Source organism: Vanellus vanellus (genome assembly GCF_965231255.1).
Source record: "Vanellus vanellus genome assembly, chromosome: Z".
Lineage (NCBI taxonomy): Eukaryota > Metazoa > Chordata > Aves > Charadriiformes > Charadriidae > Vanellus > Vanellus vanellus.
Genome location: NC_138908.1, coordinates 5,030,817 through 5,174,995, shown reverse-complemented (window position 1 = coordinate 5,174,995; position 144,179 = coordinate 5,030,817). Strand labels below are relative to the sequence as shown.

Genomic DNA, 144,179 nt, shown 5'->3' with positions numbered 1-144,179 from the left:
AAGCCCACAGTCCCCAAAACATAAAGCCTCAAAGGCAAGTGGTCCTATGAAATGAAGCTTTCACCAATGTTGTACACAGGGTGCTAGTACTTGACATTGGCAGTAAATATAGCTAGGTGGTAAGATATCTCTTGCTTTAATCCGAAGGCAAGATCCAAAACCTACTAAAGTCAATGAGCAGTTTTTCAGTCATTTCAACAAGACCTGCATCATGTTTAGGAAGACTACAGCTGATGTGTGGAGAGGACCTATACTGCTTTGATGAACATTATTTACAAGTCATGTCAAAACCAGCAGATTTAAATTCAACTACTCAGCTTGGGTTATTGCAGAAAACACGTACCTTGAAACAAAATATGAAACCCAAAACCTTAATGGGAAGATTAATATGATACTGATGCCACTTTCTATGCAGACTCACCACTTTATTGGCTAAGCTTCACTTGCACTAGTATTTTTTAGCGGTCTGCATTTTCTTGCAGCTATAAAACCCTAATTTATACTTTAAAAAAGAAAAAAAAGAGTTGCTTTCTTTCTTTTTCTGTCATCAAAAACATCATGTCAATAGGCAGTTCAGTGCCTCTGGAAGAAAAGAAATACAGTTCATATTAGATCAAATGACAGATTTTGTTTTTAACATCACTTCCACGTGGTCTTCAGGGAATAAGATAAACCACTTTTGTCACTACATCAGTGAAAGGGCAATTCTAATATGTAGCTCTATCAGCTGAAAATCTGATTTCTACCAGCACACTGAGTCTGAATGTGTCAAAAATAACTACGAACTCTCTTACGAGATTTTGTAAAGCTGGTGCAAATGACACGTCAATTCTAATGTCTCACTGTTAGCTACAGGCCCAAACCATCATCATTAATGGAGGAAAAACTAGGTATTTTTTAAAGTTACTATAAAATAGCTAGTGCCTATTAACTAAAAAACTATACTATATCATCCAACTGAAACCCACTCTCAAGTGTTAGATGTGTTTGTTTCTCCATTTAACTGGATTTTGTTCCTTTACCATATCTCTGTCTCCTCTGATAATATGCAGGAGCGGGACCCAAGCGTGGCAATCACTGTGGCCATACCCAGCTGTCAGGCAGCTTCCTCTTCCTTCCGACACAGAAACAGTCCACTCCAACCCTCACATGAACGTGGGCAAACACCCAGGCATGCTTCCCCAGACTTCCAGCCAAAGCCAAATGCATCTTCCTGTACTTGCCACAGAGGGTTGGGTGGTAACTACATGTCTGTGTGGGTGGCAAAGACGGCTAACAGCTGCCAGCCTCCTGACCTGACAGCCAGATGTTACTGCTGTGGGCAGTGGAGCAGCAGCTGCTGTTGGGAGCTGCTGTGTCCAGCCTTCAGCAGCCACACTTGCTGGTCATGATGGATAAATCATCCCAAGAGGACTTTCCAAAGCTCCTATAAAATTAAAAATGTGCTGGGTGTTTAAACAAGAGAATATAAACTAGGAAGATTATGGTAACCTTGTATTTGTTGGTGGTGGCACTGGTATAGTGAGTGGTATCAAAAAAGGAAAAAACACCTCAAAGAAAACTCACGTAGCTAATTACAGGACTATAATCCACTTCATTTATCCAAGTGAGACTTTCACCATAATCTGTTGATTTGAACCAAAATTTTGGTAGGATAGAGATCTTCCACATAGCACATAATGGTGTAACAAGACTCCACAGCTGGAAATTGAAGGCACAACCACAGGGAAAAAAAAAATACATATTTTTTTAACAGTGAGGACATCATAGCTGGAATTGTGAGGGACCGTAGGAGAGCAATGCTTCACCTTGTTTTAGCTGGCCAGAATTTTGTTTAGTTTAAATTAGGGTGGGTGCCCTGTACTGTCAACAGATATCCTTCAAAGGGTGATTCACCCCCTCTTTAACATCTGTCTCATGACATGCTGGAGGTCCTCATGTGCCTCCACTGATTATAAAGAGCTCATTTAACTGCAGCGGAGAGGATACCTGTGATAAATGGCTACAACCAGATAAGATGAACCCTACTCTATATGTGAGTGTATATACACATTATATATAAATACATCATACACATATATACATAGATATACAAGTATATGTACATATATCACAATCTATCATTGAGCCCAATCATATCTAACGGACCTCAGAGGGAAGTCCTTTTGTCTGAATCTAGGAATCTATTTTGGCAGCTTTCAGCAATGCAGTTCTTCCTGTGACAGAGCTCATGTTTCAGTTTCTTGTAGATAGATGCAACCTTCAAGCTAGTATCCTGTTCAGCTTCTGATTTCCCGTACATAAGCCAGTTCAGAGAGTCCTAGCGGAAAGATGATCTCTGTCCTCACCTGCCTTCAGACGGGTCACTGAGAGGCCAGATATGCTGATAGACTCCTTAGATTTATGCCATTGTGAGCAAAAAGACTGCATTACTTTAATTTTATTGCTTCTTCCTATTCATTATGGTGTTAGCACTCACAGAGATTTTCTGTGAATAAGCAGCCCGTTATAAACATGACCATGTATTCACCTTAAATGAGCTTGTTATGATCCACCCATCTATCACTTATAAATTAAGAAGAAGAATTTCTGAGTAAATCGGTATTGGTATTATACCAATGAAATTGGTATACCAGTGAAAGAAAATATGCTCAAATTCTTTTGGGAAGAAAATATCTGAAGACTGAAGCTATATGTGCATGATGTCACTTCCCTTTATTATAAGAATGAGGTAACTTCTCTAGACCATCTGTGAGTTTGTCTCTTCAAAACCAGGATTATCCTCTTTTAGTTCCCAACTAAATAAACTTTAGTGGAAAGGTGTCATGTGCAGCACTGCTGTGTGACTCTTACTTTCATGCCGCTATTTAATTCATGACTTTGTTATTACTTTGTCTACTTGCGTTTGTTCAAAGCAATCCATTTCATTAATAATAGAAAAATCTGTGTCCTTAGTACACTTCATTTTTATGCAGCAAAGTTCTCATGGTTGATGTTTCTCTGATGTCCTTTATGCAGCTGTTTCTATTTACATATTTTAAGTCACTGAAGCCCAAATGTACAGTGCATGCTGAAAGATTTAAAAGTATATCATCAGTTTAAAACTCGCAAGAAGACATGCAGAATTATCTGCTTCTCAGTGGACAGAGTAACAGTCCCATAAACTGCTTGTGGGCAGCGTCTGGGTTTTGTTCATCCCATATGCCATATCAGAATACCCACCTTTCACGTACACCTTACTTTTATAATTTTTGTACGGAAGCATGCTCTCCAAAGCACAGATCAAATATTATCATCGTGTACATCTAGAAGATGTAAGATTACAAATACTAATGTAATTGGATGAGATATAAGAGAAGACTGCTATGAAGTAGAAAAGGATCAGTAATGGTAAACAGAGTTTGATTGCAGTTGCCATATCCATGCCAAACAATGAAGGATGATGCTTGCATAGCAAAGAGTTCTCCACAAAGATGAATCACCTTCAGATTACACAGAAAGTGGTACTGGGAAGGAATGCCACCCACAGGGACCTGGACAGTTTTCAGAGGTGGGCCTGTGCAAACCTCATGAGGTTCAACCAGGACAAATGCAAGGTCCTGCACGTGGGCCAGGGCAATCCCAAGCACATATCCAGTCTGGGTGGAGAAGGGGTTGAGAGCAGCCCTGAGGAGAAGGACTTGGGGGTGTTGGTGGATGAGAAGCTCAGCATGAGCCAGCAATGTGCGTTGGCAGCCCTGAAAGCCACCTGTATCCTGGGCTGCATTGAAAGAAACATGGCCAGCAGGGCAAAGGAGGTGATTCTGCCCCTCTGGTCTCTGGTGAGACCCCACCTGCAGTACTGCATCCAGCTTTGGAGTCCTCAGCACAAGAAAGACATGGACCTGTTGGAGCTGGTCCAGAGGGCCACAAAGATGATCAGAGGGCTGGAGCACCTCTCCTATGAGGACAGGCTGAGAGAGTTGGGGTTGTTCAGCCTGGAGAAGAGAAGGCCGGATCCGGGGAGACTTTATAGCGGCCTTCTGGTACTTAAAGGGTGCCTACAAGAAAGCTGGAGAGGCACTTTTTACAAGGGCATGTAGTTATAGGATGAGGAGTAATGGCTTCAAACCAGAAGAGGGGAGCTTTAGATTAGATATCAGGAAGAAATCTTTCACTCTGAGGGAGGTGAGACACTGGCCCAGGTTGCCCAGAGCAGTTGTGGATGCCCCATCCCTGGAGGTGTTCAAGGCCAGGCTGGATGGGGCTTTGAGCAACCTATGCTGGGGGGAGGTGTCCTTGCCCATGGCAGGGGGTTAGAACTCAATGATCTTTAAGGTCACTTCCAACCCTTCCATTCTGTGATTTTAATCTTGCCTTGTGACAGAACTGAGGTAAACCTGCGTTGTGTAGATATTGCACAAAGACAGCAAGAGGGGCAGCCCCACCCAGAAGAAATCCAGTATAAGTAATCAAGAGATGGAAGGAGAATCAGAGCCTTGAAGAGTTCACAGACTCCCAGCAGATGAAGTGACTGAATGAAGGCCACAAAGCAGACAAGCAAGAACAACTCAGATGTCCTTCCCATCTGCAAAGTTAATACCTTTTTGTTTAGCGCATGATTTCATTTGACTTCAAATAACAGTGCTGTATTGTACTCCTTTTACATTGATTTCTACATAAAAGACAGCAAGAGGGGAAGGAAGACATCAGAGAAGTGCATTAAGTACATGTAGGTACAATGCATTCCAGATGCTATAAGAGCTGTGAAAAGGCAAGGAAATAAACAAAATACAGTGCAGCAGCTCTGATATTCCAGGGTGAAAAAATCTTCTTGGTCCTTTTGTTAGTGGAATCTCTTCAAATAAAAGTATCTTTAAGTACACAACTGTTCCAATCTTTACCTTTTTCCAGCCAATATCCTTAGTTATGAACATCCATTTCTCTCAGATCTACCTTGATTCTTACATAGCAATTAAACACTGGGTATTATTGAACCATTAATCTAATGGTCTGTGACAGGGTTAATTTATTACCTTGACTGGTAGGCTTAGATAAGAAAACATACATTTTTTTCCACATGGGTGCACTTACTTTTTTTCCCATACTCATTCTGAGTAGCTTTTTGAAGACCTAAATTTGAAATGGACAAGTAATATTATAAGAAGTAAGTTCTATGTCCTCAGTGCATTTTTAAATAATAGCCAGCTCTACCAGCTTTTTAACGCATATCAGCCTTCAGAGAGCACTGCTTTATCTGAATACAGTACTGATACAAAATACTATTTCTGTAAAAAAGAAGAACAGTAAAAGTACCCGGGTTTGTACTTTTTTCATGTAGCCTGGGGACATATCTAATTGCTTTACTGTTTTCATCTATGGACTCAAACCACATGAACTATTGCCCAGGAGATGCTACTGATTACCAATGTCATGCATTATAAAAGCTTGCAGGTTTGAGTCAGTACAATATTTTTGTTTCATATGTCAAATCTGAACTTAAGCTCCAAATGAGGTGAGAGTAGTTGGTAAAGAGCTGGAGGCATCTAACAGGATCTCAGGTGGCTGCCCAGCTCACTTGGACTTGAATAAAAGCAGCAAAACTTCCTTATCTGGCACAAAGCGAGGGATATGATCACTGAAGTAGATGAGAAAGAAAAGGGAAGTTGTGTTAAGCTATGTGACGCTATGTACAGCCCAGGAACAACTAAATACAAAAAGAGCAGAACTTCTAGATAATTTATTACAAAGGAAAAGGGTAAACAGCAACTTCATTTCAGTGCAAGTGGCAGGAAGAACTGTATTTTCTTTGTTCTTCCTTTATATTTTCTTTTTCTCAGTTTCAGAAACACTAATTAAACTGAGATATAGCTCTTCAGGCTTTAAGTTCTAACTCATTAGTTGCAGCAAAAAATCTCAGATCAATCGATAATTAAAAAAAAAAATACAACCAGGTGCATGTTACTGTTACAAATCTTGACCCGAGGGCAGCAAAAAGGGGAACAATTAAACAAACTACAGGAGAAAAGTCTACACAAGAATTAATTTTTGTTTATGTGGTACATTTGGTCCCAATAATAAAGTAGCTTTGTAGGCAAGGATAAATATGGATGCTGTAGCTTATATTGATACAAAATCTCAAACTTCACATTGCACCAATCACTAATTTTGTATTTACTAAAATGTAAAAATAATGTTACTTTGGCTAAAAAAAAAAATAAGTACTCTATTAATTTCAGGGAGTTACTGCAGAGACTAATTTTACACAATGTAATTAAATTCTATGCAATCTATTTTTTTTTATTCTCTCTGAATGCCACACATAGAGATTCAAATATGCTTTCATTGTGAAGCAGCTGTATCAGCTCTTTGTCTGTGCTATTCACGGCTTCTTTCGGTCTACTGTTTCTACATTTGAGGCTTGTAAGTAAAAGCATAAATGAAGAAGTAAACAGAGCACAATGTTCATAAATGAGTCTCACCCACAAAGAAAGGAGCTGCTCTATTTAACTCTTCTGGATCGTTTTTTAAATCCGTTTCGGGGGGCATACACCTCTGAAAATTGCTTCAATGGCTTTTCAGCAGAGGGACCATGTAATTGTTAAGTGGTTTAATGATCCCTTCAGTGATCCGAGTAGTCTTCAGTTGCAAGAAAATAGCAGTGAGATTAACAGTGAAATAAATAGCATACCAAAAAAAAAAACAACACAAAAAAAACCCCAATCACAGCTACTAGAAAATATCCAGTCCTTTACTTTCACAATTCTGCAGATTTTGAAGCACATAAAAACACACGGACTCTAAGCTTAACTCCTTGTGTTAAGGGATACAGTACTATCTTTGGAGAAAGTGAGATGAGAAGCAGTAAATGCACCTTCATTAACTGATGAGGGGTTCCCCTGAATGGAGATCTAATGCCTTGTTTGTTTCACAATGAAATGATCATGCAGGTGTTTAATGCAGTGTACCTCAGCATCCGCTTCCTTCAGGAGCCTTTTAAAAGACAGTTAATTCAGAAACTGAATGCTGCCTCCACTTTCTTTCTCCCTCCTTTGAACTCAGTTATCAAGCAGCAGATGCATTGTCAGGTAGAATATTGATTTCCTTCTGCCAGAAAAAGTTTTTTTATATGTAAAATAAAAGTTACCAGATTACAGTATAACTATTCCTAAGTGAGAACTAAAGACTAGAAAACTCCAGAAATCTGGAAAATTATTTTCACATCTAAAAAACTGTATCGGTCCACCTCCCAGATCCTGACTCAAGTTTCTAGGTTTAGCTGCAGAATACTTGCCCCAAACGAATCTGTCAGTTGAGTTGCATGCTCATGGGTTAGGTAACTCAATGACAGCTGAGTCTCTACTCATACTTCTTTTATACCTGTAGGCTACAACATTTAAAATAATACTATAACTACCTGCCTTTTTATGCTTTCGAAAATCTCCTCTTGTAATGTTATCTTGCACAGAAACTATAGCAATATAATTACATTTACATGAACTCTGAAATAACAAAGAGAAAGGAAGAAACTTTAACACCTCTTGACTGGAAGATGGGCAAATGTTTAAGCAAAAGACAAGAGAAGGATCAGATGTTAAGCAGCTGAGGTAGGTAAGAAAGCATAAACACTTTCCTAGAAGAGGAAATTCTGTATCTGAATGGAAGGTTGGATGGCAAGTTATACAGAGAGAGGACTCAAAGACTGCGCTACTTCTTTGTTTAATTATGTCGGCCCTTTGATACAAAAAGACAGCCCAGACGCTGAAAACACTACAAAAGGAGGCAGAGACAGGACACTGGAGGAAATGAAAGAAGTTTGGTACTACTATCACTCCTGTCACTTTCAGTTTCTTTTAGTATTATCATTATTAACAGTAATATTAGTAGTAGTAAATAAATTTAACTAATAGCGCTAGTTAAATCTATTTAACCTGAAATTACCCTACTTGATCTACTCAGCAGGTTTCTTAGCTCTCTTATTTAAGATTACTTTTACTATTGTTATAGGCAACAGCTTCCCCCTGTCAAACCATTGGACAGAAAGTTCAAATTCCATCAGTGACATAACTCCAGTAAGTCAAATAACAAGACGGGATGGGGGAAGGGGAGGGAAGAGAACAAAAATCTACAATAATTCATAAAATATCACATTTTGCTTCAAACTTTTATCTTTTTTTTTTCCCCTAGAGGCAGCAAGGGCATGAATCTGAAACAGAAAAAAAGGCTGGTGTAGGTAATTCACATGATAAGCAAACCACAAAAACAGCAACATGATGGAAATCGCATTCTGAGACAGACCCTTAATGACTCAGATATTCTGAATTACTTTTCAAAAGGAAGTGGTTATTTCTGTATGGGGGAAAGGATATCAGCTGTCACATGGCACTTCATATATCTCCGCTCAGGGCTCTACTGAAATCATCTATTATTGCCAAAAAGATCCACAAAGTACTGTACGCATTTCTCAAAATTGCCATGGCAGGAGTGGGAGAACAGACCCTACACTTGTGTCACATGGGCAGAATCTGTTTTTCAGTGTTACCTTTCGGCAGTGGGACACCAGAGCATAGATGGGCAAAAGACAGAGCTGCCCAAGGATGAGAATGGAAGTGAGGTGCACACTGCCATAGATGTGAAGTGTTGTGTTCAACCTAAGTCAAGACACACTGGTAACCAGTTTGGTTGTCCAGCATTTAGTGTCTCTGTTAACCCTCAGCAGCAGCATCAACCAGGAATTTGACACAACTGGGCATGTGTCTTTCTCATTCCTACTCAAATCCTCCTAATCCTAAATTTAACCCTAAACTTAGCCCTCCATCAGCAAAAATTTACATCTTCCCTTCCTTATCTGGCATCAGCACTTAAAGTGAGAAAGTTCTGACTTTAAGTTCCCAGCCCTTATGATAACAGATGACTCTTCCCTCTGACTATTCATGTATTTCAATAGAAACAGGATCAATGGAAATAACAATGAGACAGAGCTTACCTTCTTTAGTTGAACCTCCAGCTTTGTGGCTTTCAAGTGTTAGCTGTGATATGGATGGAGGGCTTGCTGAAGTCTCTCTTACACATAGATTCGGAATAGGAAAGCCATGCACTCATTCCCCATCATTCAGAGATGCACTGGACTCTGAAGGAAGACCACAGTAATCATAGTAAGTAATAACAACATTATTATCACTGCCCTACCCCTCTGCGCAGCACTGCTGAGGCCACATCTGGAGTCCTCCCAAATACAAGAAAGCAAAAACAAATACAAGAAAGACATGGACATACTGGAGACAAATACAAGAAAGACATGGACATACTGGAGACAGTCCAGCAAAAGGCCACTAAGATGATGAAAGGACTGGAGCATCTCTCCTGAGGAATGTCTGGGAGCTGGAACTGTTTAGCCTGGAGAAGAGAAGGCTGGGGGTGGGGGGGTGGGGGGCAGAATCTTAACAATGCAGGGAGGGTGCAAAGAGGATGCAGACACGCTCTTTTCAGTGGTGCCCAGTGACAGGACCAGAGGCGATGGGCACAAACTGAAACACAGGAGGCTCCAACTGGGCGTCAGGAAACAATTTTTCACTCCGAGGGTGATCGAGCACTGGCACAGGTTGCCCTGGGAGTTTGAGGAGTCTCCATCCTCAGAGATACTCAAAAGTCATCTGGACATGGTCCTGGGCAACTGGGTCTGGGTGGCCCTGCTTGAGCAGACTGGGACAGGATAACCTCCAGAGGTCAACTTCTTCCTACCACAGCCCTTCTGCGATTGATTCTGTGAATGCATGTGACAAAGGACTCTAATACTCTGGATACGCTATTGAAGGATTATGCATGAGATATTTGCGCACTGATGCAGATGAAAAAAAAACAAAAAAATGACTGCTCTTCATCTCTTTGTATCACATATGAAACATACAGCAAGAGGACAGTAAGGTTGTGAAAGTAAGCACTCAAGAGTCATAAAATAGCAGAATTAAGATGAATGGTCCAAACTTTTTTTTTTTTTTATGCATACAAATTAGGGCATTGGTTCTTAAGTGACATCAGACAGTTTCTTCCCCACTCCTTCTGGAACTTTACATACAAAAAGTACATTGGATTATTTTGCTCCAACTTGTAAAATCTGCTGGTAAAATTTGGAACAAGGAAATGTCTTCAATGAGCAATTATAAAAACATAGCTCAGAATACAAGAAATTGTAGAATTGGTCTTGTTAACAGAATAAATACAATCTCCTTAAATGCTATAGAAATTATTCTTTTTTTATTACCTCGTTGGCTTTTTCCCTTTCAGCTCCATCTCCAAAAATAGCCAGAGCAGTGGGTTCTCATTGTTTTCCATTAGAAGGTTTAGATTTTCCCTTACATTTGATAAAACCTGGGTATATTTCACTCTCTGAAGGGCTAGGTTTGCTTTTCTGTGAAGGAACTGATATTTCAATCCGATATTGTAAGATAAAACTCAAGGTTAAAACACATACTCGGGAAAATAAATGTTATCCACATCATAAAGAACTGTAAGAGGGAACAGAGAACACTTTTTTCTCTTTTTGATTTTCCTTTAAAGAGCAAAAAGATAGACCAAACCAAACCCATTAAACACAAAGAGTGGAAAGAAAAATCACTATCTGGCTTGATTAGCAACCAGTTATTTTAAGAAGAATGTGTCTGAACAAACCTCTCCCTTTTCTATAGTGAAAAATCTTATTGGACAAACGGCACAGTAAATAATGGCAATGAGTAAAACAACATGAAGTATAAACAAATGAAACTGTAAAAGCTACAGTCTTTTACCTTGAAATGTAAAAACCTTTACAGTTACCTTTAAAACTGTGTGAATAACACCACATCTAGGCACTGAGTCAGAGAGAAAACTTTTAACGTGCCCTGAATACAAAGAACGCTAATTTTCTCATCAGCGAGACATGGTGGCATTCTTCTGGAAGATAAGCATAACAAAAAAATAAATTACTGAGATTTTCAATGAAAAATAACGCTTTTGTTCAATGACATAATAGCTGATAAATGCAGGCTATCTATAATATCATTGAGGCTTTGAGTTTTCACTGAGAATTACAAACCTGATTTAAGTGCATTCCCAAATAAAGGAATGAGCTAATACAGTATCTTCAGTCACAGCTTCCTCTAAAACTGTACATGGACAGCATGGGATAAGGGTCTGTCAGACAAATGTCAGCAGAGAAAAAAAAAAAACAAAAAACAAAAAACTTAAAACCCTTGGCACAGGTCTCTGCCATGTTTTAGCATCAGCCAAAACACCTTCTAAACAAGAATGCTTCACTTGCCTCAACTATTTTACTCCTGATTCAGCCTCTCTCGGTGAGGTTATACACACTGGGGCACAGGTGGGATTGAGCTCAGTAGACACCAGGGCTTCAGCCCGCATTTTCCAGCTGTGTTGGGCTGTACCACACAAGCAGAAGCAGACCGTCCAGAAATGACTCAGATTTCTGTAAGTGGTACCTCTACTTTGCAGGGGAGCTAATTATAGTATAGCCAAGACCTAAAGAGAATGTTCCTCTTCCTTTGGTGTAGGGCAATTCTACCTGAGTGAGGATGCTGAAAAATACATTTGAGGTGTCTGTAATAACATATATTAAATAATTTCAGCAATATTTTCACATTGATTAAACATGAAACATTGTTTATTTTATAAAACCAGAGTTAAGTTTTAACTGCCCAAACCAGAAAATTGACATTAAACAGCCAAGATATAGAAATTTTTTTGTGCTAATAGTAGCATATATATTTAAAGCAGCTTATCCAGTCTCCTCTTTTGCTTCCTTCATTATCTCCTTTCATGTACTCTCTCATGCCCTGTACTCAAAATGCAGTCATTGCTTATTCTCTCCAAATTTCTCTCAGCTAGCCTGGAATCCCAAAATATTGAATACTTCATTTTTGTAGGCCACTGTCAGAATTCCTGGCATCATTCTAAAAAATAAATGATGAATGGATGATTAATTCTTTCCTTCTGAATTGGCTAGTAAGACTCAAAAGAATCTGAATATTATTCAAAGTAGTTTCTCCAAAACTCCAGGATGCTTGGGTTTCTTTCCTTTTCTGATATACCTAAACCCATCATTATTCAAGACTTCTCACATATTGATTTCAGGGAATCTAACCTGCCCTTAGATGCACACTTGGATAGGCTTCAGTGTCGTGTTTCACTGCACAGGATTTGAGAGTTTCCACATAAGTTGTTTTTGCTATTTTTTTGTAGGTCAGATATACCTTTATCCAGTAAGTCACCAGAGATTTATAGGTGTTTGCAGTCAAATAATTCAGTTTTTTTGAAGGAAAGACTGTGATATGGTACTTCAGATGGAGCATTCAGACACTTTTTATTTCAGACAGTGCTTTGGGTTGTTTCAATCGCTGCTCTCACAACCTTCCTTTTTTTGTTCCTATGTAAATGTTGGCCATTTTGACATGTGTGAAGAAATATTCATGGCATATTACCAAGCAGTTTGTATTCTTTGAACGAGAGACAAACTGATCTTCATTTTGAAAAAAAAAAAACAAAAACCCAAACAAAACCAAACCAACAAACTGTAATTATACATTCAGAGGCCATAAGCAATTGTGTAACACACATTCTCTGCAACTTCGGGCCAAATTATATGTGGTTTTCACTACAGCAGACAGAAAAGCACATAGTGGATTCAAACACATTTGAACACTTAATTTTGAAATCAGCTTATGTAAGGGTGGAGCTATTATACCATTTTTATCTGTATTGAGTGGAAATCTGCAAAGGTTGCAGACGTTTCCTACAATACATAAAGGCTTTGACATTTTGCCTCACTCTGAGTCAGAATGAAAACGTGGCTTTTTCAAATTCTCTGAGAAAGAAAACTCCAGAACAAGCTCGGGACTGATCAAACCCTTTTGTTCTGACAACATATTGTATTTGCTATGCAATATGGAAATCAAAACAGAATCAGACTATTTCAAATGAATACAGAACTTTCTTTCCAAAAGCAACAGAATCTCGAGCAGTCAAATCCAGGGTGAGTCAGTACCCATCCTCGGCTACAGAGCATAAAGACATGAAAGTGCTCCCAGTTTTTAACATAGTTTGGCATTGACCATTTTGCTTAACTCTGATTTTCCACTGAAATGACTCTTTTAAACTGAATGGGACTGTACTGGAACACTGGTAGCAGGGCTCATTCCTTATCTTATCTAAATAGATGTTAAGGTACTACACGTCCCACCAGTATCTCTTACAGTCACCCTCATCTTCCATTTCTATGGGTGGAGTAAAACACGCATTTTTAGAAAGACGTTCTAAAAATGATTGCTTAAAAGAGGTCAAAAACCCCCTACATCTTAAAGATGCTGAGACAGCCTAGAAACTTGTTTCAATAGAAACATCTATGGTTCAATGCCACATCAAGTTTATGATTGGGGTGAACTGTTTCCTTGTAGCTCATTTGGCATTATCCCATGAATATACACATTACCATGAATTTTATCTTTTGACGCTGAATTGTATCAGTGAAAAAATGAAAAAGCATTTGAAAAATAAGACTTGAAAAGTGCAAGTAGCTTTTATAAGTGATTATTACGCACATATAATTTTGTATTAGTTCATGTTTAAAATTCACATATTTCAGTTTGCTGTGTATTAACATCTGAGAAATATTATATATAGTATTATAAGAATTATTTTTTTGATTATTAGGTAACATACACTAAATTCTAAATTAGAGGAAACAAGTTATTCCAACCTAAGAATTGCACTATAGTTCTTCGACAGTGATTGTGTGACTCCTGCTAGGAGTTATGTGGAATTACATGTGACTCAAGAAGATAACTGAAGATTGTTTTTTGTACTTGTTTTCTGTACTTCTGAGAAACTGGAGAAAAAGTTGAGGCTAGTGGTCTGTGTGTTATTTTAATCAGTTCCTTTGCACGCTGAAAGAGCTTTGTCGGATGCATTGTGCATAAACCTGAGGTGTTGCACGGATTTTTAAGCAATTGTGTGAATTCTGCCTACATATTCAGCACTATACTAGATAATCCAGGGCAAAGAAATCTTAATACTCTATCCAACTGCATTACAGGTTGAGTGAAATTACTCTTATTGTCTATTTTTCAATCTGACAATTGGAGAGAGATTACAGATATGTATCAGATACGTCACTATAGTCAATTACACTATTAACTGAAGCAAAACTTTTATAGTATTTCTATGCAGCAAAAACTTTGATCTTTTTTATTCCTTCTTTCTTTTTCTCTCCATTGCTTCTTGAACTGATGGTCTTACTATACTTATGGAGTATTTAAAAATATGAGTATTAATGTCAGCATTTAATCCTAGCTGGCCCAGTCCAAGCAAACAGCATCTAAAAGTCATGGCTTCCACCTGCAGGGCTTTTCCCCTGAAGTACACATAAATGTCACGAGTGGATATCTCATGATGATTGTTTCTACTACATGGTGGGAATATCTAGCACAATCTAGCCAGCAGTCTATTTATTCTATAATTGCATGTCAAATTCTAAGAACACTATAAAAAGCATCTTCCTGAAGACCTGCATAAATTTTAGCCTACACATGACAAGAAGCCAATGCGACTCATTTGTTGATTCAAAACTATTAGTGCTGAGTCCCTGATCACTGCTGCTACCCAATAGGTACTAACCAATTTGATGTGGACAGACCTCTTTGTGACTGTTGCAACAGACTTGTGTGCAGCCACTAAAGAGGTAGTTCTCTTGCGAGGCTTTTAACAACTTTTACTTGTCAAGAATAATTTGCAAATATACTGCCCTCCAGTCACATTAATGCAATTAACAGAACCCGCTCTCGAATCTATCCAAATCCTCATATATACTAGGGTGTATTTACAGAGTTCATATATGCTAGAAGTCTGTTTAAGAGTTTATATAGGAGCTTATGTATACTAAGCTGTGTTTCTTCCACGTCTTCTAAGGTCTGATCGCTTTTATAAGTCCCGTTACCATTACTGCAGGTTAGCCTAAAAACCCTGTAATCTGACATTTCCAGGCATTCTCACCTGTTCATTGTAATGGAAAAAGACTGTCTTATTAGGCAAAGTTGTGCTTTGGACATGAATGATGCTGGCATCCTTCTACTATTCCAGAAGACTTTGCCTGTATTTAGGCTGATGAAACCTCTTATCAGATCAGAAAAGAATTAACAGTCACAAAAGGGGATGCAGAATGATAAAAGGGAACATTTTACTCGGGAAACTGATGGGTAAACAGAAAATGTAATTAGGAGGAGTCTTCAGGCAGCAAGCAATACCTGCCCTGAATTACAAGCACATGCTCAATCCCCCACAACATCCGAAAAGCAAAGGAAACAATTTTGCAGAGCTGAGAAGATGCTTGATATGGTAGTTCTCTCTTGGCCTGTGAGGGGTATGTCTGTGTACCTGCTTTGAAAAATGAGCATGTTGTTTCATGAGTTTTCACAGAGTTACACAGTGATGGGTATTTACGCCATTTTATTTTCTACGCAGTTTTTCAGTAGAGTTAGCATGCCTGACAGGCTGCTGAGAATGAAGCTGGATTCCAGTGAGGAAAATGGTGGAAAGTGACCATATGGACAATAAGCACCAACAATAGCACTTACCCGCTGTGACTGGTACCACCTGTGCCCGACCCCAGTAATGTGGTTAGCATAACTAATGCCATTTTATGAGGGGGACAGCCATTCTCTGTGACCGTGTGGGTGACACATGCATTCATTTCCCTCATTATCAGGCCCTGAAGGTCCTGTGCACCAAGTAGACAAACCAAACAGATTTCTTCCTGCTCTCCCTCAAGGCTCCTGGGTGCCAGGCTGGTTAGTGTCCTCCAGGAACCTAGTGGGAGGTGACCCTGGCCAGGGCAGGGGGCTTGGAACTAGATGATCCTCAGGGTCCCTTCCAACTCTAACCATTCTATGATCCTATGAGTCTACATATAAATTGTACCACATTGGTTCTGCTTCTAGAGACCCAGTGCCATTATAATTATAAATTCTGTGCTATACTAATCATAATATCCTGCTAAGAAAATAAGCCTTTAATTGTAACTACAATTTTGTATTATCATCATTCTGACAAGCATCCCTAAAAGAACTTGTCTGCCCTCCCAGTGTTGGGTGACACCTGCTCAATATCTCCATTGTTTGCCTCTGTGTCTGATTTTCTTCAATATGAGGCTTTATTTTGTCACTGTAAATGACATCCCTGCCAGCACCGTGGCTACTGAGATGCTTTCCTTCACCCTCTTTGTGTCCATTTCTTTCTCATTTGGCTCTATTCATTCTCTTACTTCAGAAACACATTGAATTGCTGAGCCAACTTTCCACATTCTTACAAGTTTTCAGTAGTTCTATTAGCCTTTTATCTTATGCTGTTGCCTTTTTAAAACAAAATAAGACAGTGAGCAACCGTTAAAATCGGTGCTTTTCAAGATCTGGACACTAAGCTGTTAGACTGCAATATTAAATTTCCACAGCAAAAATTACTTAGGAGAATGTTAGTACAACTTCTGTCTTCCCAGAACCCATTTAGGGTTTTTTTTTGTTGGATGGTGTTTTTTTATTTTTTTAATATTGGAGCTACATTCCTTTCCACCTCTCTTTTTGTACACTTTAAAAACATGGTGTGGATTGACTTATCTCAGGGACACTGACGTTAGCAGGGTACAGCCTATATGAAGTACAGGACACATTTGATTGCAGATGTGCTCTTCTTCATTTCAAATAAGGATAACACAACAGTGGCACAGGTCTTGGAGGCCATCTTTGAATTGACAGTTCCTACAGCTCTACTATGGCATTTTTGCACCTAAAATATAATTTCTTGCATCCTGTGGCTGGCTTAAAGTTTGTGTTACCACAACTGCTGTTTTTCAAAGATTTTCACCAATTTAGGAGCTTATGCAGTTGGTACCTTGTAAAATATTTCACGTGACACACCACCAAGATTAACTTTTCATATTACTGCAATATTTTCTAGCAAGATGAAGAAACACAGATGGGAGTTTCTGTTGAATAAAATAGCCTAAATTTGATGTTAATATAAAGTAGCTTTCTAAGATTTTACTGATTGATAAAGTTTTTTGGATATGTTATAGCAATTAACAAAAGTAATTCGTTCCATGATTAAAAACATACATGTATGGCATAAGCAAATAAAAGTATCGATAGCATCCAATAAACATTATTTCTAAGGCAATCTTCTTTAGCCTTGCTTTCTAAGAATATGTGATCATGCTGTATGACTGTGTGAAAATGTCTGCCTCTTACAATAGCCTTTGAACCTAATGGCTAAATGTTAACCAAGTCTTTACCAGGACTTGGAAGTAATTACTTTTCAACAAGTTTTACGAAAACAAGGTAAGTTGAAAAGACTCACAAAAGCCCTCCTCTCTTTCCTCCCCACCAAAAGCAAGGGCTCAAGTCTGCACAGGGCTTTCAATGAAATAGTCCACAAGTTGTTCAGAAGTGAAATCTTATGCTTTCTCCTCCTCAGACAGTATTTAGAGAAGAGATGGTGATGACATGGGAAGATGCAGAAGGCATGGATGCATAGAAGTGTGAAGTACATGTTCACAGAATCATAGAATAGTTTAGGTTGGAAAGGACCTTGAAGATCATCGAGTTCCAACCCCCCTGCCACAGGCAGGGACACCTCCCACTAGACCAGGTTGCCCAAGGCCACGTCCAGCCTGGCCTTGAACATCTCCAGGAATGGGGCCTCAACAGCCTCTCTGGGCAACCTGGGGCAGTGCCTCACCACCCTCACAGGGAAAAATTTCTTCCCAATGTTTAATCTAAACCTGCCCTCTTCCAGTTTAAAGCCATTCCCCCTCGTCCTATTGTAACATGCCCGAGTAAAAATTCCTTCCCCAGCTCTCCTGTAGGCCCCCTTTAGGGACTGGAAGGTCGCAATAAGATGTCCTTGGAGCCTTCTCTTCTCCAGGCTGAACAACTCCAGCTCTTTCAGCCTCTCCTCATAGGAGAAATCATAAGAAATTGCTGCTTATAGAACCACTTGATTATTTTTAACTTTCTTGTCAGCACCCTACTTTCACTATGACACATAGCAATTCATCTGAAACCTTGTTTCTCCCCTTGTCATGGTACTACTCTCAAATATACTACCTTTTCTGTATCTGAAAAGTAGGATTTGCTTTAATTTCTCCATAGGCTCTGATAGAATCCATGATCTTAGCTTAAGTGAAGAGGAAAGGTAAAGATCTAACTAAAATAGTGCATTTGCTAGCTATGCTGATACCACAACTGTGGCATACAAAAAGGCAGAATATGGCCAAACCCCAGCATCAGACGAGGAGGTCATGTCAGGCATTTGTGTTGTCCAGGTACTCTATTCCCTGGGAAACAGAGGTGATATCAATAGGTGGATTGGCTGGTTAGGACAGTAAAGTGGTTGGAAAGGTGAGAAAGCAGAGCAGGAAGGCAAATGCAGAATTGCTAGAAAGTTTGGCACAGAGGTAACTAAACAAATTTATGTCAATGCAAATTACTTTTCATTCCCACAAGAATAAATTCCCCAGAGTAAATTTGAGTTACAGAAAACTGAGTTATACTTAAGTTGTACACTGCAGTTTCTCATTAGCTAGAATACAAGGATACTAGTATACAGCATTCCCAAATTTTCTGTTTACTGTGCTAGACCCCACTCTTGTTATAAACTCCATGCATATACTGCTTTTTACACAGTAAAGTTTTCAGAATAGAGCCAAAGTTTTGCATATTCTTATTATATACTCTGTGATTGATATACTTGTCTAAACTCTTGCACCTTTCATCATTCTATATATATATCAATAGAAAAATCAATGTGTAATTGGTGATTAAGAGGAAATTGATATCCTTGTAAATTGCGCTATGTCAGTGAAGGTTGCAAAAACATTCAGGGGAGCTGCAAAAGCAGCAAACAAACTAACTACATACCAGCACACCTTGAAAAATCCTAGATTAAATACAAACAGTGTGTATAAGTTATCATTTAAATGTCAAGTGTAACTGACATTATTTATAACTAACTTTTAACCGCTGCTACAATAATTGTCCCCAATTATGTATGGCAGATGCCATTCATCAGATGCAACATGTTTGAATCTCCCATCTTTGTAATCATCAATAACGCCATGTTGAAGCATACATACCAGACTTCTACCCCTTTTAAAGTAATTAGGTTCAGCAGTGATTTCACTATTACCATTAGATCCTCAGGTACCTCTGACTTAAAATGAAGCAGAATAGTGGGATGACAGCTAGTAATTTCTTGTTTAATACCTCTTATATGGACTACTTATGTTCCTTTTCTTAGTAGTTGCTTACTGTGGAACTGATTTCAAAGACAACAAGAGAAATGCAACTAGCTTACATAAATTGCCTTCATACAAGTAAATACTATCATAAGCAAGAAATAGAATAGTAATGGAAAGACTAATAAGTGGACTATTTGAAAAGTATACATTTAGATGAATACGTTAGAAGGTCAAGAAGTTTAGGAGTCTGGTTAATTACATAGTATAAACCACAGCACTTCACCTATTCATTTTTGCCATTACATTAATACACTGTGTCTTAATTAAGTCCTTGTACCCTATAACAAAAATAGCTAAGAACTGGTTTTAGCATATTGGATTTAACATTTTGCTGCTTCTTTGTAATCCAGAAACACCTCTTAACTGAAAAATCCATCGTAGGATGAAGGACACACAGGAATTAATCTGTAAGTAGAAGAACAGGACACCTAAACTATCCCAGTGTAATACCTGAAGGAACTTGTTTCATGGGAGTACCTACATAAGGGAACAGGAATCTTCATATACAGAATGGATACTTTAGATGTGTAAATATGACCTCAGACATAGTTACCAATTTTACAAATATATTTTATACGCCTCACATGCAAATACTGGTTTCTGTACAGTCAGCAAGCGTATATACAAATTTTGTTGGCACCATGTGAACAGCCATTTTAAAAAATTGTTGGCTTTATGCAGATCTGCTGTCCATGAAATCAGACCTAGCCCCGTCTTAGCTAAACTCACATCGATTACATGAGACAGTATTCCCTTTCCTGATATTTCAGTTTTTAACGATACCGTTCATGAAGGTGTTAATTTAAAAATATAGGTCAAAAGGAGTTTATAAGTATTTTCTAGTAACTGGAAACTTAAGTGAAATTTTAAAATAAAAAATTAGATTATTTCCATTATTATTTTATGAGCTCCACTATACAAATATTTCTTAAGAAGACCAACATATAGCTATTTGTTACCTATATTACAGCTACATCTAGAAATACTATATTTAAATTTTACTCTACTCGTTCTATTAAGCAAAGATATAAATTTCTGCAATGAATGCAGAATATGAGGCTGCTGAGTAATATATGCATTATAGACTTTTATTAATTTTTATAAGTTATGCATATAATTTCATTTACAGGAACACTTGTTAGCTATGTCTGACAGAAATGTCCTTTATTTAAATACAAGATATAGGGGGCTGCTTATATTAAGTCATTGCAGCTAATAATCACAAACTGAGAAATTATTTTATCAAAACTAATGAGAATGATATATTCCTCAATAGTGTGATTAACTCTTTGTTTAAAAGTGTCAGGGTAAACAGCATGAAAAATTGCCTGAGCTTGAAATGAAAGACAGTCCTCCACACAACGGCTGGGATTATCCTGCACAGATTACACCACAGGTCTCAGGGGAAGTTCTGTAGGTATTACGGGTGTAATAACATTTTCCTGTTTGTTCATTCTTATCAGAATTTTTTCCTTTCCCTATCTCCTGTAAAAGCACCTATACAAACATCCTAACCAGCTGCAAAAATATGAAGATATTTGTCAATGTGTAAAGTTTTGTCCATCAACAGTCAGAGATATACTGCATAAACCTAAAGTCATTCATTACCGAGAACGCTTACAGAAGTTAGCTGTAGTTAACAAAGCAGGGAAAATTATCACATGCAAAATTTTTTCAAACACAAAATGGAAAAAAATGTTGTTTGTGCTTTGTAATTCAGTTTTTTGCCTCTTCTTATGGAAAAAACCTAATAGCTAACAAATCAGCTTCCAAAACTGAGGATATCTTTAGTGTTGCTTAAAAAATAACATAACTTAAGTATATCTGTAAATAGAGTCATTCAATACTTACAGGCTCAGGAGAGAATGCATATGTGCTTTATGTGAAGGCATAAATAATAAATATAGATAAGTACAAACTGACAGGTTTCTCTTGCATTTAAATATAGGCAATAATATGGAATTGAAATTAAAGTACCACAGTCTTTAAGTAACACTGACAGAGCATTCATGTAGCACTTTTTCCTATGCTACTGAAGTTACAAGGGGTTTTTTGCCATGGCCTTTCAGGGATGCAAACTTCAGCTCTCAGAAAAGAGGAAAAATGCTGGTGCTGCTTAATTAACTATTATGTACTAAAAAAGACAGCTAATCTATCAGAGAGGATACTGATAAGGACATAGACATACAAGAAAAATCACGTATGGAAAATCACAAGCAGTTTTTCAAAGCAAATAAAATGAACGTTTTTATGTGTTTTGTTTTTTTTTTGTTTTTCCAGTTTGTTATTATGATTTGAATCTTGCAACATTTCCTTTGGAAAAATACTCCATTTGCATGGCTGGTCTATTTTCTGGGCCCTGTGTCCACTTATGCCCTGGCAGCTGCAGAACTGTTTCAGGTAGAACACGCATCGTGGCAGCTACAGCTACCCTGCAGTATTATATGAAAAGCACGCTCCCACTTGCCTCCTGTGTGCTAAGATAATATGCCACCGCCTCTGTGACTGAAACTTACCTCTTTATTGTTTTTTCATCTATAACAGACTTAAAGTTTATAGCTGGCAATTATCAAACTATAGCCTTCCTTGGGAACGCCAGGTATACGGCCTGCAGTTTGGATTCCACTTACTGATCAGTTTAATCCAGTCTCTAGACTAGTTCTTGAATTTTCAGGTTTTTCTGTAAATAAAAACACAGAAGTGACAATTCCAAGTTAGTCCCAACCCAGGGCTATGTAAGACCGTACCATACAGTACAATGCTCTGAGAACAAGCCAGCACAGGTGCACCTGGATTTGAATGCACTATGCCTGAAGTAACAAGCCTGACCTCTGAAACATACTGCTTTGTCAATATATTTTGCCTGACACAAGCTGAGAGTTATTGAAAAGTAACAACTACACCTAGAAAAATCTAAATGTAAGAACCAGTAAATTCTTTATTATCTGTGCCTATTTTTAAAACGCCTACCACAGGAGGTTTACGTGAAATGCGAGGACTTTACTCAGCAGGTAAAATGGATCCAAAAGTCAAACCACAGTGGCTTTTCTAAAAAGCAAAATCCTGCAACATCGTAAAAAGCTGTAGCAAGGTACACCAGTGAATATGCATTTTCTCAGACACATACGGAAATGACTGAAAAGTATTTGGCCACAGAAAAATACAGTAAGTAGAACAATTTGAGTATTATGATGATTTGAGACTCAGTTGATTTTGCCCCACATAATTTCATTTTTTTGCACTCCCTTATGCTACGTGTAATGGTATTAGCCTTTACAGGCACATTTTCATGGCACTTGGTTAGGAAACAAACATTGTCTGCTTTGTCACTGTAGAAGGTCTGAAAGACCTTCCTTTTTGAAGGTGTGAAAGAAAAACATTTGGGCACTGACTTACCAGGCAAAGGCCGGAAGCAAACAAAGCTTCTGCCCCTCTGTTAGCACAGGCCAAGGTGTGGCCAGGCAGCTCTGCAATACCTCCAAACAGAGTGCTACTGAATGCTGTTCTCTTGCTTAAAATGGTTGCTTCTGAATAATTCACTTGCTGATATACTGTGTGACTTAAGATGAATATTCATTCAGATGAATACAGTATGTTTCCATCGGCATGTCACAAAACACCATGTTAAATTTCAGGAAGACAGCAAATGGTCTAAAACTAGAAATGTATCGCACTGAAAAATACAGTACAAAATGCACAGTATTTTGAAAATTTATTGGTAATGTGGTAACAGAGTAAAATGTATACTGACATCAGTGTAATACACTAAAAAAACTGATTTTTTTATAAAGTCAACAGTAAAATAATTACTCTGATTAAATTAGTATGCTCTGCACAACATTTAAATTATATGACATAGAAACTGTACACTTTCTAGTTCCCAAGAAAACTGCGACACAACAGGTTCTGAGCAAATCTGTCAGGATGTACAAATAATAAAGGCAGGAAAAGTATTTCCATCAATGTTCACAACTGGAATGACTGGGTTGAAGTATGGCCAGACTCAGATCAGCAAGGAACAAGATTTGCCAAGAAGACAAGATTTTGAGCCTCAATGTTGTAACTAATACAAGGTTTCAGACTCAAAGATGCGTTGTGCTGAGGCTGAGTATTGAACTGTAACATCAATTTGTTTCTGAAAGGAAGATGATTTGCTGCGTGCACTAAGGGCTCATGAAAAGGGACTGAAATACCACACATCTATTTAAACTCATGAAATATGCAAAATTAGAGGGGAAAAAAAGACTTCCAGATGCAGCCTGAAGTGAAGTGAGACAAGTGAAAACCTCTGCCTCTATGTAATGGTGTTGTTCTAAAACTGAAAAGAGAAAGTGAACAATTACAGGCAACTATACAAAAGCTTTATAAGCCATTTTGGAAGGCAAACAAAAGAAATCAAGACAACGGTATCACATACTAATAAAAATTATTACCTCAAGGTATCTGTTAACATACACTTTTGCATCTGCTTAAGAGACAAAAATAAAGGTAGTGATTCCATAGTAATTTCTTTATGAATTTTAAAGTTGTATACATACTGACTCCATACTGACTCTTAAGATAGGATAAAATTTCTATTGGTATGGGGACTAGTCTTTTATTTGGGCTTAATTCACCTCCAGCTTAAACATCGATTTGAAAGTATATCAAACTACACGAAAACAAAAAGAGTAGGGACAAAAGGTTACGGAAGAGTTTGGAGTTTGAGAAAGATCATTTCTCATGTGACAAAAATATTCTTGAAAATCAATAATAATCAGGAAGTCATTAAACAAAAATAACATTTGAAAACTGTTGACCTTTTAAAATAAAGGGAAAGATTTTAAAAACAGCTTATCATTAATAATCTATTCATAGATTCAATACAAACAAAATATTCAACGCAAACAACTGCTGCTAATTTGTACCACAACCTTGGATGAATTGACAGCACAGACCCAAAAATTAAATATGTAGACAGTGCTGATGACTGTTCAATGATTACCTTATGATAATCAGTCTGGGAGCGCAGCTTTATTCAATAAAAATAAAAGAAAATATAAACAGGATGGAAGTAAAGATTTTAAGTTACTGGAAATAAAAACATCACTATTCAAGTTCTTGCCCAGACTCTTCCCACCTTTCCACCTCCTCAGCAATACATGTGGCCATAACAGCTACGCAGCTAGGAAGAATTAGCACTCACTCTGTAACTGTTTATTACATAGTTGTGGGAGTACAAGGGGAAGAACTGGAATAGTCGGAGCATTCTGGGTTCTTCATTACAGGAAGGCTGTTTTCTTATCACTCCATCCTGTGACAGAAAGATTGAAAATTCCCCTGTTGCTATTTATTTCTGAGATAGGATAACATCTTTGGAAAAGTGGAAATAAACTGCACTCTGGTAGCGGAGACAAGCAGGTTTTGTACTGAAATAAGGACTGAAAGTGAAGGTTACATGGCGTTTGCAACCATGATCCAAGCAACACCTTCCCTACAAATAACTGAAATACCGAGTCATTCACTTAATGTGGCTAATCATCCTAATAAGCATTAATGTTTAACAGCATTCAGATGTTGTACAAAAACTAATTAATCCTCTGACACAACTGTGAAACAGATTCTTTACTGACCGAGAAAGTGTGGCCTTGTTCAGTTGACTTGCCCAAGGCCATGCAAATCAGTGAAAAATGCAGCCTGAAATCTCGAGTTCTTAATCACGTATCCAGCTGCCTAGAACATCTCACTGCTGTCACCATCCTCACAGTATGTATTATCATGTTAGTAATGTAGTTCAAAGGCCTCAACGCCACTGTAATTCACCCACCACTACACTGGAAGACGTCGCTTCGGATCCCAAAGCCTTTGTGGTATGAAATATATCTATAAAGGACACCTGTCACTATTAATAAAATAACAGCAATTACGGCTGCATCTACTCCTACTATGGCAGGAGAAGGCCATCCCCTTGTCTCGAAAAACGAGCAGACAGGGAAGACGACCAGCCTGGCTAAATAGAGAACTTTGGCTGGACCTCAGGAAAAAAAGAAAAGTTTACATTCTCTGGAAAAGGGGGTTGGCAACTTATGAGGATTATCAAGATATAACAAAGCTATGTAGGGGGAAAATGAGAAGGGCCAAAGCTCAATCAGAACTCAGCTTGGCCACTGCAGTCAAAGACAATAAGAAAAGGTTCTTTGAATATATCAATAGAAAAAGGAAGACTAGGGAAAATGTAGGCCCGCTGGTGAATGAGACAGGTGCCCTAGTGGTGGAGGACGCAGAGAAGGCAGAGTTACTGAATGCCTTCTTTTCTTCGGTCTTCACTGCTAAAGCTGTCCCTCATGAATCCCACCCTCTGAAGGCAAAGGGGGAGGTCTGGAGAGTGGAAGATTTTCCCTCAGTTGAGGAGGACCGGGTCAGAGACCACTTGGCCAAGCTGGACATTCATAAGTCCATGGGCCCTGATGGCATGCATCCGCGAGTGCTGAGAGAGCTGGCGGATGTTATTGCTAGACCACTCTCCATCGTCTTTGAACGGTCATGGAGAACAGGAGAGGTGCCTGAGGACTGGAGGAAGGCCGACATCACTCCAATCTTCAAAAAAGGCAAGAAGGAGGACCCAGGGAACTACAGACCGGTTAGTCTCACCTCTGTCCCTGGGAAGGTATTGGAGCGACTCATTCTGGATGTCATCTCCAATCACGTTGAGGAACAGGAAGTTATTGGAAGTGGTCAACATGGATTTACCAAGGGTAAATCGTGCTTGACCAATCTGATAGCTTTCTATGATGTTATAACTGGTTGGCTGGATGAGGGGAAAGTCGTGGACGTCATCTACCTTGACTTTAGCAAGGCTTTTGACACTGTCTCCCATGACATCCTCATTAGGAAGCTGAGGAAGTATGGGCTAGATGAGGTGACAGTGAGGTGGATTGAGAGTTGGCTGCGGGACAGGACTCAGAGGGTTGTGATCAGCGGCACAGAGTCTAGTTGGAGGCCTGTAACCAGTGGTGTCCCCCAGGGGTCAATACTCGGTCCTATTTTGTTTAATATATTCATTAATGACCTGGATGAGGGGATAGAGTGTATCCTCAGCAAGTTTGCTGATGATACCAAACTGGGTGGGGTGGCTGACACCCCAGAGGGCTGTGCTGCCATTCAGCGTGACCTGGACAGGCTGGAGAGCTGGGCAGAGAAGAACCTAATGAGGTTCAACAAAACCAAGTGCAAGGTCCTGCACCTGGGGAGGAAGAATGCTAGGCACCAGTACAGGTTAGGGGCTGACCTGCTGGGAGATAGCTTGGAGGAGAAGGATCTGGGGGTTGTGGTAGACAGTAAATTATCCATGGCCCAGCAATGTGCCCTTGTCGCCAAAAAGGCCAATGGAATCCTGGGCTGCATAGGGAAGAGTGTGGCCAGTAGGTCAAGGGAGGTCATTCTCCCCCTCTACTCGGCACTGGTGAGGCCACAACTGGAATACTGTGTCCAGTTTTGGGCTCCCCAGTTCAAGAGGGACAGGGAACTGCTGGAGCGAGTCCAGCGAAGGGCAACTAAGATGATTAAGGGCTTGGAGCATCTCCCTTATGAGGAAAGGCTGAGAGAGCTGGGACTCTTTAGCCTGGAGAAGAGAAGGCTGAGGGGAGACCTTATTATGGCGTACAAGTATCTAAAGGGTGGGTTGAAGAAGGATGGAGCCAGGCTCTTTTCATTGGTTCCAAGTGACAGGACGAGGGGCAATGGGCACAAGTTAGAACACAGGAAGTTCCGTTCAAATACACGGAAACACTTCTTTACGGTGAGGGTGACAGAGTACTGGAACAGGCTGCCCAGGGAGGTTGTGGAGTCCCCTTCCCTGGAGATTTTCAAGACCCGCCTGGATGCAGTCCTGAGTAATGTGCTCTAGGCAATCCTGCTTTAGCAGAAGAGTTGGACTAGATGATCTCTAGAGGTCCCTTCCAACTCTGATAATTCTGTGATTCTGTGATTCTGTGATACTCCACACTAGTGAATTGAGTGTCCCCGTGAACGTGCGTGGGCTCTCAAGCCAGCTGGTACAGATGCGTATGCAACTCCACATGGGAGTTCTGGTTTCCACAGCAGGGTGGCTGCACACACACTACCAGCCGGGAAGGGTGCCCGCTGTACCTCTGCTGGCGAGCAGCAGCACCCAGACGGTGGTACACTCAGAGGCACAGCAGGAAAGGTCGCTGCGCCCTGGGCTCTGCAGACAATCTCCTTCGCACACCTGGGAACACTCTGTCTTATTTACAAGCACGGGCACAGACTGTTTAAGTCCTCCACAGGCAGGATCCTGTGCAAAGAACTTTATTTACCATAAATCAACAACAGAACAGGTAGTTTTAATAGCAGTGTTAACAAACATGCAACAATATACTTTTATGCGTCAGACTCAGTTTTGGCCTTTCTACAGATCAGTCTTTAAATCAGGTCAGAAAAATAGTAATCTACCCGTGCTCTGGCATTCCAATACTAGACCAAGGGTAAGGCATACCAGGCCTGATAGCAAGCAGAAAAGAACATAGCCTATATTCCCAGATTCATCATCCTTCAAACTGACTCTGGGGAACAGGCAAATACTCTTCAGAGAATCTCGCCTGACACCATCCACACAGCAGGGATGAAGGACTATCCCACCATCTTTTATACCAGGGATTTCAGAAAAAGATGTATTTGCAAACACACAAGAAGTATCACGAAAAATATTGTTACACTTGTTCCTTCATTCGAATATATTCATGTAAATAAAGCCTCATGAAGGCTTGTATAGCGGGAGTCAACTTGCAAGCCTTAACAAAGAGGAGGATGCAGGGCGATGTGTGTTACCTGCAGCACCAAGTGACCCGGGACAGACAACTCCGCCTGCAAAATGAACAGAAATGGTGTGTCAGGGGCAGCGATACAACAGCTCAGCTGATCCTACTAGAAGTTCTCTTTCTGTGGAATCCTTGCCAAATTCGAAACTGCTCTCCCCAGATTAAATCTCCTGAAGGAGCGCTGCAGCCACATGGCCTCCTCCTGCAGGAAATTCTTGGCACAGCTGTCCTTCCAGTCCCCACACACCCATACACATGCTGCTGCCCTGGAAGGCACTTGCAAAAGCCTGCCTCATAAAGGGAATTTTATAAATATTTACACTGCATTTCTAAATTTAGGAATATCACTTCTACAACAGCAATAAGGCTGCGTTAAAATAATTTTATTTAGAAATCCGTGAGGGAAAGCAAACAGCAGTAAATAGAAACCCACAGAGACAGCAGGCTACATTATTTGAAATTACACTTATAATACTGAAGCATGGTAATGCAAAATCAAAGTTGTAAGAGACTGCCGTTAAAAACTACAATTTCTTAGACAGAAAAGTGTTAGAATATGAAGGCATTACAGTGCTTTAACCCGAAGGCTAGAGCCAGCTTCTCCTTTCACTGACACTGGGCACAAACCCAGCGTATTTCCACTGATCTCAGTGGTGTAACTGGAAGCAAATTTTGTCTTTAGAAGGCAAGATACGAAACTTCATTTCAGCAGATAAAAAGAAGTTGGCTGGAGAGCTGTGAAAGCGGGAGTAGTAGTTTGTTTTAGTGGCCTCAGGAAAAATTCACTTAATACTTTTGGGTAACGCAAAGCTTTGAAAACCTGAATGTTTAGATGCCTTCTGAGAACTCTTGAGAGACATACAAGTGTCAACGTGCTGCTATTTGTCAGCTCTTTTAACACCGGTGGAAGGGGGTGGTGGTGGTGGTGGGGTTGGATCAAAAGATATCTCCGTGTTATATTGCCTGGTAATGTCTGTCACACCATGTCTGCTTGATCGCAGAGGTACTTACCTGTGAGGTGTACCCCGTGAGATGAGCAAACCCTCTCGGGTTATCAGCATTATTAATGACAAAAGATAGACTTGGGGCTGGTAGGGGGAGTGAGAGCTAGCAGGCTTGAGTAACAAGGAGAAAAAAAAAAAAAAAAGATATAATTTCAGTAAAGTGCGGAGTAAATACCTTTTTAGTAGCCACGGACGAAGATAAACAGCACCTTGTATACTCTAGGATGCATGTTTTTTATTCTTATTGTTAGAGCACCAGGTCTTTGCGACAATATGCAAAGGCAAGGGTCCTTTCTAGGTCAGTTTCTCTGTCAGAACCGACCCCGGCGGGCAGCCAGGCCCAACGCCGGTGAAGCGCTGGTGGAGGCGTGTTCCCGCCCTGAGGCCCCAGAGCCGGGGCGGTGGGCAAGAGCACAGCCGCCCTCACCCACCCCTCACGGCTGGACCCCGACCGCGGCCCGCGGATCCCCCTCCCCAAACCCCGCCGGAACAACACCTCCCCCGCGGGAAGGCCGCACAGGGGCTCAGAGGACCACCCCCCACCCCCCCGGGCAAACGCCCTCCGCGGGGTCCCTCACAGGGCCTCTCCCGCCCGCGCACGCGTATCCGTGTGTGAGGGGAAGGGCGGGGAGGGGGGCGCGGCGCGCAGGCGCGTTGTGGCGCGGCCCGTGTCGCTCCCGCGCGTTGCCGGGCCGGCCGGCGGGAGGCGGGGTGAGGCCGCCGCAGCCGCTCCGCTGGCGGCCGCCGGGGCCCTGTGGAGCTGCCCTGCGCGCTCAGCCCCCGCCCAGCCGGGTATTGTTCCCAGCCCGTTCTACCGCCGGGGAAGTTTCGCCCTCATCCCGGCTCCGCTCCCCGCCGGGGCGGGGCGGGGAGGGGGGCCGGGGCCCCTTTGTCGCCACCTCCCCGGTGTGCGGCGGCGGCCGGCGGAGGGGGGCCGGAGGGAGGCGGGGGGGGGGGGGGGGGTGAGGCTCAACATGATGGCGGCCGAGGCCGGGGGTGAGGAGGGCGGCTCGGTTACCTCAGCCGGGGCGGCGGGAGCTGGCGGCGGCGCGGAGCCGGGGCACTACCCCACCGTGTGCCGGGGCAGGGGGCCGGGGCCGCAGGGCCCCTTCTCGGAGGGTTCTGGCGGTGGCGGCAGCCCGGGAGCCGGCCCCCCTGGTGGCCCGGCTTTGTGCTCGGTGCTGGGACTCCTGGAGCTGGGAGCGGGGCCTGCCCCTCCGACGGCGGCACCGGAGGCAGCCCGGGCGACCGATCCTGGCACCGCCGCTTTCCCGCCGCTGCCGCCGCCGCCCCCCTTATCCGGAGGTTTGGGGACTGTGGATGAAGGCGACTCGCTGGACGGGCCGGAGTACGAGGAGGAGGAGGTGGCCATCCCGCTCAACGCGCCCCCCACCAACCAGTGAGTAGCCGCCGCCCCACCGGGGCCCGCCACGCCCGGCCGCCCCCCCCCCCCCCCCATCCCCTTCCCCGCCGGGGGGTGTCGGGGGGGGGGGTGAGGGGGGGATATGGGGTGGGGTGGGCCCCCACCTTTGCCCGGTGGAAAGTGTGTGTCAAACTCCTGTGGAAGTCACGTAGAAGTTTTGCGCCCCGTCCCGTCCCGTCCCTTGTTCCCCGGTTCCGCCCCGGCAGGAAGGCTGCTCCGCCGGGAGAGTGCCCGGGAACGGGAGTCCCGCTGCGGGCAGAGCCGGCAGCTGCTCGGCGGAGGGGGGTAGCCCTCCTCCTCCTCCGGCCGTGTGCTCCCCCTTCCCTTGAAGGTGCGACTCCGGTCATAACTGGGGTCAGCTGCTGGGGGAAAGAGGGGAGCTCTGGTCGACCAGAGTTAGAAGTTTTTTGGGTTGGTTTCTTTTTTTTTTTTTTTCTTTTTTTTTTTTTTTTTCTCTTCAAGTTTTTACAGCGATACTGTAGGCTGCCAGGAAGAATGAGCTATTCCGGTTGTGGTTTAACTACCTGTTGGGGAGACTTTTCCAATCTCCGGTAGCGCTGTAGCCTTTCTCAGAAGAGCCACGAAGTTCGGTTTTTTTTTTTTTTTTTAATCTAACGAAAATGCTATCCGTGGCACAAAGTAATTTCAGTATCGTGTCATTATTTAGTATTTTATTGCTTTCTGTTAAAAGAAAAGGTAATATTTAGCTTTTCCATTTCACGTACAAACATAGTTAAAGCAATGTGCACGTGTTTGGTCTTTTTTTAACTTTAGGCAATCTTGAAACGTTTATTTAAGGGGAATTAAAATCCATTCTATATTTTAAAACGTTAGCAGAGAGGCTATTTTTATGAATAGAATCATAGAATAGTTCGGAAGGGACCTCTAAAGGCCGTCTAGTCCAACCCCCCTGCCATGAGCAGGGACATCTTCCACTAGACCAGGTTGCTCAGAGTCCTGTCCAACCTGACCAGGAATGTTTCCAGGGATGGGGCATCCACCAACTCTCTGGGCAACCTGGGCCAGTGTCTCACCACCCTTAGAGTAAAAAATTCCTTTCTTATATCTAGTCGGAATCTTTCCTCTTTTAGTTTAAAACCATTACCCCTTGTCCTAAATAATGTCTACCTGCTTTGTTGCTCAACCAGTTTAAACTAAAGTAGTTTCTGATTAGATTATGTTTGGAGAGAGGAGACAGTTGAAAAAAAGAAACTGTAAACCTGCAGTTAGGTTTTATTATACTTATCCATCCATTAGGTTAATCGGGATTCCTGCAGTTCTGGTAATAGAAAGAAGCACTAGAGCCAGACCAATTCTGTGTTTATATTGTGTGAAATATAAGATCAGATAATGATATGCAGAGTTTGTGTAATTAGTAAGTAGTCTAAACAAAACCTTTGGATTTAACTGTAGAAAGTCTGCAGGTTTACATAAAGGACTTGCAAGGCTTGTATTAGAACAGAAAATAGCCCTCGAGCAGGTACCTTTCTCTCCCCAAAAAGAAATTGCTTCCAAGGCTTAAACTGCTTTCATTGGTATCTAGAAATATGTTGTTCCTGAAGTTACAGTGAGTATAGTCAATAATTTGGGGATTTGAGATACAGGGTGGCAGATGTATTCAAGATACGGGTCAGAAAGCTAATCTGAAAACCCCTCTGAATTTGGGTTCTTTTTACTTTCTGTAGTTAACTCCATTGTCAGAGAGTTAACTTTTGCACTATTTCAGGTACTTCCAAGATTTCAGAACCCATCGTAGTAACAAGGACGTAAAGTGTAACATTGTAGGATTTCTTTTAAATTAATCTCTCTAACCTTGACAGGCTTCCTAGTAGTCCTGTATTCTTTTAATTTCTGGACTTCTTGTGGAAGTTTGTAAAGTTTAAGTCCTTCTTTTGTGAAGACAGTGTTTGAATAGTGTTAAACTTGTAGACTTCCCTAATGACCTAGAAATAGGGTTAGGCAGATTTGACAAAGGATAAGGAGGGAAATGGAAACACATAAAAGCAAAGTTACTTCTTCAACGTTGTCTGCCAGGCTGGTGGGATAACAGAACTCTTCTGAAAGATCAGACTGTTTCTTATGTTGGACCTGGCTAAGTTCCTCAGAGAACTGAGGAAAAATCCAAAAAGCAAGCTTTTTTGAAATGTTTTTAGAAAGTGGGGTAATTACTTGTGAATAGTCAATCACCTGTTCAATTCTAAACAATTGTCACCACATCCACAATTCTGAGTGAATTTTTCAATCAGAATGTTGTTGTGTATGTCATGTGCAAGCATGGTGGTTAACTTGCATGAAAGAAGATGTTAGATTTCTGACAAGGAGTACATGCTAAGGGAAGACTGCAGAGGCCCTGATTTCATTTTGATTGACAAGGCTATTTACCTTATTCAGACAAAGGGGACATTGAATTTTTTGCAGGACCAGGGCATATCTCTTTAGTTAAATGTTCTTCTCTTGAAGATTCTTCAATGCAGAAACACCCAAGAAATAAAATACTTTTTAAAAAAATCAATCAGAAGTTCATATTTCCGTATACTTAACCTTTTTCATTGTAATTTTGTTCTCGGTGTGTGACTTTTCCATAAAAAAATAAGCTGGCTGATTAAAATAATTAGAAACCTTTTTTCCTTGCATTCATTTCTTACCTATTTTATACAGCATCACTTTTTGCCATTCTCGGTTAAGTCATTTAAATTTGCCAGTAGTAAACTGTATCATTTCAGTCCTGCTGTTTTATTTTGGAAGTGCCTTTTCTTTATAGTCATACCATCTGCTTTTATGGAGTTGAACTCTTGATTTATTACCAAAACCAAAGATCAATAGTATCTACCATCTTATATAAGGAAAGGTCCAATATAAGTCTTTAAGAGCAGTAATTGATCTCTTAATTTAAACTTGGATTAAATTTCTCCACTTGAATGTGATTACAAAACTGCTGTTCCATTTGTTTAAATACAACTGCCAGCTCCACCCTTTCCCACTTCCTCCTAATTCATTCAGTTTTTATAGGAGGCATGCAGGGTTGGCTTGATGGATAATTCCACGATTCTGTCAAATGGTTTTGTTTATTGTCTTAATTGATTACAATATAGTATGTGTATATATCAAAAAATTGAGAGTGCCCTTCACTCTAGCCTTGCTTTATATGATATAAAATTACTATTCTCCTGTATAAGAATGAAAAGGCATTATTTCTTTCTCAACAGTGACGACTCAGTAGGCTTCTTTCTCTTCCCACGGACGTGCATTGCATTTCAGGATTTACTGAATGGTTGATGACTGACTCCAAACAAAAATATCCAGTAAAAGTTGCTGCTGGTGTTTGCAGGTTCATACTCCAATCATAGATTAGACTTTTAAGTATACAATGAAATGAAGCTTTCTGCATAAACTTAGACACAAATCTTTCACTTTTTCATCTCCTAACTTTTTTTCCAAATTTAAAAAAAAAAAAAAAAACAACCAAAAATAACCCACCACAAACCAAACAAAATCTGAGTGATTTTGCAAGTGTTTGCAAGTGTTAGGCCATAAAAGTGTTACAGACCAAATTTTTTTTAAAACATGAATAAGTTTTTAAATACGATATAGCTGACGTTCTGGCTTTCACAGTAACTAACCTGAAGAGATGGGAAGTGAAGCAGATGCAAGTTCTGCACTTCCCATCAGGATGCTGTAAATATAGTTTGTTCAGGGTAGTCAGGATGTGTTCGTCCTTGCTAGCAGGCACCTAATACATTTGATTTCCTCTTCTCTTTTCCACGTACCCAAGGAAAAGGGGAATATGTCTTCTCTTTTTTATGTTTAATGTTTAATTTTCTAGCAGTAGGAGGAGATTGTTAGCACGTAACAAGTTCTCTTTATTCACAAACTCAGAATCCCCAAGTAGGGTTGATTTTTATCTTCTTTGATCTGGAGTGAAACTGACTTAAGGTTTGTGTATTCTGCGTGCGTGTGTGGTTTTTCATTTTTCTGACGCACAGCAGTAGTGTGTTTGTATTACAGCTTAGTGCTAGGTGGGTGGCACAGGACGGTAGGGAATAGAGTGGGCAATTCAGTGTTTATTTTGGTAATTTTTTTCTGTGCTTTCTACCCCATTTGCAAAGCTTACTGACAGAGGCTGTGTGAACCAACGCAGGCAGGATGCAGGAACAACCACAAAACCATGGATGAAAGGCAAAGAACAAATTTAATCTCAGTACCTCGCGGACCAGGGGATCTCCAAAGCAGCATCTGGGCAGAGGCACACAAGTGGGGGACGCAGGCACCGAAGAGTGAGAGTCATTAGCAAGAGAGGCCTCGTTAGTGAGAGAGTGAAAGAGTGAGAGCCCAGACTTGCTGTTCTCATAAGGGTTCAAGCAGGCATAGTTTTTCACTGTGCTTTTGATCAAGGCAGTAATCTCATGTGTGCTAGGTAAGGTGTCCCTGAGTCCATCACAGACATGTTATCTAAGTACAGACATTCTACTTGCGAGCACATAAGGCTGAACAACAGTGTGATTTATGTGTTGTCCAGCACCCCAGATGCGAGTCACTTGAGCGTGTTTAGAATCCTCCTCGCCAATCTTCTGTTACTTTCCCACAGAGGCTGAAGTAGTGTAATGAAATCCCTTTAGATTTAACGAATGAATGCTATTTAATTTGGTTGTAAACTAGCGTTATGTGGAATAGTTCAGTTATTTATGTATTTGATTAAAAGTCTTAGTTGACAAAATTATTTTAGATCCTGGTGTTGCATTAAGGTGGCAGAAGCTGTTTCAGTATATTCAGCAAAATTAACATTTTAATACAGTGTTTTTTGAGCAGTGGTTATCAGTTTGAAATGGAAATTGATTGAAATTGAAAGCTATCAACCATACAAAATGAAATAGGCTGTAAAAATACCGTCTGGTTAAGACAAATCTTACCCAAAGCAGGTGTATTCTTACAGTCACTCTTGGTGCTTTTTGGGGCAGCTTAATAGTAAGAAAAAGAGCTGAAGATAGATGGATAGAGAAGTATTAAATAAGCATGGATTGCATGGAAGTAGAAGATTTTTCTGCCTGAACTTTGTGTGAAGTTCTAGTTTCTTCAAGAGTGTCAAAGGTGGCAGGTCCAGAGTTCTGCAGCATTTGTTTATTTCAGTAACTCATGAAAAGGATTTTTTTTCTGAATAATGGCTAAAGGCCTTTTTGCACACTGATGACTGAATCTGAAAACTAAGGGGAAACAATATTGGCCTGTACAGTTAGGTACTGTAAAAGCAAAAAATGAAATGTGATGCAACTTGATTTTAGTGTATGAGGTTTCTTTTCTGTTTAGCAGTTAATGTGGTTAGCAGCTAAACTTTTCTTTTTCAGATAATGAATTTCTTTATTAATTCCTGTTTTCTAGGGAAGGGAAACACCTTATTTTTCTGAAATTGATGAGTATTGTACTGATTCGGCCACTTACAAAATAGGCCTGAATGTAAATCTGGTTTTAGTTCTGGCTGAATCTGTGGTGTTAGAAGTGCTGTCTTAAATGAATGGTTAAAAGTAGCAGAGCAAAATCGTACCTAACCATATATAGGAAATGAAGCAGAAAGTATGTACCTAACATAGTCCATTTATATAAATTAAAGTTTCAGATGAAAAAAAAACAGAAGAACAACAGCATTTGATGCTGGAAAATGTTTGAGGAGGACTTTTCAGTGTTCCAGTTGGTATTTCTGGTTAACATCAAATGATGTCGTGTTGTTTAAACAATGAATAGAGTCTCCTGACCTGCACCTTACCTAGTTTTTTATTTTGTCTGTATATTGACTTCCAGAACTTCAATGTGGGACTTATGCACTGCATCTACTGGCCCACCCTACTGAGAAGTATAATTTTGAAGAAATATAGCACACCTTTTCTTGTCTTAATGTTTTCTGGTTGGGGAGTGGAGAGAGGCACAAATTTTACCAGTGGTGGCGTGGGGTCTCTTCAGTGTAGGACCCCACCTGTTGATTCGGCCATAAGAGTCCTGTAGTAGTTTTCCAGTTTCTCACATACATTTCTTTCTCCTTTAAGAAAACAAGCAAAAAAATCTTTGTATTTGTCTCACTGTTAGGCAGAGCAGGAAGGAGGAGAAGGTATCTTGTTTTAACGTTGTCTTTGTGCTGCATAGAAGTATTGCAGTGAAATGATTCTGCATTCCCCCGTGTCCCTCCGGAGTTTGGTCAGTACCAATAAAATGTTAGCAGTGCTTGACAAGTTTTATATACTTGTCCTATTTTAAGTACTTTTATATACTATATAAAGACTGCCTGCAGTCTTTAGTATTTTTATTTTTATGTATAATACCTGCTCTGTCACTCTGGAGCAGGAAGAAGTTTCTGTTCCTACATGAGTCCGTCTTTAAATTATGGTTTGTGTTGGAGGTGGTGAGGAGTAGTCAGCATGGATTTATGACGGGGAAATCATGCTTAACCAAGCTAACAGCCTGCTACTATGGGGTCATTGGCTCAGGAGGAAAGGGGCAGAGTTTACCTCAACTTTAGTAAGGCTTTTGACACTGTCTCCCATAGCCTCCTCATAGACAAGCTGGCAGCGTACAAGTTGGATAAATGGACAGTGAGGTGGTGATCAGCAGCGCAAAGTCCAGGTGGATGCAAGTCACTGGTGGTGTTCCCCAGGGTGTACCCAGAGGCCAATGCTGTTTAACGTTTTGATTAATGACCTGGATGCTGGGACAGAGTGCACCCTTAGCAAGTTCGCAGACAATGCAAAACTGACAGGAGTGGCTGAAACACCAGGTGAGCATGCTGCCATCCAGAGTGACCAGGACAGGCTGGAGAATTGGGCTGTGAGGGATCTGGTGAAGTTCAACAAAGGAAATGCAAAGCTCTGGCACAGGCTTGGGGATGACCAGCTGGAAAGCAGCTCTGCAGACAAGGATGTGGGCGTCTGGGTGGACAGAGCCAGCAGTGTACCCTCGTGTCAAAGAAGGCTAACAGTGTCTTGGACTGAACTGGGAGGAGCATTCAAGGAAGGTGATCCTTCAGCCCTGGTGAGGCACACCTGGGGTGCTGTGTCCAGTGCTGAGCTCGCCAGTACAGGAGAGACATGGACTTACTGAAGTGGGCCCAGTGCAGGGCCACCAAGATGATGAAGGGACTGGATCATCTGTCAGACAAGGAGAGGCTGAGAGAGCTGGGACTGTTCAGCCTGGAGAAGAGGAGGTTTGGGTGGGTCTTATCCATGCATATAAATACTTGATGGAAGGGAATGAAGATGAAGGAGCCAGACTGTCCTCAGTGGTGCCCAGTGACAGGGCAAGAGGCAATGGAAACAAATTTAAAAACTTGAAATTCCATCTGAATATGATAAAAAAGCCTTTTTGTACGGTGGGTGTTGTCAAACAGTGACAGAGGTTGCCCAGAGGGGTTGTGGCTTGTTGGAGATGTCTGTTACCCAACTAAATGTCCCTGAGCAACCAGCTGTAGCTGATACTGTTTGAGCGAGGCTGGGGGAAGGCCGAACTAGATGATTCCCAACAATCACTTCTAACTTAAGTGATTCTGTAGATGTGTAAATGTACTGTTTATAGTTGAGGATCAGTGTTACAGGACCTCTTCACTGAAAATTGTTAATTGAAGTAGACAGGAATAATGGCAGAGGCAGTAGCTAATAGAGAAAACTTTAAAGTTTTCCTTAGGTTGGTAAACAGTTTTATATAATTATTTTCTAGGTAGGCAGATCTCATAATTTCTGCTGTAAAAGCTCAAGAATTTGCGTTTTAAAAAAAAAAGAAGTCTTTCTAAGGTCGCTAACAGTGCTGCTTAAATATTTAACAAATTTGCTTGGAATATCTACCTTTTCCTTCTAAGGTATGTTTTTACTAAAATTATTAATGTGTACTCCAGTAATGAATGTTCTCACTGTAAAAACATTTTAACTATGGGAATGCTGTGATAAGGTCCCCTGAGCCTCCTCTCTTCAAGGAAAAGAGGCCTAACTCAGTCTTTCTTCGTAGGGCAGGTTCTCCAGCCCTTTGATCATCTTTGTGTCCCTCCTTTGGACCCTCTCCAGTCTGTCCGCATCTTTCTTGAATTGTGGGGGCTAGAACTGGACACAGTACTCCAGGTACAACCTGACAAGTGGGTACAGTGGGATGATCGCGTCTGTCTCTGATAGCAGTGCTCCTGCAGATGTAGCCCAGGGTCCAAACTGCCTTTGTTGCTGTAGTGGCACACTGCTGACTCAGGTTCATCTTGTTTTCCACCAGGACCCCTGGGTCCCTTTCAGCAAGGCTGTGCCTCAGCCACACAGGTGCCAGCTTGGACTGGGCTCTTTGGTTATTCTGATTTAGGTGCAGGACTCTGCACTTGTCTTCGTGAAACTTCATGCTGTTCTTACTAGCCCGCTCTTCCAGCCTGCCCAGGTCTCCCTGGGTGTCCACCTCACCACCCAATTTGGTGTCATCAATGAACTCGGTGCTTTCAGTCCCATCATCCATCTCATTTATGAAGATGTTGAGCAGCGTGGGGCCCAATGTTGATCTCTGGTGGACCTCACTTGTGACAGACTGCCAGCTGGAGTACAAACCACTGATCACCATGCTCTGAACGGTCTGTGAGCCAATTTCCTACCCACTTTTCAGACCACCCGTCCAGTCTGTGTCTTGCTGGTTTGTCCAGTTAATGTTAGTGTTGAGATGTTAGCTGTACGTAATTATATTTGAAGAAGTTGAGTATGTAACTATGTGGGAATATTTAAAATGCTACAGTTTTCTGTTAAGGATTACTGTCATTGGCTCAGTGGGGGGCAGGTGGTATATGATTTTCTTATTAATAACTACTTACAGATATTTGGACAAGGGTTTCTTCTGTGAACTTCCCCTTGCAGAGTACACGGCTTTCTTTTCCGGAGTAGTTTCCAGAAACTGTCTAGGTTTAGCCAAACCTTTGATAATCAACTCAGGAATCATATGGTAGTTCTGTGTAGATTTGCGTAACAAGTTTTTCTAAAATGTTGGTCTCTTTTTTTTATTATTCTAAGTCCACCTCTTGCTTTCCATAAAATTAGATGTATTTATGTAAATGCTCACCCATATGTAGGATGTGCACAGAAGGGTATTCTGACTGTGACTTACTCACTGGGTTTTGTATGGGTATTTTATAGATAAATTGCATCATCTTTTTCTAAAATTTAAGAGTAACCATAAATCAATCAATTCCTTGTTTATATTGCCATCTGTTAGTAGAGTAACACTGGAGAAGTTACAAGATTCAAGCCTGGATACTTGCTTAATCGAGAAGATTAAGGAAGTGCTTGCATTATGTTGTTCAAACCACACATTTTCCCCAGACTCTTTCTTGCATAGATTTGTGTGCTTTCTAAGCATCTGTGAGAAATTTTCTTTTTGCTCTTTCCAGTCCTTGGCAATAAAAGGGGTGCTAGAGAAATGTCTTTATTCCTCCAAAAGTAAAATGTTATTGAGCCTCTGTAGTAAACATCTTGTTCTATATTCAAGTCTAGAAACAGGAGGTTTTTTTCTTTTCTTAATTGTACACACAGTTCTTTAACGTCACACCGTTGGATTTGTCGTGTACGGATTGTACTCTCTAGGTTATATTCCCCCACTGTTGTTCCTGGTGCATGCGGGAAGTATTGGACATCTTTTAATTCAGGCATTGCACCCGAGCGTATAACTGTCAGGGTTTTCTCATTAAGAAGCAGTTATCTATCCATGGGCACGATGCACCTCTCTGGAGAGGCATTCCAGCTTGCAAGAGGAGGTGAGAGCGGAGCACAAAACAAAAACCTGTGCGTGGTTAGAGAGGACGAGGTGTGAAGAGGAGGAAAGTGAAGGAACCTCTGGTACATTCAATGAAGTTAATGGCAGACAAGATGAGCAACATCTTAGAAATTCCTTAATTATTGCCAGTGTGTTTCTGCTGATTTGTGTAGCGGTATTAGCATTGTTTCTGCAGTAGTTACGCTTAGTTCAAACAGAAAAAGGTGTTCTAGCCCAGAGTTGATTTAAACTGCTGAAACTGTTTTAATGGCTTCTTTTGGAGGCGTGTGCAAGTCCCAGGGTTTACAGGTTGGCACAGCTGGGGTACCGAGGAGTGCCTGTGGTAGTGACTTTCCACGTTAGTTGGCTGGTTCCTAGTCTTGAAGTGCAGCACGGTGGTTCAGTTTGCCATATGCTGTTTCTATGGGGTTTTAGAACAGTCAAATGAGAAAAACACAATTATTCTTCATTAGGCTTGCATGGGTATGCCTACGTGCATTGTACCAACTCTTAGAAAAATGCATAGGGGTGCAAAAGAGAGAGGTGTTTTTATGATCCTTTCCTAGAAGAGTATGTAATGCTTAACTTCATGCATACTGGACAAAGAACACTTCCTTGGCTCCAAGTTAGTTTCAACTCTTATTTCATTATCTTAAAGGTGCATCTAGTGTAGTAATTGATAGATATTTGCAGAGCTTTTTCTGACAGGAAGTTCTTTGTGATGTGGAGAACTGCAAAGACTTGGTCAAAAATTGCGAACTACTGAATAGTAACTAACAAGACAGAGGGAGGACGTAAATTTAGTAAAGTCTGAGTGAAACTTACCTTAGTTTAAACTCTACAAATAATATACATAAAGGAAGTAATGCAGCCTTACAAATCTGACAGAGATGGAGGATAAAGTGTTAGAAGGTGAGGTCTGGGTAAAAATGGAGAAACTAAGGAGGCATTTTAGGCTGAGAGAAATTGTAAGACTGAAATGAAAGAGTGAATAGGAGCATCAAGTCTTCAGATGCAAAGCTTGAGGGGAGGGTGGTTGGTGTTAACAGGGTAAGAAGAAACAAATAAGAATACAGGATATTTTTTCTTTTTTTTTTTCCTCCTCTGTCTTCATGAAACTATACTTGAGATTTCTGTGTGCCATTTAAAGTTGAGGATTTTCCCAGTTCAAGGTAATCATCTTTGCTCACTTTTGCTTCTAAGGGGAACAGAGCTCACGTAGTCTCAGGATGTGATAACAAGAATCTGTAATGTGTGAAAGGTACTAAGGCAGTGACTGAATTGATAGGAGGGGAGCTCTGACTGTGACTCCTAGAAGTTCCCCATTCTTCTTATGGGTTTTATTGAAGCAGCAAGGTATGACTAAGAAGAGCTTTGAGTGAAGTGGGTATGGCATTTGATGACTCTTTTTCCTGTCCACTGTAACTTTTTTCTAGGTGAAAACAAAGAGGTCTGGAGCTATTAACAATATCTACATTTGTACTAAGTTGGTGAAAAACACTTTTACTCCCCTTCGGCACTTTATCCTGCATTCCCCCCTCCCTAACCAACTGTGTTCATAAGTAAAAACTGCAGCTTACTGTAACAGCAGAATCCTTTAGTGGAACAACAAAGCTTTGTAATATTTGCTTTTCCCACATGTAAGAAGGAAATATGTAAATACAAGGATTTGGTTGAACAATGTGACATGCTTCCACACACAATAGCAGCTGCCTCCTTCCAGATGGTAAATTCACCATCTGCTGCCCCTTTGTGAACAGCCTGTGCCTTGCATGGACCTTGTGGTGTCTCTATGTTGGGGGTCAGAAGTCCCGTTACCCACTGTGAGCTTGCTGAAGGGATGCAGTGTAGTAGAAAGCGCTGGCTGTGCCTCATGAGGCTGATGTGACTGGGGGTCTGGTACCCAGCATCTTCCATGGAGCGGAGGAGAATTAAGGAGCTCTTGTTTGCAGGCCAGAGGTAATGGCTGTAACTGCAGTGGCGCTCATTTCATGAAGTTCATGACTTATGCCTGTCAGCTTATGCCAGCTTATGCCTGTCAGCTGCACAATGTGGCTCTAATATCAGGACCATTCTCCCGCATGGCTGTATGTTGCTTCTGTGGATGTATAAGCTGTTTGCGATGATGTTGTGTCTGCGTTCTGTCTGTTTGCTGTAATTAAGGTTGTGATACATAGGGTTGGAGTTTTGAACATGCTGCTTTTGATTTAAACTGACAGATGGGAATATTTTCTTGCACAACTTCTGACTGGTTTGTGAAATGTGGAAGCCTATTATTGGTATTCTCTTGAAAGCAAAATAAAGGTCGCAATTTAGGTAACAAGTTTACAAGTTTGTTACAGCTGTTAAAGAGGTTGTCATGGAAACAACCACCTAAATTGGGATCTATAGTTAGTAAGACATTTTATAGTTGAATCACTTCATAACATTCTGTGGCAAGGCTGCTTGTGTTTTCTCTTTTAATGCATCTCATAATAGCTATTTTAATGTCAGGGCACTAGCTGGGATTCAGAATGTCATTTAATTATGTTTGCTCAAAACACTGTGAAAATAGTGGATTGCCAGCATTAAAGAATTTGCGAAGTTATAGAAATACGGAAGTGTTCCTAGGTAGGACTGGGCAAGTGAACAGAGGTGACTGACTAGAAATGGTACGGATCTTGTCTTTGGCAATGATGGAGGATACACGTGTAAGTGGTAGTGTGTTACGGTTTTAACTGCACATATTGGATAAATCACAGCCACAGGGGCAACTTTATATTTACAAACAGGTAGGCAGGTTTGGTTTGTTTATTTTTGATACCCTCCTATGCAAACCTTTCATGAGATTCATACTGTACTGTACCTAGGACTCCCTTTTACATCTGTTCAGAAGCTGTATTTGAAGTGCATCAAGAGATCTGGTTAAGCGTTGCTTCTAACTGTGAGGATATTAAACGTGAAGCTGTTAAAAATGCTGAAGTTGTTGATCGTGACTTATAAAACTCAAAATGGTGCAGAGCCTCTGAAGAGGGAAAGGTAGTTTCTTGTGATGTATTTTTGCAGAAACACTGAACTCAAGCTTCGTTGAGATGCCTGATTGAGGGTTAAAGCCAGAGGATCTGGGATTTATTTTATTTCAGAATTTATGCTAGCCTGGTCTTATCCTTCAGAGTGTTCTGTACTCTTTATTCTCTGATGAAATTATGGTGAGCAGGGCAGGTTCAGTAGCCTAGTAATTTCTGTTGTACCTTCTTTGGATAGCATTGAGTATTGGATGGATCTTCCTTTATCACTGATAATATAGCATAACTGATCTTAACATTTTTCACTAGTATGAATTTGTGCTCGGTACATTAGTGACTATTCACAGAAAAAATTGATCTATGGATGTATTTCAAACCCCAAAAAATCCCACAACCTTTTAACAGAGGTATTTAAAAAAAAAAGACAATGCTACTCCTTAATTGAGCATTTGATGTGCTTAAATCAGATTGAGCACTGCAATTTTGTAAAACAATCTGTGATTTGCTATCAAACTACTTGAAGATAGTGATGCAAAGTTGCAGAGTGCATCTCCATATAATATTGAAAACAGGTGATAGCTGGATGAAATATAAGATGTGTACTTTAAAAATGAAGTCTTTTAACACTCATGCTGTGTATTGCTTGAATAAAGTGGTTCAGTCTAGTGATGAAAATGCTCTCTGGAAAACAGCAGTTATTTCTCAACAAGCATTTTGCATACTTTAATGGTATCTTAAAAGGTTGTACTTAAGTGTGTATCCTGTTTTTTGAAGATGTATGCTATCTGCAGAGGTTTCCTGAGGATATCGCTTGAGCTGTTTTCTTGGTGCTCAGTATTGACTGCTTTACTTTGTATCTTCATATCAGTTGGTAGTAAAATTCAGTGTTGGTACTTACTTCTCTAGCTAGTGGTGTAGAGTAATTTGTGTGTTACACTAATGCACAGCGAGGTGTTAAATACGGTGTATTTTTTAGCAGCTGTTAATGTTTCAAATATGTGCTCAGTGATACTGAATTTAATTGCACTCCGAAGTTAGCTACATATTTTTATTTCAAAAAACCTTTTCTGAAATTGAGGAGCAAATAATTTTTAACCCTAATTCTACTTTACTAGGCAATAAATGTCTTCTGTTAGGCTTGATATAAAACTGGCAGAGAACATATATAGCCTGTTCAGTGTTAGAAGTTATCTCCAATCTGTGGGATATACCAATATATGTGTTACTGTCACTGGCAAGGAGGGGGTCCTCTTAGTTCAAAGCTTCTAGTCTTAAAATTGGAGCACCCATATTTGTGCTATCATTGTAAAAAATGCCTTACAGAAAAGTTGAATGTTTCATTTGCAAATAATCCTGCCTTTTTGTTTTCCTAGTATATTTTTTTTATTAGTAATTTACAGTCTTATTAACACTCCCACCTTCCCCATTTTGAAAGTGTGCCTTGCCTTTGACATTGTAAGGCAGTGTGTCCCTCAATAGAGTTAAGATTATTTTTCTCAAGTGAGTGACAAATAGGAACAAATAAAAGCTTAGTGAAGCTATTGTTAGTTTAAAATAGGCTTCATGGAATGTTGGTTTCAAAGAATTTCTTGATCAGGAAAGTTTCTTGGGTCTCTGGGGAGTTTCTTACATGGTGAAAGTCTGCAAAGCCCAGTTATTGTGACATGTGCTGGCAATGAACGAACTCGGGTTTCAGCCATGCTGTGCAGACTGACAAGCGGAATATTTCATCCTGGGTACTTCAAAATAGATGGTCTTGGTTTTGTTTCATTTCCTAAAGGACACTCCTTGCAGGGGTAGTGTGATCCACCTTTTTTTTTTTTTTTTTGGCAGACCATCTTTTAAGTGACAGGTTTCTGTCTGTGAGGCTGCGTGGCGCTGGAATGGGATGAGAGAGGATCTCACTAACCTTCCTCGGCATGCAGCAGCCTCAAGTGCTATGTATTGTATGGACGCAGCAGTGCTTTTTCTGGTTTAACTTGTTTTGATCAGGATGAGGAAGAGAAGCAAAGGAGAGCTACACTAGCAAGCACACAGCTTTGCCAGGGTAGACAGTATCTGTGCTAGTGCTGCTTCTGCTGGTGTATGTGATATTTATCAATTTAATCTGACTTTCATTCTGATAAAAGCTCTCAAAACTTTTACTTCTATTTTGTAGAAGAAAAATGCTTCTGGTCAGATTTTATCAACAGCCCAGCTATTCACTTTTTTTTAGAACTGTAATCTCTGCTATTTTTGGTATTCTTGCATATATTAGTTCCAAAGGTCATTTACATATCTCTCCCAAAAATGCATTTTTGTGACTTTTGCAGGACATACGTGAACCGTTAGAACTAAAAGGTGAATGGTCTGAAGTGGCAAATGATTTAAATTGTCTAAACCAGTGGCTGTATGGAAGCTGATGTTTTCTGAAGTGTAGAAATTAAAGGTTGAGTTAAGCATAGTTAGTTGATGGAAGCAGAGCTAATAAGTTATTATGCTATGTAGCTCCGGAATATGCTGTGGCTTTGTGAAGGTGATGAGAACAATGCTTGGCTTTATATTTGAATGGCACTCTTCATTGCTACTTACTTTTTTTTTAAAACTAGATCATTTGGAGTAGAATGAGTGTTCTGACAAAACCTGTGTAAATAAACTGAGGTAAGGCAAATGAACGCTTGATGGTAACATTCTAACCTTTACTTTAGACTGAAGTGTTCCTTTGTCATATTTTGCAGTCTGTGATTTGCCACGCATCTGCACTTGCTTTTAATTGACGGGTATGTGTAGGAAAGACTGGGTGCTGGTGGTCTGGTGACTGCTGTCACTCTAACTCAGCGCAGGCTTTGCTACAGCAGTGTTTGTTTCAGCTAAGAAACAGGTTCTTACAATTCACTTCTCAATTTATGCTTTTGGAAAATCCCGCCTGAACTGAAGCCTGGGTAGGCTTAAAATACAACAGTCTTCCAAGTCAGATCAGTCACCTCTGGTTCTGTTTATTTAAAATAAGCAAATCAGGGAGGAGAGAAAAGCTGATGATATGTGTAGGTCCTGCACCCCTTCGGATGGCTTGTTGGGAGAAGTGAATTATCCAAAAAACTATGCTGTCTTTAAAAATACTGATTATTGGAAATAAGTAAAGTAGGAGGTTGAACATGTAAAGATGTGATAACTTTGAAACAGAGGTTTGGAGTTGGTTACATCAGTTTTGACTGAAAGCTTTCATTAATTTCATAGGTTTTTTCTTTGAGAATAAACAAAAATCTTAAGTTCTAAGGACACCCATTCTTACTCTTTTTTCAGGTGGTATCATGGAAAACTTGACAGAACTATTGCGGAAGAACGTCTTCGACAAGCAGGAAAACCTGGAAGTTACCTTATTCGAGAGAGTGATCGGAGACCAGGTTCATTTGTGCTTTCATTCCTTAGTAAAACAAATGTCAATCATTTTAGGTGAGAATTAAATGTTTTATTTCCACATACTGTAATCTGGTTATTTTGGGGTTTAGAGCACAAATAGAAAACAATTGTTGTATTATAATTGAGTATTTTTGACTCTTTATTCTTGCATGGTACAGCTTTTTACTTGTGTTTAATTGTTTTAAAATATGCTGCTTAAAATTACTTTATAGGCTAAAGAAAAACATGTGAGGAAACCAACATCATCTGGATAGAGAAACCTGTCTAAGCAGTTGTGAACAGACTTAAAGCAACATGCAGGTTTTGTTAGTCAAGGAGATTGCTTTGAGTCCCTTCCATAGTAGCCATTGTAGCTCACAAGACATACTTTAAGTGCTAGCACATCTGGTTGCTTCCTCAATTTTGAGGGACCCCCTGCCAAAAAAAACCCCAAGCCCAAGAAACAAAGAGATCATGTATTTAATAATCCGAAGGTTTGCTAGAAACAGCTTTCTGTATGTTAGAATTAGTTGTTCTAAATATGAGTAGATTTTTATCCAAAGTTTTAACTAGGATTATTTTATCATTGCCAAACTACATTAGTAAATTTTTTTATTCTTCAGTGTAAATGTGATGTATTCTGAGAAGAGCTTGAAGGTTAGTCAGCAAGTGGAGTGCTGCAGTGTAATGTTCATCTTTACAAAATAGGAAAGCAAATGCTTCTTCAGCAGTAAAAGAAATCTTTGTCAGTTGTCTTGGTAGCAACAAACAAATTCAAAGCAAACTCTTCAACTTCTGAAGGTGGGAATTGTCCAGAATACCAACATATGAGCCAATATGTGTGTGGTTTGCAAATGTAGAGTTTTTGCTTGCATCTGCTGTGTGATGAAGTGTGCTTCAGAGGTCCTGATCTACCATTGGCATGAATGCATAATTCTCTTAAGTGCAGCCAATATAGCACACAAATAGTATCTCGTGTTTGCATCTCACCATCTGAGCTATCAGTTTCAGCTTCTCAGCTATACTGATACTCATTTGGGAACTCGTTGCTGTGTAGCAGTAGCAGTAGCAGAGAAGTAAAATGTGCTAATAGATGCTTTCTAGTGCTGTTCTGGAGTCCTGGATTATTTTTAACAGCTTCTCCTGTTGAAGCCAGTATCAGGCGATTGACTATTGGTTCATGCCCACCGTAAAAACGTTTCTGGCATCTCAGGTAGAAAATAGTTTAATGATTTCCAATTCCCAAAAGAAAAGGTCGTTACAATATTTTCAAACCTTAAAGAACCTTTCATTCTGAGATTCATAAAACACACAAAGGTAAGTATCCAAAGGGAATTAATTTGTTAGTTAATACTGTTCTTCAGAGATTGGATGGGTTTTCATTTTCATTCTTTGATTGCCAAGTGTATATTATTGTTTGTTATTAGATAGACAAGTGTTACACTCAAGAACATTGTCAACCTCAAGAACAGCATCCTTAAAATAATTTCAGGGAAATATAGGGGTGGATCTCCTATGTCCCAGAGGGTAGAAGTTCTGTTTCCACCAAAGCTTGATCTTTGCTAATTGCAGCCTACCAGGAATGGGTGAAACTTCCATTGCTTAAAAAATGTCCCTCATGTTTTGTTTCCTGAAAGTGTTATTTTTCACACTAAAACTTTCTAAGGTTTCTGTGCAACTGAAATCCCAACATTTTAGATGAAAGTTTCTTAAACTTTTTTAATTCATTTGGGTGCCTCTTGCAAGTTTCATACAGACATATATGCTCCTGTAGCATATGATTGATTTATAGTATATAAATCTGTCAAAACTAAATCTTTTTTCACTGAAGTGTTACCTTTTTTTGGTGAGTCAGATATAGAAATATTTTGAAAGAAAATATTTATCTTTTAATCTTGTCCTTCAGAATTTTCTGTGATTACAGAAGTCTTTCTGTATTTGCTAGCTCAGTGTTCAGAAGAAAGGTTTCATTTAAGCTTGATGAAATAATAATCTGAAAAAACACTAAATTTCATTTAGAACCTGATTTGTATTGAATAATTTACCAAGGAATCTTAAAGAAAATATGCCACAAAATCTAGCCTATGGCCTTAAAGTTATATTTTTTTCTGACTCCCCTTGCAGTGCTATATGCTTGAAAACTTTAGGTTTCATCTCTGAAGATTCATTGTTGTATATGTGTTAAACCAGTCTTTGGGAGAAACAATTTAGTTCAAAGAACTGATGGAGAAGGAAGATTTTTGGTCAGGAATGAATCAGAATACTGACTTGCTAAACAAAAAGAGTAAAAATGGAAGAAACCATTACATAGTGTATTCATTTCTGGATGAAGGATAAGTTTCTTGGCAATTGAATGTTTGGGTTTTTTCCCCCCTTTTGTTTTTGAGTTTTTCACAAGCGTTGTGAAGAGGTCAAACATGAAGTAGAACTCTAAGAAGATTCAAGAATGTTTATTCTTGGTACTGTAATTTATTTTTAAATACCCTTAGGATAATTTGCCTCTCTTCTGGGAACTGGAGAGACAATTAACCTCAGCTTTTAGATATTTTCTTTTTTTTTTGCTTAGCTTGGTAATAATTTGTTTCTCAATTTCTTACATTTTTGTAAGAATTAAAGTGAGCCACTACTCAAGAATCATTTCTGATCTCTGTTTTGCTGGAAAAATTCAGGTCTGCTTGATGCCATCAATTTACATAACGTGATCTTTTCTTTGGATTGTTCAGTCAAAGATATTAAAGTTGTTTCAGATGAAGTACATCTTCACTTTTCCAAATGACTCTTGAGTGTAACAGGAATGTTTTAAATACTGTTAACTCTTTTATCTAAGTAAATAATTTCTGGCTGCTTTTAGAATTCGTATTGACTAGCAACATGAACAGACATGGTAATTCCCATTTTCGATATCACAATGAATCTCTGTACTTTCAGAAAAACACAACACTTACAGAATAAAATGAACAGTTTTGTAAGAATACTTTGTTGTGTTAAGCTGCTGAAATGGTTTTGTAAGATTTTTTTTTTCCATTAGTTAGCAAACTTTAAAATTGAGTACAGGGAGATACTTTGATCATTCCAAAGTAATTTCTTAATTTTTATTATGAATGCTAAACTAACTGTAAGGAAGTGACTAATTTTTGAAGGTGTTTGTTTTCTGCAATGTATAATCAAGTGCAGGTATTTGTTGTTAAAATATTTTAATACTTACGTGTTTACAGAGAGCTTGTAATACTGCATTTTGCTGAATGTGGACACTGCTTTAAAAATTAAACACTATCCCAATTTCCTTTTTCTTAAGACAAATAAATAAATGAATTCTCTTATGTCAAGCTTTTTTTTTTTTTTTTTTAACAGGATTATTGCCATGTGTGGAGACTATTACATTGGTGGACGTCGTTTTGCTTCACTGTCAGACTTAATTGGTTATTACAGTCATGTGTCCTGTTTGCTTAAAGGGGAAAAGCTCTTATTTCCAGTAGCACCTCCAGAGGCAAGTAGTAAAATTTTAAGAGTAAAATTTTTAAGTGTCATTTACTTAAATGTTAGCAACTTTAATCACCGTAGTTTTCTTTGGAAAAAGTAATGTAGAAAGTTTCCTGTAGTTCTGCATAGGCTCAGCACATGTTGACATTTTAAGGAATATAAAAATACATTCTTACTGATGCAAATAATGATTAAAAAAAAGAAAGCAGCTATTTAATGAAAATGTGTAATGAGAAAGCTAGATGTCATGTGTTACGGTTATCTCCAACTGTAGTAATAGCATTGTCAGTAAACAGAGATAAACAAGAAAATGTGTAGTTCTTGGCTAGTGAAGAGCACCGCTGTAATGTAACCGCTACCGATTTGTGATATTTCGCATCTTTAACACCGGTTTCAAAATATGTGTCCTGGAAATAACCAAGGTTTCTGAAACTGGGGCTTCTTTCACATGCCCATTCTTAAAATAATATAAGTAATTAAAATGAAACAAAACACTGCATAATGCCCACCACTCCCCATCCCCCCCTCCCCCCCCAACAAAACCCAAAACCTAAGTAAAGATGTTTCTGAATGTTAAACTTCTGGAAATTTCAACTCTAAGTGGAAGAAAGTTTTAAAGTATACTTCTATGAGAATTATCTTCCTGGTAATTTATTTTGAAGATGATAAATGTACATTATCTGTTACACTAGAAGACAAAATAAAATGAGAGCTCTCATAGCTAACTCTGAATTACACTTTTCTAACTCTAAGTGTTTTTGAGCTTTGAAAATTTAAAACTGGCAAGGGGGGATGTAAGTGACTGTGACCAGTCCTTTGCCTCAGAATAGTGTAACTCTGGGGAGAAGGATTCTCCAATAGAAAGAGGGAAAAGTATTATATTTGCTCTCTTCTCTTAAATTGTAGCCTGTGGAGGACAGAAGGAGAGTTCGAGCAATTCTACCTTACACCAAAGTGCCAGAAACTGATGAAATAAGGTATGTTTTAGTAATAGTAGCAGTTTTGAAATTCTCAAGAGTATTTATAAATACTAATGATTTAAGTATGTGTTCATATGTAGATTCTATCCAGCTGTACCTTAAACTTAACACAGTTAGGTTAAAGGATGATGCCTTTTTTTGTTGTTGTTGGAAAGAGCAGTAAGGCCTTTTTATTCTCAATATGTTTGTTTGTATTATTTGTAAGGGAAGTTCATTAGGTTTATAGAAGTAAAATTAGTAATATTACAGTTTTGAAGTATGTTTTATAAAGCCCTACTTTTTCCTCCAGGAGTGTAAATTTGTGTTTGAAATAATTCTGTGCACAAATGCCTCATGTAAGTATGTGAAATACATGGGCTAGGCTTTTTTTCCTGAACTGCCACATGACTAATAGCAGAGAAATAGTTTAAGCTGAACCAATTCTGACCACTAGAAAGAGAACATGAGCATTGACTACTCATAAATGGAAGAATAGAGTACTTAATCCCTTCTTTGAAGTAAGAAAAAAGGAGCAATGTTAAAAAAGCTTTACCTTTAATGTTCTAGTATTCATTTTCTTACCTATGCTTAGAAACTTGGTGGCTATTTTATTTCCAAGCTCTCTTTACTTCTCTATCCAAGAGTGATCCCCCCTTCCCTTCTCATACCTCCCTTCTTTTGGAAAGAGTCTGTATTTGAACAAATGATCCTTTAAAATGTGTAATCTTCCATAATTTTAAGATCTTAAAAAAATTACTGAATTGCAGGCCTATCTTTCATATTCTCATGCTTCTCTGTTAACTGTTACTCCCTTCCTTTCTAACATTGGTACCTCAGTAATTTCTTAGGGATTGTCTGTACTCCCCACCTTTCTTGCATTTACATGAGATGCTCTGTGGAAGGGTAACAAAACCAACAGTCCGGTATCCGATAGAAGAGCATGTGCTGGTTACTTGGAATTGATAATTTCTTGAGATGTCACAATTATTTTTTTTTGAGATAGAAAAGTAGGAGGATTTGAAAGAGATTGGTAGTGATTTCTAATCTCTCTAATGAGGCAGTCTTGTTTTCTTAAGTTGCTTTAACACACCAATTGAATTGGGAATTGGCTTGGTTTTGGGAGTAGTAGCCTAAGATATATGGTATATGAGAGCTTTATATCCTCATTGGGATGGAAATTTATCCCAAGGCGCACAGTCCAGTCTGACCTCTTTAAAGAATGCTGTGAGGATATTTGTCTTTGAGATTGTTTTTCTAAGCAGATGAGAAGGTGGTGGTAAGACGCGGAAGGGACTCTAATTGCAAGTAAGGCTTCCTACTATGTGTAGGAATAAAGTACATTAAGTGCCTTACTGCACCTACCAACTTCAGAGGAAAAAGCATTTTATTACTTTGTTTAATTAATACCATCATAACTTTTATATACAATAATATATTAATATATAATATATTAATGTATTAATATATAGTAATATATAAATATAATAATATTTATTACTTTGTTTATTAATACTATCATAACAAACATTGTAGAAAATTATACATTTTATCCTTCATTTAGGATACAGCTGAAATGCAAAGTTCTATGCTTGGGTTTTGAGATCCACATGGCTAAAATAGTTTTGTTCGTGGCATAGCTGGGACCAAAGTTCTCAGTTTGTTTTAGGTCAAAGCAACATGCTCTTGAAGACGGTGCATTTCAGAGAATGTTGACTTAAAGTTTTAATATCACAGTTAATATTTAGAAAGTTTGAAGTACTACAGGGTTTATTTCAGCCTGTATTCCATGCAGTAACTTAATGTATTAGTTCTTTGTAATAGAACTGATGGAGGATGCTGTTGCTGTCTGTCAGCCATTCTTAGGATTCAGGTTCATTAGCAGCTGAATTTTTTCTGTGTTTACAATAGTGGTTGTTTGTTCTGTGTTCTTTAATTCTTGCTGTTTGCTTTGTGCTCAAGTTATTGCCTTTTCTGTTAGCCTACTTCAAATGAGAGAAATGCTGTAAAAATTTGCTATGTAGTTTTGGACTGAAAGAGTAGTTAACAAGCTTCCATACTTTATTGCTATTTCCTGTACCCCGATGCATTATCAGACTTGATTGAGAAGTCTTGCTGTGCTACGGTGAAAAGTTTTCATATGACCTGAGTTTTGGATAACACTTAAGGAGTAAATTACGCAAACCTTCCAGAAATTAAACTCCCTTAGACATGCTAATGCTTCTTATTTATGCTTTTCTTGTAGCTAATTGCATGTCTTCTCTGGTAACTGTGCTGTACTGGTTTTGTAGCACTTGTCTTCATATGTGAGAACATAAAGAATAGATATTCCACAGGCTTTTATTATATAAGATTAGTTTTTGATGAAAGGAGTGTTACTGTCTTATAGACTATTAAGGGTATCTCTGGTTATTTTATTTGTGTTTAGCATTTAGCCCTCTTGATAAAAGAAAAAAATTACTGTCTTTTAATATTGTTGTGGTGTTTTGTTTTATACATCCTTAGCACACATTGAAGTTGACAGAACTGAAGTATTTATTAGATATTAAATGTAAATCAAAAGTATAAATACTCATATATAGTAGCCACTTAACTGTGAGGAAAAATACACATGATGTGCTTGGGGTATCAATTAATGCATTTTTAACAAAAAGGTTTGCTCAAATATTTTTGGAAATTATACTCAAGAATTCATTGTGTTCATTACACTTCCTATTATATTGTATCTCTGATTTAAATCTTGCTGTAACCCTCTTCAGTTTCCTTAAAGGAGATATGTTTATTGTCCATAACGAATTGGAAGATGGCTGGATGTGGGTTACAAATCTACGGACAGATGAGCAAGGTCTTATTGTAGAAGACCTGGTAGAAGAAGTGGTAAGTAATGTTTATATTCAAATGAATGAGGTTTTTTGGTAAAATAATATTGGAATAAATGAAAACTAGTCATGTTTAATTGTCTGTCTTCTGGTTATGTACTTTTCTAAACCTAGTAATTGGAGCTACGTATTTTAAGATAGTATAACAAACTTCTAGGCCTAATTCAGTATCAAAAAAAGTGCTTATTCACATGTTGTCCAAAAAAGAAGTACTAATGAGTAGTACTGTACATTTACTAGGCAGTTTCCTAAACTCGACTGTCCTGGTAAAGAATCTGCTACTTGTTCAATTGCATTTCTTTTTTATATTTGCCACAAAATGTTCACAAACTGTACAGCATGTAATTTTGCGTTGTGGTAGGTCTTTCTCCTTTTTTTAAGGATGAAGTGTGGGTTAAAAATGTATTGATGAGTTAATTATACCTAGAAGGGCTTGTGTGGGCTCGGGAAGCTAACCTGGTGACCTGCAGATAATTCAGTTACTGTAGGGGAACAGATGGTTTAATATACTTCAGAATTAAAAAAAAAAAAAAACACCAAACTGCCTACAAACTTTTGTTTTAATGAGCTCAGCATTGCTTTGGAGTCAAGTATTATCAAATATTTTTGATAAAATTTTCCTGCACAGTACATGTGTTTTGCTAATAGCAGTGTTAGCTGCAGATGCTTCTCGCAGATCTGTGTCAGGATGTGAATGGCTAAATTGAACTGGCAGCACTAGACTATTGAACTGTAGGCTCATCTATCAGTGGTTAAATTAACCTTAGGAAAGCTGAGATCTAAAAAAGTTACCACCTCTAAAGAAGGACTTGAAACATTGACAGAAGCAGTCCTCTGAAATAACCTATTTTGGCTGAATTTCCAATTAGTGATTGAAGAGGAAAACTTCTTTTCGTAGAACTGCAATGAGCCCTTCAGTTCAAAAATGTCTCAGACTGCTTAATGTTTTCTTTCTCCAGAAGATTTTAACCTGTGAAGTTTATTCTTTTAAACTGAGCTGTACTTTTGTCATGCACTTACTATGTTAATTTTCTCATTAGGGAAGAGAAGAAGATCCACACGAAGGCAAAATGTAAGGATTTTTGTTTTGTTATTAAAAGCAATCATAACTATTAGTAAACGTCAGCTATGAGATTTCCCAACTTTGGGAAGGTGAACCAAAGAGATCTATTTTTTTCATCTCAAGCCTTTTTTCTACACTAGCTTCTGAAGATGCATGGATAATTAACATGAAAGAGTCCTGTAATAGGTATGCCTATTGCTAAAGGCTTTTGCGGTGTTAAAATCACTTTCAGCAAAAATATGCACAACAGTATTTCTTGAACATAGTGTTTTCCTTACAGGTAACCTTTTTTCAGATCTGCGCAACTCTTAAGTGCTGGAGAGAGAGCACAGTACCATTAGAAAAATGATAGCTTGATAGTTATAGCTTGTCTCTGTTAGCTTAGCGTAGTAACACTTAAGCTTTAAACAGAAAGCTAGAGGACTGTAAGATTTCTTCTATTTGCTTAAATACTTTAAAATTTTTTAAAGATTGAATACAATTTAGGATGAACAACATATTGGTATGCCAAGCTGTCGATAGATTATTTTCAGTAGTAAAGATAAGTGGCAAAAGAAAGTCCCTAAAAATTTCTAGTGGCTTGATTATTTCGTCTGTCCTCCATTTGCTTGCTATATTTGCACCTGCTACTTTTTCTCTGTTGCCCAGCTTGCGGTCTCCAAGAGACTGATAGCTGAAAGAGGCGTTTCTTGTTATCTTAATAGGAGAAGGAAAATCACTGCTGTATTTGTGGTTTGTTTACTGTTTGCTAGTGTTCTCTTTGTCAATTTGGCAGTAGAGATGCCTTCAAATATAGGATTTTTTATTTATTTGTTTGCAAAGCAGTTCGTAGCAGATGCTTGGAGCTTTGATACTGTCTGTCTACCGTTATTTCCTCTGAGTGGCACAATCCTGGGGAGACAGTGATTCCTTTGAACATTCCAGTAGTCAGAAATTGCCATCTAAAGGTAGTATAGAAAGAACATTAGAACTACAACTTTTTTCCGATACATAAAAGGCCATATTTTTAGCCTTTCTTTAAAGGACAGAATAAGCTATTAAGTTTTAGCATATCAAGTCGTTCTGTATAGTTTTATGTATCAGGCTGAGAGTGGACAGAGGCTGCTGAAGTTTTTTAGGATGCTGCTCTAGGAAGGTACAAGGTGTGAGATCAAAACCATTTGTATTCAATAGTCTAACAAAGCTAGGTTCTATTTCCACAGCTTCTGGCAAAAATCAGTTAGAGTTTTTCTGTGCATTGTTTAACCTCCTTGTTTGAGCTTTGGGTTTCATGATTCAAGTAAATTGCTGTATGAGACTGACTTCAAATAATGCCTATCAAATTGCCTACCATTTAGGCAATTCATTTTCATTTCTAAACACAGTTGGATTTGAACGTCAACTCCAAGTGTTGGACATTTTTATTGACATTATTTATATGCCTGTTGATGTTAGTTTTTTCATGCTGTTGTTAGAACAGAATCATTAAGTAGCATAATCATTGATTATTTCATCTATATGTATTAGGTTTTTTAAAATAAAGATCAATTCATAGGTGCCAGAGCCTCGGATGTCACCACAGCCAAAAAAGAGAGCTGGTAGTCTTGCTTTCTAATTTTTCTCTTCATCTTTGTTAAGATGGTTCCACGGGAAGATCTCCAAACAAGAGGCTTACAATTTGCTGATGACAGGTACTTGTATTTCCAATTGAAATACAGTGGTAGTGAAATGTCACAAAGTGATCCTATTCGTATTAAACTGTGGCAAAACTTCCTTGTATGTGTGAACATATATGAGTGTCTTAGTCTGACCAGCCCCTGTGGTTACCTCAGTAGAATGCTACACTGGAAGAAAACTATCGTGGCTATGAGTATTGAGTATATTCTGAAGTACAGTTAATTTAAAAAATAATTTCAGTCAAAAATTATTAAATTAATAAATGTATAATAAATTATTTCACTTATTGATGTCTTCATCAAAATGCTGTGAAGATATGCTTTTATATGCCTAAAGGAAAATATATTACAAACTCTTTTAGCCTTTTCGTAGAGCAAATATTTTTTTTTTTTTCAAATGATAACATCAAGGTTTTTGACCCATATTGTAAGTAGCATACTTTAACAATTTCTGTTCTATTATTTTTTGAAAGCATGTTGTCAAACTTTTTTTTTTATATACTCTTGTAAAGAGATAACAAAGATGTGGCTAGGTTGCCAGCTACAGCTAAACCATTTTACATTAATTTTGGCAGTTCAGTCCTAGTTCGTCTAGTTTGAGATTGCTGTTGGAACTTACCTTATAGACTTTGTATTTCTTCAACTGTGCATTTCTTGCTAATTTATGTGGAAATAGATTTGATGAGGGCTCATATTTAACACTAAGAAAATTGACACTGTTATGATATCTTTTCAGTTGGTCAGGTGTGCAGTTTTCTTGTGAGGCCTTCAGATAATACACCTGGTGATTATTCACTTTATTTTCGGACGAGTGAAAATATTCAGCGTTTTAAAATATGCCCAACATCAAACAATCAGTTTATGATGGGAGGCAGATACTATAATAGGTAAGTTTTAATGGCAAAAGGAATTGTGCATATTTTATATTTGTGTAAAGAATTTGTTTAACTTGTTCCTGGTAATCACTGCTGTGATTATAAAACTGTAGTTTTCTTAATAGTATACTAACCATTCTACCTAACTTGCTTTGTAGTTATGTGTAACTGAGCAAGTTCTTAAAGCTTACAGAAGGCTAAGTGTAGCTTATTTCTTTCAAAGTATTGTCCATCTTCTGCAAACCAGTTTCTTCACGCTATAAATTGTGGATTGTATGGATCACGTGTGGATCTGTAATTAAGACAATGCCGTGTTGCCTTGGAGGCTACTATTTGCATTCTTGTCTGTTTGAAAAGGGAAAATAAAAATATTAATTTTATCTGAGACATTAAGTAGGATTTTCAAAGAACAGAAATGTATATTTACAGGAACGGGGTAAAAGCCTCAGTCTTCAGCAGTAGGACCAGTTGTTCCCTGAGTACACAGACCCCTGAGCTAGAAGACAGGGATGGAGAGCAGCATGAAGCCCCTGTAATCCAAAGGGAAATGGTGAGGGACCTGCTTCAGCACCTGGAGGTGCACAAATCTATGGGGCTGGATGGGATCCATCCAAGGGTACTGAAGGAGCTGGCGGAAGTGCTCACCAGGCCACTGTGCATCATTTATGAACAGTCCTGGATAACCGGGGAGGTCCCAGCCGACTGGAGGGTGGCAAATATGACAGCCATCCACAAGAGGGGCCGGAAGGAGGATCCAGGGAACTACAGGCCAGTCAGTCTGACCTCGGTGCCTGGGAAGGTCATGGAACAGATCATCCTCGGTGCCATTACACGGCACATGCAGGAGATCAGGGTGATCAGGCCCAGTCAGCATGGGTTTGTGAAAGGCAGGTCGTGCCTGACGAACCTGATCTCCTTCTATGATAAGGTGACCCGCTTAGTGGATGAGGGAAAAGCTGTGGATGTTATCTACCTGGAGTTTTGCAAAGCTTTTGACACCGTTTCCCACAGCATTCTCCTGGAGAAACTGGCTGCTCATGGCCTGGACAGGCGTACTCTTCGCTGGGTAAAAAACTGGCTGGATGGCCGTGCCCAGAGAGTGGTGGTGAATGGAGTTAAATCCAGTTGGTGTCCAGTCACAAGTGGTGTCCCCCAGGGCTCGGTGCTGGGGCCTTGTTCTCTTTAATGTCTTTATCAATGATCTGGATGAGGGGATTGAATGCGCTTTCAGTAAGTTCGAGATGACACTAAGCTAGGCGGGCATGTTGATCTGCTTGAGGGTAGATTGGCTCTGCAGAGGGATCTGGACAGGCTGGACAGATGGGCTGAGGGCAATGGTGTGAGGTTCAACAAGGCCAAGTGTCGGGTCCTGCACTTGGGTCACAACAACCCCATGCAGCGCTACAGGTTTGGGGAGGAGTGGCTGGAAAGCTGCCTGGTGGAAAAGGCCCTGGGGGTGTTGGTGGACAGATGGCTGAATATGAGCCAGCAGTGTGCCCAGGTAGCCAAGAAGGCTAACGGCATCCTGGCCTGTGTCAGGAATAGTGTGGTGAGCAGGACTAGGGCAGTGATCGTCCCCCTGTACTCGGCACTGGTGAGGCCTCACCTCAAGTACTGTGTTCAGTTTTGGGCCCCTTGCTACAAGGAGGACATTGAGGTGTTGGAGCATGTCCAGAGAAGGGCTACAAAGCTGGTGAGGGGTCTGGAGGAGAAATCTTATGAGGAACAACTGAGGGAACTGGGATTGTTCAGCCTGGAGAAGAGGAGGCTGAGGGGAGACCTTATCACCCTCTGCAACTCCCTGAAAGGAGGGTGTAGAGAGGTGGGGGCTGATCTCTTCTCCCTGGTGACAAGTGATAGGACCAGAGGAAATGGGTTCAAGTCATGTCAGGGGAGGTTTAGATTGGATGTTAGGAAACATTTTTTCACTGAAAGGGTTATTAAACATTGGAACAGGCTGCCCAGGGAGGGGGTGGATTCGCCATCCCTGGAGGCGTTTAAAAAAAGGGTAGATGTGGTACTTAGGGACATGGTTTATAAGGGGTTTTGTCAGGATAGGCTAATGGTTGGGCTTGATGATCTTAAAGGTCCCTTCCAACCTCAACAATTCTATGATTTTAAAAGTACCTTCATTGTTGGAAAAAGCCATTAAAGTCCATTGTTATATGTGCATAATAGTTGGGCCAGAAGTACAGATCATCTTATTTAGAGTACAAATAGTAATTAGTACAAAAAGAAATAACAAGAGAGATGTTTACCCTTTTGTGGGAGAAACTATTGGTATAGCTCCATTCTTGGTAATCTTATTTTTAGAGTTGTCTTAGATGCAAGATTTCTCTGTAGTGAAAAGTTGCCTCGCTCTTTTTAATGGAGGCTGTTGCCTGCCTTGCAAACTCAGCACTTTTCCAGACTTGCTCACCTAGAACCAGGGCATTCTTCATCCCAATGGAGAATTTCTCTCGCTTCCAGCTTGGCTTCTGAGTGGGTAGAGATCCAGCAGCTGGTGTGTCTGAGAAAATGTCAAGGTTTTCTAACTAAGAACTTCAGTGGACTTTTTCATATGACTGCAAATGGATGATGGTGTGAGGCTAAATAATTGGAACCTTATGAACCTATGCATATCCCACACCCAGGCTCCTTGAATACGTTCTTTATTAATCAGTCTGGCCTCCAGACGTCCTCATTGAAAACCAAACTAGCTGCGGTGTCAGCCTTTCATGAAGGTAAATCTTCTTTTGCCCATTCTGTAGTTATATGGCTTATTAGGAGGATGGTAGGCTAGGAACCCGCACTCTAGTGATGTCAAACGAACTAACAAATTAGTGGAACTCTTAGTAGTCTCAAATGGTTTTGCAGCATTGAATAGTATACTTTCAGAAAGTTACTATGTTAAGTAAGTTATTCCTTTAGATTTCTTTAGAATACAGTGCTGGATTCACTTGAGGCGTCTATGTAAATTACATTTATCTGAAAAAGATTCTTTCTGTGGTGTTGAATGGAAAAGAAGATTGTAAAGTTAAGCAGCACTAAGTTATGACAAAATGCTTTTAATTTTTTTTTTAATATTTTGGTACCTAGTTTGAAGAGAACTTCCTCAGTGTGAAAGAGAATGCATGGCTTTAAAAGGCTTCATTTTTGTTCCATGTTTTGGAGAATTACTACTATATTCCTAGGCTCATGTTCGGTCCAACTTAGTATGTGCTGCAAGTTCATAAACTTCCTGGAGTCTTAGTGAAGTATGCAATGCAAGATAATAATACTGCAAAATGAAGATGGTAGCTGCCCAAATTCTGTAATGCAAGATCTACTGCAGAGGGCAATAACTAAGGAGCAGGAAAGAGGGAATAACCTTGTGGGCTTTCTAATTCTTGTATTAGTTCATTTAATGGGGACCCTGTGAGAAAGAAATCTTTAGATATGTGAAGGCTAATGTGTTTTTGTTGTATGGAGTAATCGGAAGCGACTGAAAAACAACAAACATGGCATTAAATCCAGAATGGAGATACACAAAGCATGAACTTCTGCAAGATAATGAAACTGTTTATAAGTGCTTCTTGGTTCAGAGAGTTGTCTTTGTGGCTTATCTAAAAATGTAGTGTTTGTCTTCAAGGTGAAATTTTCAGATTTAAAAATTGCTGCTTCTTGTTTAGATGCATCTGTTCAACAGTTTCCATTAAATATAAGCTTTTTTATAGTAAGCTGTTTCAATAAATGCTCTCCAGGTATCTCCTTTGAAATCTGATACTAGTATTAGACTAGATCTTTACAAAATGGTCCTTGATAGAAGAGTATTTTTAATATTCTCTTACAGTTTTTGTGATTGTGATTAGGGTAAAAGATAAAATGAAAGCAATCTTCTCTTTGGCTGCAGAGTATTGATTACAGTAACAGTCTCAGTGAATTATAAACCAAGATTTTCCATACAAAAGTAAGAAGCTAAAGAGTAGTAAGGAAACACAAAATGAAAAAAGTTTGTTTTATTTCTCAGATGCTTTGAATATTCAGACGTGGGACTGGAACCACAATAACCTATATAAGCAACAGTATTTCTGCTTGTATTCCAGAAGTTACTCCAGGTCATCATAGGGAAAGAGGTCCTGGGTGCATCTCAGGAATCTCGTAGTCTGTGCTGCATGGGAAGACTTATTTTTTTCCACCAACCTGTTCATTTTTGCACATGCTCCCAACACTCTGTATGTGAATTGCTTAAAATTTCTGGTGATGAGTATGACCGACAGGCTGCGTTTGCAGTCTGTCATACAGAGATCTGCTTTCATTATTTTATTCTCTTGTATCAGCTCTGCAGAACAGCCAACCTGTAGTCTTTTAGCTGTCCACTTGAAGGTCCCAATATATATCACCTGTATTGCATACCTATTGCAGGAATTATGTTGACTGTAGCAAAAGAGTGTTTTCCCATGCACTTCAGTAAAGTGTTTAACTTCTGTGCATCCTTGTTTGGTGGATAACAGATTACTCCATTCGTCATCGTTCTACACTTTCAAGGAAAAATTATCAAAGCCATTTCCTGGTGGTTATACTGACTCTGACTGGGGTGACGTTGATTTTCTTTACAGGAGTCAGTATAGTGCTATGATTCAGATTTGTGAGTAAAACAGTGTTGATAACACAGCAGTGTTTTGGCTGTTGCTGAGCAGTGTTTGCTCAGTGTTGAGGCTTTCTCCGTTTTTCCAGAGACTCTAACTGACCAAAGAGATACACTCAGCCATAAAAGCTGGAGGGGATGTTTTGTCTTCCAAGGTGGTTGTTGCTCAGACTGTCTGAGCATCAGTCTGCTTGTGGGAGGTAGTGAGTAATTGTTTCTACATCACTGGCGACCTCCACTCACCCCTTCACTTATTAAACTGTCTTTGTTTTCTTTTAAGGTCCCCCCCCCCTCTTCCTCTCCCTTTTCTTGAGCTTTTATTGCTGAGCGTGACATTATCTGGCAGGGAATATCCCTTTGGCTGGTTGGGGCCAGCTGTCCTGCTGTGTCCGCTCCCAGCTCCTTGCCCACCCCTGTCCTACTTGCAGGGTGGGCGCAGGGGAGCGTAGTCAGGGAAAAAGGAAAGCCTCAACGCTACAAGGATGGCTCAGCAATAGTCAAAACACTGCTGTGCTATCAACACAGCATTTCAGTCACTCATCTGAATCCCTAAATCCCACTGCATGGGCTGGTGTGAAAAAATTAACTCTATCCCAGGCAGACTGTGTACAGTTGTGATTTTAGGAACTGTGTCATGAAATCTCAGTCCAAGGATGTGCAATTAGTGATGTATGGCTTCTATTATGAGGGTGTTCACCCAGAAAGCTATGAAGTCTCCATCCTTGGAGATGCTCAGGATGCGATGGAATAAGGGCCAGAGCAACTTGCCGTTGTTGACCCTGCTTTGAGCTGACAGCTTGGGCTAGGTAGTCTCCAGAAGTGCTTTCTGTGCTCACCTGTTCTGTGAATAACTTCTGTATGTTTCACAGTGTTTTTATGTAAGTTAGCATTTATTAATGTTTCAGTTCTGATTTTAGAACATGTGGTAGGAAAAGCATACCAGGGTGTTTCTGCTGTACTTTTCTTCTCTCTGTCTGCCTTCTTTCCAAAATTCAACCTACATAACAGATAGCATTCAAAGAAACCTGTAAAATTAGGTGTTCTTTGTTTCTAGTGATTCTAAGTCAAAGGAGAAGGCAAGAAACATTGGCCCAATAGTTTATAGAGTGAACAAGCTTTTGAGTTATCTTGAATTTGAAAGACAGCACAACTTGAAAACTTAGAAAACTGGAAGAGAATTTTGTTTCAACTGGTAGATTAATCTGCGTTGTGATGGGCAGAACAGTATGGGTTTAACATTAATTCTTTGTCTTTATAATTCAATAGTGTATAGAATGGTGTTGCTTAGTTCTGCTTTCTGGATTCTTTGTTATTTGAAATGTCAGTTGTTGGAATAATTCTCAAGTCATTCTTAAGTATTAAAAAAATTACGCTGCTCATGATGGTGAGATACTTTTAAAATCATCCAGGTAGCCAAGACCTGCGGAACCTAACAAGCCCTATGCTGAGCATTTTAAAATTACTAAAGTATCTGTAATGGGGTATTGAGATCCATCTTTATTTCTGTGTGTCAATCCAAGTTTAACTTTTTGTTTTCAAATCTGTGCTTATTTATAGCTTTCTTGATGCATTTTGTGGGAGTAGGGTTGTTGTTGCTGTCAGACATTGAAGAAGGCTATGTTTCATTTTCCTGTCCTCTAGATAAGTTTTGTGGTCAGTCTGATTTCATGCGTGACATTTTACGTGTTAGATAACTCTGATTGCTTGCAGGTTCACAATCTGTAGTGTATTCGTCTTGAGATACCTGCTATCTTTGTGTTTGCAATGTTTGGTTTGTTCAGGCAGTTGAACTGTTGTGGTAAGGCAATATAAAAGTGACCATCTGAATTGAGTTCACTTGAGGGAGGGGAGGGCTGCAGAGGCAAGCACCTTAGTCTCTCCATCCCGGCATGAAGTCCTAGTCTGCATGGTACTCAACTATGGAAAGAGTTTTCAAATACAACTGAGTGTATTCTTCAGCCCATTTTATGAAATTGGAAGAAGTTAGGCACCTGCTCCTTATATGGAGGAACTGCTGCTGGCATTTTTAACCAGGGAAGGAGAGGAGGCATTGACAGTCCAGGTATTCTTGATTTGATGAATGAGAAAAATTATGTAATGCTGTTTTACTTATTACAAGGTGTTGGCAGTAGCTATTCAACGTGCAAAATATAATGACTGAGTAATTATTTTCCGTAGTGTGGCAAAGTTTAAATTTTTATGCAGAAAATGGCAGATCCAGACTGCATCTCAGTAAAAATTGAAGTAATTTACTTGATTTCATTAATACTGAATGTGTAATTCATGTCATTCTACATACCTGAAAAACAAGTGTATCTGTGGGAAGAATTATTATTGTATCAAGCATGCACTAGTTCATAGCTTTAGAATGAGAGAGAGAAAAGTGAACAAAGATGGTCTTGCTATACCTTTAAGTGTTTTTGAGATTATTTTTACAGTATCAGATATTGTTTGTGTTGAACATAACGGTATCCAATTCTAACAGGTCAAAGATTTCATTGCTGCGTGCCTTGTTGCTTATCTTTGCACACACAGCTAAGTATGTGTGAAGTGAGAAGACACGTTCAGCATATTTTTGTTTTCTACTCAACTATTTATTTCTTTTGGGGGGTTGGTATTTTACATAGGAATGATTCAGAATCACAGAATCACAGAATTATCAGAGTTGGAAGGGACCTCTAGAGATCATCTAGTCCAACTCTCCTGCTAAAGCAGGATTGCCCAGAGCACATTACTCAGGACTGCATCCAGGCGGGTCTTGAAAATCTCCAGGGAAGGGGACTCCACAACCTCCCTGGGCAGCCTGTGCCAGTGCTCTGTCACCCTCACCGTAAAGAAGTTTTTCCGTGTATTTGAACAGAACTTCCTGTGTTCTAACTTGTGCCCATTGCCCCTCGTCCTGTCACTTGGAACCAATGAAAAGAGCCTGGCTCCATCCTCCTTCAGCCCACCCTTTAGATACTTGTACGCCATAATAAGGTCTCCCCTCAGCCTTCTCTTCTCCAGGCTAAAGAGTCCCAGCGCTCTCAGCCTTTCCTCATAAGGGAGGTGCTCCAAGCCCTTAATCATCTTAGTTGCCCTTCGCTGGACTCGCTCCAGCAGTTCCCTGTCCCTCTTGAACTGGGGAGCCCAAAACTGGACACAGTATTCCAGTTGTGGCCTCACCAGTGCCGAGTAGAGGGGGAGAATGACCTCCCTCGACCTACTGGCCACACTCTTCCCTATGCAGCCCAGGATTCCATTGGCCTTTTTGGCGACAAGGGCACATTGCTGGGCCATGGATAATTTACTGTCTACCACAACCCCCAGATCCTTCTCCTCCAAGCTATCTATTCATGTCTATTGATGTTCATGTTGCTATTCTTTATTGCAGTGTAAATTTCAGTAACTGCAAAAATAAGTTAGAGCAACTCAAACACCTTGAATTTCAGCTTATGTCTGTTACTACTTTGCACCTAAGCCATCCAAGTGCAATTGCAATCTGAATCTGGTGATTAGAATGAATGCTTCCCTGTAAAGGAGTGCTACTGATTGAGTATTTAATTTAATGGGATAGCTCAGTGATTTCCCAGTATAATCTGTATAAGCTCTGCTACAAACCTTTTCTGTTTTCTATTCCTGTCCTTCTGGAAAGAAATTGCTCTGTACTTGTGCTACCTCCCATTCCCCTTCCCTAGTTATTTTAGGACTTTGAAAATTATTGTCAATGAAATAGCAATTTTCAGCCTGATTGGAGAGCTGGTAATGCACATGTGCTACTTGAATGTGGAAAAAGCAGTGTCCTCATTTGGCATTTTAAGCAACTAATTAAAATATTTTGTAGAGTTTAGAATTAATACATTCTGAATACAGTTTTGTGAACTTTCTTGACTTCAGTATATTAGTAAATTCTCATTGCTACAAATGAGATTATGATGTTTAACACTTGATTTTATTAAAACTTTGTGAGAAAGTTTTCTGTGGTTGTATGGAAAAGCAAATTCTCAAACAGAGGAAAAAGTAACCTGTTTAACATTTGAATCCTCTTTTTCTTATTCGAACAGTATTGCTGACATCATTGAGCACTATAGAAAAGAACAGATTGTTGAAGGATATTACCTTAAAGATCCTGTTCCAATGCAGGTAAGATTTCAACTCTGAGCGTTTAGTTGTTAAAGACACAGACCTAATTGTCATCGAATCAATTTATGAACTGAATTATTGCAGACATACCAGCGGTAGTTAAACAGCATCATCTCCAATTTTAATATTTTCAGCTTGTGTGTTTCTTTTGTTTTTTCCTCAAATGCATTCACTTACCTAAGGTTGGCTTATAGTCAACAGAAAATATGGTATGCTCTGTCTGTCCTCTGAGGTATTAATCTTCTGTGTGCCCCTGGCTCTGGTCCCTGGTCTGGCTCAACCATGCTGTGCCTTGGTCCCATGTTAGGGGGAACCAGGCTGCTGCCCTCCTGTCTTCTGTGTCTGGTTTTTTTTTTTTTTTGCCAGAGGAAACCTGCTTGCACAGAAAAGTTTCAGGGATGATTGCAGGGCTGGGATTGCAGGGTGTGTTCTGGAGCAGTCCTGCCCCACAGCAGAAGTTCATCCTAAGATACCACCAGTAATAAGCACACCACATCATCTAGCTTTTCGTAAGCTTATACCTAGTTGTAAAGTATGCATTTATATTTTGTTCCCTCTCTGTTCCTGAACTTTCCTGTTCAGTGGTTAGAAATTTGCCTTTAATTTCCTCCCTAAATAGAGTCACAGTCAATTCATACCCCTTTGTGAGATCTATTGTATTAATATGAGAACATTTCTTGTATTCTCCCTTAGCTCACTAAGCTAAGCACACCAAAGCTGATCCTGTGCCTTTGTAATATTCTCGTAGTTGCCTTGCTGCCACCAATTTTGGTGCAAGCTTGCCTTTCTTGAATGTGGTGAACCACAACAGTTTAGAGTACCATGTCATGGGTAATTCCATTTCTCTCTGGAAAATACTTAGCAAAAATATCCTAGAATAGGTGTCAATTTCTGTGGTGGGTTGAACCTAGCAAGCAGCTAAGGACCTACACTTTGCTTGCTCACTCCCCTCTCCTGCAGGATGAGGGCAACAGCAGAAAATATTCCTGGGCTGAGATAAATACGGTTTAATAAGCAAAGGAAGGGGTGGGGGGGGGTGATGCAAAGGCAATCACTCTCCACCTCCCGCAAGCAGACTGATGCCCAGCCGGTCTCTGAGCAGTGATCACCCAGGAAGACATACCCTCCCACCCCAAGAGTTTTATTGCTGATCATGATGTTATATGGCAGGGAATATCCCTCCAATCGGTTGGTGTCAGCTGTCCCGGCTGTGTCTGCTCCCAGCATCTTGCCCACCCCAGCCACCTTGCTGAGGAGGGGTGCAGAGTGGGAAATGAAGAAAGTCTTGACTCTGTGCAAGCACTGCTGAGCAAGAGCCAAAACACTGGTGTGTTACCAACGCTGTTTTAGTCACAAAACCAAAACACAGCACCATAGGGGCTGCTGTGACAAAAGTTAGCTCCATCCCTGCCAGACATTCATAGCCACGTTCTATCATAGCTCAGCCCTCCTGTGAATGACTCACCTGCTCAAGCTTCTCTTTTTCTGTTTTCTAGTGGTAAGTAGCAGCAGGTGTAACTTTTACGTTGTACTAGTAGACTTACACCTTGTTACTCTGATCTTTCCTATACTGCTGATTGTGTTGTGCCATCAGTGCTTCCCAGTTGTTTGCTACTGTGAACTCGTGCTTGGTAATGTGGGTGGGACAAAAAGCAAATATGAATCCTAAGACTGCTCCTTGAAAGGCTTCACTAGTAACTTCCCTCATGCTCCATCATTCGTCTTGAAACATGGCAGTAATTGTCTTCATTTTAGGTTTTTGCATATGCAGTTACGGTTCCTGTATCAATAATCTTTTAATCTATTCAGAGATATTTATGACTTTGTTTAAAAAATCAGTTGTCAGTGGTGCAATTTATGTTCAGCTTTGTGTTAGCTCTCTTCCACATACTACCATGCTCTATGTTTTTGAGGGGGAAAAATATTCAAAAGGCTTGCGTACTTTTAGTACGCAGTAAGTCAGTCTGACTTCCTGTGTCTAATACGAAATTTACTTAAAAATATTTGTCACTAGATCTGCTGTTTTGTGCACTGTTTCTTGCTCGCTTATGGATATTATCTTGAGCTTGTAAACATCTGGATGTTGCTTCCATTGTAGGTCCTGTAATTCCTGTTGGTAAAATACCAAAGTATTTTTGATCTTGCTTTTTGTGATGTTGTTCAAAATCATAATTCTTGTAGATACATGGGCAGTAAGAAAAGTAGAATTTTTAATATGAGCAAGTTCATATGTCGCTTTTCATGTCAATGCTGTTCTCCTGCCTGGCAGTCTTGCTTTTTATGTTTTCTTACGGCTAAAGAACTTTTGCTGATCAGCTTACTCGGTAAGGTCAAACTTGGCTTGACTTTTGGCCATTCTCACATTTTACTTGTGTTTCCAGATCCTACAATTATCTGTATGCATTTATCCATTTTTGGTTTCCTGTTTCTCCTTTCTTCTCTTGTCTTGAGTTCTCCTCAATTAGGACATGTGAGTTCTAATGAGATTAATGAGAGACTGTGCAACTTTTAGTGGGTTGGTTTTAATTGTGATCTGCACCATTCTTGTTGCTTTAGAATTTATCCATGATTACTCATTCCCAAAAGCTTTGGTAGAAGACGGTTAGAAACTAGATAAATCTTTAAAGACTTGCATAAATTTAAGAGACATCACAGTGAAAGATGCTGCTTTTTAGTTAATATGAAAAAAACACAATGTTACTTTGTAGAAGTTGGTCTGTATTGAAAACTTTTCCTATCATAATTCTGGAAATATGGAAATATCTTTATTACATTACTAGCAAGGGTATTGTATGGAAAATTATATTGCTGTATTAAAATGCATGAGAGAATAATAGTAGTGAGTTCAGTAAGATGATCCTGGTTGCAGCTTCATAGTGTGCAATTTTTAATGGTGATTTCTGAGCTTAAAATATGTTTTTCTTTCATGCTTACCAGCACCAAGAACAAGTGCTCAATGATACAGTGGATGGAAAAGAAATCTACAATACAATCCGCCGGAAAACAAAGGATGCTTTTTATAAAAATATTGTCAAAAAAGGTTATCTTCTGAAAAAAAGTGAGTTACTTTTACTTTGATGAAATTTTCTAAAATAAAAAATGCAGATAGAATATCTCAAGTTGGAAGGGACCCATAAGGATGATGGAGTCCAACTCCCTACTTCTCGCAGGACTACCTAAAACTTAATCGTATGACTGAGTGTCGTCCAGACGATTCTTGAACTTTAACAGGCTTGGTGCTGTGGCCACTTCCCTGGGGAGCCTGTTCAGTGACTGACTACCCTCTCACTGAAGAACCTTTTCCTAGTGTCCAACCCAAACTTCCCCTGCTGCAGCTTCACTCCATTTCCTTGTGTCCTATCAATCTTCATCTGAGAGAGAAGATGAGCACCTCCACCTCTGCTGCCCTCCTTGAGGAAGGTGTAGACAGCCACAAGGTCACCCCTCAGCCTTCTCTTCTCCAAGCTGAACGTGCATACTCCATGAATTTAGTATAGTACTGGTACTAGAAAGAACAAAATTGAAGTGGAGAAATGGTTCTAGGAAGTGTGTGAAGAGCATGAAAGGTCTCTTTCATTAAGTAGTGAGTGAATAGAACAACATAATACATAAAATCGCATGCAATGTGAAAATGTTGATTGACAGTTGCTCTGAAAAAAAATCAGAGCACGGCATTAAAACTAGGCATCCTTGTCAAAGGTAGCATTCAAACTCATTAAATGAAATATGTTTTCATAAAAGTTTGTGTTTAATATGAAACCCATCAAATCATCAAATTCTAGCTGATAAGGTAGGTTAGAGAGAGCTAGAATAGTATAAATCTGTACATTTGTTGGAAAGCATAGCTGGTTTAATTTTGTCATTCCGAGGTAGGTCATATGTTTTAAATCTTAAAATGTATATTCTGCTATACAAGATGTATAGCAACTTTTTTTAGGGTTGTAACAGTGGCGCAGTCAACATAACAATAAATACATTAAAAGCTGACTGCTTGACTCATCTTAATATAGCCCTGAAGAGTTGGCATTGAGCAAGTCTTTGAAGTTCTGAGGAAGCTAGTCACTTACCAAGTATTACATTTCTACATTTTTAAAAAAAATGAGCATTAATGGAAACAGAAGAACTATCAATAATAAAATTTCTGCAAGTGACAGAGACCATAACTAGAAGGATAAGTTACAGACAGTAATCTGGATAGCAACCAAAAGTGAAGAAGAAGGTATGATTTTAAATATAGCTAAATATAAAAGAGACATTTAAAAATGTAGACCCTCTGAACAGAACAAGGAAAGCATCTCTTATGTTGAGAAGGCTGATTCTGAGAGAAGGTGTAGAGGGATGTCATAGAGTGAGGTATCAAATAATGAATTGAAAATCTTTAGCTAAAAGAGGTAATGAGATACTTTAAACGTGCAAACTGGAGCACTGAGTAGTTGTAGAGAGATGCACGTAAAATTCGGTAAAACCACTCTTCCAGCTGGAAGACAGGGTGTAATAAGTGGATATTAGATTTGTTTTTTCAAAACAGTGCTATTGCACCTCTCTCAAGGCCCATGGTGGATTTATGATGATCAAAGTATAAAATTAAGGCTGAAAGTTTTTTCTGAATGGTACTGTGACTTCTGCACTAAGTACTTGCAGAGAGTTCCTAATCCATTGTAGTTCAGAGAAATGCTTTTAGAATGTTTTCTCCAAAGCAAGTGGAGCCAGCCAAATTCTGAGATACAGTTCTGTCTGTGGCATGGTTCTGATTTAAGTTTCCATATAACATATTCCCATTTCTGTTCTTCAGCCATACTGTTTTAAGATACTGTAATGCAATCTGTTAAATATTATTCAGAGTTTAGGAGGAATTTTCTCATGTCAAGAGTCTATTTCTTAATTAAAATGGTAATAAATGGGATCCACAGCATCATTATTTGCAAACTGTGTAGATACCGTCTTAACACTGACAGGAACTCACTGTCCAGGCAGCTCATATGCACTTGCTAAATCCTGCTGAAATTAGTGAAAATGTTTAGAGAACCTTTTGCAACTCTACCTGCTTCTATGAAGAGGATCTAGTTTATCCACGTGTTGCATAAGATTCAGTATGCGTGCTGATACTATAACTTGAGTGGTTATCTGTACAATGTTCTGTTTGCTTTACTGCCCTCTTCTGTTTTCTTCATTTTGAAAGTTTACACTTTCTTTTAAACAGTATTGTAACATTTTCTTGACTCTTCTACAGGTAAAGGAAAGAGATGGAAAAACTTGTACTTTATATTAGAGGGAAATGATGCCCAGCTTATTTATTTTGAAAGTGAAAAACGAGCCACAAAACCCAAAGGACTAATAGACCTTAGCGTGTGTTCCGTCTATGGAGTACATGACAGCTTGTTTGGCAGGTAGGACACTGGCTTTTAATTCCTGTACGTGTGGCAGGAGAGTTGACTGCTAGTTTGAGCATGTACAGGACATGGGTAATATGTGGCTAGTGAACAAGTAGTCCCAGCTCTCATTGTGGCTCCTGGTTCGTACCAGGAGTCTGTAGTTGGTGTGGATTACAAAAGCATGTGTAGCTGATGAATAGTAGCTTGTTTAGCCGTGGCAACTTGTTGATAGCAACTGTACATGAACAACTGCTAGTTAGAAATTTTAGAATTTAGCATTAAAGTCTTACTGTGAAGTAACATGTGAAGATGATTCCAGCTTTTTTTTGCGTTGTCATTTTTTAATAGAGTGCATTAATTGTTCCATGTTTCATTTTACAGACATTAGAGATTATGAACTGAGGGGTTTAATCCTTTTGAACTAAGAATTGATAAGACCAAGAATTTTGTCAATTCCAAAAGATCTACATTCTTCTGCTAGGTATTTGAAAGCTAGCTTGGTTAGACAGAGTCTGTACTTGTCTATTTAAGGACAAATACTTTTGTTAGATTAGACCAACTTAGCAGTAAACGAGTTCACGTAAGTCAATATCATCAGAAATTGGTTTTGCACAATTACTATATTTGGAGATAATTTTCACATCAAATCTTATTTACTGTAATATTTTTGATATTCAAAATATGCCAACTGCAAGGAATGTGATTATCAGCAAAGAAGCTGAGAACCAAAGTCTTTCAGATATCATCGGTACTTAACAAAAAAGAGTTTAAATATTTGTTCATTGGTTGTTACAAAAAAAAAAGGTATACTGTCCTTGTATTATAGTATGGAAGAAATGGGTACACTTTCTCCTCCAAATGTTAGATAGAAGTTCTGGTTATCCCATGGATCTTAAGATTTATTAAAAAATTATGTTTAGTCAACTTCTAGTTATCTTTGTGAAAAGTCTTCAAGGCAGTAGCTTAAAATGTTGGCATTTCTTAAGATGCAATGACTGGTGCTTTTGTTTGATGTGGTTTTTTTAATCTTTTTAATAATTTTGAAAAACCCATTAAACTAATGGAATAGTACAGATGAAGAGTACCAGAACAGTAATAAAAAAAAAAAAAAAAATCACTGAAATGATCCTTATGTAAGTTGGCAATTATGGAGGAAGCTTTGGTGCGTATTGTAAACAAGGAACATTGTGGTCAACAGTGACTGTCTCTTAAACAGCTTTTAAGAAACACTGTACTGTGGGTTAAAGTGTAGTTGGACAGTAAGTGGTACTACATGTGGGTAAGAGGAGATGCATAAAGTTGCACCAGCTTATGAACCTGTTAGTGAGGAACTGTAGCAGAAATGTGTTAGTTCAGCGTAAACTTTGTTTTGGCACAGATCAACAAGTGAAGGTGTCTGCTAATATTATGAAGATATTAAAACTTACATTATTTTTATTTTGTTTATTTTTAAGGCCAAACTGTTTTCAGATAGTAGTTCAGCACTTTAGTGAAGAGCATTACATCTTTTACTTTGCAGGCGAAACTCCAGAACAAGCACAGGTGAGAGCTTTTGTTGCTAAACATAATTTTAAAAGTAATTTTTTGTCTTGTGGTGTTTAATGATGATACCCTTCTTAAACAGAAAGAGAGTGCATCACAACTAGTTAGTGGCTATGTATGTATTAGCAGGTGCTTTAATGTAGTAGCAGTAGGTCTGTAAGGGGAACAGTTGGTGCTGAGAACCCAGCATGTATATTGGCTGCTCTTGGGTTTTTACTTTGTACAAATTCTGGTTAGGTCCATGGGCTGAACTTCCATTATTTCCTATTATATGTTTCTGGAGAACATATTTTTTGACATAGTTCAGTTCAGAAGAATAATTTACTCTCCGAGACTTTTGCATGTTATGAACCACAGCATAGTAAGTCGGTGTTTCCCTTCAAAGGCATATTCGTGATATGAGGTAAAATGCTAATGCCCCTATGTGTGCCCAGTGACCAAAGTATACCGAGCAGCTGCCTTTTGCAGTTATTTGTCCTGTCCATAAGTTGGTGGTTGTTCATAGTCTTGGGCTCTGATCGTGCACAAAAAGTAAGGTTTTCTGGTTTTAGTTGCTATCCTTCAGTTACTAGCTCTCTAGCATGTATGTTTGCTGATTAAGAATTGAAGGACAGGAGCCTAATTCTCTGAAATTCACTCACCAGCAGGAGAGCATATCTAAGATGAGATAATGTCCTTATTTATTAAGTTTATAGCTCTGAAAATCCATAGCTCTGAAATGTATGTGTTGCATCAAAGGTTAAGCTTTGCATTTCATTTTATTTGACTGGAATTAAACCTGTTTAGAGCACTTGTAATAGACTGTTATTCACCAAAGTGTGAAGGCTGAATAAATTTAGTATTCTTCTTGTGCTGTGTATAAAGGAAAGCACAAATTTTCCTGTTAAATTAATACAAATTTATGAAAGTCACTGAGATGACATCAGCATGATGCAGTAGCATTTGTCACACAGCTCTGAATGTCTTTGAGAAGCAGCATGCTGTATAATAATTGAGAATATATACATTCATTTCCACACTCATTACTGTACATTCATTTTTGTCACAGCTGCAATGCCTTTTGTGTGCTAGAAATAAAAAGTAAGAATGCGTAGAAGGCAGAATATCCTGTCTTGTTCCCTGAACGTTTGGTATAATCTGATTCTGGTTTCGATCTGCTTAACAGGTTGTTAACTGCGTTTATACAGAATACAGGGGGTTTCTTATAATATGCTTTGGCCCAGGGAAGTTTACTCTGTAACATTTCATAGAAGAATAGTTTTATTTGGATATTAAGGCTTTCTTGCAATGTGGTAAATAAATATCGAAGCAGTGCCATCCGATGGATTGCATGTTGTCATTATGGTTTGTACAAAACAAAAGTGAATGTAAAATGTAGCTTTACATGCTATTGTCACTGCTTACTGTGCACATTAATTCTCGCTGCCGTAAGCTTTGGCATTTAACAGGAAAGGTTTTCCTGCTATGAGTGAATATAGAGGCACACTATGCATCCAGGAAATAATTTTATTAGAGTATTTAGGAGGCATTTGTTTCTTCGATTGCTACTCCTTCTGAGAATAAGGAAATAAGGAATTGAAACTTTGTGATGCATAGTTGAAAGCTTTTCCTTCTGTGAAAGGTTTTGAAAGCTGAAACCTGACTTGCAAAGTGGGCTAGCTGAGAATAGCTGCAGTAAAATGTTCCTGTATTTTTAAAATGTGAAAGATGCTGTGATGGGTAAGATTGAAAGAGTGTTGTGGGTTTTTTAATGACATTATTAAATTGTACTTTGAGAATAAATGGCAGAACTTTGAAATATAGACTTAAGAAGGTTGTTGGTCAAAACCTAAGTTTTCTGCTTTGCAAGAGCTGTACAAAATTTGGTGGCTGGGGGACAAAAACCAGAGAATGAGGACATAACATATCTTCCACCTTCCAAAGGCCCCTTGCAAAGCTCCTCTGTTAGCAACTTTCTCACGCTGCAGTGACTTTTTCAGAGGTGGCCTGGTGAGTTGGCAGAGCCTCTTAGCAGCTTATTTGTTTAAAAAAAAATAGACACAAAGGTTCTACAGTCAGTTTGGTGTTAGACAACCTGTTTATTTCCTTGGTCAAAAAAGAATCCATCCATTCATCCACTCTGCTTTATGCATTTGTGAGCAAAGTGGGGAATGTTGGATATATGCTTCTGTGTTCCTCTGTCAATGCTGTCTTAGGTTTTGTTTGAAGTATACACAGTATTATGACTGCCATACAGAAGTGCTGGAGAGAATAATCAGAACAGTTTGGCTTGTTAAGTGTAATTTTCTCAGAAGCAAACAAGTTGTGCTTCGTTTTATATACCATTTGTAATTTCCTGTAATACTACTAGACTGGAAAATTGGTAAAGGTCATGCTGTATATCCATTAGTAATGCTTGATATTTCTAAAAGAGAAAATGCTTCAGGTTTGCAAATCCTTTATTAGGTTTTGCTCAGTACAGATAAGGATTTTGCTTTAATATTCAAACTTGCATACTTTGGAATTGCAGAAAACTTAGGTTTTGCCAAGCTAAAGAGAAAACTTCAGCTACTCCCTGTATATAATGTCTGTTCCACTGCAAGAAGCTGTATCTGACTTTTTTTTATTACACTATTCTTCATCCTTCTTTCTTAGGACTGGATGAAAGCTCTGCAGATGTTTTGCAGTTTAAGAAAAACCAGTCCAGGAACATCTAATAAACGTCTACGTCAGGTGAAGCTGATACTGTGGGGTTGGCAGTGCATGTGCAGGAGCGTTTTGTCTCCTCGTTGCAAAATGATACTGATAAATCTCATAATTTTACTTTCAACAGTAATACATCCTGCGTGTACTTACTTTCCTTTTCGGAACTGTGCAGTACCCTTGTGAAACCAACCAGTATGACCTACACTTTGTTATAATAGCTGTATATATAAAACCCGTAATGGCTTTAGGCAATCTGCACATTCTTTGCTAGGCATTAATTTCTGACCACATTTGAGTAAAAGTGTAAAGAAGTCAGCATTTGTATTGTCTTAACTTTTAAAATTTACCACACATGGAAAACTTTAAAAATTTGACAGACTTATGTGACATGTAAACAAACTTAATGTTACTCATTTTCACTAACGAATACATGCTGAATCATACTCGTGGCTTAATTTCTCTTGGCCTCTTGAAAATGCTGTGTTTACCAGAATTTCCTCAGAGGTAGGATATGGATAGTCATAAACAGCTAAGTCTTTGGAGAATAACATGAAAATACTTGCAAGAATCCCTGATATTTTTGAGTGTTGGAATATTGAATGTAGTTGTTTTAACAGACAGTGAAGAAAGGAATAAAATAGGATGTTTTCCAGGATGCACAACTGTTCTGTAGTCAACACTAAAGATGTGTGGATATTTCTGAATAAATGAACTAAATTAGGTGAATTTACAGAATAAAGTGGTAGGTGAAATTAAAGGGCGTCAAACTGCAAAAGCAAAGCAAAAAGAGTGACAATCTGAAATAATTCTTTACTTCAAAAAGCAAAGAAATCACTCATCTACAGAAAGAAATAGAAAATAATGCGTTGGACAAGGGAATTTTATGTAATCTATTAGGAGAGCACCAAATAAGCTGTTGTGTGTGGAATCATCCATGGCTCTTATTCAAGGTGACAGTCTTTGATTTCAGTAAAATTTGCTGTGTGTAGAAAAGTTAGTGTTAGCAAATCCAAACGCCTGAAAGATCATTTTAAAAAAAGAAAACAAGATGCCTTAAAAGCATGGGGCTAGAGAATTGTTTTCGGTAATTATTTGAGCCCCTCTTATTTTGTCACTGGTGCCTCTTAAAATGTTTTTCCATTACTTCTGTTCCTTTCTTCTTACTAGGAAATTTTAATTTGTATTCAGTAATCATATAGTAACATTAAACTTCTGCACAGAGGATAAAAAATAATTTATTCATGTGTTTTGTATTTCCATTTTAGCAACAAAAAAGTAAATTTTCTGTAATTTTTTTTTTTAGGTCAGCAGTCTTATTTTGCATGTAGAAGAAGCTCATACGCTCCCAGTAAAGCATTTTACTAATCCGTATTGTAACATCTACCTGAACAGCGTCCAGGTAGCAAAAACACACATCAGGGAAGGGCAGAACCCTGTGTGGTCAGAAGAATTTGTCTTTGAGTAAGTCTTAATCTTCTTGAATTACAGAATTTCATTTATAAGTTGCATTGCATTTAAAATTCTTAACACTGTGTACTGTTTTGCATATGCTTTTAAAAAAGTACTTTAGGCCAAATTCTGCATGGGCAGAATTTTCTGTAGGCATCTAAATATCTTTGTTAACATAAGTGTCTTTGGCTGACTGTGAGAACTCAGGATTGAAATGAGTTTAGAATAAGCTTAAATTTCAAGCAAGTATAGTATTAATTGAGGCTTTCTGTCTTTTCTCCTAGTGATCTTTCATCTGATATTAATAGATTTGAGATAAGTCTTAGTAACAAAACAAAGAAAAGTAAAGATCCAGATATATGTAAGTATTTTTCTGTAAAAGATGCATATATATTGCAGCAATGGATACTTTGTGTGGTTTTCATTACTCTTGTCAAACATTGTCACAAGAGAATTAAGTGTATTTTCATGCTCACCATACAGTTGTGTTTGTATGTTTTGGATGTCCGGTACTGGCTTTCCATTAATGTTTTTACAATGAGAATCTGCATGTTTTTTAGTAGTGAAATGCACAGTATTCCAGTCCTGTGTATCTGGTGGCTTTCCTGGCTCTGCTCTAGAGTAGTCATTGTGTTATACAATGAATGTGCTAACCAAAAAGCAAGAGAAGCTGTCAGTATTAGTCTGCTTCATAAATCACCAAGTTTCACAGAGTTTTATGTCTGATTGCACGGAATTCCGTCTCAGTTTTTTTGTCACTTCCAGTGAGAAAGCGAGGAAAGTTGTAGTACTTTCATTGTGTTAAAAAAAAAAAAAAAGTGTATATTTTTACAATTCTTGGTGGTCTCTGAACAAGATTTGCCTTGTTTCCTTTCCATTTTACCTCATCTGTCTACTTTCCTTGTGTTTCCTTAAACCTGAAGTTACCTCCGTATCACTTTGCATGGGAAAGGAGCTGTATTTTCTTCTGCCTTTTACAGAAGTTCCCAAGAATTTACTTTCTTCATGTAACCCGGACAGCTGCTTCTTCAATTGTCATTTTGTTTCTGTTCCAGCAAATTAACAGCAAGCTGGTAAAATCTATCAGCTTTCTAGATAGTGTTTGAAGAATGTGGATTCTGAGCTCTTAAATAGGAAAAGATTTTATTTTTTTTTTAAAGTTTTGTTCTCTTCCCACACAATGTGTTTTTTAGGGTTTTCTTTTTCTTGTTCAAGGTATCTTGTTCCCCACCATACTTGCTCTGGAGCAACTTTAGCCCCCTGCCTCTTCTTTGCTGCCTGCAGGGCAGGACACTCTCCCCACCCTCTTCAAATTTGTTCCAAGATTTTTTTCTTATCCATTGTGTTCAGAGTTGTCTGTTCCAAAGCCTGACAGAGTATTTATAATTTACTGCATTTGTTTTCAGTTCACATGTATTGTGTTACTGGCCTGTTATGTTTGCCTCAGTACTAATTTATTGATTTTTCTCGTCTTTTTTTTTTTTTTTTTTTTTTTTTTTTTTTTTGAGATCTGTAGAGAAACCTTGGCCAAAGTAGAAGAATTACTGCTCTCTTTGAATGCTCTTGCAGAACCTAATTGAATTTCAGGCCTCTTTTGCCTTTCTCTGACTAGAAAACTCTCTGCATAGCAGGAAGAAAAAAGATAAATTCCCTCTGACAGAAGGGCTGTAACTGCAGTTGTGACCGTGTTCTTGCACTGTTCTTTTTTAAGCTGGAAAACTCATTATCTGTCTACACCAATGTTCTAGTTGATAAAAGAATCTTTAAAAGCATAATTCTTGAGTGGGCTAGTTCAGTAATGTCTTAAAAACGTTTTTGTAGTTTCCTCCTCTCTGTCCAGATTACGGAGGTTGTGTTGGCTTTGGATGCATCGAGCTGATGGGAGGTGGCAGAAGGTTTCCTTATCTAGGTCAGGAGCAGAGCGGGCTGAGTTTCTTCATTGCAGTTAGGTACACTCTTACAGCATAGCCCAACAGCCCTTTCATTTTGGGATAAGGATTAGTCTAAGTCAGCTTGAATGAACAAATATCTCTGCTTATATCCCCAGCCCTATTAAATATGTTAAATGCAGGGGTGAAAAATTGAGCTAAACCAGACCTTATCCGACGTACTGATGTATTGGGTTGCCTGCATAATCCTTGAACTCTTCAAAAGCAAAAGAATTGTTTCCCTTCCTGAACATTCTGCTTTGCAGCCACAGCTGTTAAACGTGGACTGCTATGAAGTGGGAGTCAGGTGAAGCTGGTACTATTCATCCTCCCAGTTAAATAGTGAAGTCAGCTTTTCGGCTTGCTGTTCCTGCCATATAATGCAGATTGAAGGCCCAAAATTCTATTATTGGTCTCACTGCTTTATTTCTTTTGTCGTAACACACAGAAGTTAAATATCAAAATGTTACCTGCATGAAGGCTGTTTTCTCAGTATTTGAAAATAGTTTCTGAGCTTTCAAATCTTTGACTTTCATGTTTGCCTATTATGAGTATTCCATAATTATTTCAGTATTTTTGTTTTTAAAAAGTATTTCAAATAGTCAGAAATTATACTGAACAGTTTAATATCAATTCTATTTACCTTTTCTTTGTTTCTCTAACTGTAAATTGCATAAGGATTTATTCAAATCAGTATATATAATATGCCTTGAAAAAAAATAAAGCCCTAGAATGTATTAGTAGACTTCACCTCCTGCTACTGCAAATTGAGATCCTCAGGTATGATTAGGCCGTTGAATTAGTAAATATCTCGGGACAATACGACACGGTGTTGAACTGAAGTGGAAGTTCTCGTTTGGTTTTGCACTGTGATAGTGGGTTAATTTCAAATTAGTTCATATTGGAAAAAGAAACATTATTATAATGGAAGTGGTCACCTCATGCAGGCAAGTCCATACAGCAAAGTGTTAGTCAATGTTTTACCTTTCAGGCACAGTTATTTTTTGCAGTAGTGCCAAAGCTTGTTTTTGAAACTGATGTCTGAGATTATAGGAGGATGGGCTGTGCTCACATGGCAGTGACTTGTGGCTGCGAAAGGCAGGATTTAGTATGTCCATATAATTTCCTCTTTCTCGAGATTTCAAATGGCTTTTTTTCTGAAATAGAAATTAGATATTTATTTTTTTTTGGATTTTTTTGATGATTCTGTTTTGTTCTGGCAGGGTTAGACGAAGACTTCAGAGTAAATTCAGGTTCATTTCCAGTCTGAGGACAGGAACAAACCTGAGTTTGAAACACTTTTGACTTTGATTCCCAGGTTATAATTATTAACAATCAAAATACAATCTTGTTACTAAATATTATGCCTGAAGTTTCATAAACCATTAAGAAACCTCAGTCTTTTTTTTTTTTTTTTTGGTACTAGTGTTCATCATGTAAAATATTGTGATTCTTTTTGGATCAAAATTGTTGTCAGGAGAATTCTTACCTGTTTCTGGATGGAAGAGATCAACTATTGTTTGTTTTGATGATTTTCTGTGTATTTGTCTCTCTTTTAAAATGTGCTATATTGCAAAGTGTAAATATCCTGAATTTTTCAACTAGTAGCGTTCTCTTACTGAACATAGCCAACTAATCCAATGTAGGCTGCTAAGTGGGAAAAGGTCTTGTTCCTTTAAAGTTATTGAATATAAATTATGATAGTAACTGTTCTGCATTCCCTGTACAGATATTTCTGTTCTGACCTATTTTTTTAAAATCAAAGCAAGATGATAGTATTTATATTATAGCTATGAAGTGCTACTACAGCAACAGGGAAAAATTAAATCATCAGTTTATTCTAGAACCTGTATTTTATTCACCATTCCTTTCGCCAAGATGTACATGCATGTGCAAGCAAAATAACAAGAAAACCACATTGCTTAGGTGCAGGTACAGGAGCTCTGATGCTGGGGAGAAATATTCTACGAAAGTCAATTGATATCTGGTCAAAAGACATATTCCCATCCACGCTGGTGATAAGCAGCAGATGATGATGAATTGTTTTTCACACTACTTGACTGATTTGAAGGCATTAGCTTATATCAGTCCATCAGCTCCAAAGAATATGGAATAGGCAACAGGAATATCCTGAAGTGAGCATTATAAATGTGATGTTTTTCTGTTCCAGTATCAAATGATATCCTGCTGTGTATTGCGACACTGGGGCCATGGGAAGTCTAGGGGAGCTGTTCACAATTTCTGCCAGGCAGTGTGGTCTAAGAGTGTGCAGAAATGTGGAAAAAAAAAACCAAAACAAAACTCCTCGTTGTTGGTTGGTTGTTTTCTTTTTTTTTTTTTTAATGTGAGAACCTTAAAAGCAGATCTCCTTGAGAGGCATGGAAAGAGAGGGTGATTGCTTGAAAGACCCAGACTGACAGCTCCATGCGAAACTTGAACTGTGGACCCCACTTGGAGTGTGGTGGGTGCTTCACTGGCTTCACAGCACAGTGTTGCCTCTGCCAGTGCCTGGACCCTTTCTGTGCAAAATAACTAGCTCAGGAGCATGTCTGCCTGCTCCAGAGGAGCCTGTGCTGACTGCACAGTGCCTCTGCTGACTGCAGCAGCTTGCTAGCTAGCCACTGGGCCAGAATTCAGCTGCAGTCCAGGGCCTTGCTTGGCGAATGCAAGGTACCAACTTCACTGAACGGTGTGTTAATGATTTGGCTGTTTTTGAGTTGACTTTCATCAATACCTAGGCAGCAAGTTGCTTGGGAACACTCTTTGACGTAATTTGCCTAAACTGTTACTGCCTTAAGCTGAGAGTTAGTGTAAAATAAATACAAACATATTGCAATGTTTGGGAAAGCCATAGCAACACTATAATAACAAATAGTAAGAAGTAACAGAGTGGTCAAGGACCAAACCTGATGGTGGCATCAGCCCAAGGCTGGAAAGAGGACAGTGAATTCTGAACACTTTGTCTGTTTTCAGTTTCTTACTGCTACCTGGATTTGCAGGGTAGCACTTTTTAACTCACTACTTGGGTGTTACAAAGAAAACTGTGTCAATATCTGTGCGGCATTTTTGAATGGATATGTATAGATTCTTTACAGAATACTTTATATTTCTTCAGTTTACAGGAGTCTGTTAAGTCACTGAGGAGATAATCTGTCAATATAGTGATGTCAAAAATCTTGATTGCTCTTGTGCTGAAACAAGATGATGTGCTGAAACAAGATGATGTGCTGAAACAAGATGATGTGCTGAAAATAAACTGTTTTTTCTTTCAATAGTAGCGCTGTTTTGCTGGAGATAACTTATTTGAACAATGCTTTTTTTTTCGTTAAGTGTTTATGCGTTGCCAATTAAGCCGATTGCAAAAAGGACATGCAACAGATGAATGGTTTCAACTCAGTTCTCACGTACCATTAAAGGGTATTGAGCCAGGATCTTTGCGTGTTCGAGCACGATATTCTATGGAGAAGATCATGCCAGAAGAGGAGTACAATGAGTTTAAAGAGGTATAAAGTTGATTAACGTTCCTTGGTTTATCTGTCAAAACTAATTTTGTTGGTTGGTCGAGATAGATCTCCATAACACTGGTTGACAACACTAAATAATATTTATAGTGACATCTATGTATCACTACAGATGTATGATACCTGTTTTTCCCAAGCTGTTATATGTTAGGAGAAGCTTCTGAATATTTTAAAATTCTGGTTTTTTTTTCAGCTTATACTCCAGAAAGAACTTCATGTAGTCTATGCCTTATCACACGTTTGTGGACAGGACAGAACACTGTTGGCTGGCATTTTATTGAAGATTTTTCTTCATGAAAAGCTTGAGTCCTTGTTGTTACGAACTCTAAATGACAGGGAGATAAGCATGGAAGGTACTGCACTAAATCACACTGAATTTTACTGGAACTCTGGGCGGTTGGGGAGGGAAGGGCTCCGGCACCTTTGTTTTTTTCCTCCTCCTTTAGTTACAACATATTTCAAAGCGTAAACACAGCACACCTACCCTCTGCTTTTTGTTGTCCCCTTTTCTGAGCTTTTCACTTTGCTGTCTTTTCTTTCAGATGAAGCTACTACCTTGTTTCGTGCCACCACTTTAGCAAGTACACTTATGGAGCAGTACATGAAAGCCACAGCAACAAGTTTTGTTCACCATGCACTGAAAGACTCTATATTAAAGATAATGGAGAGCAAGCAGTCCTGTGAGGTGATACCTTGAACTATGTTTTTAAACATTTTTGATTGTTGACACAATTACCTACTGATTATTATGTTTACGTTTGCATTAAATATTAGCTGCAGAGACATTTATTAATTGCTCAGAACTAAAATCTGTTTACATGAGAAATACAGAAACTGAATTCATTAAGAGATACTGTTTTTTCCTAGATTTTGGCTTGGAACAGTATTCACAGTAGAACTTTGGAAGTTTTTTTAATTAAAATTTCTTTAAATTATCTATTTATTCTTTAGCAATTGTAGACTGTACTGTAGCAGATACTGAATGTCCTAACCTAAGTTACTTTTAGTAAACTCAAGATATTATAGAAGTCAATGTCTGAACTCTAGTTTTAATTTAAAACTTCCTGTTATTAATGATTGTTACTGATCCTGACCCTCCTGACTTCTGTGTTTCACTTAATTGTGGAAAGGATGGAAGTCCTCAGAAATGCCTGGAGTATTAGAACTTAAATTATTGCTGCTTCACATTCCCTGACTAGCCATTGAAACAGACTTGTCAGTTCTGTAAGAAACTTGTACAGCAGCAGAATATTTAATTTACTTTGAAGTAGTATTCAGTGTGTAATATTACGTGTAATTTATATGTAGTTCTAGTTAGGAGAAGAAACAATCTTTTCCTCTTTTTGTTCTAGTTAAATCCCTCAAAGTTAGAAAAAAATGAAGATGTAAACACTAATTTGGCACATCTACTCAGTATACTTTCAGAATTGGTGGAGAAAATATTCATGGCTGCAGAGATCCTGCCTCCGTAAGTTTGCACTCTTGTGTTCAGATTTGTATTTGAAAGTTCCTTTTTGTGTGAGTTAGACTGCACCTTAAAATGATGTTCTTACTGGTTCATCTTCTGCTAATCAGTCATAAGTCTTCAGGGTTGCTGTATGCACAGAGGAATATAGACAGCGGCAAAAAAAATAACACTTTTGGGAGTAAATAGTGCTTTTTGCACAAGCCTATGGCTAGCACACATGCTTTTCTTTGAAGGAGAAGCTACTAGACCCAAGAGGTCAGGGAAAGAATAATAATAAAAATAATCAATGTCATATTTCCACAAAAAGGTAGAAGACAGTAGTAGTTAGCAGACAATTACATATATTTGATTCCAAATTCTTTCCAGTCCTCCTCCTCTGAGAAAGAGATGGAATTATTAACAACATATTAAAAATACAAGCGGGTAGTAGTAGAATGATACTGTGCTATGATTGCTTCTGTCTGCTCGAGAAATGCAGAGGGTTTTTTTTTTTCCTTAATTGCTAAAATAACTTGTGTTCATAGTTTAGATTTGAACCACGTAATAAAAAGTGGATAGCACTATCAGTTTTCTTTCACTGTGTCATTAGTTTTTAAAGTACACAAAATCCACAATTTTGAGGTGGCAGAGTAGTACAGAAGTTTCTTTTGTGTTAGTGCTGGCAAGGTTAACACTAAAAGTTGCACTCCTCTTAAGAATATGATGCAGCTCTCAGCATTTTCTAAAATACACCACAATTTTCGCTTTTTTTTATGGGAGAGGACTGTTGCTGTGGTTGCTTAACTTTTAAACACCTAACCCTCATTTATAGAAGAAATAGTTGTCGTTTAGTTAAGAAAAAAAAAAAAATCAAACCATCAAAACTGTCTTTTTTTAAAAGGAAATGCTAATTAAGAAACAGGAAACATTAAGAAACACTTAATGCATATCTGAATAATCACTGCATTGCATATAGAATTGTGTATTAATGAAGGTTTTCCCTTGCCATTCATATTTAATATGAATTAATACATTTAGAAATTGACTTTTTATAAATGTATTAACTTATCAATTAACTCTTAGTTAAAGTTAATTTAAAGCTTCTGTCTAAATTATAAATGTAGAATTAATAATAGTTCTGCATCAATTAGGAGGTTGGTCTAGATCCTTTCTGACCAGCTTTTTTGATTCTGTAACTTTAATAGAATGAGTAATTAGCTATTATTTTTGCAGGACGTTGAGGTATATTTATGGGTGCCTACAGAAATCTGTTCAAAACAAGTGGCCAGCTAATACCACCATGAGAACCAGAGTTGTTAGGTAAGTTACTTGTCACTTTATTCTGAAAATGATCTTTTTCAAGTCTTGTTAAAGACATACTTCAGTGTGCTTATCTGTGCTTCTTTCAGTGATGAGTCTGTATAGTACTTACATAGGTTTCAGCAGTATTTAAGATATTTATGATGCTGAGGCATGATATCCCAGTTAAGGATTATGAGCTTGCTAGATTTGTAATCATGTTTTTAAGAGCCTTGCCAGAATAAGATGATGTAGTATGGAGGTCAGTGTAGCTTTACTTAATAGTTTTAACTTTCAATTCACTTGCATTTTGTCAAGTTTTACAAACTAATTTAAAATAGCAATTCCCTTTTTCTGGTAGAAAAGAAAAACTTCTCTGAAAGCAACAATTAACCTTCGTGATACCTGTAGAGAGCAGTGTCCTCTAAAGATCATGTTCCTCTCATGCCATCTGGGAGGACTGTGCCTTAGCTAGGGACTCTTACGTAGAGCGTGCTAACTGCTGGAGAAATCCTACATGGTTTAAGATCCATGCCCTTTAAAATGCAGACCCAACGTGGTAAGGAATCTAATACCTTCTCATAAAGACAATTGGATTGTTAGATTTTGCTGAGGTACTGTGTGCATTGGGATACATAGTTTTCTGCATCACAGAAGGCTCCCAGTCACTGGTGTTGGGCTGCTGGTTCTCATCACTCTGAATCAACACCATGTTGGTTTCCTAAAACATGTAATTCTGTGCTGTCCCAGTTTTGTTTCACTTCTCTGCTCCAGCCTAATCATGTTCAAACATTCCAGAGTTCCTCTAAAGATGTTGCAGGAGATTACTGAACCTGGCTCCTCTGAACTTGTACCAGCCACAAAAACTCCAGCACAGTACACAAGTTCTTCCTTCAACACTGTCCATTGCCAGTAGAGGTCAAACAACAGTCTCTGACAAAGATGTGGTCTTGATACTGTATTTCTAAACACTACTGGGGGTTTGAAGGGTATCAGAGCCACATCTTTCTTTTTTTGCAGTATCTGGCAGTCATATGATTTGCCAAGGTTAATCTCCCATGGAGGGAGTCCCTCAGAGGATCTGTCTTTGGCTTTTGTGTATCATTTTGACAACAAAAGCTTTGGGTTATGTCATCCAGGTTACCATGCAGGGACTTTGCCTTGAAATTGAGGTTGCTATTATGGTGATTGCCAGCCTACTGAAAGGCTGTAGAGCTCAGCAGTGAGTACCATATCTTCTTCTGTTCCTCCCCAGCTCCAGAAAGAACCATGTGGCTTTCCTTAGTGGACAGATGACATTCAGGGTTTTCCAGAAGTCTCCACTGTATGCTATAAATATTGGATCTCTTTCTCTTGGGATGCTAGTCTTCACAAGTGGATACTTCTGATTTCTCTGTAGTCTACAGTTTCACAGCCTTCAGTGATGAATATTATCTTTTATTGCACTATTTTTGGTCCAAGAATGATCAAATATTCAGAGGCAGTTAAACAGTTTTTAGATGTCTGGGTACCTTTCCTGCTCTACCATTCAGAAAGTACTTCTGTTTCACTCTGGTCATAAGCCCCCATCTAGGTATTGACTCATTTTTAATTTAGGCAGGTTGACCAGGGTAAGAAGTACCAGATCTTCTGTATCAGCAAGGTCCATCCTAGATTGATACCTCATTGGCCTTCAACTTTAGGCACTTTAAAAGAGGAATTGGTGTATATGCCATGACTTAAAAATTAATTACTTTCTCATAGCTCTAAAAATCACACCACAGAAAATATTTTAGCTTCACATATGGCCAAGATTTGTTGTCTTACAAGCCTGTAATTCAGAATTCTTGGAGAAATAAGAAATATCTGTAACAGTATGTATTAGGTGTCTTGGACATATGGAAGGTGCATTAACCTCACTACTGTGTGTTATTTTCAAGTAAAATGGACGTTACCATCACTGTGTACTTACCAACAGGGCAGGTAGGGTGAGGCGCCATTCCTTCTTTTATAAGTGATCAGGCTTTGTTATTGCTGTAGTGAAAACCAGTCTGCTGGTGGTGAACCAAGCACACTGAACAAAACTGAAGATTTAGATTGTTTTAGTTGGTCCATATGTCAAGTCATTGTATAGCAATTAGCTGGAATTGAGGCTAACCTGAAGTGGATGTTTTTTACTTTTGCTATTAACAGAAAGTTAGATTTTTCTCATGCTACTGAAGGCTATTCTGGGTTTCTGTTGAATGAGTTCCTAGTTCTGCAGTCAAAAGAAAGCACTCTTTTCCCAGCTTTCTAGATGTCAGCAATTACTTCATGGAGAAAAGTAGCAGATCCCTTACTGTTTTTCTACTGTAGCATACTGTCACCAGGATATGGACCAGCTTAAGCTTCCCTAAGGCTGCATTGCTGCCAGAAGAAAGGTTCCCTTTGCCCACCCACTCCTGCGCTCCTCCTTTCATGTGCTTGTGGGAGCAGGTGGCTCTCACATCCCATGGGATGGATGCCTTGTAGCAGAAAATGGAAAACCTTTGGGAGGTCAGAGACTAGGGGCAGCTTATTTTTGAAGCTGGTGTGGTCCAAGATTGGCTTCAGTATAACTTCACAGTTAAGTTCTTCCCACATGGTTTCAGCAGTTCCCCTTCATCAGGAAATCAATATACCTGTTCTTTCAGCATTTACCATAGCTGAAGTCACAGCATGATATTCTCAATTTGTTAATGTATTCACAGAGTGCTGACTGGTTGGTTGGTGCCTGTCTCAAAAAGATTCCGTGCTAATTTGAATGCTTAAAGACTACACAATTTTACATTAATTCTCTAACTTTATTGAACAAAATACATTTTTTTTTTTCCCATTTCAGTGGCTTTGTTTTTCTTCGACTGATTTGTCCTGCTATCCTGAACCCGAGGATGTTTAATATCATCTCAGGTGAGTGTATGCTTGAGACTGAATTCATACTTCATACAGTAGTAGGCATGACATTACTGTAGTGTCTCATGTAGCAAAATACAAAGTTTTTTTTGAACACTGTGTCCAAAGTCATGTTATCCATGTCACTTGACTGACTTCTCTCTAAGGCAGCCAACGTATGCTTTTCACCCTTAAAGTTTAGATTGTGGTTATCCTCAGTGTCATTTTACAATCCAGAAATGCATTGTGGTATTTAATAACACAATTTTGAGTTAAAGTCTAGCAATGAGGAATATATTCTAGCAGTGTGAAAAATCTAAGTGTGTGATCTTCAGATGTCGCTTTGAATACAATGCACCGCCAAAGTTAATGGTTGAAATTCAACAGTATCTCTTAAATTAACAAGACTTACGAAGTTGAATATGTGTCTGCAGTGCTTGGAATACATTTGTGCACCTAAAAAATTATGCTTGAGTAACTTGTTCGAACGTGCTTCTTAGCTTCCAGCCATTGGGGGAAGTCTTTACTTTGACTCATTAAGTACAGTCAATCTCAAATACAGAATCTTAAAGATGAGAGAGGGAGGGGTGGCATTTAGAAAGGGTGGGTTGTGCAGACTTGAGGTACCTCCTAACTTGGGTTGCACTGTGTCTGCAGCTGTAAAAAGTTACCTATAAATTTGAGTAGTCCCCTTTAAGCTTGTCTGTCAGTGTTAAAGTCTTGTTCTGTACACAACTCTTACAGAAAAACAGATGTTCATATATTTTTGTGGACATTACTAAAGTGATGCAAGTTTTACTTCACCAAGTGACGTCTTCCACATGCACTTCTGTTATAATATTAAAAATATTTTATTCAATGAAAAAAATATGAATTGGAGAAGAGCTTGACTTTCCTGTGACTGCTGTTAGTTTTAAACGGAATGGTCAGGAACTCTCTACTTTGTTTTCCTGACAGATTCTCCTTCCCCCACTGCTGCAAGAACGCTGACGCTGGTCGCCAAGTCTGTGCAGAACTTAGCAAATCTGGTTGAATTTGGAGCTAAGGTGAATATAATTTTACACACAGAGAATAGCCTAAAACTATGTTTCCAGGAAATTTCAATATATCTGTGTAATACAGGCAAAATCTGTTGTTTTTTCATGCAAAGCCTCTTAAATGACGTGTTTGTCCTCATCTGCAAGGGGGCCTCGTTGCTGCAATTTCTTCTGTCCTCTTAATTTAGAGCTGTACAGGGTGTTGATCTGAGCTACAGCAGTAGCGTAAAGTCTGGCCACATTGGGAAGAGGAGCCATAATCATTTGAGAAGAAGTGATGTAGAAACTAATGACTCGGTACATCCCAGGAAGGTTTTGAATCTGGTAGTACAAACACCAGCAATGGTCTGTTGTAATTATTCATGAAGGAATGACATTTTCTTTTGGAATATTCGTATCAAAAAGACAACTGATAATTGCTAGTGCAGGAATCTGTGATGGGAAAGAATCAGAAGGATAAATACTCTGCCTTAAACAGATGATGGGAGCTTTTTTTGCATTTCAATGGATTATTTGATGGGGAAGGGGAGGCATCTTTCAGTAGTATTGGCATGGTTCTATACACAACCTTGAAATGCATTCCACACACATGTTCTATCTATATATAGTAATTAACTTTCAGATTGAGACTAATCAGGCCTAAATTCTCATCTTGGTAGAGATTATCCAATACTGAAACGAATGAAGAACTGCCAACCTCTGACTCTCACCCCTCCCTCACATTCACCCTGCATTTCCTTACTCCTTAGGATGGTGTTTTCTGTGGTAGAGCACCTCAGAGCACCCCTTCTGTTTGTACTCACTTTTATATTGCTAGACATAATTCATATTATAAATCAAGTGTACATATTGTACTTTTTAAAAAGCCCCTGGTTTCAATAAAATTTCTATTATAACATTAGACAATGCCAGCAACAACTGGTCTGTCTTGGTTCCCAGTCTGAAACACGGTTGAAAAATAAATCTGCTGACTTAAGCATAATGAAAGTGATGAAGTTTTCTCTGGCAGATATAACGTGGAATGTAAGCGTTAATGACAGAACAAGAAAAAGGGCACTCATTCCTGATCATACCTTGGAAAGTAGAGTGTTTGTTCATGTCAGCTAGGTATAAAGAGACACTTGTCTTAATACAAATTTCATGCCAGTGTGCATGTGTAAGAAAATTTCTGAATCTGAGATTCCGAATTTTCTAAGAAAATACCAAATTCTGTAGTCTTTTGACTGGCTGCATGCCAGACACTAGAAATTAATTTGAAAAAATAAAATAACTGCAGATGACATACATGTTTTGCAGTGTTATTTGTCTGACTTTACTGTGTTCACTTCAGGTGTGATGGTTGTCTTGGCAATTATTTGTTCTAATGAATACTTTTAAAATTACTAGGAGCCATACATGGAAGGGGTAAATCCATTCATCAAGAGCAACAAACATCGCATGATCATGTTCTTGGATGAACTTGGGGTAAGTGGTTAAAAAAATCTTTACTGAAAGTTACATAGCAGCATTGTAAATGAAAATTCTTTACACTTATTAACTAGTTAAAAAATGCATCAGCTCCCACACCGTTTTGAATTCTTGTAACTGAATAAATTTTTCTTATGCATGTATCGAAACTGCAGATTGCTGGCCTGTCATACGGAATTAAAACCATCAGATGTCATCTCACACTTTATTCATTTAGTGCCTCTGTAGATCTAAGAAGCTCAAATAGATTTTATAGCTATAAGGATTAAAAATTTTAGCCAAAAATACAAATATTTAAAAATATCTTTTAAAATATGAATTCTTATATATGATTTGAACGGTTTTGAACAGAGATTGAAATTAGTTTTTGCTTTAAAAAAATACTAGGTTGAAATTCAGTTATGCATTACCAAATGTATCACTGCATGCATTGTAGTTTGGAAGTGAAGTGCAATTACACAAAACCGTAAGAGTTTAAAAGAATACAGTATGATAGCTATAACAGGAGTTAGGTCCTCGTGTTTATATATATATTTTTTTTTTTAAACCAAGAATTCATTTTAAAAACCAAGATGAAAAAAATGTGCCAAGCTTCCTGAATTGATCCCTTAAAAATATAAAAATGTGTGGCATTTGGCTAGGTTGTCATATGTCATCTTTTTCTGTTTAAATTGCAACTTCTGCGTATTATGTCAGTTTTCTGTAAATGACAGATTTTGCATGAGGGCTCTGAAAACTTAGTTTGAAAATAACTGTTGGATTAATCTGTTTTAATTACATCATTGTTTTATGACCAGTTTAATGAGTTGCTTGATAGGATTTTGCTGAATTTTTGTTGCTGCTGTTCTCTCATTTAGACTGAAAAAAAACAAGTCACCTGATGGATGGATTCCCCCTCATTTAGGGGAAGGCTGTGAGTCTCTCTATATGCAGTAGCTTTCTGGTCAGAACAATGGTAGCATAGCAATACCAGATCCCTTCTAGCAGGATTAGAAATTGCAGTACACGCATCAAACGCATGCTTTTGGAGAGGAAAAAATACATAATTTGTAACAGAAAGATGGATTGGAGACTTAGCTAGAAAGACAAACATTGCAATACTTGCTTGCAGTATAAAACAATTGTGTCAGCAGAGCTGTAGAGCTGTAATTTATCTTCCTGTGTGCGCGCGTACTCAGCACCCTAAATCCTCTATCATCCTTTTTGCTGAAGAATGTTCCTGAGCTTCCAGACACTACAGAGCACTCTAGAACTGACCTATCTCGTGACCTGGCGGCCTTGCATGAGATATGTGTGGCACACTCAGATGAACTCCGGACGCTCAGTAACGAGCGAGGTGTAATGCAGGTAAGTGACAAACACAGGTACAGAGTTACAGCTTGAGATACTCCTTAATACCAGGATGCTTTTCTAGTATTTCTGGCTAGCAGTATGACTGATGAACATCTTAAAATATGTGCATTTCAGCAGGAGGTTATTAGCTATAAAATCCATAGTTTTGTTTCTTAATGCAACAAAACCAAAGCGGTTTTGTAAAGTTTCAATAGGAAGTTATAGTTTTTAAAGGAAGCCTAACCCACAAAATTACTGTCTCCTGACAGGCTCTCTGGGTTGTTAGTTTTAGCATGTTGGGTTTTTTCAGTTGAGAACTACATTTATTTTCATTACCTTTCTGTTGATACCTCATTTCTGCTTCCTGATTTGCCAGTACATTTGTAAACAAACATGGCAAACTTTTCTAGCAAATCCCCAGTGTTTTAGCAGTATGCTTTCATAGCCTCCCTGTTAAACCACAAAGCAGCAAAAAGATCCATGGGTGGACAGGCAAAGTTCATAATGCTGTTTTAGACTTCCCTTTTGAAGATAATGTCTTACTGACTAGGGAATCAGCTGTTTCCTTTGTTTGTTTGTTTTACTATATTTTAAACTACGTAGTAGCAGATGTGATAGGCTGATGCTGAAAATGCTTCTCAAGCAAGACTGTTGTTTCCAGTAGCTGACATACCTTTTTACTGCCTCTCTCTACAGCATGTTCTTAAGAAGCTTTTGGCTATTACTGAACTGCTTCAACAAAAACAAAATCAGTATTCAGTGTCTAATAACATCAGGTAGCAGCCCTCTACCTGAATTCTGCATGGATCCAGCATGCCCAACATGGCGACTCACACCAGTATCACTTTCTTCTTGCTCTTGCCAAAAACCGCACACCCTGTCACATTCCCAGTGATGTGTGAACTATGCAAAAAGAAAACAAAGAATCTGTTGGTGAACGATTGTACCAGCAGCTTTTTAAGCTATCTGTGCAGGACATTTGCACTTTTTTCCACTTGGAAACAGTTTTCACAACCTCTGAGCCTTGGTGTACAGTTCACCTTCCACAAAGAAAATGCTGTGACTGTGTCTTGAACTTTGAAAATTATTTTCAGCAGCTCTGATTGCCAAAGTTTTGCTGTCTTGTTGGAAGAGAATTATCAACTGACATGAAAAGAAATGTGTTGTTTTGACAGCCACCTATAACTGGATAACATTTCTTACTGTAATTTCTGACTGGTTACAATAATTATGACTTTCGACTGTTTCAACCACTTTAACTTGTATTTACAGTTTTCAGAATTTGATGTTATGGTAGAAACAATCTTTACTGTACACTTTTTATACCATGCTGTTTCTCTTGCTGGAATCATGTTGGAAGAGAATATGCAGAATGGGTCTTGTCAGCTTTATTTTTTGATGTGTCACTGATTCAGTCTGAATAGTTCTTCCATCAAGAACTGTATATCCAGATAAATCACAATGCTTTTGTAAAATGTTTACAACAGTAAATAATTTGAATTCAGTAAATTTTATTGATCATTGTATCAGACATGCATGCATTCATTAAACCATTTTATAAAATATGTATTTGTTGGTCTTTTGTCTACTGTAAGTCTAACAAATATTATTTTTATAAGTGAAAAATAAGTTTTAAAAATAAATCAAACTGCAGATCAACTCTTTATGGAAACTGGCTAACTTTGCTGTGGAAATTTTTTACAGTGTCTGCACACATGACGTACTTGGAAGTATGCATGCGGTGTCACTTTTTTAGCATGAATCCTTGGAACAGCATTACCTTGTCATCTAACATTGTTAGATGTTAAAATTGTTTAAAAGAATTAAAAGTAAAAAATGCAGTTGATTCAGAGGGTATTTCAGCATCACCATTCGTAACTTTTCTAGGCAGTGATCTCAAGAAATAAAAGCATGCTGAGATTCACTGACAGGACTAATGAGATAATCCCAGAAAGAGTTGTGTGACATGGTTGCTACACCACTAGAACAACTACACACTCTGTCCTGTCTGTTAGAACTGCTTTTTCCATTCACTGTCACACTAAATGGTATAGACTTTGGGTCTTTACTGTAACACTAGTGCATGACTTCTAGGTTTGTAGATGGCTCTTGCTGTGCTGCCCTGGTCCCTCCAGTTGGGGAAACTTTCTTGAAGGTGGGTATCCAGTGCTGTGGCCGAGAGCTCACAGGTGTTGTGGGTACCACACTTAGCAGACAGACATGATGCTGCCAGTACAGCCTAGTGAAGACATACCTGTTCGCAAGACCTCGGTATTACTGCATTCTTTTTTAGGTCATCCCATAAAACTGCTTCTTGCCTTACTGCTGTCAAGCCTGTATTAAACTGCATCTCAGAGGAAAAGGTAATTAGCAATCTTTTTTCTGCCCTACTTAGTTCTCTCTCTGTATAGTTAGGTCACAGAATCCCAGTTTGTAAACACTGTTGAATGCTCTGCCTATAGCTTCCAGCCAGTTCAGAACCAAAGTACACAGCTTAAACCATGTTAAATCACACTTCCTTCACCTGATTATGAAGGTGTTGTGCAAGTGGTGTCAGGTTTTCTGAAGTGAAATTGTGATAGCCGCTCTTCTTCCCTGACTAGTCAGCCAATGACCCTGGTATAGAAGGATTTGTCAAAACCAGAGTGGATCAAGTGGGTTATTCTGTAGATTAAATTGGCTGGGTGTAGGTAGTATAACATGGTAAAAATAAACTGTAGAGAACATATTTGATCGGCTGTTTACCTATCACATACAAAATCCAGTGATGAGAATGAATCCAGGAAATTTCCAAAGTTGCATTTAGCTGTGTGTATTATAGAACTGCTTATATTCTAAAACAGTGTATAAACAGGAAGTTGACTTTGCTCTAGATCTGGAAGACATCTAACTACTTAGGAAGGTTTTTAAACATTCTTCTCAGTTGTCCCCAGGTAAGTTAGTCACAGCAACCTAATCTGAGATCACAGCTGCAGAGTAAGTCACAAAGGTGTGATTATTACCATCCATATTGCTGCAGCCTCTTGGTACGTTTGAGAAGAGCTTCCCAAATGTACCAAGTGTTAACGGCATGGTTGTCTTCTTTCAGCTGCTTCAGTTACAAGCTTGGGAAGAGGGAAGTACATCCCACTGCAGAGCACATACAGGTCTCCTGCTTCCTTTAAGCCGCTTTACTAAAGGCCCAGTTTGACCCAAGTGTAGGACTACAGCATGGCAGTAGCTGTTCCAGAACCAAAGCTCTTCCCTGAGTGACAGATTTCTTAAAGCAAACATTTCTTACTAATGTTTGACATTGAATGGATGAGAGTTTAACAGCCTTCCAGCAAAGTCACATACTTTATTGTAAAGTATTAAGAACTGACAGAATAAATACCTTGTGACACAGAGTAAGAAACCTGCAGCAGGCAGGTTCACACCTGACACCAAACGGTAGTTTCTGCAGTGGTAGGACTCTGTCTTCCTTCGAGGTTATACTTAGTCCACAAGATCATCATCAGTCCACTCTTCCTGGAAGGGAAGAAAGCAATGCCTTGAGCAATGTCTGAATTTGGTGTGTTTCACAGAAAGGTGGGCCAGGCAGTATGTGACTGTAGGTACACAGTACCACTGCACATGCTGCCACAGTAACTGCCACTTCATATGCCCGTTACAGAGAACTTAAGTAACACATAACTTTTCACATCTCTGAACTGTGTCTGCTGTCATTAATAGATGTAAATAGCAAGTTTAAACTGATTGTCATCATAGTGCTCATCCACTTTACTTGACAGATGAGCATTTCTACCAGGATACTTGACTTCTGACAACCAGGACTGACAGTTGGTGCCTGGCTAACTTACAAGGCTAACTCAACTGGAAATAAGAATTCATGCAAGGCATGCACAGAAGTTACTTGGCAAAATGCGTGTTTGTTAAGTTCCTTTTCACATTCTCATAACGTGCCTGACCTAAAGTCACAGCCAAAAACTGCCCACAATCTGGATTTCTGCTCAGACATGCTCCCACTGCTAAAGATTGCTAGTTTTAAAATCATGGAGGCCCAGTCATTTTAGCAGCCCCTTTCTGAGGTTTCACTCATGTGTCTCCATTATGGACAACTACGTACAGATTTCCACTATGGCTCGTATTACAACATTTTGCTTTTTTAACATTTTTACCTTGTGCTTTTCATGGCTTCATTACTTTAGCAGCTGAGTCATCTGTGCTCTAGCCAGTACCCTGTGTGTTTCTTCTATCACTTCAAATTGATGAGGTCTCCATAACAGTTATGGCCTTGCTACTGATACTAACTTCAGCTGCAAGCTCTTAAATCAAAACCCAAAGCCTTGCAATAGATTAGAACTGACTGTGCACTTCTAAATTACAGCCTAATTACTTACAGCTATAAATAATGCTAATATCAACTAGCTGCAGGATTGGTGAGGTCTCAAGGTTTGAGCAGTGTGCCCATACTATAAGCTTTCCAAAAATAAAGCACACTTTTTTCCTTTATATCCTGGTCAGCTCAGATCTGCTCTTTCATGTGATAATTACTCAGAAATTAAACTACAGAAGTACAAACTCTTGGCAGTTCATATACATCAGTATTTAAAAAGACTAAGTTTCAAGAGCTGTTAAAACTGTGCAAGAGCTTATCGTGAAATGCTGTAGGCTATGTGAATTTATCCAATCAGTTTATTCTTTTGGAAAAAGAACTGTGAGTATAACTTAACAAGAAAACCAAAATCAAAACTTTCTCTAACTGTAGGAGCATAACCAAAATAAGACTCCCTTCAAACTAAACTGGGGTGGGGAAGAAGTGAGGCTCCAGAGCTTAGGTGGAGCTGTTCTCCAAGTCATTTTGTGAGAAAGTGGAAAGTTATGAAAGTACTAGTTTGTATTACAGAGTTGCCAGTTTTGATACGCTTTAAGACTGGCATTTGGAGTAACACTAGTCAAAGTTTTTACAGCATTAAATAGCTATCATAAAATATGCTTGAGGTTCCACACTTTTTTAGAACACGCTTTCAACGCTGATTTTATTATAATCCTGTTCAAATCATTTTTAGATTGTAGTTTGACATCATAGCATCAACCTGCTACGATAATTTATAGAGCAAGACTCCTTGAATTACAAAAAAAAACAACACATCCTGCATTTTACGTTAAGATTTTGACAGATGACCCTCTTTAGCTGTTAGCAAGCTCTCCTAAATGCCATACTTAAGGTGTCTCAGACTACCAGGTTTTACAATGCCTTGAGTACCGAGAGAAGTCCAGTTAAAAAGGATTCTTCACAAAGCTATTCCTCCACCAGAATGTGTTCTCTACACCTTCCAGTCAATGTTGCAATGAAAGCTCTGAAAGGTATTCAGATTAGATCTGAAGGACTACCTTAATTCTGGTTTTATTTGTTGAGTCACCCTCCTCAGTCTATCTCCACCTCATTTATACTTGATCTTATAACCTCAGGTACTAGCTCCCCATCTGCAATTTATGCAAGCCTTGCTAGCAAATTGGCTAATGTAAAAGTTTAGTCTAGCAGCTGACCTCTCCTTTGTGCAGGAAGCCAAAGAAAATAGTGAAAACACCTTCTGGTCATCAGAAAAACCACCACAGAAAACTTCCACAAAAAAGACTGCTTGAGTATATTTCAGCATATACTCATTAATTTCATCCACATTCTGAGCAGAGTGTTTTCACCCATGGAGCTAGGATTTCTAGTTCCTCTAGAAACCTCCTTTCATCGCAATATCCAAATCTCAGTTTCACAGCTATTTCACCTCACTGCCATCATGGAGTTTCACATGCTGGAGTCAAATACCAAGATTTATGCTGTTTTGTGGTTGTTCTATGGTTCATCAGAAGACTTCCAAACCACAGGAAACAGCTGGGAAGATGGCCTGTGATTTCTCCCCCCACACACAAAAGACTGGGGTATTTAAGAACACTCACAAACACAGGATAGTACAAATCTGGCTCATTTTTAAAAGAAGAGTTGAAAAAGATTCTGTCTGAACAACACATAAAGGAATTTTAACAGATACAGAAATTCATCTCAGCAGCCATGTCACTTTTGTCTGGGCAGTTAAGAGTAGGAAAACAACTACTTGTATAATAGGTTTACTGACCTCATCCATTTTAGATCTCTTTGCAACATACTCATCATCTTCATAACCTTTCCTCTTCTTCCTAACCCCCATCCAGGAAAAAAGTGAAACGTTTAAGGATTTTTATAAGTCAGAATGTCCTTATTTGTCCATAAGATTAGATTACAGACGTATTTGTCACATAAACTACCACAGCCTCAACTAGCAGCTCGCTGGAAGTTCGCAGTGGGAAGTAAAGTGAAAAGGGCAGAAAAGCAAAATCAGGAAGTCATTTGCCATCCACCTAAGTCTTCAGAAAACATTAAATCTCTACACAATTCTTGTTTTAATCCCATGATTTTAAACCCTTGTTTCTCATTACATATGACATCAGTGGCCTTAGAACCCACCCAGGATTCCAGTTCTGTGTTACAAAATAATCAGTATTACAGCTTGCAGTGCAAATCAGCACAAAAGAATGTATACATGTATTACTGAAAGCACTACTTTGAGTCTTGGTTCTCAACTTCCAGTAGGCACTCACATAGTGAGCATGTGAACAGATGTCCTTGGCTGTACAATTAGATGTTTTCATTTTCAATTACTCACACAGATCAGAAAAAGTTAGTGTTTCTATAGTGATAAAAAAAAGGCAGAAGTTTAACATATCAAAGATGAAGTATCTACTCACAGGTTTGTATTAAGTGAAAGCTCCAAGCTGTGACACTTCTCTAATTTCTGTTTTAGAGCAGCAACCTCTTCAGGCCTTGGCAGTTCGTATTTCTTTATGAGACTTTTCATGCCTACAGTGGCAATAACACAGCTCTAAGCAAATTAAATAATTTCTGCTCTACCTTGTGAATTACACAAGCTTACCAATCAGTAGTACAGCTACTGTTACTGCTTATCCCTCATACTTAAGCTTGAGCCAACAGTTTACCCTCCTTTCCCTCATTATAACAGAAGCACAGTACACATTTTCAAGCAGCTTCCACTAGGGAAAAAAACCCTACACAAAAAATTTAAAAAAATCAGAATGGTACACAGAGAAAAAACAGAATGTAAGAACTTTTCAAGTCCACACCTCTGTAAGGTTTTGAAAGCACCGTATCTACTTTTTAAACAGACTCAAAAGGACACTACAAGGCAACATGCAACATAATGCAAACAGTTGAGACAGAAAGCTTACCAAATAAAATCCATCTTTTCAAGGCAAGCATTAGACATTCAAACACCCAAACTACTTGCTTAGAAAACTTCCCATCCCACACAGCACTCAAACTTTAGAGGATCAAAGATCCACATGTAAGACTTAACTATCATCTTACATCCAAGGATTAATTTTAAGTAATGTCAAAGTACAGCTGAAGCTGAGCACAAAGAACTACACCGAAACAAGTCTGAACATCACTGATTCTCGATTTCCTCAAGGTAAATTATAATAATGTAGAGTTCACATTACTCTGCTAACAAGCTGCAAAATACACAGACATTTTTTGCACACAGCACTGTACCTCAGCCTTACGGAAAGATTGATTTCAGCCTTGTTAAGAATACAAATTGAATTTACAGCTACCCTGCAAGAAACAAGACATTTTCCTCTACCACCAATTCTCTGTAAAACTAGTAATTTACAGATGCTTCTTCAAAGTTTCCTTCCAGCCATCGTATGTTTACAGAAAAGCTGCATTTGGGCTAATGCTACTTTCCAGAATAAGGCAAGTGAAGAAGAAGCGATCCCAGTGTTCCCTTTCCATCTCAGCAATGGAAACCCAAAGACTAGGTTTGTTAGCAGGAAGAGAAAAGGACGAGCATCTTTAAATTTAAATTGTATTTATAAAACTTATTTATAGACCCTGGTGACTTTTACGGTGTATTGCCTACTAAAGTCAGCTTAGTCAAAGGACTAGATTTTTAATGCTATTATTCTCCCATTTAAAATGTGTGCATAAGCTTAAAGAATTAAATAACTGATTACTTACTGGAAAATTTGTATCACAGCCTTTTCCTTTACTTAAAAAGGTAATAATCAATGTACTACATTCCTCATTATCTTAGCTAAACCATGCTAGCATTCTTGATATTGTATATACATAGATATATATCTGTGTGTGTATATATATATTTTCTCACACTAGCAAATGTAAACAACTTTCAGAACATCTGCATAGCTGCAAAACAAAAGTGAAGTATAAATCTTGGCATACCACTTAAGATGAATCATTTAGCTTAGAAAAGGTACCCTCTGGTGGTAGAAGTGGTTACATGCAGGCTTTTCCCTGAAGCTGTAATTTTTAAGTCATAGTGACTGAAAAGAGGCATTTCATCCTGACTTACAAAAAACATCATCCAGTTCCCAAAACAGATTTCTCACTTTTGAGTCAGTTGCTAGCACTCAATTGACTGTAATACATTGTTCTGAGAAGCATCTGGTTATCTGCCTTTTAATTTCATCTGGTTATATCATAGGTAAGGCTCAGTGTTTTCTTCCCCTGCACTCACGTGCTAGGTATTCATTCTACTGCCCATGTTTTACTTGCCTTCTGCCAGCCCTGAGATGAAGAAAACCACTTGAAGCACACCTTTCTGCTCAAAGCTTTTGTTCTTTGGAAAAAGCTGTTTTTCTTCCTTTAGAGATACTGTTTATCATATTTTTCCAATGTTTACTTACATTTCATGCCATCTAGTAGCTTGGTTAAGGATGTTCTGTTTTCTTTCAGCATAAGACTTTCTGATAAATAACTGCAAAGAGACATGGAAGAGTAAGTTCTTAAAGTGAAATGTCATAATTATTTGTGGCAGCTACCATTAGTTAATAAAATGTGTATTTACATCTGCTAGAGCTTTATGATTAGACTTAGTAAGAACACTTTGGTTACATAAGTGCTATAAAGTTATAAAAATCCATATCTGTCACTTGCAACATCCTTCTTCTGTAAGAACGTAACAGAAGTATTCCCTGGCTATCTAAAGAACTGAAGTTCCAACATTGCAGAATTAAACATCTGTGACTAAACCTCACTGAGTTAGGTCAACTTAACGTTTAAGATTCTATGAAGCATCATACTAACATTGCAGTATTGCACAGTATGACTGCTGGAAGAGCACATACTACAGAAGAGCAGTCTTCTGACAGACCAACAGATCGCAAAGCTTGCAAGATGGGACTGCTTCTTTTGGCAGCTGAAAGCAAATACTAAATACTGTCAGGTCTCTCAGTTCCTTCCTCTTCCCTCAGAGATTCAAACTTCCTTTTAGTAAGAACATGAACACATACGCACACCACCTGGGTAAAACCCCAACACACATGAACAACAATCCTCACCAAGATCCCCAACAACCAAGTAGTGTTATCCCTTCCCAGGAAGTGCACTTACGGATAAATACAAGAATTCAAAGACTCCAAAGTACAGTACTCTGTTCTGTCTGTGTTAACTTCAAACTTACTTTATAGACATATACAGCTGTATCAGTTGCAGCTCCCAGACTGAGGCACCAGCCACTATGAAGATGATAATTACTACAAGCTAAGGGCTGCTCTATTAGCAGCTTGTAGAGTTCAAGTTTAAGAGTAATATTTAACCTTGTGCTGATACCAGAACTGAATATTTGGAGCCACCTATCTGCCAGAGCACAGCGGCACCTGTTTTTTCCCTGAAGGTCCAACTTGTTCAAGACTGACCTATACAGGCATTATGGGAGAGACTTGTTTTCAAACCTTTCATGTTCTGTCCCACCTACTCAGAGGTCCACAAAACCTGAGCTGCAGTATTTGCTTCTCTCAAGTCCAGCAGCTCAAACTCACATAAAACATTAGATGGTGCAGATAAGTGACAAAGACTTGAGTTCTTCACAAATACGCAGATGTCCACGTACCTTGATTCACATGCTATCTACAAATTACTATAGTTCTTTTTGTAAGTGTGCTTTTCTGAATTTTGGCACAAGTAGTAAAGAATATAAATTCAGGAATGAGATCAACAAGTTTCAAGTCACCTGAATGTTTTTGCACTACTCTGAGAGAACAGTGAACCCTGTAGAGGATACTCCCACACTGTTTCATTCTTTTAGAACAAGAGACATTTGAGATGCATTTAGAGCAGGTGGAAGGAAAGCTTTTTTAAAAAGAACTGTTTGCATTTGCCATTAGCTTTTGTGCCTGTAGACATTACACTCTAAATGAAAAATGCTCACATGGAATGTCATGTGATTAAAACATCCCAGATATAGCTACTTACAGCAACTACCTTGGTTGTTTTTCTGAAGAAAAGAGTACGTTTTGTCTTCAAGTAAAACCAAACCAAATAAGCCATGCATTTCAGCAATGACATCAAAGTGTTTGATAATGCCTTTGCAAAGACCAGTGGCTAGACCACAGAAAGGAAAGAAAGGACTGATTTAAAACAGCACCTTATCACTAATACTTTTCCATCAAAATTGAACAGTTGCACCAGCCAAATACAGCACTTCGCTTCTGCATGCATAGTAACTGTCAGGTCAGTGTAATTTCAGTTGACTCCATAACCATAGGTACCATTTTTTTTTCCTTTAAGTGATTCTTTAGGTGTTTCATACTCTCAGCTTCTACTGTACTTCCACTTTCTTCACTCTAATCTTCAAGATGAGTCTGAAAATCCTATGCTGTTCTAATTAGGGAAAAGTCATCAGTTTGAAAGTTTATTTTCCTTCTTCCAAGGGAATATAAAAAACAGACACCAACTAAGTGCATTTATGCATTTACTTTCTGAAAATGAAAAAAAAACAAAAAAACATTTAAAAACCCAAACAGTACCACTTCAGTTTAAAAACATAAAGAACATACCAGAGTGTTAAATATACACTTCTACTAGTTAAGGATGTCTCAACAAAACAATTTTATACCAGAAGCAAATAAACTGTATAAATCATACCTATAATGAAAAAGAAAAAGACTACCTTTCCATATTAATTCCTGCTCTTGAACCACTAGATAATATGGCAGTGAGAGCTATCTGTGAGGGAGTAAAGAGCAGATACGCATCTGTCAGAGCCACTCTATTGAGGAAGTCATCAGCTGTCTTCCTCAAAACTTCAGGGTTCTCCAGTATTGGATAGCGAGTCTAAAAAGTAAGTATTTAGGAAAGTAAGTAGCTGTTCCTCATCTTTTGGTTCATAAGGTCAGAACACACAATTTAACAATATTTTGTAAAGCTAAAAAGTAGCAGGCCATCTTGTTATTCCACAAATAATCTAAAGTGCTTAAAGACCACAAGCAAACCGACTTCCTTTCAGACATTTGCCTATCACTTTAGAAACTAGGTCTTTTAAGATCACTGACACAAAAGGAAATAAAGTTTTCTAACACAACCCATGACAGTTTTGTATTACATTAGTATACAGAGTATGTAGCATATAAAACAATACTACCTTCAAGTCGATTAGAAATCCCTCAAATGGTCTGTATGGATTGTGGACAATAAGATGGAAGTTGAGTTGCTGAATAAGCAGTAGTTCATATTCTAGTATTTGTTCAAGTGCTTTCTCCTGTCCAAGAGGGCTTTCTCGAAGGTTACCAACAAACTGTGCACTGGAGACATTGAATTCATCTACTTTACAGGCCAAAAACGCACATGTAAGCCTTGAGGAGGGGGGAAAAAAAGCGAACAATTAACAAGCGCAGCATCCACCTTGTTACCAACAGTTCTGTTTAGAAAATTAGTATTTCAAAACACCATGTTCTGAACATGGCAAACTTTTTCAAATGGAAACTGGAAGTGACCATACTTTATCTTTACTCATATTTAAGCTCCCAGATGTCCTTTCTCATTTTTTCAAGTCTTTACACATATAAAGACTATACCTCCAATGTTCTGCTTGACAGAATTACTCAAGATGCGTTGATAACTCACATTATTATCCGAGGATGGTATTCCATCACCGAATTATTGAGGTAAAAGCGTTTGAAATACATGCAGGCTGTTCCCTAAATTAAAAAAAAAGAGAGGGAAAAGTAAGTATAGAAGCAAAAATGGATTAAGAAAAAATAATTTAAAAAATGGTATCACAAAATGGAACAGGAAAGTTTGAATATATACTGTAGACATACAGGATACACTAAAGCATACAGGATGCACTAAGATGCACACAATGCCATGTCATTAAATATTTCAGTCTAACACGTTTATGCCTGCAAAAGCCTTACAAAATGGTAGTGTAGTTATCCTTTCCTCCATTTTTAGACATATAATTAGGAAGATGATGCTCAAACAGTAGTCAAAAATATCTTCTAGATCAAAATCTGATATTTAAACTAAATTTAAAAACCAAAAGACTGAAAAAATTATCCTGAAAGTTTCACTGTGTGCCTAGAACTACGGCAGTCTGTCAGTGCCAAATTTCCAAGCTGATCTGAACACCACTGGCATGAAAGCAGATGTTTTCCAAAAACATTACTTGGTGAGTCTGGCCCAGCACAGAGATTCTACAGGGGCCACTTCTGAAATAGAAGGTCTGGCTCCACAGAGCGTGTAACTGCAGCCTACTGCTATGTTTCAAATGCATCTTCACAGTAGGCACTCTTCATCTTTATTATTCACCACACCTGCCAGAAAAAGGGAGGACTGACAGGGGACAATATAGGTTATACATCTTAATGGCTAGGTGAAAACAGAAGCACAATTTCATTCCCTGCTTCAGCTGTAAGTCCCCTCTCTCTGTCTTCTGAAACACACTCTTCAAGATAAGTCAGCTTGAAGATATTTTTTTCTTCCCTTGTAGGTTATCTTCCTGCCAGTACAGGTACTTGCACCAGCTTGCTTTGTGGTCAGACAAGCAACAATGCTTGAGAAACAACTGGACCAAACAGCCCAACTTTGTGACTGCCTCCTTTAGCCACAGTGAGATCACTGTATTGTATCATCAGGCCATCCATCTATAGGTTTGTTTCTAGTTTTTGCTTAAGGGGAGGAAAAAAAACGGTTAAGAGTCATTCATGCAAGTGTTAACAGCCCCAAGAAATGGATGAAGGTGAGAAGTAACTCTGTTTCTGAAACGGCTGCACCGCCCAGAAAACAGAAAGAGATAAAAAGCAGTCTGAAACACAGAGTGCTGGACACTGGAAGACAAAAAACCTGAAAGATATCCGCGCTCTCAAGAACAAGACAAGCAAGCAGCAAGCGAGGGAACAAGAGGCATGAAGGGGGCAACGCCTGCAGCTCCCGTTAGCCATCAGACCGCGAGGGAATCAAAGCCGCACCGAGCAGGCACTGCTGCTTACCACCACGGATCTCGGCATGGCAGGCTTGAAGACGGCGCAGAAGTCCAGCAACCGCTTTTCGTAGTACTTGCATATCGCCAGCTCCTCGTTGGGCTCCAGAAGGATGGGGTCGTTCTGCTGGACCTTGAGGGGAGCAAAGCTGAGCCTCACTACGGGGCTGCGCTCCCCCCTTCCCTCCCCGGCTACTCCCCTCAGAGGCGCAGGGAGCGCCCGCCGGGAGGAGGCCGCAACGCTCAGCGTCCCCCTCCCCGCCGCCCCCCTCCTCACGATCGTCCGCCCCCCGCCCCACACACTCCCTCTCGTCACCGCTTTGCATCGGAACTTGCGGTTGGCGTCGACCCGGCACCGCGCCAGCTCCTCCTCGCTGGAGAAGGTCCAGTACCGCCACTGTGTGCTGCTGTGGTACATGATGGCGGCGGCCGGCGCTCCCCGCCCTCCGCGCTTTACGGCAGCGCGCTTTACGGCGGGCGCGGGGTGTGTCGGGAGTTGTAGTTTGGCGGGAAGGGGGCGAGGCGCTGCCTGAGGGAGCAGGGCGGGGGCCTCCACCGTACCGGCTGGTAGGCTGGGACCGCGGGAGGTGGGAGAGCTGGAGAACAGTTTGGTGGCGGGGCTGAAGGTAACGAGCCCGGCGGGAGGCGGGGGGAAAGGCCCCGGCAGCCACTGGGGGCCGGGAAAGGCTGGAAGAGGGCGGAGTGAGGTACTCCTGCTCGGAGCCGGGGCGCTGGTCTTAGCTGCAACAACACCAGCGTTGATCTGTCGCTGGATCTTTTCGTGGAATAAAAAAACCTAGCCTGTACGAGTAAGGGAGCTGGGATCAGGCCTTGAGGGAGCACACGGCGGAATACATTACGGTGTAGGAAACCCTGTAAACGAGGAATGGCTTTTTTTCCTCATACAGCAAGAGGACGTGTAGCCCGGCATGAAAGGTCTGCGTGGCGTGGAGAGACAGAGGCTGTAGCACTGTAGTGCCAACGAAGGCAAGACGTCTGCTCCTTGTACACGGAGTGCCCTTACTCCTGGGAGCGCCATGGCCCCATGGGCTGTCCATGGATGATGTGAGCGGAGGTTTGAGCTTACAGTGGTTCTATTTACATCACGTTACAAACACTGCATGGCTATAAAATGCAGCTTCACAGTTTTTCAAGCTTCTTAAAACTGCGGTGAAGCATGCGGACGTCAGAAAAGAAATTCACTGTTCACTTTCCATCCGTGTAGCTATGGGACCATGTAATTTATCAACATCAAATAATAATACTGTTAGGAAAAAAAAAAGAAAGCAAACAATCCTTTGCCTTAAACCAAATTAAATCAATCTTGGGGAGTTTTCAAAGAAATATGTGAGAAGAAATAGTCCTCTAGCAGTTCTTCTGGTCTGTATTCCTATCTCATGTCAAGGTTGATTTCATTATTGTTAGTCAGATCCTGGAAGTTGATGTATGGTTTCCATAAACATCTCTGTGAAGGTGATTTAACAACTTGTCACAGTAGCTTGTCCCATCGCTTCACCAATCCTGTGGTTCTCTCCAGCATTTTGCATATTTTCCCTTTTGCCACTTTTATTTTTTATAATTATTCATCTGCTTTGTAGAGGCAGACCAATGGCACTGACATTTAGATACAAACATTTCAGTTTCTATTCAGTCTCTTTTTCTAGAGCGCATACCCAATTGTCAGAACTTTCTTTGTTCGGGTCTTACCTTGCAAACCTTTTGCCATTGTTATTTTTTACAATTTTTTCCACTATTGTTTAAAAGAGACAGTTAAAAAATCTTATCTCTTCCAGGAGAAGATATGTGACTTTGTTACACTAAAAGGTGGTATGGGAGGGAGGAGGAACTGCTCCACAGATGGGATCTGCACAGTGTGCTGCATGAGAACCCATCTGAGGTCTGTCCAATGCTGTGCAAACTTGGGGTTCCCACTGGCTAAAGGGATGTTAAGATTGAATCACTATTTATATACTTCTTTTTACTCTGTCTTATTAAAATGCCTTTTATTATAAAACTGTTCATTGTTGTGCATCCTGGGCTGCATTGAAAGAAGCATGGTCAGCAGAGTGAGGGAGGTGATTCTGCCCCTCTACTCCACTCTCGTGAGACCCCACCTGGTGTACTGTATCCAGCTCTGGGGCCCCCAACATAAGAAGGACATGGACCTGTTGGAGCAAGTCCAGAAGAGGGCCATGAAGAATATCCGAGGGCTGGAGCACCTCTCCTATGAGGACAGGCTGAGAGAGTTGGGTTTGTTCAGCCTGGAGAAGAGAAGGCTCCAGGGAGACCTTATAACGGCCTTCCAGTACCTAAAGGGGCTACAGGAAAGATGGGGAGGGACTCTTGATCAGGGAGTGTAGTGATAGGACAAGGGGTAACAGTTTTAAACTGAAAGAGAGAAGATTTAGATTAGATATTAGGAAGAAATTCTTTTCTGTGGGGGTGTTGAGACACTGGCCCAGGTTGCCCAGGGAGGCTGTGGCTGCCCCATCCCTGGAGGTGTTCAAGGCCAGGTTGGACAAGGCTTTGAGCAACCTGGTCTACTGGGAGGTGTCCCTGCCTGTGACAGGGAGGTTGGAACCGGGTGATCTTTAAGGTCCCTTCCACCCCAAACCGTTCTATGATATTTCATGCTACTGAGAATTTGTCAGTAGTCCTAAATTTAATATTTTAAATACTATGTTTTAGTCCTCACTTTCTTGAATATATGAATGTAATATCATTGGGACTTCTACTTGACTTTGCAGCGTTTGTCTATCAGTAGTCCTAACACTGAAACTAGTTGAAGTCAGATTCCTACCTTTCTTGCTTATGCTAAGTAGTACTTTATTTTTTATTTAGTCTCACTGATATCAGTGAGATTATTTTGTCAAGGGAGCACTATTCTGTATTAGTAAAATGTACTGGTCATTCAAACTAGTACAAAAATGTATACATATATAGCTATAATTGAGTATGCAATACAGGTACTTAAACATTAGGATTCTCAGCAAAAACACAGACTTTAAATAAGGAAAAATGGACCAGAAACAACAGTTTGGAATTCCTGACATTTGTATTTTTTAAATATTAAGGAAAACCTTTTGCATTTAACACTGTACAAATTCAAAAGCGTATTTAGTGTATGGTCTCAAAGAAACCACAAATCGTGAGAGCAAAACTTAAATATGCTGAGGTAGAGATATTTGTGTATTCTTCAATGAAGGGCATCACATTCATTCAGCAGTGAGGGCTGAATTCCTCCCAGGCAATCAGAATTGTATGCTCCTTTTGATACTGTGCATGGCATCAGCTGAAGTCATTGGAAGATTTTCCTGTAGACCAAGAGTCAAAGCTGGTTTTACAGACAAGAGTGGGCTTTTTTGCCATTTTTCACTGACATGTCCTGAGTCATTCATCGAGAAAATTCTGTTGCCTCCATCCCTTGTTTCTTGCTTTTTCTTCTCTATTTCTCTCTTTGCCTTCCCGACCTTGCCTCGATGTTCCTGAGCTTTCTTTTTAATTTCTTCACAACTCCATTCTTCCCACCCACTTCACTCCCAATATGTCATCTCGTATGAATATAATTAAATTATTGATACTGATGCTGAAAAGTCATCACTGGATTTCTGGACTGATGGTACCCTGAAGTTAAGAAGCAGCTGAGGGTGTGGACCTCTGATTCACCCACTGCAACTGTCTTCATATTCAGAAAGTGGTGTTGTGGCATGTTTGCAAAGGTTTCTTTGGAACCAAGTATGCTTGAAATGTACTTTAAAAGTGAGAGCACTTAGACACTGCAGAATACACAAATATCTTGAAGGCCACATAAATAGGATGGGTAGGCCACTTCCAGCCTAGACGATGTGTGTTGAATACCTCCATGACTTGAAAGAAAGGATGGCCGAGATCCCCATTTTCTCTGCTTCTTTAGAAATGTGTTGTGTTACTTGCTTACTTGGCTTGCTCCCTCCTCCTCTTGCATCTTTATTAAAGGGAAGGTGTTTCTGCAAGGAAGAGAGGAGGTGAGGTGACTGTCCTTCTACACAACCCTTTCACTGGAAATGAGACACTTATGAGCCATTTGTCTTTTGTTTTTTTCCTCTGAAGATGAGGAAGGGGGAATAGAAAATAGCAGAAGATGTGTACAATTCAGGTCAGAAAATGAAGAGATATGCTTACACCCAGCAGCATGATTTGTGAATTGCCAGGGATCAAAACATTCCTTCTGTTCTCCATCTTTGTCACAGGCATGTTTTAAGTGGGATGTTCTCACTGTTTGGCTTGCTCACAGTGCCAGAAAAGAGAATACCATTCTGCGCCATGGATGGTCGTATGTGCTGCTGCACGATGTCATCCACATTGCCAAGCCAACATCTCCCATACACCTCATGGCTTGGAGCATTCTGAAAGTTGTTCTGGGCTGAAATCATGGAAGTAGCCCTTCATAGAGTTCAGTGTTGTATAAGTGGATTTAGCTGTTGGTTGTTTTTTTTTTTTTTTTTCCATTTAACTTCTTTATTGCATTAAATTTGGCAAGAAAACATTTTCTTCTTTCTTGTCTCTAGGATATGCTGAAATGAAGGAACTGGATCCCTGTTAAACTAAAGTGCCTGAAATAACGATAACATAAAGGAATCTGATGAAGGCTGGCAAATGCTTTTATAGCTTCATTGTAAAGATGTAAAGAAAATGAATGAGGAATTTGAGAAATAGATGCACCAAAATTGTCAGGCAAATGGGATGATATGAAGCCTCATATATAAAGTACTGTTCTGACCCATTAGTCAAAGTACACTATTAACTTAAGCCCATCAGGGAGCAATTTTCTGAGGGTTAAATAACTACTAGCTGCACATATGAGGTTTCCTGGCCTGATAACCACTGACCTGAGAACATAGGAGGTTGCAAGAAATGATATAGGTCTTCCTTCTTGTTACTCAAAAGCAACTTCTGTGCTCTAAGAGGGCTTGGGCTGCGGAGATGGGGTGCCTGCCTTATGGAAATGCATTTGCAAATCTTGAAATTTCACTGTGCTGCCTCATGTCTGCTGTCATCTTTCATACTGCCGAGCTCTTCTTTGGGAACAAAGAGGAGTAGAGATTTAGGGGCCCAAGCAGGGCAGAGGGCTTCAGCAGCCTCGACCATGACACGCCTTGAGAACCCTCAGGTTGCTTTGAATATTTTGGAATAGATTCTCCTCAAACTAGGCTTTTCATAGGAAAGAAGTCCTTATCTTTCCCAACAGACTGTTTGAGAAGAAATATTATTAGAAATGTAACTGGTTCCCAAGAGGACTTATAATTTTCTTTTGGCCCTGGAGAAAGAGATAAGTTGATTCAGACTCTGCATGTCTGAATGGCCTTGAATTGCTAGCAGGGAATTCTGATGACTGTGGACATTAGCCTCTTAAGTATTTTCTCTTCTCCTTGACATTAAATAATTAACAGTTTCAGAATTATTTCTACAAAAAAAAAAATCTAACAATCTATATGGTCAGAACAGACAGTGTTAAATTAGTTGTCCCATTTTTCCTTGAACATATGCCCTAATGTGTGGGATAGGAATGCTTTGTGATGTGTGGAAAGCCAGATTACGACTTGGAATTGACTGTATTTACTCCTGTTTTATTATTAAACCAGGAGCAATGAAATTATTTTAATTGTCAAAATAATGGTTTGTGATCAAAAAAAGGGAATAACCTATCAGTGAGATTGAGTAGGTTTCTGTAACAGTCTGTTCTGCATCTCATATGCTCCAGTAGTTTCACCTGGATGATGTAATATGTGTACAAATACTACATTTGAAAATGTAGTACTACATAGATGTAGTAAATGTACATACTACATAGAAAAATGCAGCCTGGAATGCTCTGCAAGTGCATTAGAAAAGAGGATTAGGTTTAAAGTGATTTTGAGAAAATTTTGTGAAAGTGCAAAATAGGGTTATGCAGGATTAGCTGTGCAAATACAAGATGCAAAGCATCTGGCTAGATAGTTATTCCTTGGTGAGTATCTGTCCCTTGGAAAATCTGAATATGAACCAGTGTCAGGCTACTGGAAATTGGTGTGTCATTATTAATGTTACTTTTTTGCTCTGCCTAGCACAGGTAAGGCTGGACCAGTTCCCCATTTGGGACATTTCCAATAAAAAAGTATGGGCTGCTTTAGGAGTCTAAAAGAAAGAAACAGGACAAACTGAAAATTCTGGCAGTCTTTTAAAGATGGGAGTTGTCTGAAGTAAACAGAAAAGAAGTATGAGGAGGAAAAATTGTCATAGACAGAGATTACATATCTTTGAAGGACAGGGCTCTGGTCTGAAAGAGAACACAGTTTAGATATCAGCAAAGCCATAGTATTGCTGTAGAAGCAATGTTCCCTCGTGAGGTGTCTGTCAGAAATGCCACAGATAAGGGGTGATTTTGGGTTGGCCAGTGGGGTGAGTGATGAACTCTAAACATTTTATTCAGTCCTATGGTTCTGTGGTCATACTGATTGCCATGTAACATAGATCATACACTAGCATCACATGTGTGCAGTAGAAAGGAAATTTTCTACTGAGATTAGAGTTTAAGAATCTTTCTTCTCACTTTGCATGAGAGCGTGTGTTGTATGAATGCAAAGTTCTTGATTTTTTTGGTATTAATTCTTGCAAGTTATGAAATGAGGTATCTTACATGATTGGAATATACTATACATTTAATTTAGGTATAACCTACTTTTCTCTTGATGATGACAAGCACAGTCATTTAAATCTGCGTAATAAATTAGGCTTTGAGTTTTCTGGGATGCTTAATGAAGAACCAAAATACATATTCAAATGTAACCAAAGCTTGGGTTATTTCAGGTTGTAATTCAAGGTTAATCATTTGCTCCTGTGATCACCCCCAAATGCTGAACTAGTCTTGAAATGATGTGTCTGGGAACATCATAAAAATATGCCTTATGCAGGAATTTAAAAGTGAATGTGTTTAAAATATCCATTGGTTTATGAGTATGCCAAAGAGGAAGGTTGGCTATAAGAAAACTTCTGCTATATTCTGGGCATGAGAGAATTTCCTCTTTAAAAGTTTATCCATGGAAAATTTAAAAAACAGTATCTTTTTCTGTAGGTAAACAAGTTGAATTTAAGTACAATATTCCTTTAAAATATTAAGGTAGATGTTGATAGTATTCACGGGCTGTGACTTACATGCCCGTGGTCAAAAGACCTTATAGAACATGGGCTGACAGATTCATCCAATAATAGGAGATAGTCATAAATTAAGCATGTAATGTATAGCCTCTTATTTATAGGAGGAAAAGTGTCACCTACATTAAAATTTTTCCCAATAAAATCAGGTGTTAGGCTAATAAAGGCATCTTCCTTCTGTTAATTCAAAACCAGTACCAGATCTCATCAGTAAGTTCTGGATAGGAGATACCACTTCTGGCAGGACACAAATTTTGTATCTAAAGAGCCTCATTTACCAGAAAGCTGTGGACATGTTTCAAACTCTGTGGGCTGTGGACTCACCAGAAAGTAATTTGAAAGTGATCATAAAAAGGATTCTTAGGGGAATGATATTACAGGTATCATACTGAAGCCACCCCCAAAACTGTAGGGAATATGACCCTTTCTTTATATGAGACAGCTTGATTGGTAGAGCAGGTTTTTCTTCATCTCAGTTATCATTCAGTACCAGTCCTCATTTTCGTTTACAAAAAAAAAAGAAAAGTAATGTTGCTGAATCAAAGACTAGAAATGGCAGGAATTTTGTGTACAGCTATTTACAGTGACATGGCAGTCTCAGTGCTGCTCGTGTAAACCCTACGGTACTTGTGCAAAGCAGTAAAAGGAAAGTGATGATGACAGACAACTTGCACAGCTGAAGACAGTTTTATTCTCACAGTAATGTGTTGCTCTTTTCTCTGAAGGAAAACAAGCCATATGATTCACAAGATTCCATCATTTTTCAATCTGCTGATAGGTATATTATTTTTGATACATTAAAGATAAAAGTCTATTGAATTTGCTCTTCTTCTGTACTACTTTGAAAGTAATAAATAGTTCCGAGAGGTGAGTGGTGTCATCAAATCCAATAAGAAAAGGTTTGGATATCAATTTGTGCTTGGAGAAGCCCCTCTGAACCCCTTATTCCTTGAGTGCTTCTGGATCTTTTCTTCAGGATTCATCTTTCTGAAATACTTTTCAGCTTATTTTTTTATCAGGGTAGGTTAACGGTTGGACTTGATGATCTTAAAGGTCCCTTCCAACCTCACTAATTCTATGATTCTATGATTCTATGATTCTATGATTCTATTATGTACTGTGGTTCAATTAAACCATCTGTACATTGTTGACTGTACTGGAAATTACAAGCACAGAGCAAATACAGCTCTCCAATTTTACCCCTCTTGAAGTTCATTTTCTTTTAAGCAAAAAAAAAAAAAAAAAGCATTTCTGTTCTGGGGTGTGTCCAGGGATATATTTATATATTTCAGTTTATTTTTCCTCCCATCACACAGGGAGTTCAATAATTAAAGCAGAGAGATGGCAACCAACTGATTTTCCTTCTCTTGCATCTTCCTGATTTAAATCTGTAAATTCAAGATGGTGACAAAAATGTGACCAAAGCTGCAATATTTGGACCTTTCTATTAGCTATACATACCAGTCTAGCTAGAGTAGTTTAGTTACTTTGGTGTTTTCTAAGTGACCATAGGATTAGTTAGATAAAGAGAAGCAAACAGAGAGGCAGGAATACTAACCAGTCTGTCTTAATTCTTCTTTTTAAATGCTGCTCAGCTGTTGCACGTGTTTAAAACAGTATTGTAAAGCAGAACAGGACCAGTGCTTGTTATCAGGGGTGACTATGAGACCATGCCATAAAAATACTTAGTCTCTGAGTGCCAGGAACATCTTCTCTGTCATTTACTGCTCACAACATCCCACTATTTTATTAGCTGAAGTACGGTAGATCCTGTGGAATATCATTATAGACACTACCTAAAATCTCTGCTTGACTTCTGCTAGCCATGTGTGTGCACCCATGCAGCAACTCTGATTCTTATAGTGTTACACTATATTAATTTTCCTCCTCTTATAAGAAAGCTGTAAGGAGGTTTTGGCATTTTTTTAAATAAAGAAGGAATAGACGAATTATAAAGCATATTTTACACATTATGCAACACCTTTTATCTGATGATTTCAGAGTGCCTCTCAGAAAGTTTTTCATGGTTCTGTTGCAGCCCTGAGCCATATCCTGGGAGCTTTATGGTTGTCATTCATAAAGCTATTCATAAGTTTCTCTGTCTTAAACTTGGTAGATTTTTTGGACCCTGTATTCCAAGTAGAAGGTTCTCATAGAATATATTGTCCTAGAATCATTAATGTACTTTTCAGTCTACATGTATTTATGGGCACATTAGACACATTGGGTTTTGTAGCAGCACACTTTGTGAGCTTAAGCAGATCTTATCCCTCACCCACCCTTGGCCCACAGTTTGTCACACTCAACATTTTTAGTGTCCTGTATGACAGACTTTCTATTTCTCAGGTCATGCAAATATACTTTCTCTTTACTGAGTCCAGTTCAAATTTCCTTTGACTGGAACTGTATGCCTGGTAAACATCATTGCTCTGGATAATGGCATTAACACTTCCTTATCTGTGCTGAAGTTTTCCTGGTACATGTTTAGATTTTCTTATTTGATTGGTTGGTTGGTTGGGTTTTATTGTTGGTGGATTTTATTTGAGGGGGGGAAGGGGGCTGTGTTTTGTGGCATGGCTTCATTATATCACAGTCATCCTATGATGAACAAAGGCCTCAAGTCTTGGTGTTGGACTTTGCTTTTGCATCTTGTCATTTTTAATGTGGATTCAAAATTCCTGGCATGAATTCTGGGTAACAGTTAAACACACGACTTTTTGTATTTCAAGTTACTAAATGTAATCTTTTCTCTGTTATTCTCTCCCCAAGGTCACCTGGTTATTCCTGTACCTTCTTTAACTTCAACGATGCAATGTCATCCAGCTTAGGTGCTGGGTTGAGAACTTTCATTTTCTCAGGCTAATCATGTTCTCCAAGAGATGTTACAGAACATATAAAGTGGAATCCCATTCTGGACCATCTTTTTTAAAATCCTTTCTGATTCCCTCCATTGTCTGTGAAGAAATGTTAAACCATTGTGATTCTTATGCGGAATGTTGTGAATATTCCTCTTGACACTCTAAACCTGCATCCTTAGCAAGTGTGCTTGACATGCTCTGATTTTTTTGTGACAAGGTCACTAATGGAAATATTAGAACACGTTAGTCCTAAGGAGGTCCACTAATAAATTCCTTTCTGACACTCTTTTGTTACTAATCTGTTCTTCATTAATTATCTTGGTACTAATCCTCATCCTTTTCATTTTAAGCTGCCATTTGATATATCAGATGCTTTACTGAGAAAGAGATGCTTCACTGGGATCCATACTGAAATGAGATCCACTCCAATTCCTTTGTCTGGGTAATTGATTATTAAGGAAAGAGGTTAGTTCACCATAATTAGATAATCTTATGTTGCAATTTATCCTATATCCCACTTAATTTCCTGAGGATGTAATAAATGCACACATGTTTTCATAAGTATTTATACTGGCCTTTCTGTCCTCTTTTCAGGATGCCTCAGGTTTCTGTCTTTGTCTCAATAGATTAATTAAAAAAAATCCTTGCAACTGAACTTGAAGTTTTATATACCAGTTCTTTTGGGAAAGAGATGGATGCATGTTTTCGCATGTAAGGATATTGTAGTTTTATATCTACCCTACATATAGTAGCTACTTTCCTGTCTTTGTTCTCATGCTAGACCTCATCAGTCTTACTGAAAACTCAAGACTTGTTTAGATTTGGGGCCATACTTAAACTGCCTTCAATTTCTTTCCCATGTCAAACTTCTATTTACCTTCATGTAGAATGAGGAAATCTTAAGAAATTTCAGTGGCCAGTAAAAACAGTGGACAGGCATCTGCATGAGATCATGCTAGATATGAGATCTAGATTCTTGAGATCTGGTTTACTTCCCTGCTAAGCGAAAACCTCCTGTAGAGTAATGTCTTTATAATACTATGTTATAGTACAGGTTTAGCAATTACATAGGCAAGATAGTGCCACAAGCTGAACTATATTCCTAAGAATTTTCTTTTTTTGAAGCGCATGACATCACTAGCAATGATAATGTCAAGAAGGTAATTGCCAGGTCATTTGCTATTTCATTTGCTGTTGCACTTGGTGTTTACATTGACTGTCCCTATGGATGCCCAGATCAAACTACAGTTGAGAAACTCATAAGTATTTATGAATCTATCCTCGGAACATTGCAATAAAATTGGGATCTGTTACATCTTTCTGTATTACAGCTAGGAACTAAAGCACTAAGAAATGATCATTGAATGGCTTATCCAAGGTCATGTAAAAATCTGTAGATGTTTCAAGAATTGGCCTTTAACTTAGTGCTTTAACCAATAGATAATACTTGCTCTATAACATAATAAACAAATGGAACAAAAAGGAATGACGCAGACATTTCCCTTCATGTAGTTGTAAGGAATCATGCAGTGTTCAGGCTAACCGGGGCGCATCCAAACTATGTCGAAGCAGAGGTAACCCACCTCTTCACAGCACTGAGTTATTTTTTATGCTTCTGTTGTCCAGGAAAGTGAGGCACTGTACTCCTCAGGTACAGGTCTGTCCAGCGGCTCATCCCTGGCAGTGCAGGAACCGCTGGATGATCAAGGAAGTAAATCACATTTTCTTATTTAATGCAGACACAAATTTCAAGAATAATTGTAGCAAAACCTCCTACTGTTCAATGTATTTCTCTTTGCCAGTTGTTTACAAGTGAATATTTGAAAGTCAGATTGTAATAACCTGTGTGCGGATTTCACAAATAAAAAGTGTATTTTCCCCTTGAAAGCCTAGGAGACAATTTTACTGTGCAGAGTCTAATAACAATACATACTATAAAACCTTCTGCAACCTTGGAACTTCCACAGGTATGTATTTCCTTTTCATTTTATTAAATGTGCTACAACTACTCTCTATTGTATAGTCTACAACTCAGCAGGCATTAAAAATGAAAAGCAACAGCTAGTAGTTTTTGCCTTTGAATAGAAAGAAAGGTGATGGTACCGTATGTAGATAGATGTCTCTCATCACTCATGTCTTAGGAACCACCTTTTGCAAGTTGTGATCTCTGGAACTCTTCATTCAAGATACAGCCATGTTGGTAACACAAAGAAAGTTAAGAAAAGAAGAATAAAGTAGAATGCTTTAAAATAATTTTGTTTGACATTAAGGTTTCTTACCTAAATATTTGTACCGTTTACCTTTCTTCCCAGGCGTTTCTTCTGGAAAGAAGATTTCTGTTTCTCTAAGGACGTGTAAGTGTAGTCTGTTGAGAGCACATGGAGGCCAAATGGGATTTCGTCACTGTCACAACCTGTTTTCCAAAAAGTGGTTTTTGTAAGGATTTAAAAGGCTGTCAGTGCCTGTTGCTGTGACGTCTCTACTCCATGTGGATACATCTGCTGCTGGTGCACGCAGATTGGTGAAGCCAATGTTTAGTGTTGTATTCTGGAGCCATGAGATCGATTTAATAGCCAAGGCTGTTTAATAGTTCCCATTATATCCCTGAGTTCATCAGCCCAGATAGTTTGGCACAAGGGAGGGGGGAAGAGAAGATCTGAAAGTAGTGGCAGGAAGGGAAACTGCTTTCTAGCTGAAATTTACTTTTGATTATTTCAGCATTGGGTATTTTTTTTTTGTCGTTTGCTGTGATTTTTGTCAATTGGACACAAAAATTGTGGTCTAAATTTCAGAGAAGATGGAAAGCAGATGAAGCATAGTGACAAAAAATTTACAAGATGCTATTCACAGAGAGCTTTTCTTTCTTCAAAACAGGATATTTAGAAAGAAATGGAAACCAGTAAGGTTCTGTACCTACTTTTTAAAATGAGATTTTGAAAGAGGGAAAGGTACCACTACTATCAATTTACTCTGGATTTTTTGTTTTTATGTGGGTCTTCTGTATGAGGGGTGGGTGGGCTTGTTTTGCTTGCCTTTGCATGAATATGCTGATTCTGGCAAGAAGGATTGTTTTGATTTCATTTTCATCCCTGCAGGTGTTCAACGCCAGGCTGGACGTGGCCTTGGGAATCCTGGTCTAGTGGGAGGTGTCCCTGCCTATGGCGGGGGGGGTTGGAACTTCAAGGTCCTTTCCAACCTAAATCATTCTATGATTCTATGATTCTTTCTCCGTATTCAGCACCTCTCTGACATGCTCTTTTCCAAGTCCTTTTTTGATTCTACCTGTTTGCCCTGGTAACATGGATTTCCCCTTCAATACTTAGCATACAGTAGCGTATAATACCTCTTAAGAATATGATATTTTTTATGCATTTTTAAAAATGCTTAAAAAATAATAAAAATGCTTTACAAATATATTAATCTGTCAGATTTGTCTAGTCATTTATTGTGTACTGCTATATATACAGTATTCTGCCTAATTTACACATTTAGTGAAAGGCCTGCAGAAATAATGCATTATCTGTAGAAAGAGCAGTCCTTAAAAAGACCACTAACTCACAACTGCTTGTCCACACTGTTACCCGAAAGGATGACCTGAAGCTTTTGGGAGGCGTAGATGTAGTCTAAATTCCTGTATCTCTCTCCCAGGTATGAGGAGATCCTCATGTCTCCCCTTCCTCTAGATTAATTCTGGATTTCTGGTTTCCATTGGGATTACTTTATGACATTCTTGTTATATGTGATCTTAAAATGGGAGTTATTCATTCTCTTGGTTTTGCATGAACATTGATTTACAGTCTTGAAGTGTGGCTTTACTGGAGAAAGGAGAAAACCATAAGGCCAGTCTTCTTGTAACACAAGATGTGCCACTGCTACTGCACCACCACTCAGTCTTACATCGTGGCAGCATCATGCTTTGCTTTTGTATGTGCAAATCAGATGCACTACTTTTAGGCAGCCGGAGGAGGGACAGTTATTTGGCAGCTGTCTTAATTACAAAAGCAGAAAGGAAACAGAGAAAAATGTAGACAGACAGGACTGAAGTCATAAAAATGTTTTTTTTTTTCCTCTGCTTTTAATCAAGTTGTACCATCTTGCAAAACCTAGTGATTTGTTTCTTTTCTAATGGGAAGCTATCTATGATTGGTGTATGGGTTATTGATACAGTGGCATATGAATGAGTTTGTCCTTCCCTGGAATGTAATAAATTGCGCACTACTTTTATTGTCCTGGAAAAGCCCTTTAGACTGATTGATTTAGACTTAGTGGTGGACGTGGCAGTGTTAGTGTTATGATTGGACTTGGTGATCTTAGAGGTCTTTTCCAACCTAAGTGATTCTGTGATTCTATGGCCTTAGGAGTATTCTCTCTATCTTCTGCCCTTGCCGCAAAGCTTTTAGTGCATCCACAGAACAGTGAGATAAGATTTTCTTGAAGAGGGAATTGGCTTTCCAAAATAGCCTTGCTGCAGAAATCTGAGCTGTTAGAGACTTGAGGAGATTCCAACCGCTTTGCGATTCCAGCCGCTTTGCATTGCTGAAAATCAGCAGAAACAGGTTAAGAGGCAGTTATGTTATAAAAATATGTTGGGTCATGTTCACAGTTGTTCAGAAAATTTCTTTTTCTCATTTGATTAAAATTCCACTGTCTTCCACTCTTTTTATCTTTTCAAAAGAAAAATGTGAAAGAGCTAGTCTGTTTCTCACATATAGTTATCTGTCATATGGAGTATTTTAAAAAGCTGTGTTTTACAATGGTTTTATTATGGAATTTATGTTACTGGTCCTGTGAGTAAAGCATAACTTAATGGAATTTAAGTTCTGTATAACAAAACTATAAGCCCGATACAAATCTACTTCAAATCAAATAACAGCTGTGATTTCTGCTGTCATGCTATCATTCTGTATTTTTAAGTGATTGATATAACTGCTGATATAAGTGTTCTGGTAATGAAGTGTGCTACAAACGCCCTCTTTTGATACAACGAACTCAGTTTAGCCATGCCTGAAACCCTTTCCAGGAGTGTTTCTACAACACCACAGACTGCAGTAATTCCAGACTCTCCAAACTATACAGATTTCTGTACAGGTTTGCTGTACTGCACGGGATTTTATCCCTGTCCCCCTCAAAGAGGACATCTAAGGAGCACTTCTGTCCCATCCAGAGGCAAGAAGGTGAAACTGGTGTCCCCAGCACCTGCCACTAATTCCCGTCTTCTGGGTCGGGTCCCTGAACTGACTGTGGCATTGTTCTCCAGCCACGCGTGGGGTGGCGTTGGGTGGCCAGTACATCCACACAGGACTAGCAGATGGGACACAGCACCTATGGGAGACTTGCACTGTTTCGAAACATCAGATGGAACCCAGTCAGGAGAACCTGCAGCATCTTAAATGGCACTGCACACCAACATGCAGCAGAGTTCAACCCATTCCCCTCTCTGCTGTCATTTTTTTGTGGTTGCATAAATTAACATGAGCTGGCTTCCTTTCATCCTCACCGATCCATGCTGTTGCTGTCATTTGGAGTGGTTGGATTCAGGAGTATTGATACCGTTAATCAGTGTCACATCTCTATTAAGATGCTCTTTGAAAGCAAACAAACAAAACACCTTTCAAAATCCATAAAACAGGAAAAGGAAAGAGGTTATTTCCCCTTTGATAGAAGTGACGTTGTCTGAATTGTGCCTATGCCATGAGAGGCTGCTTCTATTGTAGCTAATGTTCTTTATCCTCAAATTAAAACAGACTTATGGGAAATGCAAGCACAGGGTTACTTTTTACGTGTTGAAAGACAGGACTCCAGCGTTATTGGTCATCCCTCCTCCATGTAGACTTATGTGCATGTTAATCAATTAATAGAAATCAGGAGATGCTGTAAGGAATAACGTTCTTTGCTATAGAGCTGTGATAGGCGCTGCATGTTTCCGTCTCTGTATTCAAAATTAATCCCTGAAACGTGGAACTGGGAGGACTCATTGCCAAAGCAGGCAGTATACTGGATAATCCAGGAGGAATAAATTTTAGTCACCACAATCATGTTGAATTTATCCTTGCACCATTGCCTAAGTCCCTCCTAGCTCAGCAGCAGCAGTGATGGTGGTGGCAGCCAGAAGGGCTTGGTCACGCTTGCCACGTTTGTCCTACCTTCCTCCTCAAAGGACCACAAGCACTCTTCTCACTCCGTCCTTACTGCTTTTGTGCCTGTTGGCATGTGCCGTGAATATTTAGTAGCTGGGGGTACCTTGCTCATTTACTTGGGAAATTAGGAAGATTTGTCACTGGCAAAATCTAGAAGTGATTTTTCAGCTTGTTTTGTAATCAAAGTAATCACTGCTACAACCGGAATTAGTGATCTCTGTAGTATCAGTTATATATGCTAATACTAACAAGAAATCATGACACCACTTGTTTGCCAGCAAACATAGAACAGCAAATATCATCTCACATCCAGTGCCAAAATAACATATTACATGTCCGATTTCTGTGCCCGTGGAATCCAGTATCATGCTCCCATTTCATCTGTTTAGTTAATCATCTCCCTGGAAATTACCTTAGAAATCATAGAGTAACTTCTGCATCTACCATGGATTTACTCTGATATTTTAAGAGGTAAATTTTATGTCTTTTTATTGTTGGTAGAGCATTGCTATTACAGCGTCCAAGGATACTTGCCTACTTTCTCAAAACATGATTTGAAATAGCCAGTGTTTTGTATAAAAATATCAGCAGGTTTCAAACAGGACATTTCTGTACAAAGACATAGAAATAATTTCTCCGCAGTGTTCCAGTGCAGGCAGAGGCAGTTATTGCATTAATGTTGTTTAAATAACAAAATAGGCTTCATGTACATATTGTTTGCTCAGAGCATCAAGACCCTGAAGACTTTTATCCTGTCACTGCACAATTTCTCACTCCATAAAATCCTGGCAGTCTGATTGAAAATACAGACTTCTCCCCGTAATAAACTTAAAAGGATGTTCCTTTAGTTTATTTGAGAAACTATTGTCTTGTGATCTTGAAGTTCCTCGTCCGAATCTCGTGAAAGAAAACCAAGTATTTTGAGAGTTTTACAGTGAACACATAACAGTTGCAATGCTGCCTTTGATCTATAAGTGGCAGTATTTATTTGTTGGAGCTGGTAGAATTTGTGGCAGGAACGTCTGATGTTTGTGAAGCCCTGTGTGTCACACCGCTTTGTTTCCAACTATGCTGTATGTAAATCAGCTGCAGCTTCGTGCCAGCGAGGAGCACAATTTGCAGAATAATTGCTGGCATTTTGCAAGGATTCCGTCTTTATGTTACAGCTTAGTTAATATACAATTGAGAGGGAGGCTTCCATAAACAAAAATCCCGCAAATATTCTGTGATCACCCTGATGATTTTAGTTATTTTTGTTGTTCTCCATGTGTAGAGATGCCTTTCCGTCGGTTTATGATTCATTCAATCAATGACTGTAGCAAGTGGAATACATTGTAGTAATGCCATTGCACATGTGGTTAGACGTACCTACAGACTCCAATTTTGGGTAACCTATAGTATCTGGATCTAATCCTCCCAAGGGTTGGAATATGAGCCCCAATCCTTTCTTCATCTGCTGTCTCAGCAAGTGTTTACTGCGCACAACTTGAGCTGAAGTTGTAACGCAAGGTTTGTGCTTAATTTGTGTACAGAAGGTCTCAGAGATGGCTTGAGCCGTCTAGGTCTTGGAGAGGCTTAGGTGGCAGCTGCCAAGTGCTCGCCCATCGTCTAGCACTTGTATTTTTTCAGCAGGTTGCTTTGCCTCCCACACTGGGTGCCTAGAAGAGCAGCGTTGGAGATGCCACAGTCATTCTGCACTGAAGGTGTAACTTTGAGTGGTCCAAAAAAATAAAAAAAAATCCTCAAAAAACTTCTAACAACTTTTTGAAAACAGGTTTGTGAAATTGTGGATATATTACCTGCCCAGATACTTTTGGGATGCATTACTCCCTAGTGAGCATGGAGGTCATTTTATTGGAGAATTGTTGCGCTCCATACAGCCCCACAGGGTCTGCCTTGTACTAATAACCATCCTGTGGGATGTCTGCCTCTGAAGAGCATTCACTGTAACTGTATTCACCATAAACTGAAAGAGGACCATTGCATAGTACATGTTAAAGTATTTCTGTACTAAATGTCATTAATTTAAATGTCTCTGCTTTGTAGTCAACTATTGCAGCCTTCCAGAGCTACATGTTGTATACCAATGAGACCTTTCTGAAAGAACAGAACTTTTCCTTCTAACTTGGCAGGTCATGGTGCTTTTCAGCTATGACATTCAGAGCTAGGAAGGGTGTTATGTTTGAAGATTGAGAGCTGCCATTCCTGAACCATGATGAGTATGCTAAATTTGCTGCTCGAGAGATTATTTTCAGAAAGAAACACAACCATTAACGAAATTGCCTGAGTAAGAAAAAAAAAGCATGCTGAAAGACTCTAGGATATCAGTCTGGATTTTAAGCCTCTTAAGGGTTACACTGATAATTTTTCTCAAAAAATCCATGTGCATTCTAGTCAAAACAAAACCTTTACTATATTTCTTTTCCTTAGTTCATCCTCAGCAGGGCGTTAAATATCGATGTTGCTTCCTAAGATTGCACATTGTAGTTTGATCTCCTTATTTAATAATATCTCACTTGGTCCTTTCACACTCACAATATTCTCAGAAAGGCATATATGTTAATCTTTCTGATGATACATATTTATCTGATATACATAGATTTGGGGGGGGGGGATGTATGCAAGGAATATCAAGTAAAGTCCATAGCCGACCATTCAGTTCCATGGAATGATATCTAGAGATATTGAGTGCTATATCACTGAAATATAGTAAGACCCCTGTATGAAACAGCTGGTGTCTTCCTCAAAGACCTAAAGTCTTTGCAGAGAGGTCTGAATGCAGAAGGTTCTTCTCTGGAAGAGAGTCTTTTGAGTGTATCCTGCTTATCATTCGTTTAACAGCATAAACTAATTACAGCGCTCTATTCTCAGGCTTCATGGCGTTGAACATTTCTCACTAAAGCCTTGAGAGATGAGAATTGACATAGTAATATAGGTCCTCAGCTCTTTGCCCTGAGGGCTTTTCGACCTTCACAGCAACGTTGCTCAGATACAACAACCTTGCCCTCGCCTATGTGTTTCATTATGTGCATTCTCAAATGATCTCTGTTCTACGCGTGTAGGAAGCTGGTGATGGAGAGGTACTTGATTGGTAAGTATGTGTAGGAAAATAAGGTACAGACTGGTGTTCTACAGGGAGTGTTTGGTATCAGAAGTTGTTTTTTCACTGTGTTGCTTTTCCATGTAGGTCTGTGGGCCCAACTTCCTCTCACAGTATTTTCTACACCCTAAACCCAGCTCAACAAGGGAGTTTCTGAGATATTCACGTTCTAATTCTGGTGTTATTTGCTCAAAAAACTATGCTGTGGTAGAGTAGAAAAATGTCTTTCAAAATCCTTCCTTCCTATCAGCCACCTTGACCCTAAAATTACTCTGTTTCTGCCTCTGGTTTGTGTGAGGTACCTCAGGCTTTACTCCAAATACCCATATTTTTAAAGGAACATCGATTATTTGAGGTGCAAGTTGTAAATCTGCAGTTTTCCAAAAGGGGTTGGTTTTGTTACAATGCATTACAGGAAAATTGCAGTATGGAACAGGAAAACAATTTCCTGCTCACACTAAATGTGCAATTATGCAGCTGCTGTCACTCAATAAGTTACGCTCTGAGCTTAGGTCAAGCAGCAGTTTTATTTAAAAAATGAAAAGTAGAATGATTTCATGTAATATATTATGTGTTATATTCATTAATATTGTATAATGTATAATATATAGCATATATGTATGCTATATATTTTCAAAATAATATAACGCAAAATTTAAACATATCAGGAGGAAGTTACTAAATTTTGTATGCAAATATATGAAACCAAGAACCATCAGTGTGTTAGTGCTATGTGTGCTGCTCAACTGCAGAGGGCTGCAAAGTCGACCTGGAGGTAGAAAGCTCTTTTACATAAACGCTCCTCCTCTACCTCCTCCGCCTCCTCCTCCTCCTCTTGTCACTTATAATGCCTGAATGAAATTAGCGTTTAACCCTTGCCTGTGTTTGCGTAATGAATGAGATCTTCTCTAAAACTCTTCATTTCAGAAGATGGTATGCATGCCTTGATAACAGCTAGTAGAAATTGGTGGAAGGAGGAGCCTTGACCTAGAAATGTTCTGGGTTTGTTGGAAACAGTAAATTTAAGATTTTTTTCTATTTTAGTAAGTTTTCAGGTGACTGTTCCAGCAAAGACCTCTCCCATAATTTTAAGTGTGCGGCTTCTCCAAAGATAACACTACCAAATTTCTCCAGTGCCTTTCTGAATGACTGAAAGGCTCACACACTTTGCTGTCTATTTATATACTTGCTCCAGTATAAATGTTGAAAAATATGTCTGTCCTAGAAGCCAGAAAGTATACTTGTTTTCCAGGCAGGATATGGCACGTGATTGCACTCATTTTTAACTAGCAGGTGTAGAAGGGGCATATATACATATCTCCCCTGCTAAGGTACAGTTTAATCAGAGTATTTTTAACATCACCGTTTTACCTCTCATTCTGCTTTAGTATACACTTCCGCCTTTGGTAATTTACATAAACATACATAGTCTATGAATAATGCATAAGACTTATTTTAAATGCAGGGCTTCCAGCTCCCACAGTGCAGTAGTGTATACAAGAGTTTGATTGGCTCTGCTCTGTTTTCATTACTGGCAATTTCTGGGAACACAAAAGAGGTTGAAAAGGCTGACAGGAATGGACAATATTTATTTTGTGAGAAATATTTGTAGCCTTTTCAAGGCAATTGTATTGCAAAGTTTTGCCTGCCATTGTTGTTCCTTGAATTATTTTTTTTTTTTTTTTCCCCGGGAAGAATGCATTAAAAGGTTTGCGACTGCTCTTTTGTAGATCCAGTCAGATCTGTGATTTTTTTTTTTAAAGGATACTGCTGGATTTTTTCCCTATTTGCATAAACGTGAGCACAAGCTATAAATAAGTAAAGAACCATCAGATTTCTTAAGGTCTCTCAATTAAAGTAACAAGGCAATTCTAAGAAACACCCGAAGAAGAACTTGAAATATGTTAACATACAGAAATTAAAATTTTTAGTTTATAGTATTCTAGTTTTTAGTTTAGTCTTTTTACTTTAGCATTAGAATTTTTAGTTTATAGCATTGTATTTTTTTTTTTTTTTTCAGGAGAATGAAATGGCTTCTGAAATGTACATTCATTTTTTTCATCTGATGGGTCACCTGATGCTGTTACAGCATATAGGTTTTCCTTACCTTAAATAGTCAAGTGTGTTTTTCATAGAGGACAAAGACACAGGGTAAATTAACCAAGATGCACAAAGGTTTTACTTTTAGCAATATCTTAGTCATGTCATTATGATTATGCAGAAAGAAAATAGATTCTTTCTCTTCCCCTCCCCACCGCCCCCCCGCCAAGAACTATTGTTTCTTAAAAAGATTGGAGGTCCTGGCGCTTTTGATGGTTTGACTTGACCAGTAATTTCTCAAGTTCTTCAAGCACGTTCATGGAAGTAAATAGTATTTTTCCTGAAATAAAATGAAGGTCATTGTGCCAGCCTGACTGTGTACCTGTATGCATCCTTCAGTTTCATCCAGACACACAAACAAAAGTTTGCCTTAAAAATTTTTGTATCTGTAAATGACATGAAAAAAACTTTTCTGATTTCTTTCAATATTATGGGGAAGCATCCAAGGTTACTATGGCAAACAGTTTCACAAGGTGTTTAACAGGCGCTGTAGATGATCAGGTTGTGTACAAGTTCTCACAGTTAACTTGGATTAAAATTTTTAGGAGCTGAGGATACTGTCATTTCACCATCTGCTGCTTACATTAATCATTCTGTAAATGAATTGTTTTTGGCTGCTGATAGCACATCACATCTAAGCAACCAAAACACAATGCTGAAATGTCTTTTTTCTCTCTTCTTCATGAACTTTGTCAAGCAGTTAGCATTTCATCTCCATCACTACTCGTTTCTGACAGATTACCTGAGCAAAACTTTATTTTTCTTACTCCTGACCTGACCAAGACAAACGAATGAATGAACGAGTAAATCGACAGCTTCTGAGGAGCAAATAAACCATATAATGGCAAGGCAAATTGCAGATCCTGCTCCTCCACATGTCCTCAGGGGTGCAGAGGTGCACGGAGAGGACCGTGAGCTCCCTGCACAAGGGCAGCGGGTGGGAAGCACCCACGCGCTGAGGACTACCGGTCTGCAAGGCAAGCGCTGCCTTAAACAAGCATGTTTTCTGCATGTGCTCCTGTATTTTGCTGTTTTGAAAACCAATTCCAAAATGTTGCAAGTAAACACTTGAAAATATTTAAAGGGAAGCGCTTATTTCTATTTATCTGCAAAATCCTAGTGCAGGGTTTTGTTTTGATTCTGTGATACCATCAGTTCTGTCATAAGCACGTACACAAATGTCTGTAAAAACTACTTACCCAGCTGCTAAAACGTAAAGCACCTTTCATATCCCCAGAAGAGAAGCTTTTTTCCAGAGATGTGCAAATATCTGGACGGAAATCCCAAGCCAGGTTGCATGTTTTGTTACAAAACAAAAATTCAGATAATTTTCTCTTATGTTCACAAACTCAGGCCCTCTTCTTAGTGAACTTTACACTAAATCAGCTTTTGATGAAATTCTTTTGTGATTGAACTTGGTGGAAAGACAGAAAATTAAATTGTGGGACTTGGGGAGTTTGGGTGCTTTTTTGTTTGTTTGTTTGTTTGTTTGTTTGTTTTGTTTGTTTTTTCTAGTTGAGGAACAAGGGAAGGCAATTCCTGTGCATTGAATGATTTAAACAACAAAAAAAAAATGAAAAGAAAAGAAAACCTCTTTTGGTTCACTTGGCTCTGATCTTCACACAACTACTGTAAATTTAATACAGTGGAATCCTAATCAAGATGCCCTGGCAGATGGCCCTTTGTCTCCATTAAGAAGAATACTTGATTAACTGAAGACGTTACTTGAATAACAATTTATTTGGGAAGATTCAGTGCCCATCAAATGACTGAGAGACTCTCAAGCCCATTCCTCGGCAGGTGCAAGTGAGAAAGGCTCTACTGGAGCCAGCAGAAGTGTCTGAGCCTGCGGCCCTTCTTCCCAAAGTTAGAAACATCTGAGTACAAACACAACTCAAATCCTACAAGGTATTTGGGCACCCACATGCTATTTATGCAGCGAGCTGCAAGTGATTGGCCAAATCACTTGCCAAATCAAGGTTGTCAAGGGTGACCAAATCAGGTTATCCGGGGTGGCTGTGAGATACCTGCCATGGTCATCGGCGATGTGCAGCTCAGCTGAAACAAACCACTGAGATGGAAGGAATGAATGTTGGACTTACCATGCACTGACTAAAACTAGGCAGTGGGTGAAAATGCTCATCACGAAATCGGGAAACGGAATTGGTGAAGCCTGGAGGCACCAAAACCTCACAGATGCCGCTATGTCATTAGGTCATGCCCCTGATGCAGAGGGCAGTTGTCTTCATTTTGCAGCAATCGCTGAGAATAAGAATTTGATTTAAACTTACTCCTTCGTCATAAAAAAGTGTGATGCGGTAGCAGTATGCAATCTTAGCAAGACAGTTTTCCTTTAAGAACACCCTTTCTTGGCTATTATTCAGCAACTGTATCGTGCAAAACACTTTCTAGTCCTCCTGACTTGAGAAGTGCTCAGCATCCTACAAAAGTTCACTCCCATCAGAAGTGGGTCATAACATTATCCTCATCACATTTACCTTTTGTATACCGGACACTGATCTGTCGTGCCTCACCTCCGTCCTGTCAAGACACAATCAATCATGAAACAAAAAAATGAAAATAAGTCATTTTGATGTTGAGTACCTGAAACTTTTTCTATAGTTACAAGGATTCTGGTTCTTGTGGTCCTTTTCCATTCTGAGTAGACTACTCAGTGGGTTTCATTTCTGCAGCTGTGCAATTGTTTCCATTGTTGGCATACTGCAGTGGTACCAGAGTGCTTTCACACCACTATCATTAGTGCCGGGGCTGGGGGCTGTCAGGTCTGGAGCAGACCTGAATGCGGAACAGCTCTGTGTTGTGTTGTGTTGGGATGCAGGACAGTGGACCAGGGTGGAAGCAGTTTCCATGCAGAAGAACAAGACGCATCTGAGCTTCCATGGGCTGGCCAAACTGCTGCTGTTGCAAAACTTCCCACTCAGAAAGGTCTTTTCATGAGGACACTGGTCCCAGTCCTGCTCGGTGAAAGTCTGTTATCGCTAACAGAGGAGGAAAGTTAAATCACAAAAGTCAAATGTTAAGCCTGAATCTGGTTTTACCATGAGTGCACCAGAGATGTGAGAAGAACTGTGAAGTCCTCAGGAAATTTTACCAACAGTTCAGCACCGGCGTGCAGCTATTCCCATCATGGTAATTCACCATGAGGGACACCTGGTGTTCTTAATTTCTGAGTTTTCCTCCTGTTTTTCTTGGAGATAGTTTGACTTCCTGTAATTACTAAAATTTCAAGATCAGGAGAACTGATGGCATCGGTTTTATAGTGCATGCTCACATGCATGCCTTTCATGCACCTTAAATCAAGCCAAATGTTTATCTGGATGAAATTCAGGAGACCCAATATCCCAGAAATTCTGATCTGATGTCATGCTTCAGGCACCATTCAACATTATCATTTTTAATTGGGAGCTGAGCTGCTCAAGTGCCACACTACAAATTTTGAGATGCCCTTTGAAGTTCAATTTGTAAGCGTTGATGTCGGTATGAGCCGGGTTTTTAAACTGTGTTGTTGTTTTATGCCTTGCCTGTTTCACGAAGGAAAATTGATAAAATCAAGGTACCGCTTGTTCATCTGTAAGCAGCGACACAGTGATCACACGAAGAACACTCCGCTTCAGGACAATTGAAGAAGACAGGTCCGTTGGTCAGTCCTGTTCACGCGAGGAGGACTCCATTACTTGCTGTGAGCACGAGAAAGGTTACCTGACCCAGCGGGAGAGCACTAGCTTCTTTCTTCTGCTATGGAAAAATTGCTTTGCCACTTAGGTCAGCATCATGATGTAAATCTTAATGAAAGATTCTGAGATGCCTCAGCAAATCAAACCGTATGGCCACCCTGATGCTCCTTAATCTATCTCCCTGCCTTTTTCTCCTCATACTTTTTATTTTTGAGGTAAGTAGTAGGGGAAAAGCACGGTTTAGTCATAGAGCAGCAGCTACTGCAATCGCTTTAGTCTTTTCCTCTCTTGCAGCTTGGGCAGAACTGGCATCATGAGTATTGTTGTCTTTATCAGACTCCTTTCACGGAATCACGGAATCACAGAATTTTCAGAGTTGGAAGGGACCTCTAGAGATCACCCAGCCCAACTCCCCTGCTAAAGCAGGATTGCCCAGAGCACATCACTCAGGACTGCATCCAGGCGGGTCTTGAACATCTCCAGAGAAGGGGACTCCCCCACCTCCCTGGGCAGCCTGTGCCAGTGCTCTGTCACCTGAACCATAAAGAAGTGTTTCCGTGTATTTGAACGGAACTTCCTGTGTTCCAACTTGTGCCCTTTGCCCCTCGTCCTGTCACTGGAAGTGAAGCAAAACTTTAATATTTTGAAAATTATTCCTATCAATTAAAATTGTAGTCTTCAGGGGCTGAGTCCTGAAGTCCTGATGCAATCCTTAGTCAAAACAGGAGAGCTGGGGAAGGACTTTTTACTGGGGCACGTAGCGATAGGACGCGGGGGAATGGCTTTAAACTGGAAGAGGGCAGGTTCAGATTGAACATTAGGAAGAAGTTTTTCACTGTGAGGGTGGTGAGGCACTGGCACAGGTTGCCCAGAGAAGTTGTGGAGGCCCCATCCCTGGAGGTGTTCAAGGCCAGGCTGGAGGTGGCCTTGGGCAACCTGGTCTAGTGGGAGGTGTCCCTGCCTATGGCAGGGGGGTTGGAACTTGATGATCTTCAAGGTCCTTTCCAATCCAAACCATTCTATGATTCTATGAAAACTCTCCCTGCTGGCATTTGCCTGATTAGGAGATTTTTCTAATCTGCGGGGATGTTATCACGGTAGTTGTCAACATAGACTCTGGTATCTGTTCTCCTGTGCTATAAGAAAAGATGCATTTCTTTCCTACTGGGGGGAGAAACCCCCCACACCTTTACATATTACAGTGTACTATAATAGCCATCAAGCTTTTGTAGATGTTTTTCAAAATGCTGGGAGAAGGTTTTTTTAGCTGATACGAATCCCTTTGGTGAAGCTGAATTTAATGGAACTATCTTTTTTACAATTGGTGATATATATGCCCTTAGATGTGTTGAAGAGCTGCAAAAATTTTCTGCTGATTCACTGTTGCATTCATCTGGAAAGATGTGATATCCTAGAACATGCCCCCCCCCCCCTCCCCCCTTCCCTCCCCCCCTCCCCCCTTTTAGGACCTCTTTGCTCTTCTTGTCTTGCTAACCACAACGTAAATGGATGAGGAGTTACACCTGCATCCAGGAGAGGTTATCCTTACAGGTTTATCCATTCAACATCCACTTAAAATTCCCAAATTAATTCAATTAAAACCCAGTTGTCTCAGCTTGCTGAGATTCCAACTTTTTCTCTTTCTCTTCTTTCACAGAAGATTTTCATTTTATAACATCCTGGTTAGCTGTCAAGGAGACCTTACTGGACAAAGCTGGCATTCCTGGGGATATGTCCTTGGATGAGTCTCTGTGAATAAACTATGCTTTGTAAATCCTTTCAGAACCCTAGTGCAAGTCCCAGCATTTCTTCGTTGGTTCAGTATTGCCACATGTATGCCTAGTGATGGAGGATGTATTTTTAATCAAATATCAATGATTTCCTGACACTTGCTACTGCTGCTTTAGAAAGAAGTTGTGGATGGATGCTCAATTCCCCCCAAAAGTTTTTTTTTTAGGCTGAGAGATGCACACATTATCTTGAGAAGCCTATCAGGGAAGTAGCTAAAAACTGTTGTAATCCTAGAAGAAGTTCAGTTACCCTGAGAAAAGGCTGACAAGGACAGAGATGAAGGTATGAGAAAGATCCTCAAAAATGTCAAACTTGACGGAGCAATTCTGGAGCCCATATTTGCAGGGAAGTATAATTTGGGTTTGCATTCTTTCTCTCTTTCAGCTGTTTTTTGGGGGGTTAGCATTTAAATCTGAAACAGAAATCCATTTGTGTCATTCAAGAAATAGAGATCCAACAAAAGACTGGGCTCCCTTCCAGCATCCACAACATGCAAATGTAAGTTGATTTATTTGGACAACTATTAATTTCAATTAGGATGTCCAAATCTTAAATGACACCTGTACATCAGATTTCCAACTATCAACAGAATAGCTGTATTGTCAAATAAATTTAGGGGTTTCATTGTCCTTGTACACACGCCAGAGAGATGACTGTGCCTGAAGACTGCCTGCAATCTGTCACACTTTTCAAAGTGCTTCTTTAGGTCTGTTTTTGCATGCTGCTGGGGTGGGCTTGTGACAGCCTTTGGGCTACATCGCCGGAGAAAGCTGATGTGTATTTTACCTCTTGATGTGGATGGGATGGGTTTGTCCCAGCCACCTCCATGGATTTCATCCGTCCTCGTGACAATGTGAGGAGGACACAAGCTCTTTCCTTGATGGAGCCCCTCCTTGTTGGTATCAATTTGAAAATTGTGCAATGCAGCAAAACAAAGCTGAAAATGTAGCCAGTGGTAGTGCAGTTACGCTAATTTAAGTTAAAAAATGGAGGCAAGCATAGCAACAAAGGCACAACGTACTGATATCCAGGAGAATATTGGTTCGCAATTCCCAAGATCTTATGTTCCAGCTACTTTGGCTGAAGCCCACCTTGACCCTTTTTTGTGACTGCTGCAATCTGAACCAGCCAGATAAAGTTAGCTCTCTATCTGCTGGCTGCGTTTTACTGCATAAACATGTTCTTAATCTGAATATGGTTTCCGTAAAGAGATGACGATAAGGGAGTTCCTTTTGGTTTTAAAATCTATTCATCTACAAAAGACCATTTCCTTGCAAACGTGCACGTTTTCCCTATTTGCCCGGGAGCTGTGGCTGAGAAACTTTGAGTAATCCGCCCCGTTCCCATGCTCGATGTTGTTTTGACACATCTGATGCAATTATTCACGTTCTGTCTCTGCATAGCTTGTAGCACACTGACACAAAGCTGCATGTGAATGTATGTCCTTTATGTCCTCCTGTTAAGGCTGTGCCTACTGTGACCAGCGCTGCTTCTATTCATATGGTAAACAGAAAGCTGCAGCCACTTCACGTTATTATTTAGCCTATTAGTTTTCAGGTGGTGCCCTTGTTGGCTAGGACTGCTGTGGGGAAAAGGAGCCTCATTACACAAAATCAATTGCAGATTTTACATTTATTTAAAAAAAAAAAAAAAGACAAAAAAAAAAAAAAAGACAGCAGCTAATCTGCAGAAGAAAAGATAAAGAGAGTTTGAAATGAAGTTTTACAGTTGCTCTGGGCCACTGGAAATCTCAGCAGATAGATCTGATAGTTCAAAGTCTCCAGCCAGAGATTAGCAAGGAGCATGGGAGGTTTGTCACCCGCTGTGATCCTGCAGGTCACATCCAAAGGTAATACCGGCACTTTGGGTCATACACAAACTACCTCCGACCCTGTTAAAAAACGCAAAGCAGAGGCTCTCATCATGAGCACCACAGTGATCCTGCCTTCTCCGGCAGACGGGTAGCACAACTTGGGAAGAACCTCTTCAAAACGTCAGGATCATCTGCTTAATGACTCACTAATTAGTTTGCTGTTCGCACATTCTTAAGAAACTGCTGATGTGCTCAGGTTCCCTCTTTTCCCCAGTAGAAGTGAATTTTGTTGATTATGAAGGCCTTTAATAGCTTTGCCCAAGGAGAAAGCTGAAAGATTATATGTTAAATCAAGTCTCTGTGTTGGCCCGTACTGTGCTTTCCAATATTTGTATCCAATTTCCTCACTTTTTGTGCAAGAATGAGAAATGTATTTTCTTTATATTTTATCTTTTTGTGGCAGATGTCCTAGACATCCAAGATGCTCTTGGTGTTCACCATGCAAAACCAAGGACCTGTCCCTTCTCTGAAACCTCTCCTTGTACAGCCAAATATTTTAGACTTTCTTTTATTCATACCCATTACTTCCCCTTAAATCTCAACAGCCTGTCTGTAAATTTAATCCCAGTTTTGAAGGTAAAGATGTTTCCCAGTCTGCCCCTACTATTAATGCCTTTTTTTAACTTGGCCTTTTTTTTTTTCTTCCTCCAATCCATTTCCATGTAAATGAAGTGGAAGAGGACTTGAGCTGAAAATGCACGTTTCTCCTGACACTCCATTTCTAGACAGATTAGCAGGACTCAGTGCTGGCAGCTCCTTGCCTTTTTCTTAAAAAATGAGTCTGCAAATGCAGCCGTGAAGAGTTTTTGCATCCCATGAAAAATGTCATCAGAAAAGAAAGGTACTTTCCAGGCACATTCCCAGCTGAGGAGTTGGGGTGTGTGTGTTGGGCCATTGGCTGGAAGCTCCACCTGCTTCACCAATACTTGTACCATATTGGCTGCCAGCCCTCCCATCCTAAAAGACATTTCCACCTTGTTGATGACTTGTCCTTTAAAAAAATGCAATTTCTTTCCCCAGTGGATGTGAGACGGGCAAGATTTCGAGAGGGTAGCCACTAAATTCTTCAGAAACTAGAATAGAATTGATTTATCTGAACTAGTCTTCACTCAAAATCATTTTTGGGGCATAGCAGTGCAGGTAAAGCTATCCTAATAGAAAATAAAGGTTATTAGCTAAGCCAAGAAAAGCTTATTATGTTATGCTTGTAAGATGGAACTTGCTTCCATCTTAGACCAGTTTCCTGATTTAAACATTAAAATCTGTCATTTCTGACCATTAGGATTATGACAATGATAGGGTTTTTGCTGTTCACCTGGGAATCTCTAGAAACACTGTTTTTTTTGGTGGAGCACTAAAATCTGGCTTGTTTGGTAGAGGTTCAGACAAGCCAAGTGCGCAGGAGGCTTCTGCAAGGTGGTGAGAGGTCCCGGCTGCTGCCAAGTGAAGATGGAAGAAGCACAATACTTCATGGCCTTCACTCTTGTGTTATGGAGAATTTGACACTATTGGTGTAATGATGGACATCAAGTCAGTGAGTGGGAACTAAGAAACAAGAAAGAAGGTATATCTGAGAAAGTGGCAGCCCAGCACTTTTCTTCCAAGCACCTTGTGGAACCGCGAGCAGTTGTGCAAAGTATGCGATGGAGACTAATTCTGTCAGTTTGCTCCATCATCATTTTACACCACATTGGAAGGGATAAGTCAAGATGCAAAGTAGTGGAGAATTGAGGACTGTTTAATTACAATAAACAATATTCCATCTCAAACTTTGCATAACGGGCATTGAAGGACTATTAGAGGGTTTTCTAGGCTTCAGAGTTTCTGATTAACATTATGGAAATAAAACCACCAGCTCAGGAACGAGGCTATGTTTCACTGTGCATATTAAAATCTTAATTCAGTCCTTGTTATTGTACTTTTCCTAGCCTGCGGTGTTTATCTACTTCAGATCTTGTTGGTGTTATCCTGTCATTGTGTGCTCCCATGCTGCTAACAGTCCAGAGGAGTTAGTGTTGGCAAATGTTCCAAAAGACGTAATGGTTTACTATTAGGAGACTTGCAGTTAAATAATCTACCTGTTGGAAGTGAGAAAAGGACAAGCTTTTCAATGCAATCCTTTAAGGAAATTAACATATTTATTGTGTTTATTTTGTGCATGAAGGTCATCTTTGGAATTTTTTCTTTCCTTTAGCTAAGGCCATACATTGCTTCTGAAAGTTGGGCTAGGGCCACTGTGCCACGTAGCAAACATCAATTCAAGAGTGTAAAACCATATGGCAGGTCTGCAAAAGCTTATTTTTTTCTCCAAAAATTGCTTTGGGTTGAAAAAAATCTGCGTGGCAAAATGGAATAAAATTGTAAGTGCTTGAATGAAGACAGTGGAGAACTCAGGCACAAATCTGCAAAGGTGCAGGTTTGCAGAACCATGCTGAGCTATAAAATATAAAGTAAAACTAATAAGCTTTATTTTCACAGTTGGGACAGGGTGACTGTGTGCACCCAGCTGGTTTCTGTGACTCATTTGACAGATGGTAATGTATGACATCACCAAAACTCATGTTTTATCCTGCGTTTTGAGCGTTGATTTTGCACATAGGTGCAGTTGTACATGTACTATCAGCCCAACTCTTGGGAAAATGATACAGATCTGATTGCACTACCTGTAACTGAATAATTCTTAAACTTTTTTACCAGTTTTGACAGCTAGCCAGAGGCCTCAAAGATATTAATTTCTTGTGAATGCTGTAGAGAATTGGCAGCTAGTCCCAGAAAGAGACCTGTATTCAGCCACGACAAAAGTGGAGATGTGAAGAACTTGGCTATCGTCTTCTAGCTGGCAGTAGCCAGCAAACTGAGGGCAGGGTGGAAAATGAGAGCTCAAATTAGCTCTCCCCGGTGGGGCAAATGCAGTTATAATTCAGATTCTCGCCCTTTCTAAGAGGCAACAGCCAGCTGGTCGATCAGCATGTGCGCGCTGGCTGATCCATCAGCACTCAGATAATCATGGCATATGCTGTGAAGCATGGAAAATAGGTGGGTAGGAGATGGAGATGGATAAGCAGCAGGAAAAAATTAGAGGGCACAGGGCACGTGTCCTTAGGAAAACTGTCCTTCGTAGTTCATTTACTACACAGTGAGCAACTTTTTTCCTCCACTGTCACCGCGTGTCCAGCCTGGAGAGATTGGCCAACATGAGAAGGAATATTTGAAGGAGGAGATGCTCTTCTGCATGCTTGTCACTGCTTCTCCTTTTGGCAGCTAGTTATATATATAGTGTGTATATATATATATATATATTTATACTATATAACTAGTGTGTATATATATAGTATATAACTAGCTACATATAACAAGATCAGGCAAAAATCATGCACACAAAGGGTGGGGTTTTTTGGTAGGATTTGGGTTTGTCAGGCTGAAAGAAATGTAACAAAAGCCAATGGAAGACCCTGTGAGTTTGTTAGAATATGGCTAAATCTGCACTTTGAAATTCATTATTGGCTTTAATCAGACTTATCCAGGCTTATAAGTCTAATGACTTCGGTGACCTTTAAAAAAAGGTCAGGCTTGCTTGCCAGGTAGATTTTCTGCATCTGAAACATGTGTAATTATCATAAAAATTATGAAGAGTGTAGATCTTCCTCAAATTCAGTGGAAGATTGTTCATTCTTTATTCTTTGTCTTCAGCAGTAACAGCTGAGGCCAGCAAATCCCATGATTTTATTAATATGCTTTGTTTCTATAGGCCTGTTTTGCAAAATATTCAGTAAAGTCATAGTTTTAGAATTATTCTTTTTGTGAGATGATTAGCCAACATCTTTGAATGACTCATTTCCCTTCTGTAAGAACAGAAAACATGAATCTAAACTTAGACCTCTGATCCATCTGCATTCACTTTTCAGCAAGGTACTTAAGACTGCTGCTTTATTGATGTTTCAACAGTTGCTTTGGACAGAAACAAAAATGAAAAAGATCTGAAACCACTAGTATTTTATTCAAAAAGAGAATAAGGAAAGAGGAGCTCCACTGCCTATTTCACTTGAATTATCCTCTGCTCCTCAAAGAAATGCAGTTAGAGGGGGTCGCATCTGCTGACTCAGTATGGGGCAGATGTGTTAATGGTATGTTGCTGAGCAAACATCCTTCCAAACATTTTTTTATCAGAGTAGCTGGCTGCTGTCAGATGTGCTCACTCTGGTACGTAGCACGCAAAAGGAAGGATAGAGGGTGGTTCTCCTCTTCCTTTGGGTGTAGAGGGAGCAATTAGAGTTTGGGTACAGTGGCTGCCTTTTTTAAGACCTCACAATTTACCTGGATGGGAATTTGTAAGACATGGTATAGCAGATTGGGTGGTGGAGAGGAGCCATTTGGAGGCTCATATGGTCAAGGGAGGGAGAAATCACGTGGTGAGAAAAGGCTGACAGAGATAGCCAAAGGTCTTTCCCTTCTCCATGGGCAGGCACAATACACCTATGCTGGTTGTGATACAAACTCATCCTAACCATTCATAAAAGTCTCTGGTGATGGAGGCTCCATAACATCTCCAAGCAATTTGTTTCAGGGTTTCATGACCCTTACTCGTTGAGAGTTTTTCTTGTGGTGAATCATCCTTGTTCAGACATGGATGTACTGTTCCCAGCCTTTTTTAGCAACCCTTTAACAACCCAACAGAAGGCTCTTATCATCTTCCTCTGTGGTGACTGACCCTGGCTGGAGGCCAGGTGCCCACCAAAGCCTCTCTGTCACTCCCCTCCTCAGCTGGACCAGGGAGAGAAAATATAATGAAAGGCTCATGTATGGAGGTAAGGACAGGGAGATCACTCACCCATTACCATCACAGGCAAAACAGATTCGATTTGGGGAAAATTCGTTGAATTTATTACCAATCAAATCAGAGGAGGATAATGAGAAATAAAAACTAAATCTTAAAACACCTTCCCCCACCTCCCTGGGCTCCCCATCTTCCTGGGCTCAACTTCACTCCCTATTTCTCTCCCTCTGAGCGGCGCAGGGGGACGGGGAGTTGGGGTTGTGGTCAGTTCATCACACCTTGTCTCTGCTGCTCCCTCCTCCTCAGGGGAGGACTCCTCACACTCTTCCCTGCTCCAGCGTGAGGTCCCTCCCACAGGAGACAGTCCTCCACAAACTTCTCCAATGTGGGTCTTTCCCACGTGTGAGTCCCTTCCACGGAGTGCAGTCCTTTCGGAATGGACTGCTCCAGCATGGGTTCCCTATGGGTCACAAGTCCTGCCAGAAAACCTATTGCACCATAGGCTCTCCCATGGGTTCACAGGTCCTGCCAGGAGACTGCTTCAGTGTGAGATCTCCATGGGGTCACAGCCTCCTTCAGGCGTCCACCTGCTCTGGTGTGGGGCCTGCCACAAGCTGCAGGTGGATATCTGCTCCACGATGGACCTCCATGAGCTGCAGGGGGACAACCTGCTTCACCATGGTCTTCACCACGGACTGCAGGAGAATCTCTACTCCAGTGCCTGGAGCACCTCCTCTCCCTCTTTCACTGACATGGGTGTCTGCAGAATTGTTGTGGTCATATATTCCCACTTCTCTCTCTCGCTGCTGTTCCCCAGCAAGTTTTTTCCCCTTCTTAACTATGCTTTCCCAGAGGTGCTATCACCATCACTGGTGGACTCGGCCTTAGCCAGGGGTGGGTCTATCTTTGGACCCAGCTGGCATTGGCTCTGTCGGACACAGGGAAAGCTTCTGGCATCTTCTCACGTAAGCCACCCCCGCTGACTCCCCTGCTACCAAAACCTTGCCACTCAAATCCAATACATCCTCTTAGCTGCATTTTCTCAGGATGAGATCTTGCAAGTGGTTGAGGATGATCTGCTCTGCTCTCATGCTGAAAGAGTTGTCTCCAGCTTCCTACCACCAAAAGCCACATCTCCCTATTATCTCTCAAAGTCAGGATTTGGTCATGTTTTAACAAAAACCTAAACTTAGTGAATAAAATGCAGCTACGTTGGTATTGCTGAAGAGTCACACAAGTTCTGGTGCCATGGCTGAGGGGACAGAGCACTAGGCTGACTGGTGAGCAAGGGCAGTTTTTGGCAGGAGTAGTGAATTATTTCCACTTAAACAGAACAGGGAACGCTTCTGTACTAAACAAATCTGTTTTTTTTTTCCCAGCTTTTCCTCTTATGCTTTGGCATTACTTTTTATTTATTTGCATTAATTTCCTTAGATTGGTCTGTGTCTTCCTTTGGGAGCAGTGTGTAAAATCAACAATCACGTGCATGTAAGGACACACCAGTACCGGCAAAAGGCCTTTGAGTTTTTATTAACTGGCTATGGTATAGGCAGCCTTCTGCGTATACATCACTTCATTGCTTTTTTCTTTGTTGCCAGTGCTATTGCTGACTCACATTCAGCTGATAGCATACAGTGGCCACATCCCGTGTTGCATGAAGGGTATTGAGATAAGTTCACACATGAAGATTTATTAAGAGGGTCCATAGCTGAAGACATATGTTGGCTAATGGTGGAAATTGTTTTGGTAGGAAGATAGAAAAAGAAAATAGAGAAGATGAAGAGAGAGAAAAGGGAGAACTCACTGGTGGACAGCCAGGAAGAGAAGCAACAGGGGTCCCCAGATGAACATCATACCTTTGGTGTCCTCTCTGGTGCTGCAGGTGGTTCCTTCCCAGCCGTACTTTCTTTTCCCAGGATAATGACATTGTTTTCATTAGGTCCTGCTCAAACTCCCTATTGATTGCTTTCCTGCTTGTGATGCCATGATGTCCTGGTTCCGGCAAGGATGGGGTTAATTTCCAAGGAGCCGGCAGGGGAGGCACGTATTCCATACCACGTGACCCATGCCCCGCTATAAAAGGCGCTAGCCGGGGCGGGGCAGTCAGTCGCCACTCGGGGGCGGGTTGCGGCGGTGCGGGTCCGGTCGGTGCGCTTCGCGGCGGTACTGTAATCGCGTTCTTGTATTCCTTTACCGGCGTTATTGTTTTTCTTTCTTTCTTTTCTTTCTTCTTCCCTTTGTCTGTTCTGTTAAATTATAATATTTCAACCCACGAGTTTTGCCCTTTTCTGCTGATTTTCCCCACGGCTGTGGGAGTCGAGTGAGCGGCTGCGTGGGGTTCTCTGTTGCTGGCTGAGGCCAAACCACAACACATGAGCACCAACTGGAACACGTGTTGATGAGGGGTGGCTGCCGTGTGCTGGTTGGCTGTTAGAGTGGGCCCCTGCTTTAAAAACAAGGAGTTGGAAGAACATATCCCTTAAGTCACGGAATCATGGAGTTTCAGAGTTGGAAGGGACCTCTAGAGATCACCCAGCCCCACTCCCCTGCCAGAGCAGGATTGCCCAGAGCACATCACTCAGGACTGCTTTGCCACTTAGGTCAGCATCATGATGTAAATCTTAATGAAAGATTCTGAGATGCCTCAGCAAATCAAACCGTATGGCCACCCTGATGCTCCTTAATCTATCTCCCTGCCTTTTTCTCCTCATACTTTTTATTTTTGAGGTAAGTAGTAGGGGAAAAGCACAGTTTAGTCATAGAGCAGCAGCTACTGCAATCGCTTTAGTCTTTTCCTCTCTTGCAGCTTGGGCAGAACTGGCATCATGAGTATTGTTGTCTTTATCAGACTCCTTTCACGGAATCACGGAATCACAGAATTTTCAGAGTTGGAAGGGACCTCTAGAGATCACCCAGCCCAACTCCCCTGCCAAAGCAGGATTGCCCAGAGCACATCACTCAGGACTGCATCCAGGCGGGACTTGAACATCTCCAGGGAAGGGGACTCCCCCACCTCCCTGGGCAGCCTGTGCCAGTGCTCTGTCACCTGAACCGTAAAGAAGTGTTTCCGTGTATTTGAACGGAACTTCCTGTGTTCTAACTTGTGCCCTTTGCCCCTCGTCCTGTCACTGGGAACCATTGAAAAGAGCCTGGCTCCATCCTCCTTCAACCCACCCTTTAGATACTTGTACGCCATAAGAAGGTCTCCCCTCAGCCTTCTCTTCTCCAGGCTAAAGAGTCCCAGCTCTCTCAGCCTCTCCTCATAAGGCAGATGCTCCAAGCCCTTAATCATCTTAGTTGCCCTTCGCTGGACTCGCTCCAGCAGTTCCCTGTCCCTCTTGAACTGGGGAGCCCAAAACTGGACACAGTATTCCAGTTGTGGCCTCACCAGTGCAGAGCAGAGGGGGAGAATGACCTCCCTTGACCTACTGGCCACACTCTTCCCTATGCAGCCCAGGATTCCATTGGCCTTTTTTGGCGACAAGGGCACATTGCTGGACCATGGATAATTTACTGTCTACTACGACCCCCAGATCCTTCTCCTCAGAGCTACTTCCCAGCAGGTCCGCCCCTAACCTGTACTGGTGCTGTCAGTGTCGCTGTTGCTGTCAGAGAAGAATCAAAATAAGTGATAGTGGTTTTGTGTTGGAATTGATAAAAATGTTTTGTTTCATTATGTCTTGGATGAGGATCTAGCTTTGAAAGCCCTCTCTTTTGGATAATTTATGTTGTCCTCCATCTGGAAGTGTTTGCATGTCCATGTTTACCGTGCCATTATACTTGTACTATTGTATATATATGTACACATACATGCATACTAATTACACTCCAATTTCTGGATTTAAAAGGGCACAGCTGGAAGCTCCTCCAGGATCAGAGTCCCTGATTCTGGGATCCAGGGATGCTTCTGCCCAGGGTAAGCTTCTTTTTGCACTGTAAACATCCCTATCATTTTGAATCACCTTTGAAAGATCTTGGGGATGCTCCACAATCTTTAGTCCTCGCTGTTTCCAAAGCATTTTACAGGCTGTAACTTTAACATGGAGGTGAAGACTATAAAAAGCAGAACCGTGAAACAAAAGCGAAAAGGTGCGACAATGAAAAGACCACTAAGTTTATTTGCCACCAACGATGTTCACTGAAAAATTATTCGGTCCTTTTAAAATTTGAAATTCAACAATATGCCCTAATAATGCAGCAAAATCACTGCTTAAGTTGCTTTTTCCCTAATCAGTACTTCAAATTGGCCCCTTTCAAGGTTTGTCTCTTCTAGAAAATTAGGTCATGATAGAAGGTGTACTTGGGAAATGGTGTCAGTTAGCTGGAAATCTGACTTTAGTAAGGTTTTCCCTGTGGGGTTTACCCGAAACCTGCCACAATATTAAGTGACAGTCTATATCCATGTGAATGACAAAATTATGTTAGCATTCTCTTAGTAAATGTAACTCCTAGTTCATGTCTTGACCTGACCTAATTTTCTAATAGAGGAGGGGACTTTGTCTTCAGATTGGTATGGGAAGTGATATGAGGGGTTCTGTCAGATTATTTTAATCTGCATTCCAGCAGAAAATTTTAGTTTTTATTTCAGCAACATATTTCAGGAGTACCAGACAGTATTCAACTGGAACAGTGTCTAATCTGTGGAAAAAAAAAAAAAAAAAAAAAAAAAAGAAGAGACATTAATAGTGTAAAACTTGGAGGATCCCCAATTTGTCTACTATGTTACTAAGAACTTTAGAGAAGTCAAGAGAAACAAAAGTATGCATTATAAACTGAACCTGGAAACAATGTTTTCAGACAGTTTTTAGATAATTTTGATAAATCCAGGAGCTAATTGCTCCCGGAAGTCAGTACATTATTCACTGCACACAAATTAATTGCACTGTGATAACAGAATACTGTGGTCAGAAACTGAAAGTAAAAAAAGTTCAATTAAAAGAAAGGCAAAAATATTTTCACTGATTAATGAATGAAACAGCTTCTTTAGGGATGAGGTGGATTCCCCATCATTGGAAATAATGAAAACATGACTGTTTATCTTTCTAAAATGTGTGCTATCATTCTGCTAGAAATTATGGGTCA

General features: G+C 39.4%; 2 protein-coding genes across 3 annotated transcripts; one reads left to right on the top strand and one right to left on the bottom strand.

Annotated features, from left to right (window-relative positions):
• Positions 1-30,109: 30,109 nt before the first annotated feature.
• RASA1 (RAS p21 protein activator 1) lies at positions 30,110-95,048 on the top strand (the record flags this gene model as incomplete). The annotated part of the gene is made up of 25 exons (XM_082497771.1): positions 30,110-30,534; positions 46,587-46,736; positions 50,034-50,169; positions 51,069-51,139; positions 53,878-53,995; positions 55,038-55,069; positions 56,678-56,730; positions 57,452-57,602; positions 66,240-66,318; positions 69,256-69,376; positions 71,549-71,705; positions 73,145-73,232; positions 75,867-75,944; positions 77,221-77,378; positions 77,651-77,727; positions 82,625-82,797; positions 83,009-83,168; positions 83,358-83,500; positions 84,168-84,283; positions 85,496-85,582; positions 88,401-88,468; positions 89,408-89,496; positions 90,874-90,951; positions 92,167-92,301; positions 92,983-95,048. The coding sequence occupies 25 exons, from the start codon at positions 30,110-30,112 to the stop codon at positions 93,064-93,066; spliced, it is 3,027 nt and encodes a 1,008-aa protein (XP_082353897.1). The 3' UTR covers positions 93,067-95,048.
• A 545-nt stretch (positions 95,049-95,593) lies between these two features.
• CCNH (cyclin H) lies at positions 95,594-106,038 on the bottom strand. Of its 2 annotated transcripts, XM_082497860.1 has the most exons (9): positions 105,916-106,038; positions 105,610-105,732; positions 104,243-104,316; positions 103,761-103,971; positions 103,290-103,453; positions 101,026-101,096; positions 99,046-99,157; positions 98,397-98,457; positions 95,634-95,793 (listed from the first exon to the last, which is right to left on the bottom strand). In XM_082497860.1, the coding sequence occupies exons 1-9, from the start codon at positions 106,015-106,017 to the stop codon at positions 95,761-95,763; spliced, it is 951 nt and encodes a 316-aa protein (XP_082353986.1). In that variant the 5' UTR covers positions 106,018-106,038; the 3' UTR covers positions 95,634-95,760. The 2 variants fall into 2 exon arrangements, with proteins under 2 accessions (XP_082353985.1, XP_082353986.1); XM_082497859.1 differs by lacking the exon at positions 98,397-98,457 and having other exon boundaries at positions 95,594-95,793.
• Positions 106,039-144,179: the final 38,141 nt, after the last annotated feature.

Coding starts and splice junctions, on each gene's coding strand:
- CCNH (XM_082497859.1), bottom strand. CDS start 106,017: ATGTACCACAGCAGCACACAGTGGCGGTACTGGACCTTCTCCAGCGAG. Junction 105,733..105,915: donor GCAAGTTCCGATGCAAAGCG/GTGACGAGAGGG, acceptor GCTCCCCTCAAG/GTCCAGCAGAACGACCCCAT. Junction 104,317..105,609: donor CCATGCCGAGATCCGTGGTG/GTAAGCAGCAGT, acceptor TTTTTAATTTAG/GGAACAGCCTGCATGTATTT.